The sequence below is a fragment of the Haliotis rubra genome, unplaced genomic scaffold (assembly GCF_003918875.1).
Source record: "Haliotis rubra isolate DU_JTF1 unplaced genomic scaffold, ASM391887v1 Scf26, whole genome shotgun sequence".
Lineage (NCBI taxonomy): Eukaryota > Metazoa > Mollusca > Gastropoda > Lepetellida > Haliotidae > Haliotis > Haliotis rubra.
Window position 1 is genome coordinate 1,268,444 of NW_025766669.1, and position 144,179 is coordinate 1,412,622.

The following is a 144,179-nucleotide window of genomic DNA, read 5'->3' on the forward strand; positions in this document are numbered from 1 at the left end:
AGAGTTTCTTAAAGATGGACAAATTTGGAAATTCTAGGTATTTAGTGTTCAGAGACTGACGTCGGAATTGGAGAAAAGCTTCACATCTAAACAAGTAGTGAAACTCGTCTCCAACAGCGTTTGATTCACAAAGTGGACATTGTCTGTCTTCACGTGGAATGCCCAACCATCGGCCTGTCTCAATTGGTAATTTATGGTTAGATGTTCTAAACTTCAAAATTGGGTAGTATATATTTTTGGGAAGAAGAAGATATTTTTCTAAGATTGGTTGAGTTTTGAAATATTTATAATAATGGCCGCTCTGCAGATTATGCAATCGTTGATTGCGGAACACATTACCTGGGAATTAAAAGTTAACTAAATCAGGCCGGTGGCCACTCAGGACAGCCTGGTTAACAACCAATTAACAGGCGTGAAAAGGTATAATCTGGGGATCAACGGCCCTGTATGCAAGGGGATAAGCGTTTGAAGATATTAGACAAAGGAGACTTAATTGTGGTTCACTGTGAAAACATACTGAAGCAATTAAGTATTTCTAATAAATTAAAGTTTTAAAAGAACCCTGTTCAGTTTCCATTGTCTCAATACACCTCAGTGTTGTTGGGTTTATGTCCTCAAAAGCGTGGCGGTGATTACATTGTAAGTACATGTATGAAGGGTAGATAGAAATACCTATCCCATTAGCGGACCCCCATTAGCATGTTTCATTTCATACACACCTTGGGGGCGGTGGGGTAGCCTAGTAGTTAAAGCGTTGGCTCGTCACGCCGAAGACCCGGGTTCGAATCCCCACATGGGTACAATGTGTGAAGCCCATTTCTGGTGTTCCCCCGCCGTGATGTTGCTGGAATATTACTGAAAAGCGGCGTAAAACCAAACTCAGTCAGTCAGTCATACACACCTTGATCTTGTCCAAGTGACTGGGATGCTAATATGCGAGACATATAGGCGCAAACAAATAAAAGAATAACACAATTGTACATTGGTCAAACATAACAGTATAGAGTTGATGATGTGTAAATATTGGACATGAAGTAAACCCTAACGATATTCTAAAGTCTTAACTGGAATGTAATATGAAATCAATCGTGAAGATGTTCTAACGATTTGCCCGTGTATGCCAAACTCAGTTGGAGATTAATGAAACGATTAATATTCGTATCGCAAATAAAACAATAACAAACAGACTGTATTGACGCTTTACCCACACCTTGTAAACCTTTGTTTAAACAACATGTTCAGCCAGGCGTAGAACAATAGAAGGATTAAATAGAGTATTCCACTTCCAGGTGACAGTGATTGGTTTGTTGTTTAACGCCGCACTCAGCAATATTCCAGCTAAATAGCGGCGGTCTGTAAATAATCGAGTCTCAACCAGACAATCCAGTGATCAACATCATGAGCATCGTCTACGCAATTGGGATACGATGACATATGTCAACCAAGTCAGCGAGCCTGACCACCCGAACCCATTAGTCGCCTCTTACAACAAACATGGGTTACTAAAGTGTGTATATCGCTGCTCATGCTGTTGGTCAGTGGGTTGTCTGGTCCAGACTCGATTATGTACAGACCGCGCCATATAGCTGGAATATTGCTGAGTGCGACGTTAAATATAAAAACAAAAACACCAACAAAACTAACTAAAACACAAATAATTTTTGCTCACTTTAAGAATGTACTTGGTACAGGGCACAACACGTGTCAAGGTTTAGTCATTCAGATCTATGTCATCCATGCTTCTAGTTTTTGCCCTGTTGTAAGGAATCCAGGTATACTCAGCTCTTTGAAACACGAGTCTACCGGTCTATTTTAAAGTATGTGTTCTAAAACATAGGCAATAAATTTATTTCCCCCTTAGACTTCTCTGGGTTAGAAACGCTGGGCAATACCACTTCTGATCGCCGCGGTACCGGCAATATGTCGCTGTTTAAATATTTCCATGTAATTTACCAATTCTAGCTTCCATATCTTACAAAGGCCAATGCATTTCTGATATGTTTTATCTCTGTTACAAATTTCACCTGTGCTGCTTTAATAAAAGAGTTCCTTTTCCAACTTACAGTTCGGATCGATTAGATACAAACATAGGTGTCCTGTGAAAGCAAGCCCATTCTGGAGTTCCAATTCATCCTTGAAGAGATCTCTGTCAATACAAAAAATAATCTTATTGATTCTTTCATTCGTGTCGGTCATCATAGCCCTGTGCCTAGCAACACTTGTCCACAATCGTACCCTTCCCGTGTCTCCATCAATCGCTAGGTGTGGCGCATATTGACCTGGAACCACTTCATCAGAATAGACAAGAACACTGACAGAGTCTGCAACACAAGAGACCCCAATTCCTAGTTCGTGAGAGGTCGTTGATGTAGATATTGAATGACAATGGAGATGAAATACATCCCTGCTTGACGGCCTGTCTCACATTAAACCAGACTGTATGGGAACGGTACAAGAACACAGTACAAACAATGAGATTGTATGCTGGTACACTATGATAAAATGTATATACATTCTCTGTTATTCTCTCATTGCCAAAATACTGACCAATGTTCCAGCTATATGACAGCTGTCTGTACATAATAACCCCTGGTACAGACAAACCAATGGGCGATATTATGAGCAAGGTTTACCGAAAGAGTGCAATGATAGGCAATCATCGAGATCATTGAGGTTGATACTCGACCCACTTAGCCAACCAATTTAATCTTTAAAATGCGTTGAACAAAAATCCAGAGTGAGTGAGTTTAGTTTTACGCCGCTTTTAGCAATATTCCAGCAATATCACGGCGGGGGACACCAGAAATGGGCTTCACACATTGTACCCATATGGAGAATCGAACCCGGATCTTCTGCGTGACGAGCGAAGCTTTAACCACTAGACTACCCCACCGCCCCACAAAGCTCCAGAAGAAAATAACACTATAACATTGTTCCAAAAAAGGTTTTATATGTTCTCAGCTAGTCAGAGTCGATGGAAAATATATACCGAATATTTATTACATTTTATGTAGAAAGCAGGGCCTCCACCTAATCTAAATGTTGATGCCAGAGTATGCGCTGTTGTTGATCCGATGGGATTAATATCATTCATACTCTTTATAACCAGAGAGTTATCACGCGATTTTGCAATAAAACACCTTCGTTCGACCACATCGTCCATTGTAAAAAAATGTTCAGTAGAAGAAAAAAGAACAAAGAAAACTATCCTGTTGAAATGTCTGAGTTGGAACTCGCCAATTATTGATCATGGATATACTGTAGTCACGCTGTGAGCGGGGACATAGAACATTAAAGCTGTCACGAAGCAGGACTCAGTTAAACTCCACACAACGGGTACATAGGAGCAGGCTCTGTGTGGGCGTACGCACAACAACGCTGACGGCCGAGCTGTCCTATTAGGAGATAAGGTATGTCGGTTCAGAAGTATGAACAGTTACAAGCTGATTATATTTTAAAGGCAATATTTCTTTCGTATAATTCAAGACGCTATAGAACTTTCTTCGTTGGTTGTATGGTGAATGTTTATTTTTAGTATCGGTGTTCAGTGATGTAGCTTTGATATGTACGATTTAATGGCGACGGGGTAGTCCAGTGGATAAAGTTATTTTCATCAGGATATTGAGTCCAGTTCAAATCCTCCATACGGGTACAGTGTATCTCTTTATTGTGCCCCTGACGATACCGCTGAAAATTCAATGAATGGTAGATATCCTCACTATCGTTAGCAAATAAAAGCAACAACATCCTTTCCAAATTCATAAGACATGTCTTTTAAAAGCAGCATTGATTGCACGATTCCTCCAATGTCATGAAAATGTGTTTAGGAATAGAACAGATAAGACACCAGGTGTCTGCGAAAAGTTCCCGCCCTCTCACCCTGATGGTGTGTGGTCCTTTGCATAGAGCTCAGGTCACAAATCAGTTGAAGTTAAGTAACGTTGGGCGCGGAGAGTCCTTGGATGGGTGACCTTGGCAGAGTGAGTGAGTGAGCTAGTTAGTGTTCAGACAGGTGTTATTAGATAAATGGATGACTGATTTCGAAAATTGCATAAATGGATCTGAAGGTGAACTTGGTAACATTGATTATGTTACCTAAGACTAAGCAACTCAAGAAGAGTGAGTTTAGTTTTACGCCGCTTTTAGCAATATCCCAGCAATATCACGGCGGGAGACTCCAGAAATGGGCTTCACACATTGTTCCCATGGGGGGAATCAAACCCGGGTCTCCGGCGTGACGAGCGAACGCTTTAACCACTAGGCTACCCCACCGTCCCGTTTGGCAGCTTGACTCCTGAGAGTTTCTAGGACTTCAGTCCTGCCCCACAACGAAGCACATGTGACACATGTGGTCTCACCTTAGGCAAGTGAGTTTGTTGAAAAATTGCCTCTGTTCAAACAGCAGAAAATGGGTACCCAATGGGGAGAAGTCATTTGACTATTAACCTTCCAGCGCCTCACAGGCAGCTTGGGTTATCCGGGGTAATGATAATCAGATTGTGCGGTTTGAGCATCCTTTGTGCGCTTTGAGCAGGACACGAAGCCTGGAAAGAAGCGTTATAAATATTCTTAATATAAAAAATGCTAATTAAAATCAAACACAGTCAGAAGCAAGTCAATTGTTTACTAGTAACACAGGAACATATGTTGTCTGTTTTATCAGGGGACTTCTTCGATCATCATTCCACTGATTCCAAATTTGAAAATCTCCTCAACATGTTTACCGTGAAACGTATAAGCTGTACTGAGGCCGTGCGAGTTGCAACATTGACAACTTATATTATTAGCAAAGATCGTATGACGCTCCCTTGCAATATTGGCCTTGTAACCCAAAACCTGTGAAATGCAAGCACCCAGGGGCTGGAATATCTCTCGACTCGGTTAAGTTGACTACTTTGCTAGTATTTGAAACTTGTGGTAACAGTCTTGTGGAGAGTTTGTCACTCTGAATCGTTATGTATATATCTAATCATGGAACAGACAAAGTGGTCTCTTTGATCCCTTTAAATCCAGTTCAGGTGGGTAATCAGTTGGAGGGAATTGGTTCGCTGGAGGAAATCAGAAGCTTGAGTTCAAATGTTTGACAAAATTAAAAACCTTGTTTGGACTTTGCCTATCCGAACAGAAATTGAGATTAATGTGGATGGGTATTGGACATAATTAATAACCTTGTTTGGACTTTGCCTATCCGAACAGAAACTGAGATTAATGTGGATGGGTATTGGACATATTTAATAACCTTGCTTGGACTTTGCCTATCCGAACATAAATTGAGGTTAATGTGGATGGGTATTAGACATATTTAATAACCTTGTTTGGACTTTGCCTATCCGAACAGAAACTGAGATTAATGTGGATGGGTATTGGACATATTTAATAACCTTGTTTGGACTTTGCCTATCCGAACATAAATTGAGATTAATGTGGATGGGTATTGGACATATTTAATAACCTTGTTTGGACTTTGCCTATCCGAACATAAATTGAGATTTATGTGGATGGGTATTGGACATAATAAATAACCTTGTTTGGACTTTGCCTATCCGAACATAAACTGAGATTAATGTGGATGGGTATTGGACATATTTAATAACCTTGCTTGGACTTTGCCTATCCGAACATAAATTGAGATTAATGTGGATGGGTATTGGACATATTTAATAACCTTGTTTGGACTTTGACTATCCGAACATAAATTGAGGTTAATGTGGATGGGTATTGGACATATTTAATAACCTTGTTTGGACTTGGCTATCCGAACAGAAATTGAGATTAATGTGGATGGGTATTGGACATATTTAATAACCTTGTTTGGACTTGGCTATCCGAACAGAAATTGAGATTAATGTGGATGGGTATTGGATATATTTAATAACCTTGCTTGGACTTTGCCTATCCGAACATAAATTGAGATTCATGTGGATGGGTATTGGACATATTTAATAACCTTGTTTGGACTTGGCTATCCGAACATGAATTGAGATTAACGTGGATGGGTATTGGACATATTTAATAACCTTGCTTGGACTTGGCTATCCGAACAGAAATTGAGATTAATGTGGATGGGTATTGGACATATTTAATAACCTTGTTTGGACTTTGCCTATCCGAACATAAATTGAGATTAAAGTGGATGGGTATTGGACATATTTAATAACCTTGTTTGGACTTGGCTATCCGAACATAAATTGAGATTAATGTGGATGGGCCTTGGACATATTTAATAACCTTGTTTGGACTTTGCCTATCCGAACAGAAATTGAGATTAATGTGCATATAGAAACAAAGAAGAACGAGAACTGCTGTCAATGGAGATGCCTACTTCTTGTCTTAATGTCTTACGCCCAGATTCTACTTATCAATGAGAATGTGCAACATTGTATAATGTCATTTCCCCTAAAGTTGTTTTTATTGTTGTGTGCCTTGGGTTTAAGGACAGGGAAGGGTTCGTTCAGGAAGGAGGGTTGCACTAAGATAAAAGTAAATGAAGCAAATTACAAAGATATGTTTTCCAGACTTACGCCAAAACACCTATCAAATGGTCAACCAAGAAATTAGATTTGATTTAATTTTTATTCAGTTTCGAAAAACGCCGATGACATAATCGCGTGAGTGGCTGTAACAAATACCGCGGTTTATCACTTGAAATCTAGGGAACTTCACATTAATGACGAATTTCCGATGCACAATGTCAATCAATACCCATATCACCCCTGTGTTTACACACTCAGACACTGTGGTATGAAGAGAAAACCATTAACATTAGAAGCAGTTCCATTGAATGACAATATTTTTGCATTAACGCTACCCACGGGTTGCCTTGTTTATCCTGTCTGAACATTTATCAAACAGACAGATATTGTATTTTCGTCTCACCTATGCATAACAAAAACCTCCATAAAATAGTAATTTATACGTCAAATGTGTCACAGTGCCGCTCTTGTGTTGTGATACCATACAAGCCGAATGTATTTATACAGATAAAACCACTTGCTAACATAACAAATGTTTTCTGCGTTGTAATAATGAAAAAACAACAGCACAGGTTTGGTTGTGAAATACACCTCGTGTTAAAAACGGTAACACACACATCTCACTGTCTGACAGGTTAATACAGTTGGACATTTCAACTGTATCTCATTGTCTGAGAGGTTTATCAGTTGGACATTTCAACTGTATGTCGTTGTCTGAGAGGTTTATACAGTTGGACATTTCAACTGTATCTCATTGTCTGACGGGTTTATAAGGTTGGACATTTCAACTGTATCTCATTGTCTGACGGGTTTATAAGGTTGGACATTTCAACTATATCTCATTGTCTGAGAGGTTTATCATTGGACATTTCAACTGTATCTCATTGTCTGAGAGGTTTATCAATTGGACATTTCAACTGTATGTCGTTGTCTGAGAGGTTTATACAGTTGGACATTTCAACTGTATCTCATTGTCTGACGGGTTTATAAGGTTGGACATTTCAACTATATCTCATTGTCTGAGAGGTTTATCATTGGACATTTCAACTGTATCTCATTGTCTGAGAGGTTTATCAATTGGACATTTCAACTGTATGTCGTTGTCTGAGAGGTTTATACAGTTGGACATTTCAACTGTATCTCATTGTCTGACGGGTTTATAAGGTTGGACATTCCAACTGTAACTCATTGTCTGACGGGTTTATAAGGTTGGACATTTCAACTGTATCTCATTGTCTGACGGGTTTATAAGGTTGGACATTTCAACTGTATCTCATTGTCTGACGGGTTTATAAGGGTGGACATTTCAACTGTATCTCATTGTCTGACGGGTTTATAAGGTTGGACATTTCAACTGTATCTCATTGTCTGACGGGTTTATAAGGGTGGACATTTCAACTGTATCTCATTGTCTGAGAGGTTTATACAGTTGTACATTTCAACTGTATCCCATTGTCTGGACGTATCATCGATGTTATGTGAATGTGCAAGACTGTCTCCCAAAACATGTGCACGCCATAATCGCTTCATGCCCAAAACACCACACTTGAAAAGAGCAGAAAGGGAGAACAAATGGAGATGAACATTGTAAAGCCTTATTGCATTATTGCAACGGTATGTGATCCTTGATAATCCCTCAAACGAAGATGTGCTAAGGAATTATCTCTATTTTAGAGGGGACACATCACCATGGTCAAAATGATAAGTAACAGAAATAAATAAATTCTTTTTGTCCTTGAACTACTTCAACTAGAAGAGTCCATTTTTAGATCATAGGGGTGCCACTAGTTCACCATTGCGTAATCTACAGTCAACAGACCATGACATGTTGTTATAAGACTGTAGGCGAAATGGGATGTAGGCAAAATGAGAACATACCATCACTATGGCTGCACTATTGTTCCGGGTACTAATTGGTCAATTAGGTCGACAACAGCCTGCCGTCTGGCTCATCCCCACGTAATAAAACAATAATACTTATTTATTTTATGTTTTATTTTCTATGTAAGCAATATGACATAACACCCGATACATAAGTTAAAGTTCGATTTAACACAATAACACACATGCCATCATTTCACAACCTTGTGAAATAAAACAAAACTGTTTACAGTTCATTTTATGTTTTATTTTATATAATAACAAATTGGGTGTGTGGTTAGGGGTTGGGGTGTTTGTGGGGTGGGGGTTGATTTAGAGATGCCAACTTCTGTTATATAATAATGCCAATAATGGTTGTCACCCCTCCCCACCCCAACACCCCACACACCTCACACCCCACCCCTCTCCAATTAAACAAATTGAAGGGGGTGACAACCATTATTGGCATGAGTATAGGAGGAACATAATATTTGTGAGCTAAAAAATATTTTCGATAATGTAGATGATGTAAACAATATGTTATGCCAACATTTCTTGACATCAAAGTCAGTGAGTGAGTGAGTTTGGTTTGTAGCCTCCTTTAGCAATATTCCAGCAATATCACGTCTGGGGACACCGGGAATGGGCTTCACACATTGTACCCATGTGGGGAATCGAACTCGGGTTTTCGGCGTCCACTAGGTTACCTCACCGCCCCATGACATCAAAGCAGTGCAGACAGACACTCCAGGGACCTCTTGACACTAATCCCTGTCTTAATCCCTATTTTTATTTATCTGGGGTACAGTCACAGACAGGTTAAACCTTCTCCTCACCTTTGTCACAATGTGACACTTAATCCTCTTTGTTAAACTATTTCCAACTACATTCTGTTGACTAATACCTGTAAAGTGTGTTTGTCAATCAGATAATTGTTTCCGTCATAAGGATCCTCTTCGTTGTTAGAAGCTTTTAATCCCTAGCAAATGACTTCTAAAAACACAATTAGGTGAAGAACTCTGTTATTTATACCTATGCTTTATTTTTGTGAAACTGTACAACAAGACAAATTTCACATGAGATCTTCGAACAGGTGACTGAATGTACACGGATGACTGCGAGCGGGAATGGCTGGCGTGAGTGAGTGAGTATGGTTTTACGCCACTTTTATCAATATTCCAGCAATATCACGACGGGGGACACCAGAAAATGGGCTTCATATATTGAGCCAAACTGGTGAATCGAATCTTGGAGCAAATATTGCTCTTACTGTGAATTTGTTGTTTTACTGTCCATGTGTTGTTTTACTGTCCATATGTTGTTTTACTGTCCATGTTGTTTTACTGTCCATGTGTTGTTTTACTGTCCATGTGTTGTTTTACTGTCCATATGTTGTACTGTCCATATGTTGTTTTACTGTTCATATGCTGTTTTACTGTCCATGTTGTTTTACTGTCCATGTGTTGTTTTACTGTCCATATGTTGTTATACTGTCCATATGCTGTTTTACTGTCCATGTGTTGTTTTACTGTCCATATGTTGTTTTACTGTCCATGTTGTTTTACTGTCCATGTGTTGTTTTACTGTCCATGTGTTGTTTTACTGTCCATATGTTGTACTGTCCATATGTTGTTTTACTGTCCATATGCTGTTTTACTGTCCATGTTGTTTTACTGTCCATGTGTTGTTTTACTGTCCATATGTTGTTATACTGTCCATATGCTGTTTTACTGTCCATGTGTTGTTTTACTGTCCATATGTTGTTTTACTGTCCATGTTGTTTTACTGTCCATGTGTTGTTTTACTGTCCATGTGTTGTTTTACTGTCCATATGTTGTACTGTCCATATGTTGTTTTACTGTCCATATGCTGTTTTACTGTCCATGTTGTTTTACTGTCCATGTGTTGTTTTACTGTCCATATGTTGTTATACTGTCCATATGCTGTTTTACTGTCCATATGTTGTTTTACTGTCCATGTTGTTTTACTGTCCATATGCTGTTTTACTGTCCATGTTGTTTTACTGTCCATATGTTGTTTTACTGTCCATGTGTTGTTTTACTGTCCATATGTTGTTTTACTGTCCATGTGTTGTTTTACTGTCCATGTGTTGTTTTACTGTCCATATGTTGTTTTACTGTCCATATGTTGTTTTACTGTCCATGTGTTGTTTTACTGTCCATATGTTGTTTAACTGTCCATGTGTTGTTTTACTGTCCATATGTTGTTTAACTGTCCATGTTGTTTTACTGCCCATATGTTGTTTTACTGTCCATATGTTGTTTTACTGTCCATGTGTTGTTTTACTGTCCATATGCTGTTTAACTGTCCATGTGTTGTTTTACTGTCCATATGTTGTTTTTCTGTCCATGTGTTGTTTTACTGTCCATGTGTTGTTTTACTGTCCATGAGTTGTTTTACTGTCCATATGTTGTTTTTTACTGTCCATGTGTTGTTTTACTGTCCATGTGTTGTTTTACTGTCCATATGTTGTTTTACTGTCCATGTGTTGTTTTACTGTCCATGTGTTGTTTTACTGTCCATATGCTGTTTAACTGTCCATGTTGTTTTACTGTCCATGTGTTGTTTTACTGTCCATATGTTGTTTTACTGTCCATGTGTTTTTTATTGTCCATATGCTGTTTATTGTCCATATGTTGTTTTACTGTACATATGTTGTTTTTCTGTCCATATGCTGTGTACTAAATGTCCTTTACATGTCATCGTATCCCATGATCATGCTGTTGATCATTGGATTGTCTGGTTCAGACTCGATTACTTACAGACAGCCGCCATGTAGCTGGAATATTGCTGAGTGCGGCGTCAAACTAAAGTCGATCACTCCAGGCGAAAAGATAATTCCCCTTTGACAACCAAACATTTTTATAATACAGGACAATAGAAGGCTGGACAAAGATGACGCTGAAGATGCTGCTGAGGATGCTTCAACTGTGGATAGTTCTGTGTCCGTCAGTAAAGGCTGATGAATCCAACGTCAACGAAAACATAACCTCACTGATCCTTCGATACGAAGAAATGTATTGTGGTTCGCGCTGCTTCAACACATCATCACCTTCGACCTTTGAAGACATCTTGGAATCCACTGCAGCAACAAACATATCTCAATCTTTTCCCAATGAAACTTTTCCTCCTGGTCCACCTGGAATCTTTCCCTATGAATCTTCTTGCAGCACTTGTTTTGTGATTCCGAGTGCAGAAGGTTTGGTGACTGTTGTTCCGATCTGTATATTGGTAATGGAGACCACTCATTTCAGTGTGAGGCAATCTACTCGAGAACACACGAATCAAACGCATTATTTGTCGTTGCAAACTGTTCGCCAGGGATGAAAACTACTCGGAGGACGTTTCCCGCAAGTGCACCACGCCAAACAGGCTGAACCACGACGAAGAGGTGTTAGTATCTTTAAACAGGAAAATCAGACTTCCCTAACGTTTCGAAATAAATATTGTGCCCAGTGTCACGGATATGCTGACTTTCAAACATGGACTGTTGATATATCCTGTACGGATTTACCAGAAGAGATAAACGATGTTTCCGACCCGGGAGTTATCTTTGCGAGGCTACAGAATTCACTCATGTGCATGGTTGGTCAAAACAAACCCAGGAATATTTCTACTCGGCCATGCACAGTGCTGGATTTGATATCGGAATGCAATGTCACAGGAATCTGGCAAGAATATAATTCAGACATTGAAGCTGCTTGTCATGCTTACACACATGTCTTCAGGGATTATTACAGGAATGTATTCTGCTACATTTGTAACGAGAACGAAATACAGCTCGAGTCCATTCCTATGGGAGGTAATCGCGGCGGTCCTATTGGAGGTTATGTCGACGCTCCATTCGTTTCATTTGCTGCAATACTTCAGTTTGAGGAAGAAAGTGATGTGGAGTCATCGTCCGGGGAAGAATGTTCCAAAGGAGAATATGATGACATATTCACCGTAAGTACAATCATGCTTTGTTTGTTTTTTTAACGCCGCACTCAGCAATTTTCCAGCTATTTGGCGCCGGTCTGTGAATAATCGAGCCTGGACCAGATAATGCAGTGATCAACATCATGAGCATCGATCTTCGTTATTGGGATACAAAGACATGTGTCAACCGAGTCAGCGAGCCTGACCACCCGATCCCGTTAGTCGCATCTTAAATGGGTCACTGAAGACCAATAGTAACCCGGATCTTCACGGGTCTACAGTAGGGCTCTCACGTGTACTCGGGGCCGAGTCGGGTAAAGCAGGACTCGAGTCCAATTGAATGGACTCGAGGACTCGCAGGGGAGATACCTCTAAACATCTCATGCAATCAAGATGGATGATCGTGAGAAAAAATCCAATGTCTGGACGCATTTTTATCTTGATTTAGTGGCCAAAATACGAAATGCCGTCTTTGTGGCGTTTCCCTTAGTTACGCAAGCATTTGTCCTGTAAGCACCCACAATAAGCACTGTAGACAGAAAACCAGCCCAACAAGCAACGCTGTGGCAGTTTGGTAAGTTTGATAGCAAAAGTCGCAAGCCAAATGGTATGAAGGTATTACGCAAAAAGCAATGCTTATGCGCGTTAAGGATAAGCGACCATTAAGTCTTGTTAAAGGGGAGGGTTTCAGGGCTTTCTGTGAACCATTAAACCCAAATTACCAGGTCCCATGTACTGCGACAATTCACAACTACCTCATAAAGTCGTATGAAGTTTGCCAGGAGAACAAAATATCAGTACCCAAAACAGTACCTGCCGTTGCCCTAACTACGGACGCGTGGATAAGCGTAGCCACGCACGGCTGTATCACTGTCCCTGCCCACTATACCTATGTTTGAACAACTTGTTTTCTACATAGATATTCAATCGTTCTTATCCAGCGTATTTCAGTGTTACATATTCAACAATCAACACATACATACGCATTCAAAATAACATTCACACTTAGAGACCTATATCTTTAATAGTGAAACTTTTAATCACAATGAATACCATTGACGTGATCTCCGTTCAGCAGAGTTTCGGAAGAAGAAATACAGCGTAGTGTTACTCAATAAATGGTTAGTCTTTAGTTTGAAACCAAACCGTTTTCACTATAAGAAGTCTCAAATAAACATCAATCCTGTTTAACATATTCTTTAAGTTCCATAGTCGATCCATCTTTACAAGATACTAGTATCTTATGCAGCACCAATCAATGAATGCTTTAACTATGTATCTTCCAGCTTTGGAACGTGTTTTGCCGCATTTTAACCGTGATTAAGGTTAATTGATTATGTGACTTATCGTTCAGGTGAATGTTTAAAAGTTGCTAATATGTAATAACTGCAACGACATATTAATATTAGATAATCTTGAAAGCGCAGTCAAACTTAAAACCAAAAGAAAAGAGACGTAGATTGATTGGTTTCTTTTCCCAGACACATCCAATCATATTACAGCATTTACAGGCGTAATAAGGTATCACGTCTAACATCCATACTTACGAAATTATTCAATTTGTCCCTTAGCCTGTCAATGTTTCCCAGTCCATGGAAAGAAGCATCGGTAATACCTATTCACAAGAAAGATAGCGTACATGACTGTTCTAACTACCGCCCTGTCGCACTCACATCTTGTTTATCGAAAGTCTTTGAGAAATGTGTATTTAAATATGTATTCAATTTCCTAAGAGATAACGACTTAATGACAAATTTACAATCAGGATTCATGCCAGGAGACTCCACAACAAATCAATTAACCTTTTTGTACAACTTTATAGCCAAAGCTCTTGACGAAGGAAAAGAGGTTAGAGCAGTCTTCTGCGACATAAGTAAAGCCTTTGATAAGGTCTGGCATAGAGGAATTATTTATAAACTGAAAACCTATGGTATCCAAGGCGAACTATTACAATGGTTTGAAAGTTATTTAGAAAATAGAGTACAACGGGTCGCAATTAACGGCTCTAAATCTGACAAGAAAACTGTACTAGCTGGAGTACCTCAGGGCTCTGTCCTTGGACCACTTCTTTTCTTATATACATTAACGATATTGTATGTGATGTTGACAGTAACATTCGTCTCTTTGCGGATGACACTTCATTATATGTTATCATAGACGATCCATCAGTTGCTGCTACCTGTCTTAACAAAGATCTAGATAGAATTTCACAATGGGCCCGTAAGTGGCAGGTTACATTTCATCCAAATAAAACCGAAACTACTCAGTTCTCACGTAAAACGAAACCGTCTCTAAAACCGAACCTATTCATGGACGGAACAATCATAAAAGAATTCAAAAGTCATAAACATTTAGGATTATCACTCCAAAGCGATTGTACGTGGAATGATCACACTAATGATATTGTACGTAAAGTTCGCCCTATGATCAGTTGTTTGAGGAGTTTTAAATACCGATTATCACGTAAAACGTTGGATATTATGTATAAATCCTATATCTTGCCAATATTTGACTATTGTTCACATATTTGGGATAACTGTACTTCTGAGCAATCGCGTACATTAGAAAATTTACATCTTGATGCTCTGAGAACTATATGTGGTGCCGTTCGCGGCACAAGTCATAACAAACTCTATAATGAAACCAAATCTCAGTCCATGCAAGATAGAAGGAATTGCCAGAAGTTAACTTTTTTCTATAAGATGTACAACAACCAATTGCCAAAATATCTTTGTGACCTGATCCCAAACTCCGTCTCGGGAACTACAAAATACAGCTTGAGGAATAACTCTGAAATACAAAGAATTTACAGTCGCACTGCCTCTTATGCTAAATCCTTTTTACCTGCCACAATAAATTTATGGAATGCCCTACCAAATTCCAAAGCGTCATGTAATCTCACAGAATTTAAAAACCTAATTACAAAAACTGGAAATAAGATTTACTTTGACCTTAATTATGGCACTCGTTTTTGCCAAATCGTTCACTGCCGCCTCAGGCTCGGATGTAGCGACCTAAACGCCGATAAGTATAACAGACATTTAATAGACAGCCCTTGTTGTTCTTGTGGACATCAGAGTGAAAACGCCCTACACTATTTCCTCACTTGCCGTAACTATACTCGGATAAGACTTAATATGTATTTTTACACTACCGGTTATAACCTGGATACCATTCTTAAGGGAAACAAAGAACTTACTCCCTGTGTAAACCAGAAAATAGTTGAATCCGTCCACGATTATATAACCAAGACACAACGCTTTAAATTTTCTCAGGAAAATAATTAAATTTACTCAACAACCTTCTCATGATTGATTTATAGTTCTACAATGGTTTGTGAGACACACACAACTGTAACTCTCTAACTTATGACTACTTAGAGAATAGTTGTATTTCATGTAATCTGTATATATTTATACATTCTAAAGATATTATATTTATGCAATGGTCAGTATCGATGACGTCAAATCCTCCATTTTCATATTGTATTATATGTTGCATGGGAGCGGTGTTAATATAATCAGTAATGCTTGTTCACCAATCCCAATTCATCTTCATGAATAGAAATATGTTTAAATCAATAAGGTATCACCGGCCCAGCTCATGAATATTAATCACATAATTGATCGCGTAGAACTGGTCACAGTGACACTTACGTTGCCTTCACATTCTGTTTGCAAATAAAAAGGTAATAGATACTTCCATTGACATTGAATATCAATTGCTTTATTCAGGAACGTTTGGATTCACATATACATGTTGCATTATTCGTAGATTGGAAGTTGGAACAGCTACGTGTATGCTTGAATGTTGGTTTCAGATAAGCATCCAAATTGTCGGGTACTCGGGATCAGGGAAATTATTCAGATTATTGAAAAACATGTACAAATCTGTAAGATCATGTGTCTCTATAAATGAAGGATATACAGCATTTTTTGAGTGCCAAAATGGCGTCCGCCAGGGTTGCCAACTATCCCCTTTCCTGTTCTCATTTTTTGTAAATGATATTGTAGAGAGCCTAGCATTAGATAACCAGAGGGGTGTGAATCTGGAACTAATTGAATTGTTTATATTACTATTTGCTGACGACATTGTAATCTTTGACTTTTCTGTTGGTGGTCTCCAAAAGAGATTAGACAAATTAGTTGGTTATTGTGACCGTTGGAAACTAAAAATCAATGTAGCAAAGAGTAAAATTATTGTGTTTAGAAAGGGTGGCAGACTTAAGAAATGCGAACGATTTTATCTAAAAAATAATGTTATTGATACTGTCTCCATCCTATAAGTACTTAGGGTTCATTTATCCAGCTCAGGCTCGTGGGTATATATCTCAAAAACCCTCAGTAAGAACAAGCATGGAAAGTTCTTGGTATACTCAGATCATCAATACCTAATTTCTCAAATCTCCCCATTCATGTTTTGTTCAAAATATTTGATGTTAAAATTCTCCCAATCTTACTGTATGGCAGCGAAGTATGGGGATTTCACACAGCACCTAATGTTATTAATATCCATGACAAATTTTGCAAACAAGTTCTCAATCTTCCAAGAAGCACCCCGAATATATTCGCTCATGCCGAGCTTGGTAGACACTCCCCTTAAAGTTAATATTTACTGTAAAATTATTAAATATTGGATAAGACTGGTGTCTCAAGCTGATAATGTTATTTTAAAGAAAGTGTATGAATATCAATATCGAACTGTAGAGAAAGGACGCCCATGTTGGGCACTAAGTGTAAAAAGGACTTCTAAATCAATATGGTTTGGATATGCCTGGTTTTACCAGAATGTTGGGAATGTCACTACTTTCATATCTCTGTTCAAACAAAGATGTATTGACGTTCATAACCAATCATGGAAAGGTGATATGCTGTGTTTTTCTAAACTTGATTTTCTGAGTAATATCAAAACAAAGTTTGCTTAGAGTTCTACATTAATCACGTTCAATGCAAAGTATTTCGTATTGCCTTAAGTAGAATTAGAAGCTCCAGTCATATGTTAATGATTGAATATGGTAGACGCCTTGGTCTAAAGCGAAATGAACGCTTGTGTCCATTGTGTATTATTCCTACTGTAGAAAGCGAATTTCATTTTGCCTAGAATGTCCATTTTATAATAATCTTAGAGAAATGACAATTCCAAATTATTATTACAATTTCCCGTCACAACAGAAACTGTCTCAGTTGTTCATGACGAAGAATATACTTCTTATTAATAATCTTGGAAAATTTGTGTATCTAGCTTTAAAGAAGCGTAATGCATTCTTGAGTGTATAGTACCCCTACAGCCTCTTGTATCTGCTGATTAGCACTTGTGCTAATATTGAATATTTTATGGCGCTTGTTAGACCTTGCACTTTGTACATTTGTATAATGGGCCTGTGGCCCCTTTACTTGAATAAACCTCTCTCTCACTCGGGTCCGAGTCGGGTCTGACACCTCGAGTACTCGAGTCCCAAATTTTGGACTCGTGAGAGCCCTAGTCTACAGTCATGTAAATAAATCTCATTCAGCTCGACATAGCTAAGGCAAAAGGTACGTTGCTTGAAAAATGTAAACATCAGCACAATATCGTAAATCACTACCTTAATATATTGGATATACTCCATCAACAACATTAAGTAAGAATACAAGCTATTTGCGTTTGGACCACCTTCGGTCCGGGTTAGGATTACGGTTAAAGTGAGTGAGTATGGTTTAACGCCGTTTTTAGAACTATTCCAGCAATATCTGGAACACCAGAAATGGGCTTCACACATTGTGCCCATGTGGGGAATCGAACCCGGGTCTTCAGCGTGACGAGCGAAGGCTTTAACCATTAATCTACCCCACCGCCCCGATAAGGGTTAGAACGTACGTCTATGACTTTATTGTTGTAACATTATGACCAGGTTTATGTGGAAATGGAAAGCCTGCTTGCTCGAACTAGACTGGTCTCTTAATGTTTTTTTCCCTTTTCCCATTTCCAAGAATTACACTTGGACGTTTATATAATCTAACCTGAAGCGAACATCGGCATTAGCTGCAACTATAGCCATGCGGTTCTGAAGCTCACCTTAATGCATCTACGAGAAGCTACAACAACATAGGCTTCCACCAAAAATACACGCTTATTCAATTACCGAATACTGAAGGGTAAATGTACGTGTTCGACATGATTGCCACGACAACATCACGAATACGGAAAATAAAGATCATTCGTCAAATTTCAAGATAAACAAGAAAGTTTGATGGTTGACATATGATATATGAAATTCATTGCATACAAAAAGAAATGGGTGATAATTTCAATATGGCTGTCGTGGCGACCATATTTCAAATACAGATATTGTACACCGGTCTATTGCGGTCAAAGATCATAAGAGGTGAATATCAATGAACTATAAGAGCATACTCGAATCCATTGGTCAGTTAGAGGTTACAACCCCTCAATAGTATGCCTCTTATAAATCCAGCATACTGGGTCGAGATAAGAAAACAAAATATGAAATTAAATGCGTGAACATGAATGATCTCTCGCTCTCTCTCTCAGTTTTGTATGCTGCATTATATAATCGTTTACGGTGAGTGAGTGAGTGAGTGAGTTTGATTTTACGCCGCTTTTATCAATAATCCAGCAATATGCTGCTACTGACGAGCGAACACCTTAACCGCTAGGCTACCCCACCTCTCTCTCTCTATCCTTCTCTCTCCCCTCTCTCTGTGTATAAGAGTGAGTAATAATTGTACGCAGCTTTTAGAACAATATTACAGCAATATCACGGCAGGGGACACCAGAAATGGGCTTCACACATTGTACCCATGTGGGAAATCGAACCCGAGTCTTCGGCGTGACGAGCGAACGCGTTAACCACTAGGCTACCCCACCGCTACCGCTACCCTACGCCGAAGTCCCGGGTTTGATTACCCCAATGTGTGAAGCCCATTTCTGATGTCCCCCCTCGTGATATTGCTGGACTTTTGCTAAAAGCGGCGTAAAACCAAACTCACTTACTCATTCATTTTAAATGGGGATATTTGTTTCTATTGCGGTCAAAGATCATAAGAGGTGAATATCAATGAACTATAAGAGCATACTCGAATCCATTGGTCAGTTAGAGGTTACAACCCCTCAATAGTATGCCTCTTATAAATCCAGCATACTGGGTCGAGATAAGGAAAACAACATATGAAATTAAATGCGTGAACATGAATGATCTCTCGCTCTCTCTCTCAGTTTTGTATGCTGCATTATATAATCGTTTACGGTGAGTGAGTGAGTGAATTTGATTTTACGCCGCTTTTAGCAATAATCCAGCAATATGCTGCTACTGACGAGCGAACACCTTAACCGCTAGGCTACCCCACCTCTCTCTCTATCTCTTCTATTGCGGTCAAAGATCATAAGAGGTGAATATCAATGAACTATAAGAGCATACTCGAATCCATTGGTCAGTTAGAGGTTACAACCCCTCAATAGTATGCCTCTTATAAATCCAGCATACTGGGTCGAGATAAGAAAACAAAATATGAAATAAAATGCGTGAACATGAATGATCTCTCGCTCTCTCTCTCAGTTTTGTATGGTGCATTTACGGTGAGTGAGTGAGTGAGTTTGATTTTACGCCGCTTTTAGCAATAATCCAGCAATATGCTGCTACTGACGAGCGAACACCTTAACCACTAGGCTACCCCACCTCTCTCTCTCTCTCTCTCTCTCTCTCTCTCTCTCTCTCTCTCTCTCTCTCTCTCTCTCTCTCTCTCTCTCTCTCTCTCTCTCTGTATAAGAGTGAGTAATAATTGTACGCATCTTTTAGAACAATATTACAGCAATATCACGGCAGGGGACACCAGAAATGGGCTTCACACATTGTACCCATGTGGGAAATCGAACCCGAGTCTTCGGCGTGACGAGCGAACGCTTTAACCACTAGACTACCCCACCGCTACCGCTACCCTACGCCGAAGTCCCGGGTTCGATTCCCCAATGTGTGAAGCCCATTTCTGATGTCCCCCCTCGTGATATTGCTGGACTTTTGCTAAAAGCGGCGTAAAACCATACTCACTTACTCATTCATTTTAAATGGGGATATTTGTTTCTATCAAAATGATATATATACATAGACTAAACGTTAGTCTAATAGTACGCTGAATACAGTATATGTGGGACCCTTTGTAACCCGGAATCCTTGGATATCGCGGCGTAACGGTCCGTACCAGTTCACATTGTGTCCTTAAAGTTTATGATGCACACTCTTAATCGTATTTAATCTGGTTTCTGTCCGTACAAGCGGTTTAAGTGTCATTGAAGTTTATGATAACACTCTGAATGTTTGTTTTGGTTTCTGAATATAAAATTTCCTGCCAAACGCACTTTGAAAAATATTCGTCATTGAAAACCAAGACACGTGTTGAAACTGGAACGTGAAACTCTCGTGACAGACAAATAAGGGCTCACTTATAAATATTTCCTTGCATTGTAGTATTGCATTGTTTGTGTGAGAATGGGACACATCATATTTATATCTGGCCAGCAATCAATAAATGCAATCTATGCAAACGGAAAGTCAGATAGAACACCGGCCATCTCCCCATCGCACCCGTGAAGATCCGGGTTAGAATTGAACTTCAGTAACCCATGCTTGTCGTAAGAGGCTACTAACGGGATCGGGTGGTCAGGCTCGCTGACTAGGTTGACACATGTCATCGGTTCCCAATTGCGTAGATCGATGCTCATGCTGTTGATCACTGGATTGTCCCGATTGGACTCGATTATTTACAGACCGCCGCCGTGTGGCTGGGATATTGCGTAGTGCGGTGTAAAACTAAACTCACTCACTCACTCACTCTCCCTCTGTATAAAATCACCCCTAAACATTGCCACAGAAATGTGACCATATGTTCAATCTGAAGCTCTCTGTTGAACTTGTTATATTTGGGTGTGACTCAAATACTGTCACAGATTGATGGTTTTAAGAAAGTGTGTGAACAGAGGTATTCTATTGAGAAAATTAGTTTCTCAAGCAGAAATAAACTCAATAAACTTTACACAAAGTGGGCACTCTGTCATCCACTTTTCAGTTAGTCTAGCCAAGTATAAGTGAAAAGCAGACACATAGTAAAAGCTAGCAGTTTATTTTAAACTTACAACAGAAAAAATATGAATGAGAGAGTGAATGAGTTTCATTTGTCTTCTCTCTTTTTTATAGAAAATGTCAGAATTTCTGTCAATAAGCTTTTTTTTACTGTACTAATGAGAGCCACCCTTTCCCTGGAGGTGATCCTCAATCTTGTAACAGGGACTCTCTGACAATAAAAACATTTAATTTTTAAAAAATCAACCCTAAGCAACAACTATATTTGAACTTATAAGAGGACGTTATGTAATATCACGACGTGGATATAATTTGGGTTTCATCGCTGTCGTCACACAAATTGGTTTCAAAATCCATGCTTGTCGTTAGAGGCGACTAACGGGATCGGGTGGTCAGGCTCGCTGACTTGGTTGACACATGTCATCGTATCCCAATTGCGTACATCGATGATCATGTTGTTGGTCGCTGGATTATCTTGTCCAGACTCTATTATTTACAGACCGCCGCCATATAGCTGGAATATTGCTGAGTGCTGCGTTAAAGAGTGAGTGAGTGAGTGAGTATGGTTTTACGCCGTTTTTAGCAATATTCCAGCAATATCACGGCGGGGGACACCAGAAATGGGCTTCACACAATGTGCCCATGTGGGGATTCGAGCCCGGGTCTTCTGCGTGACGAGCCAACGCTTTAAACACTGAGCTACCCCACCGCCCCCTGCGTTAAAGAACAAACACAAAGTTTCGAAACGATACAACGGTACCCGTCGTTACAGATTGACAGTACCGCATTTCCTCGATTCAACGCCCTGGTGCATATTTATTTCTTTACTCCTCGCAGAGGTTAACTATAGAGAACTCCACGCACGAAAGGTACCAGGCGTTTAATTACGTTCAATCAAAACCCTGGTGTCTATTCGAAACTATTCGAGAGAATTGTATTACGGTATTTGATGAAATAGGTGAAGTACATTAAATATTGCCTCACATTCACATTTGTTGTTTTTTCAGAACCAATGTCTCGCGATTCTGTGTCCGTCGTTTTACCAGCTGTATCAGAAAGAATGCACATTACCAACGGGCCTGTTCGACCGTAATATGTCTCTGTACTATGTGGTAGAGTTGCACCTACTTCCTACGTACATCGACCATCTACACCTGAGAAAGGGCAGCTTGGACCTGTTGTCTGGAGTGCTTCGGGATTCTTACAAACAACAAGGAACGCTAAACAGCTGGCACCTTGAGAAGCTGATTGTCAGTATGTACAGGGAGAACTCATCTCTCGCCAATGAAATAATGAACGAAGAACACACTCATGTCCGACATGAGGAAAATGATGCAGTTGCCAGTGAAGACGGTCGTCATGAAAACATATCACAGTCACCAGATCAGTACGTCATCTCCAGGATAGACATTGAGCTATACGCATCTTATTCAAGTGGAGATTCTGCTGATTTCTTTGAAAGCTTATCAAATCTGCTTTTTAAAGAATTTTCTGTTTCTGTTGAGGGTCGTAATATCACCTTTCGAGCTGTTTATAAGTCAATGCTGCCACAGGTACACTATGTTAAAAGTCATCCGGACTTTGTGTTTCAGGATGAAGATGTTAGTTATCTTATATATTTTAGACCCTTCTCCCTAAAATACGTGAAGCGAAACTGTGCACAGGTTTTGTATTCTCAATCAGATTACACTCTCATTTCGAACAACAGTGTCCTGCTTAAAGAAAATAACATTTTGATATCAGAGGAAAATTTTACTCTTACTGAAGATTTAGGTATTTTGGTATGTCTCTCAACAGTGGAAGATCTCGGGAGCAGATACGAAGAACTAATGGAGGAAAAGCTATCGAGTATTGAGCAAGGGTATGACGTTCTAACCATTCTAACAGCTGTCTGCTTGGTGTTTAGCATGTTCTTCTTGCTCCTATCGTTTTCTGTTTACGCTTTGATACCAGAGTTACGAACATTGCCAGGTTGCAACTTGATGTTTTTGATTAGTTCCCTTTTCCTCGCGCAGGGACTTTTTCTTTTCGGCGCAGGCGCAGTTAGCAATCGCGTGATATGCAAAATACTCGGCGTAGTGATACACTATTTTTGGATGGTCACCTTTGCGTGGATGAATGTCTGCACATTTCACGTTTTTCGTGTGTTTCGAAACATTTTGTCATCCGTTAAACTATCAAATGACAAAAGAATAATCTTACTGAAATATGGAACATTTTCGTACGTGATGCCAGCTGGTATTGTTGCCGTAACCATTTTAGCGAACTATTTCTTGTCTGGTATTTCCACCATTGGGTACAGTGACAGCCGAGCAACCTGTTTCCTCAACCCTGGCGTTATCACTCTTGTAGCGTTCGGTGTTCCCGCAGTCGTCACGGTCGTATGTACGGGGGCCTTCTTCGTATGCACGGTCGTAGCTCTTAGACGGGCTTCAGCTGAACGTGCCAGTGTGGGGAAGAAAGAAACAAAAGTAATCCTTAATTTGGTAAAGCTATCGTCTGTCACGGGTCTCTCGTGGGTGTTTGGTCTTCTGGGGTCATTATTCTCAATTGAAGCATTCAAGTACGTATTTGTGGTCCTCGCAGCTGGGCAAGGCGTGCTCATCTTCCTGAGCTTTGTGTTAAACAAGCGTGTCTTTAAACTGCTTCTTGGTCGTTGTTGTCCAAACCAGCGAGAGAAACGAGACAGGTCAACTTCGTATACTACATGCGGGACTTCGAACATCTCATCCGATTGAAAAGCAGACCCGTAGTAAAAGCTAGCGGTTATTTTAAACTTTACAACAGAAAAATATGAATGAGAGAGAGTGAATGAGTTTCATTTGTCTTCTCTCTTTTTTTATAGAAAATGTCAGAATTTCTGTCAATAAGCTTTTTTTACTGTACACTAATAGAGAGCCACCCTTTCCTGGAGGTGATCCTCAATCTTGTAACAGGGACTCTCTGACAATAAAACATTTAATTTTAAAATCAACCCTAAGCAACAACTATATTTGAACTTATAAGAGGACGTTATGTAATATCACGACGTGGATATAATTTGGGTTTTCATCGCTGTCGTCACACAAATTGGTTTCAAAATCCATGCTTGTCGTTAGAGGCGACTAACGGGATCGGGTGGTCAGAGCTCGCTGACTTGGATTGACACATGTCATCGTATCCCAATTGCGTACATCGATGATCATGTTGTTGGTCGCTGGATTATCTTGTCCAGACTCTATTATTTACAGACCGCCGCCATATAGCTGGAATATTGCTGAGTGCTGCGTTAAAGAGTGAGTGAGTGAGTGAGTATGGTTTTACGCCGTTTTTAGCAATATTCCAGCAATATCACGGCAGGGGACAATTCCAGAAATGGGCTTCACACAATGTGCCCATGTGGGGGATTCGAACCTCGGGTCTTCTGCGTGACGAGCCAACGCTTTAAACACTAGGCTACCCACCGCCCCCTGCGTTAAAGAACAAACACAAAGTTTCGAAACGATACAACGGGTACCCGTCGTTACAGATTGACAGTACCGCATTTCCTCGATTCAACGCCCTGGTGCATATTTATTTCTTTACTCCTCGCAGAGGTTAACTATAGAGAACTCCACGCACGAAAGGTACCAGGCGTTTAATTACGTTGAATCAAAACCCTGGTGTCTATTCAGAAACTATTCGAGAGAATTGTATTACGGTATTTGATGAAATAGGTGAAGTACATTAAATATTGCCTCACATTCACATTTGTTGTTTTTTCAGAACCGATGTCTCGCGATTCTGTGTCCGTCGTTTTACCAGCTGTATCAGAAAGAATGCACATTACCAACGGGCCTGTTCGACCGTAATATGTCTCTGTACTATGTGGTAGAGTTGCACCTACTTCCTACGTACATCGACCATCTACACCTGAGAAAGGGCAGCTTGGACCTGTTGTCTGGAGTGCTTCGGGATTCTTACAAACAACAAGGAACGCTAAACAGCTGGCACCTTGAGAAGCTGATTGTCAGTATGTACAGGGAGAACTCATCTCTCGCCAATGAAATAATGAACGAAGAACACACTCATGTCCGACATGAGGAAAATGATGCTGTTGCCAGTGACGACGGTCGTCATGAAAACATATCACAGTCACCAGATCAGTACGTCATCTCCAGGATAGACATTGAGCTATACGCATCTTATTCAAGTGGGGATTCAGCTGATTTCTTTGAAAGCTTATCAAATCTGCTTTTTAAAGAATTTTCTATTTCTATTGAGGGTCGTAATATCACCTTCCGAGCTGTTTATAAGTCAATGCTGCCACAGGTACACTATGTAAAAAGTCATCCGGACTTTGTGTTTCAGGATGAAGATGTTAGTTATCTTATCTATTTTAGACCCTTCTCCCTAAAATACGTGAAGCGAAACTGTGCACAGGTTTTGTATTCTCAATCAGATTACACTCTCATTTCGAACAACAGTGTCCTGCTTAAAGAAAATAACATTTTGATATCAGAGGAAAATTTTACTCTTACTGAAGATTTGGGTATTTTGGTATGTCTCTCAACAGTGGAAGATCTCGGGAGCAGATACGGAACTAATGGAGGAAAAGCTATCGAGTATTGAGCAAGGGTATGACGTTCTAACCATTCTAACAGCTGTCTGCTTGGTGTTTAGCATGTTCTTCTTGCTCCTATCGTTTTCTGTTTACGCTTTGATACCAGAGTTACGAACATTGCCAGGTTGCAACTTGATGTTTTTGATTAGTTCCCTTTTCCTCGCGCAGGGACTTTTTCTTTTCGGCGCAGGCGCAGTTAGCAATCACGTGATATGCAAAATACTCGGCGTAGTGATACACTATTTTTGGATGGTCACCTTTGCGTGGATGAATGTCTGCACATTTCACGTTTTTCGTGTGTTTCGAAACATTTTGTCATCCGTTAAACTATCAAATGACAAAAGAACAATCTTACTGAAATATGGAACATTTTCGTACGTGATGCCAGCTGGTATTGTTGCCGTAACCATTTTAGCGAACTATTTCTTGTCTGGTATGTCCACCATTGGGTACAGTGACAGCCGAGCAACCTGTTTCCTCAACCCTGGCGTTATCACCCTTGTAGCGTTCGGTGTCCCCGCAGTCGTCACGGTCGTATGTACGGGCGCCTTCTTCGCATGCACGATCGTAGCTCTTAGACGGGCTTCAGCTGAACGTGCCAGTGTGGGTAAGAAAGAAACAAAAGTAATCCTTAATTTGGTAAAGCTATCGTCTGTCACGGGTCTCTCGTGGGTGTTTGGTCTTCTGGGGTCATTATTCTCAATTGAAGCATTCAAGTACGTATTTGTGGTCCGCAGCTGGGCAAGGCGTGCTTATCTTCCTGAGCTTTGTGTTAAACAAGCGTGTCTTTAAACTGCTTCTTGGTCGTTGTTGTCCAAACCAGCGAGAGAAACGAGACAGGTCAACTTCGTATACTACATGTGGGACTTCGAACATCTCATCCGATTCAACCGTAACATCAATGTAGGGCGTGGTAAGTAATGTTAATCAATATGAGTCCGCTCATTGCAATAGCCTCGTTTGAACCGCAGACCCGCAGCTGAAAACAGCCGTCCAGTGAGATTACATTCACGAGGGAAAGCGAAAGCTTGTGGAGAGCTGGTGAACCAGACAGACGTCACATCCGAAAGCTTTCCAATGGAGTCCGGGGTATTCACCATAGATAGAGTAGAAGCAGAATAGAGAAATGTTACTCTGGATCATCGAGGATGTATTGTTCAGTGTTAAGACGAGTGTGTTGGTGGTCACCCGTGGAGATATTGGTTAGAATTCATCTTCAGCAACCCATGCGTCGTAAGAGGCGACTGACGAGATTGGATGGTCATGTTCGCTAACTTTGTTGACATATGTCATCGGTTCCAATTTGCGTAGATTGATGCTCGTGATGCCAATCACTGGATTGTCTTGCCCGGACGAAATAATTTACAGGCCGCAGTCATATAGCGGTAATATTGCTGAGTGCTATGTTAAACAACAACCAGTGATGGGAACACCACCTTGAACACCTTTATCGGTATATGATATAGTACTTTCTTTCTCCGGGTGTGAGACAATTAGTGCAAGCGGAATGCAAGATCAAACCCCTTGTGATATCAAATCTGAGCTGTTTTGGCTTCCGTCACATGCATGCGGCTTAGCTTCGGGGGGCTTTAGGGTGGGAAAACGTGACGACACCCGCACGTGTTGCACATGACGTGAAAACCAAGACACAGGGCTTTCGATCCATAGTAACAACAAAACCCTGTGGTCGATGTACGAAACATAACAAACACCTGCAGCGTGAAATACTGCCGTAAATCGGGTCAAATCGGGCTTAAAAGCGGTCCGGCTTCGAACCCGTTAAAGACAGGTCACTTCTGATGATACCACCAGTTGGCCCTGGGAACCAGCTTCACGTCGATGTTCAACATGTCAATGGGTTGTGTATAGTCGTCGTCCACGCGACGTTTGAACAACAGCACCCACCGTTTCTGGCCCCTGATATAGGGCCTCAGTGTGCTATTCAGGTCTCAGACGACTACCACTTTTGGGGCGTGAGGTAAAGTGCTGACAAATCTAAACACGCAATCGGTTTCTGTAGTGTCAAAGGGACACAACTCTAGACTGCAAACTGCGATGCCTCAGACGACTGGTCCATCCGTGGCCCCTTTGTTGGGATGAATTTCTTCATTCAGTCATTTAGTACGCCACTTATGTTTTTATCCTGTAGTGTTTATTAACACATTTCTTGTTTAGCCTGGTTCTCGGGTTCTGCTGCGCTACGCATCGTCTGTACCGAAGCGTAGCGCAGCACACCCCGGGAACCAGGCTGATTCAATGTTCAGCATGTAGATGTCATCAGTTTCATGTAAGTAAGCTCATATGTGTCCTACACCTTTTGTTTTTTGTATGTAACTGAAAACAACATTGTAAGCATTTTGCATATATACGTTTTGATTTATTTCTGAATGGAAAATGAATTTTGATCAGACGAAATAAAATAAAATTGAAATAGAAGTCAAAATTTATTTCATTATTAAGTCAATGGGTTACCTCCTATTCCATTTTGACCGAGAAAGGGTAGGTCCACATGAAAAGCTTTGATTCATATATTTAAAAGATGCATGTATATTTACCTATATCCTGTGAAATATTCAGTACGTGCTTTGAATAAAGATGTTTTTAGTCACTGAATGGTTCTTTTAGCCTGTATTCTATAATATACATATACAATTAGTACTGACACTCACAAGTCCACGATTCCACAAATGGGTACAATGTGTGAAACCCGTTGCTGGTGTCCCCAGCCAAACTCAACCCATTCCCTCGCTCGTTTATAAGTCAGTGCAGCTAGACATGCCATGCTCTTCCTGAAGGTCCTGGTTAGAATGAACCTTCAGTAACCCATGCTTGTCGTAAGATGCGAATAACGGGATTGGGTGGTCAAGCTAGCTGACTTGGTTGACATATATATGTCATCGTATCACAATAGCGTAGATCGATGCTCATGCTGTTGATCACTTGATTGTCTGGTCCAGACTCTATTATTTACAGACCTACACCATATAGCTGGAACATTGCTGAGTGCGGCGTAAAACTAAAGTCAGTCACTCACTCTTCCTAACGAAATTACAAATCATCCAGCGCAAAGGAAGGACGTAATGAGAAGACAGTGGCCATAACGTACTTTTGACGTGAATGTTATTTTACACAGCATTCAGCAATAGTCCAGCTACATCGAGTCTTGACCATGCAAACTAGAAAAGGAGTGGAACAGGACCAACCTCTAATCCAACTGATACCCATTTAAGTCAGCTCCAGCTACAAGAGGACGGTAGGGTGGCCTAGTGGTTAAAGCGTTCACTGGTCGCACCGAAGACATGGGTTCGATTCCCCGCATGGGTACAATGTGTGAAGCCCATTTGTGATGTTTTCCGCCGTGATATTGCTTGAATATTGCTGAAAGCGGCGTAAAACTGAGCTCACTCACTCTCCCACCAGGTACAAGCATGAGGTACTGCCCATCTTTTCTGACCAAGAATACCAAATGTAATAAACCAAAGCTTGAATGCTTCATCACCGGTATCGGATCGCATTTTGGTTCATCAGGAGGGGGCGGTGGGGTAGCCTAGTGGTTAAAGCGTTCGCTAGTCACGCCGAAGGCTCGGGTTCGATTCCCCACATGGGTACAATTTGTCACTCATCAGAAAGCTCACCTGACACGGCTTTCCAAGGAGAATATAGGAGAAAGTATATGTTGCTTTTGTTTTCATTCAGGAAAAGAATAAAATCATGAAAAGTGCATGAAAACCCCTCCTAAAACAATAGGTCAGCTTGATCTTTCTATACCTACATTTATCAACAAATTGTTTCCGACTATATCTACATCATAAATTCATTCAAAGACTGTTAAAAAGTAAACAACCGTTTTTCATTTTCAAATATTTTGTTATCGTTATTTATTATCTTTTTGTATATATTATTTATTGTTTATTGCCTCTTGTTTCTTGAGGTTGGAGACACATAAAAATATAGATGGCCGAATCGTATGTACCCGTATTTTACAACATCGGTATGGATACATCCATAACAGCCCCATCGATATTGATGTTAGGGCAACATTGGTTTATACTTTGTTTCTCGCGGACTGGGTGCGGTGGGGTAGCCTAGTGGTTAAAGGGTTCGCTCGTCACACCGAAGGCTCGGGTTCGATTCTCCACATGGGTACAATTTGTCACTCATCAGAAAGCTCACCTGACACGGCTTTCCAAGGAGAATATAGGAGAAAGTATATGTTGCTTTTGTTTTCATTCAGGAAAAGAATAAAATCATGAAAAGTGCATGAAAACCCCTCCTAAAACAATAGGTCAGCTTGATCTTTCTATACCTACATTTATCAACAAATTGTTTCCGACTATATCTACATCATAAATTCATTCAAAGACTGTTAAAAAGTAAACAACCGTTTTTCATTTTCAAATATTTTGTTATCGTTATTTATTATCTTTTTGTATATATTATTTATTGTTTATTGCCTCTTGTTTCTTGAGGTTGGAGACACATAAAAATATAGATGGCCGAATCGTATGTACCCGTATTTTACAACATCGGTATGGATACATCCATAACAGCCCCATCGATATTGATGTTAGGGCAACATTGGTTTATACTTTGTTTCTCGCGGACTGGGTGCGGTGGGGTAGCCTAGTGGTTAAAGGGTTCGCTCGTCACACCGAAGGCCCGTGTTCGATTCTCCACATGGGTACAATGTGTGAAGCCCATTTCTGGTGTCTACCGCCGTGATTTTGCTGGAATATTGCGCACAAAACACCCTGTGACTTCACATAATAGGATGTGGTAGTAACTGTTACACTTTCCGACCTAAAGCACCTCCCGTCTGTTACCACATTCGTAGCTACTCGTCCCTTTCAGTAACCTGAAAGAAGACTCGTACCCCTCTCGTAGCCATTTTACTGAACTTGACTCTGCGCGCAAAAGTGCAGCGAGAAAAAAATAGTCTAGTCGCCGAACTATTACAAGGGCATGGAACTCTAGTTTACTTGGAAAACAAACATGGCATCCACATCAAGGAAATTACCTCAAAGGGTATGTTTAACCAGAGACCATATAATAGAGGGACGGCCCTCCCCAACAGTTTATCACTAACCATCAGCGCTACGGCCTGGCATGCAACTGATACACATCGACACCCCGCTGCTAACTTCCCTCTACCGGTACACATGCGCAACAGATGCGCAGACATTCGCAAATGAGCTCTCTGGTAACCACGTAAACAATATTGCGTAATATCCGGGCCGAGAGTTAATTCCCTTATATGGTCTCTGGTTTAACACGCTTAAATACTTTCCTACGCCATAATGTTAATATATCCTGCTTATAAGATTCAGGAAACCCAGGAGGACTATGCAATAATTAAACTATACTTGAAGTGTCTGGGAAAAAAATATGCAAAATTATGAAAATTATTTCAGCTAACTATTTTGTCCCATTTTCTTCTCCTACATACGCGCATTCTGATTGGCTAGGGGAAGATGTCTCCCGGACATGGCTACGAGAGGGGGACGAGTAGTTACGGATGCTGTTACCATTGTATTGCTTCCTTGTCTTGACAATAGCACTTATATATTTATACATCTCACTTCCTACTACGTGTCACTAGGGCATCTCTAGAACACTGACCACACACACCGAGACAACAAGTGTACCACTGGCAAACAAAAAGTTGTTTAAAAAACCATCATGCAATATTGTGCTATTTTCACGCCTCACACCGAGGGGTGACAAACGGCTGGTGGAACAGAGTTATTGAACCCAAACGGACTCTAATATCTTCAAGAGGGGGGCGGTTGGGTAGCCTAGTGGTTAAAGCGTTCGCTCGTCACGCCGAAGAAATAATAAAAATAACCCATGGTTGTCGTAAAAGGCAACTAGCGGGATCGGTTGGTCAAGCTCGCTGACTGGGTTGACACATGTCATTGTATCCCAATTGCGTAGATCGATGCTCATGCTGTTGGTCACTGGACTGTCTGGTCCAGACTCGATTATTTACAGACCGCCGCCAGATAATATTGCTAAATGCGGCATAAAACTCAACTCACTCACTCAAGATAGGAAGGAAAAAAAACAGGAGAGAAAGGAAAGAGGTGAGGGGAGGCGAAATTGGGTTTAACGTCGTGCTTGAGAATATTTCGCTCATATGACGACGTGCATGCGTGTGTATGTGTATGTGCGGCTGCTTGTACTAGCCCAGACTGATGCTGGTTTTATAGTGCTAGCCCACTGAGATACCATGCCGCAGTGAAGCAGGAATACCCCACTCAGACACATTATACTGACTCCGAGCCGACCAGTCCTTGTTGTACCCATTAATGCCGAGCGCCAGGCAGGGACCATCAAGTACCATAATATTATTTTAACGTCTTTTGGTATGACGCGGTCGGGGATCGAACCCGCGACCTTTCGCTGTCCGGACGGACGCTCTAACCACTACACCACGGATGCGGTCTAGAAAGGAAAGAAGAAATGGCAAGGGAGGAAGGGGTGGGTGTGAGGGGTGCGTATCATTTCCCTATTTTAACTAGTACCACATGTTCACGTTTCCCTTGTGGCAGGATCAACCACTGAGTCAGACTCGTCACTAATTGCCAGTGATACATAAACACATGATCACGATATACACTTAGTTTGACTCGTAAATCGACTCTGCCTATAGTTGAGATATATTTCATATACATCTGAAGAGGGTTGCGACTTTTATTAGAAAATGTATGGTAATTTTATTTCACATAGACGAGACATACATATACATGTTCCTATTTATGTTTTTCTTTGCTTAAAACTGTTGTTGTTGTCAGACGTATCCCAATCTAACAGGATATAGTTCAAGGAAATAGAATAATGCGTTTTTCACGCATACAGTTTAAGTGCATTTGTTTGTTTGGCCTGACAGAAGAATGGTACATTTCACCGGCTGTTAACATCACAGTAAGTACTCAATATTACATTATTCTGCTCTAGTGTGTTGGATTTCGTTTAAGGTTGCAATGAGTCATATTCCAGCTATGTAACAATGTTCTCTAACTAGTCGAGTAAATGGTCGTCTCGATCTTCGCACGTGAGATACGAAGGCATGCATCAGCTGTGTTAGACTAACGCTTAGTCTCTGAATATATATAATTTTGATAGTAACAAAGAAGCCCATTTAAATTGAAAAGGAGCCCTAGGGAGACCAGAGATTCAGAACCTGAGGAAATCTAGACTTGCTTTATTTAGGGCTTTAGCACTGCAGAGAGAGCTTGGCAGTAGGAAAAATAATGTGGTTCAGGAACTGTGAGACAGACTACAACTGTGTCAGCGAGCCTTGCCACGCTATTCCTTAAGGCGAGTCGTGGGACAGATATTGGTTGCTGAAGATCTACCCTGATCTTCACTGTGATGTTCGTTAGAGTTTACATATTTGTTACTTTACGCCTTCTTTCAATATTCTGTATATGCTATAACTGCGAGTGATGACTGATATATGCTAAGCTTCAGATGGGGGAGGTCGGGTAGCCTGATGGTTAAAGCCATTTTCTGGTGTCCCCCGCCGCAATATTGCTGGAATATTACGCGATTTCATGGAATCTTTAATTGAAAATAATCTCTTGTTTTGCACCTAAGTGAAATCATTTTAGGCCCCACACATCACACAGAAATGCTAAAAGCATTAATCCTTCGGTCATACATAGCTCACATATTAAGATAAAAACGATTTTCCGATTTCAAAGCAGAAGTCTACTACACCACAAAGTTTTTACGTATGCGTAAGCCATTTGAGTGGATTGCCTCACCCCAAAAATATGTATGACCAGGAATTGACACAAAAATCTTTACATATGATAGGCCGTTTTTCTTTAACTTATCTTTAATTGATATTTCAGAATATTAAGGGAAAATGCTGGCGAAAAACAAAATGCTGTTAAACGTTCTGCTGCTATTGCTGGCGATCCAGAATCTACACGTTATGACACTCGTAAGTAAATTTTATTGCATAGAAAATGTTACGACACTAATTTTGTATGGCCAGAAGTTTGTTTAAGGTCGAGAGATATAGACAACACTAATTAATTTTATCCCTTTCCTTTCGTTTGTGTAAACATGTGATCTGATAAGCAATTCTTCGGTGAAATCCAAATTTTGTGTAATAGACTATAATACTTCCAAATACCCTGTAGTGTAACTGTAAACCGGACGATTTAAAGCACATGACTTGTAAAACCCCCGTCTACATTATAGATGTCACCCCTCCACGACGCCGATATTTTGAAATTCACTCCATGGCAAAGTGTCGCATATACTGATGAATTTATTAAATACTAGTTTGTAATTGTTTTCTCCTTTCTCGCCCTGCATTGCATGATCAGGGACGTTAGCAGTAGTGGCCATGCTATGGCCGGCATGTTTCTACCACTGGGTGCACATCGCTCTATGCGAAAATATTACTGTCAAATGTACCCAACTTCCGGTTGATGTAGCCAATCAAAACAAAATGGCAAATGGCCTGATAGCCGGTTCTCGGGCTCTGCTGCGCTAACGCTTTGACACTGTCGATACCCCGGGAACTAGGATGGTGGCTTGGACCAAGTGATTAAGAAATGAATTCGAATTCGAGATACCTATACCGTTATTGTCAGAATTTATTCTGAACACCACCCCCCCCCCAAACACACACACACACACACACACACACACACAACAACAACAACAAAAAAGCAACACGTAGCAGATGAATGTAAGGGAGGTAACTCCGCAAGTATACCATACCATGGTGGACTTGTGATTCAACAGGTATATTTAGAGTTAACTCCCCTGTTCCTTCACTCCATTAAACCGGAAGCTGGCAGGGGGAATGGAGGCGAAGAATGATTTGATATGCCACGAGTTGCGCTTAAAATGTTGAATGAAATATGTTTTACGTGAGTAATTATTAATATGATGTTGGAAAAAATCTGAGAGCACAACCCTGTGAGAAAATGTGTGAGTACCTTTTATCGTGGCACTATTCTATTTTGACTTTACAAATAATTTTCGAACGGAAGCGAGGAAAGTACAATACCAAGCTTTGGTCACGTTGCTCGCATATATTAAGACTGGTACTTTTCTCTGTGTTGCGCAACCCTATTTGCGCTGCAGTTTGTCTGTGCTTAAATATAACAGTTCAGTTTAATTAAATTGGTCCAATCATCTGATGCTTATTTTTCATTTTCAGAAAACCCAGGGATCTTCTGATGATGACATTGGTGAACTAATTTTTAGTTACGAAATAAAGTATTGCGAATCCAGATGTTCAGCGACAACTCGAAATGATGCCATGTCCCCGTTTCCGGCAAATGACAGCGTGTGCCCACGTTGTTTCTGTGACAAGAAGTGTGGAGACTTTGGTGACTGTTGTCCTGATCTCAAATTTGGCAAAGAAGAGTACAAGCTAGAGTGTGTTGAATTATCTCAAGGATTTTCTGAGGCCATGCGCATCTATGTGGTGACACGGTGTTCCCTTGGAGATGAGCAATATTCGGAAGAACTCGCTTGGAAATGCAACACTTCCAAAGAAAACGTGCCAGTTTCCATTCGAAGAGAAAACTCGACTTCCTTAACTTTTAGAAATAAATATTGTGCGCAATGTCATGGTTTTGAACATTTTCAAACATGGGACATAGGTATTGCGTGTGACCAATTTCCAGAAGAAATCAGCAATATCTCCGAGCCAGCGAATATATATGAGTGGTTACAAACATCGGATGTGTGTAAAATTGAATATCTCGTACCTACGAACATTTCCACTCGAATGTGTTCTGAAATCTCTGAGTGTAATGTCACAGGGCATTGGGGGTTAAAAAATGATTCAATTGAGGCTGCATGTCTTGCCTACAGTCATGTCACTAGCTGGGGTTATCAGAATATATTCTGCCACATTTGCAATGAAGGTTACATTACGGAACCGTGCTGTTTGCAACCCGGTATTCGCACGATGAGGGTCAAGTCGTTGACTGGATTGTTGCAGTTTGAGGAGGAACACCTGGATTTGCCACCTGTTGAGAATAAATGCCTTGGAGGAGAATACCACGACAGGCTCACGGTGAGTGAAGACTGATTGTTTTCGTCGTTGGGCATGGCTGTTGTGCGTGCGTGCGTGTGTGTGTGTACAGATGACGATGTGCGTTTGGATTTTTTTAGGGTATGTAGATGTGATGTACATTTGTATGATGTTGATGTGGATCGTGTGATGTGGATCGTGTGATGTGGATCGTATTATTGTTGATGTAGTATGGTGTTGTTGGCGTGGTGTGGGTGTGGGTGGGTGTTGTTGGTGTGGGTGGGTGTTGTTTGGTGTGGGTGGGTGTGGATGGGTGTTGGTGTGTGTTCGGGTGGGTGGGTGTGGATGTGGGTGGGTGTTGGTGTGGATGGGTGTGGGTGTGGATGTGGATTAAGAAGAATTTGAAGATATGGATGAAGAAGATGTTTATGTTGATGTTGGTGTTGTGGGTGTAAGTGTGTTGTGATTGGCTATGGCTGTGGGTGGGTATGGATGTGGATGTAGATGTTGGTGTACGTGCAGGTGTAGCTGAAACTAAGGGTGTTTTGGATGTATATGTTATCGTGAATTTGGTAGGTGAGGGTGTTGATGTGAATTTAGATATAAGTGTAGTTGTATGTAGAGGTGGGCGAGGATGTAGATGTGGATGTGGATGTAATTATCGCCGATGCTGCCGGTGCTGTAGATGTGGATGTGGAATATAAGTTCCGAAATGTATGTAGATATGATTGTTTTGTTCGGGGATGTAGATGTGCGTGATGTTGTGGGTACAGATGGGGATCTTGTGGATGTGGTTGTTGTTGTTGTAACTTGTTGTTGTTGACGTCGGATGTTAATGAGACTGAGCGCAGTTGTAAATCGTCGACGGTTGCCGTATTCTTCCCCACACATCTCGAATACGACCTAAATTGACAATTTCCGAACGCAGGAAAAAGCGCCGTCATTATATTGTTGTTCTTTGATGTTAATATTTTACCTACCCCTTTTGTCTGCTTTTTCGGAATGTTTTCGAAATTGAATTATCCTTTCGGAAATCAGACATCTAACTGGTTCATTAAACCAAGTGTCCTTCATTTAGTTTAGGCAGTTCATAGCAACAAATCTAGTAAAAGAGTTTAATTAGATTGAAGCTTATGACTATGGTATAATGAAAGACGTCTCTTTTAATCAATATGATACAGATTGCTACTAACATTATTAACTCCACTGCGTGTTACTAGGTTTCATATTTATATATTCAAGAAACAACAGCCTTCAACAAGAAAAATGAAATATTCAATAAATAATGAACCAACATCACTGAACTGATTTTATTTCCTTGCAGGACCGATGCCATAAAATACTTTGCCCTCCGTTTCAACACCTGAAGAATAGAGAATGCAAAGACATTTTCGCGCCCTTTGTAAGAATGTCGGAGTATTTTATTGATATTTTTCTAGTCCCTATTGTAACAAAGACCTTTAAAACAGCCAATTTGACTCAGATTACCCGTGTATTGGCAGATTACTACATCTCAAAAATTCTCGGAAATGATACAGCAACGGAGAAGGTGGTTGTCACCGTTAATATCAAGAACTCTTCAGATGCTGATCCAGTATTGAACAAGGGCGATAATTACAACGAAATTAATGCTTCCGATATTTCCAGCATAGATGTCAGGTTATATTTTGCTGTTAATTTTACCACTGCAGATTCCTTTGCAGTTTTTGCCGAACGCTTATCAAACCTTCTTTTTGGAGATGCATCTCATTCCGACGAGGCAATGAACATTTCTTTGCGTGCTCTCTACAAAGACATGCTGCCAGATTTGCAGCGCAGTACTAATTATACTTCGGTATATGAGCCTGATGAGATCGATGAAGATACTTTTAGAGCCTTTCCAAGAAGGTACATCACACGTAAATGCCCCCACGTGTTGTACCCTCAATCTGACTACACACTGGACAGTACAAATGCATTGCTGAGGAATAGCAGTTCGCCTATTCCAGAAGTCAATTTTACTCTTACTGAAGATTTAGGTATTTTGGTATGCCTATCAACGCTTGAAGATTTACAGTTCGAGGTACGCAATGACAGTGAAGGTATTGCGAATGCTGACTTAGAACAAAGCTACGATATTCTTACCATTCTTACAACAGTTTGTTTGTCTGTGAGTATGTTCTTCCTGGCAGTGTCATTTTTGGTGTATATAACGCTGGCTCCGTTACGTACTCTGCCAGGGTGCCTCTTGATGAGTTTGATGGTTTCTCTTTTCTTTGCACAAGGTTTATTTCTATTTGGGGCAGGTGCTCACGATAATACCGTAGTATGTCAAATAATGGGTGTATTGATACATTATTTCTGGATGGCCAGCTTTGCATGGATGGGGGTCAACACCTTTCACGTTTTCCGAGTATTTCGAAACATTTTGTCTTCGGTTAACCTATCCGGCAATAAAAGGAAGATCTTTTTCAAGTACGTTGCCTTTGCTCACTTGACACCAGCTGTTATTGTTGCCGTAACCATTCTGACGAATTATTTCATGTCTGGTAAATCAACAATAGGATACAGTGATAGCGGAGAAATCTGTTTCCTCAATCCTGGCATTGTTTCCTTGGTAGCGTTCGGCGCCCCAATTTTTACCACTGTCGTCTTTACCATCGTGTTCTTTGTGTCCTCTATGACAGCTTTTAGACGATTGTCAAAAGATCGGGTACAGGCAGGGAAAAAAGAGCAAGGAACCCTTCTTCATATGTTAAAATTAGCCTCCATAAGTGGTATGTCGTGGTTATTTAGCCTTTTTGAATACCTATTTAAAATCAAAGCATTCAGTTATGTTTTCGTGATCCTTGCTGGTGGGCAAGGTCTGTTAATATTCTTGAGTTTTGTATTCAAACTGCGTGTGTTAAAGCTGTGTATGAAAGGTGGAACGAGATCTGTTTCCAGCAGCAGTAAACGTGTAACCTCAAGGGTAACATCAAGTTCAAATGTTTCCTCCGGCACGAGTCCCCGTGCTTAATCCAGGTAAACCCTTGTTCAATTTCTCAACCGTGAAGATACGGGTTCGTATTAATCTTCAGTAACCCATGCTTGTCGTTTGAGGCGACTAATGGGATCGGGTTAGGGTCGCTGACTGGGTTGTCACCGTATCCCAGTTGCGTAGATCGATGCTCATGCTGTTGATCCCTGGATTGTATGGTCCAGATCCGATTATTTACAGACCTCCGCCATATAGCTGGAATATTGTTGAGTGCGGTGTAAAATTAAACTCACTCACTCACTTGTTCAATTTCTTCACCGCCATATAGCTGGAATATTGCCGAGTTCGGCGTTAAACAACAAACAGCGGTAAAACACCAAAGACTTTGGGCTATTTGGATCCGTTTCTCTCCGTCACGACAAACTAAAATTAATAATTCCCCATTTATCCGAGAATTGGTCCCCTGTAACTTAGGCCTGTCGTGCGAGACTTGCTCGTGTGGACAAGGTTCAGTAAACTAGCCAGTTGTGTGTCATGTCACCCAGCAGCTTAGGGGGATCAACAGTCATGCTTGATTGATTGTGCAAATACCGTTACCCGTGTCATCACACCATGGCAGCAAATGATTACAATCACAGGTTCGTCTGGTCATGCCAAGTGTTTCAATGGCTGTAGTGTAGCTGAATGTTACGGAGTGCCGCACGTTGTCAACCAAAAAAGCATGCAATACAGTTGGCAACAGAATATCATCTAAGATTTTACAAAAACTAATCACAACACGTACTTTCAGTTTACCTTAACTCGGTGCATTGCCTGTTAATGTTGTTCATTGGGATACTTGCAAACAGTAAAGTATTCAGAAACCTGATTTTTGTTTTTATTGTTGAAAATCCGGACTGGTAATTTTTAAAAGTTACCAGTCCGGCTGTCTGGCTTGGAATTTTGGGAGCTTTAAACACTGGCTAGAAGCGGCGTAAAACTAAACTCACTCACTCATGATCACGCACTCATTTCTACAGTTGCCAGCCGAATATCATCTGAAATACCTATCAATACGCTAAGTGTTCATTCCATGTTCTACTTGTTGATGTTTATTGTAGCTGTACATTATTTACATATATCAAAACACTAATGAAATCAAGTTAATAAAATCATTACAACTGTATGTTCCAAATAAATGAACTCGCGTGTCTTGTCACAAGATGTGTGACAATCTCCCAAAGTTTTAAAAAATAAATTTCAGCTACAAACTACACGAAATTGCAAGTAATCAGACAAGCTATTACCATCACTCTTTCAGAGTAACATATTATATAATAATTATTTACTCTAGGGACATGAAATTTATGAATGTTAGTGTGTATATATATTATCGACCGCAGCCCATAATATCTGTAAATGCAATGAAATATCAGCGTTCGAAATACCTGCCTGCCCGACCGCCCGGGACGGGTTATTTTCAACACGGACAGACAGATTCTCAAATTCACCTGCCCGACGGTCGGGTTAAAATTTAGACATGTATATGAAGATATTTTGTGAACAGGTAAGTTTTGGTCTGGGCTGGCAAGTTCTACATCTAACCAGCACTGTGGTCTGGCTGAAAGGTTTGAGAGTTTCATACCCAGGAAATATATAGAATATTGTTTTTATGAATTCTTGGTTTGTTTTCATTCATCCGTTTTGTAGAACTGTATATAGCTAGTGAGATATTTTTAAATTATTATATAATTGTGTATGATATTCATTTACGATGTTACCTATGTAAAGTCTGTGACGTAGACTCCATGTCTGTTATAAAGTGCTGTAATTAAAACTATTCTATCTATTACGTTTCCTTTTGTGTTCATTATTATGCCTGTTATATACATTGTGAATATGTTTGTACATAGTGCTTTAAACAAATTATATTCATTATTCTATAAATTAGATGATAAACATTTCGTTTTTCGTTTGTATCCTCACTGTAGATTCGACTCCCTGTAATTGAAATACATGTTGCTGAGCAATCCCAGCCTCCCATTCTATCAGTGTCGTTTAAATTTCAGCCTTCAATTCAATACTATTTTTTTCCTGCTCCAACAATGTCACCCATTTTTCGGTTAAAGTTCAGATTAAACTGTTACCAAATCTTCCTGGTTCTTGGGGTCTGTGCGGAAGTGGTGTGTATTTAAAGATTTACATGTGATGTACAATGGAAACCCTCGACAATGTATACGTGCATTGTCTGTGGTACATTTCCTACAGTGACTGTACCTTCTCACCCTCACATTTATGTTAGCACGTTTGTGAGTGAGTGAGTTTAGTTTTACGCCGCACTCAGCAATATTCCAGCTACAGCGCCGGTCTTTAAATAATCGAGGCTGGACCAGACAATATCACGTTTGTGCTTCGTGCGACTCAGTTACTAATCCAGAACAATGGTAAAACATGCCGTGTGTACCATGTCGTATTGAAAACACCTTCTCCCAGTCTGAGTTCGAATCACAGGCTCGTTTAGGTTTGTTTGCGCCATACCCTTGGTCGTGAATTTTTACCAGCGTGTTAAGGCCTTCACCACCCACGCCTTTCTCCTACAGTAAGATTACCCCGTGATATAACTCAAATAGGGGCGTTTTACCAAATTCACTCACTCACTCTGAACATGTTCCTTATTTCTGTACAATTTCTTAACTCCTTTGTTCCCTTTGTTAACCTCAATGAATTGAGTAATGTACTACCAATGTCTAGAGTATGAGTGGGTGTGAGTGTGAGTGAGTGTGTGTGTGTTTTGTTTGTTCTCTTTACCCAATGATCAACCCTGTCTTCTTTTCTTTCGAGTGAGTGAGTGAATTTGGTGTTCGCAGCTTTTAGCAATATTCAAGCAACATCACGGCCGGGGCTTCACACATTGTACCCATGTGGGGAATCGAACCCAGGCCTTCGGCGTGACGAGCGAACGCTTGAACCACGAGGCTATCCCACCGCCCCCTTTTCTTAGTACAGTTCAATACTTGCGTTATGAGTGAGGGGATTAAGCCGTATGTTGTGTCGGCCTCCCGCAGCCATCTAAACTGACGTCGAAAAGTAAGTAAGTACACTAAACGCCAAAAGAAACGTTACTCTCCTACCTTTATGAATTACTGAAAAACTATCAAAGATATGTTAGAAGGTATTAGTTTTCAAGAAAGCTTAACAACACAGCTTTATGCAAATCACGAAAAGAAATTCTCAAATGCATTCATATTTAGGTGAAATGCATCTCTTTCAGAAGAGTTAAAATGTCCTATATTTGTCCATGCCGAAATATACCAATAACAGTGATTTAGATGTCCAAAAGAAAGGATGAAACACAATTCTGCTTTGGGACAATGATAAACCATTTAAAGTCACCATTTTTCAACTGTGTAAAATTGTAAAATAATCATTCCTATGATTTCAGTCTTTTAAAGCATTTTCTGCTGATTTGCATTAGTGAAAACAAGTATTGTGAAAAAATGTATAGGAACATGTCAAATTATCTTTGTTAACATTTTTGCTAGCAAAGTAGCATTTTTCAATTTTTCTGTATACACATAGCAATATCAATCGCCAAAACGCAGCAATATTCAAGCAGTATTTGCATCCATTTCACATGTAGAATGCTTCTATAGGGTATAAAGAGAGCCTAGAATATATGATATGATACACAAGTACGAGAAATATGCCACGATTAACATCTGAAGAGAGAGAAAGAGCCATTGGGATGGTGCAGATTGGGTCGACATACAATGCTGTTGCCAACGCCCTCGGATGCTACCGTATCACGGTTGTAACACTTATTCAGGGCTTCAGGCAGACTGGGGTTACCGTAGACAGACCAAGAAGTGGACCTACATACATCACAACACCAGCTGAAGACAGGTACCTCCGTCATTAAGGAAGGAGGTATTAGACGTTTCTTTTGGCGTTTAGTGTACATACCTGGTATTCTGGGGTTAACTTCCTAGCCACAAAATAAATATTTTAAAAAGTGTTTTGATTACATTTAATTTCATAATTATTGAGGATGCATTCATTTCATTTGTCGGAGGGTGTGGGGTTATAGTGGCAGTATTTAATAGATCATATTTCCACAACCAATAAACCATTTACTAGTATATACCTAGCGCCATGAAACAAGCACATTCAATGTACCATCCTCGCTCTTTCAGGGTGATGTGTATTCACTTCCCATACTTAATTTAGCATAGCAAAATGACTGAGTCTTGAATATGAGTGAGTGAGTATGATTTTATGCCGCATTTTGCAATATTCCAGCAATATCACGGCGGGGGACACCAGAAAATGGGGTTCATACATTGTACCCATGTGTTGAATCGAACCCAGGTCTTTGGCGTGACAGGGGAACGCTTTAACCCCAAGGCTACCCCACCGGCCCGTCTTAAACATGAACTGTAACAGGGACAGAATATGTTTTAGTACTATTACTTTATTCGTACTTAAAGACACCTGACTTGGTCGTTTGGTAATTATCTGATATCTTCTTTCCTAATTTGACATATTTCATGGGGTAACACCGCACACAATATATCATGCTTGCGGCATATAATCAGCTTATTTTAACAATACGATAAGGATATGGATAGGTTTGGGCATATATACTCTTTACAAAAAGTAGGGGAACATGAACTTTCAATTTGGATAGGACGTATAATATAAGCGTTAGCAAACTTTTCAAAGACAGACATATTGTAAACGCGCCACCATTTCTCTTTATCGCCACCCCTAAACACAACGCGTGAGATGCCCGCACACAAAGCAGTAGCCTCATACACGTGCATGGGATGTCATTCTTGATTTTGACGGTTTCCAAGGAGGTTGGAAAATCACCGACCATTATTTTGACAATCATCTTGCATCACACAGACGTTAGTGTTTGTTTCTAGCCGTTTGTCATACACCAATCATCTTTCAGAGCGATTACGGTACAAAGTACAAGTAGTGATGCACTCTCAAAACATTCATTATTATCATATCAACATTGTCTGACTCCGATATACCTCCCATATTTATCAATCGTAAATTTAAATGGACTTCCCCCTTTTTAAGAGTATATATGAATCACTTATTCGTAGACTCAAAACTTAATTCAGCATGTATTTTCGACCCGGAAATAAATTCTCGCTGATTGCTCATGCTTCCAACCTCCTTTCGTCTATCAACTAATATTTCCTTTAAGTACATGGCGTGATGCACGTAGCTTTAGACAGATATAGCTTCCAGGTTTTGAACAGGAAGATAGATCACGTACTCATAGGAGTATACCGTAAATAACAATTCAGTCCTGACATTACCCCTGTGAATCACATAACCTGCCACAATTAAAAACAGACTTAAAAAAGGTAGATCGGTGTCTTATGAAATCAACATTTCTCAAATTATTACAATGGAAAATGAATAAAGTGAGTCGTTTTTAGTCATATCACCATTCTCGGAGAATCATTGTTAAGGATTCCTAGAAAGGACATTGTCGCATTGTCGCGCTTTGAACAATATTCTTTTATTCATCCAAACGGTGACAAATGTGTGATGGTGTGTGGTCCTGTGCACAGAGCTCGGTCACAAGTCAGTTGAAGATAAGCAACGTTAGGCGCGGAGAGTACTTGGATGGGTGACCGTGTGTGACAGCTTGACTCTTCAGAGTTTCTAGGACTTCAGTCCTGCCACACAACGAAACGAAGCACATGTGATACATGTGGTCTCACCTTAGGCAAGTGAGTTTGATAAAAAATGCCTCTGTTTACCCAGCAGAAAATGGGTACCCGGTGAAGTAAGTCGTGAGACTATTAACCTTCTAGCACCTAACCCGTACCTTGGGTTATCCGGGGTAATAATGATCAGATTGTGCGCTTTGAGCAGGATATCTAGCCTTAAAAATATTCTTATTATATATGGCCAAAATGTCGCGTTGTCGCACTTTGGTTAATTTTGCCACTTTTTTGCACAGGCCCCCACTGCGGGTCAGAAAATCGATAAACTAGGCCCCGGTTTTGTATCAACACCCCCTACTATATAATATAGAAAGGTTCATCACAGAAATACGGTGACATGATCGAAAACCGGACAATTACGCACATGTCAATGAATATATCGTATTTTAAAGGTCTCACAAGTATCAAAAGCTTTTGTCCATATCTCCGATGTATGTATGAGGCATATACATGGGCTTTCCGTGGGGATGCATTTGATGGTTTTTATTAAATCGCCAAAGACCGAGTTGCTGTGCCGGAAGTGTACAAAACTAGCTCGACTTCACTACCTCCGGCGATATGATTGGCTAACACATTACACTGAATGAATGTGTTTCTTTAAAAAAATATTTGTACTCGTTTTTAAAATTATGCTTACCAAGAGAAAACATCAGATAGTGACATCTTGGATGATAGACGTTTGAGTTTCCCTCTCACTTTCGCACGTGCATTTGTTGTCATTTTATTTACCAATTTGATTGCGCTGACGACCTAGTTTTGTACACTTCCGGCACAGCAACTCGGTCTTTGGCGATTTAATAAAAAACATCAAATGCATCCCCACGGAAAGCCCATGTATATGCCCCATACATACATCGGAGATTCCATACAGTATTTCCTCGTCAAAGCGTATCATCATAAATCTCTTTATTTCTTGCATTGGTTCTGTCAATAAAGTGGAAATCAATGGTCCCATCGACACCGGGGAAGCATTACCGAAATAATGTTGAACATAAGTCGTGTACTGTGTGGCACGTGTTGGTTCGTGATGTGAGGAGTTTGCTGAATGAGTGAGTGAGTATAGTTTTACGCCGCTTTTAGCAATATTAAAGCAATATCACGGTGGGGGAAACCAGAAATAGGCTTCACACATTGTACCCATGTGGGGAATCGAACCCGGGTCTAAAGCGTGACACACGGAAGCTTTAACCACGAGGCTACCTAGCTGAATAATATCCGCAAACGGGAATACGTATAAAGGTATCATGGAAGCACAATGACTTGGTTTCGGTTGCACCCGAGGGGTAAGAATATAGCACCCCAGAAACCCTTGATGTAAGGGGGAACGGGTTGTCAGGTCAGCCCGGCACGTCTTTGCATCTCACCCGTGTGAGGACCCGGGACAATCTGGCTTGGATTTGGTCTTCAGCAACCAATGCTTTTCGAAAGAACTGACGAGCGGGATCGGGCGGTTAGGCTCGTTGATTTGTTTGATGCATATCATCGATATCGTATCCAAAATGTGCAGATCAATGCTCATGATGTCAATCACTTGATTGTCTGGTTCAGACGGACTTGATATTTACACACTGCCGTCATATATCAGGAATATTCCTGAGTGCGGCGTTAAACTACAAAGCCAAATGTGTGGAAGATGCTCATATTGTTAATCACTGGTTTGTCGGGTTCACATTCGAGTGCCTTCATACCGCCGTCACATAGCCTGACTATTGAAATGTTAAACAACAAACTTACAAACCTTTATACGCCTGTGAGGAAATAATCCCAAGTATTACTTCCCTATGTGAATATTTTTAAAACTATGTCATGAGTTCACGTGTTTCTTCCACACGCGCAAAACAGTATCAGACTTGTGTTTACTGCCTGCCGGAATATCAGTAAGTATCCAGTATTATTTTGAACGTGAGACAAATTATAGATGTCAAGTTCTTAATGATGAGGAAACGTTTTCATTATCTATACGTCAGTATACGCAATATGTAATTCTTAAGAAGCTTTTCGGTGGTGTGTTGCCAATAATTTAGCATCATTTAAATAAGCTGTAAGTTATACCAAGGCATATTGGCTTGATGTGAGAGGAGAGTCATTCATGAAATAATGTAACCCAGGATCATGTGTATGGTGTTTTCAAACATAGACAGATAAGCATGGGTTTCAACCACGCCAAGGGGACGCAACTCTGCACAAGGCGCAAATACGGCGCCATTGACGACTTAATCCATAATTTATGGCTGGTGGATGTGTGTGTGTGTGTGTGTGTGTGCGCGCGCGTGTGTGCGGATGTTCGAGGATGATAATTTGTATGGAAAAGCATGTACAATGTGAATGACCTCGCCTAAAATTTATGTACAAAGAAAGTGACCCCACCCCCCTGCATGTGATGTACAAATTGATGACCTCCCTCTAGTACATGTGTACAAAATTGATGAACACCCCCCCACACCCACCCCCATAACAAAATGGTAGACCCCGCCCCTCCTTAAATTCATAATCATCTCCCCAGCCATAAATTATGAACGGTCCCTAAATTACCACGAAATTCAATGACTATGAATTGATCTATGTTTTTGGCTACTTCAAATATGATGGTTCTTCCAGTTGGCTGTATTTGTTTAATCATCTTGAATGTATGCATCTACACAATTACTTTCAGAACCCCCTGGGATCACCTCCGGAAGATGTTGGTGGTGTACATCCTGCAGGTGGTCGTGTTCCTGGTTCTAGCAGATAAGACTCATGAAAGAGAATCTAGTGTTAACGAAGATATAGCATCCCTTATTTTTAGCTACGAAACAAAGTATTGTGTATCAAGATGTATAGCGACATCTCGAACAGATACCATGTCCCCGTTTCCAGCAAATGATAGAGTCTGCACGCGTTGTTTCTGTGACCCGGAGTGTAGAGACTTTGGTGACTGTTGTCCTGATCTGTATATTGGGAAAGGAAAATACGACATAGAGTGTGTAAAATTATCTCAAGGATATTCTAAAGGGATCTATGTAGTGGCACAGTGTTCCCTTGGTGAAAAACAGTATTCGGAAGAACTCTCCAAAAAATGCAACGCAAACAACCATCTGCTAGTTTCCAGGCCAACAGAAAACGCGACTTCCTTAACATTCAAAAATAAATTTTGTGCACAGTGCCACGGTTACCAAGACTTTCATATATGGGATATAGGCGTTGCATGTGAAGGGTTTCCAGAGCAGATCAGCGCTATTTCGGATCCAGTAGCTATACTGAAATCATTGGAAACATCAATTATTTGTATCACTGAATACCGTGTGCCACGTAACGTTTTCACCCGAAAATGCCACGAAACGTCACCAATTTCTGAGTGCAACGTCACAGGGATTTGGGTGATGTACAATGCTGATACCGAGGCTGCTTGTCACGCATACAGCCACGTCACGAAGTCGGGTTATCAAAATATATTCTGTCAACTGTGTAATGAAGGCGAAATATCTGAGACGCCCAGCTTTCGGCTCCCAGAAATTGGCCTGCAGCCAGTTAAGCCTTTGACTGGATTGTTACGGTTTGAAGATGGCGTTATGGCTGCATCCCCAATTCAAACTATTGCCCAAAAGGAGAATATCATGATACCACAGTGAGTATTACTGTATTATACATAATGTTACGGTGGAGATTTCTGATCATGCTGTTGATGATGCGCTTGGAACCCATTGCATGAAACTTGACCTCATTGACATTTGTGTTGGGTATGAATCTTGCTGCTAGCAGTGATGTGGGTATGGATCTTGCTGCTAGCAGTGATGTGGATGCGGATCCAGCTGCTGTTGGATCTTGCTGCTAGCAGTGATGTGGATGCGGATCCAGCTGTTAACAGTGATGAGGGTGGATGGATCTTGCTGCTAGCAGTGATGTGGGTGTGGATCTTGCTGCTAGCAGTGATGTGGGTGGATCTTGCTGCTAGCAGTGATGTGGATGTGAATCCTGTTGGATCTTGCTTCTAGCAGTGATGTGGGTATGGATCTTGCTGCTAGCAGTGATGTGGATGTGGATCCTGCTGTTAACAGTGATGTGGGTATGGATCTTGCTGCTAGCAGTGATGTGGGTGTGGATCCTGTTTGATCTGGGTGTGGATCCTGTTGTTAACAGTGATGTGGTGGACCTGCTAGCAGTGATGAGGGTGCTGCTAGCAGTGATGAGGGTATGGATCTTGCAGCTAACAGTGATGTGGGTGTGGATCCTGCTGCTGCTAGCAGTGATGTGGGTGTGGATTCTGCTGCTAACAATGATGTGGATATGGATCCTGCTGCTAGCAGTGATGTGGGTGTGGATGGAGTGATGTGGGTGTGGATCCTGCTGCTAACAGTGATGTGGGTGTGGATCCTGCTGCTAGTGATGTGATGTGGATCTTGCTGCTAGCAGTGATGTGGGTGTGGACCTAACAGTGTTTGATCTTGCTGCTAGCAGTGATGTGGGTATGGATCTTGCTGCTAACAGTGATGTGGGTGTGGATCTTGTTGCTAGCAGTGATGAGGGTGGATCTTGCTGCTAACAGTGATGTGGGTATGGATCTTGCTGCTAGCAGTGATGTGGGTGTGGATCTTGCTGTTAACAGTGATGTGTATGGATGTTGCTGCAACAGTGATGTGGGTGGATCTTGCTGCTAACAGTGCTGCTCCTGCAGTGATGTGGCAGTGATGTGGGTGGATCTCGCTGTGGACCCTGTTTGATCTTGCTGCTAGCAGTGATGAGGGTATGGATCTTGCTGCTAACAGTGATGAAGGGTATGGATCTTGCTGCTAACAGTGATGTGGGTGTGGATCCTGCTGTTAACAGTGATGTGGGACCTTGTGGATGGAGTATGGATCTTGCTGCAGTGATGTGGGTATGGATCTTGCTGCTAGCAGTGATGTGGGTATGGATCTTGCTGCTAACAGTGATGTGGGTGTGGATCTTGCTGCTAACAGTGATGTGGGTGGATGGATCAGTGATGTGGGTGTGGATCTGCTGCTAGCAGTGATGTGGGTATGGATCTTGCTGCTAGCAGTGATGTGGGTATGGATCTTGCTGCTAGCAGTGATGTGGGTGTGGATCTTGCTGCTAACAGTGATGTGGGTGTGGATCCTGCTGCTAGCAGTGATGTGGGTGTGGATCTTGCTGCTAGCAGTGATGTGGGTATGGATCTTGCTGCTAGCAGTGATGTGGGTATGGATCTTGCGGCTAACAGTGATGTGGGTGTGGATCCTGTTGTTAACAGTGATTTGGGTGTGGATCCTGCTGCTAGCAGTGATGTGGGTGTGGACCCTGTTTGATCTTGCTGCTAGCAGTGATGAGGGTATGGATCTTGCGGCTAACAGTGATGAGGGTATGGATCTTGCGGCTAACAGTGATGTGGGTGTGGATCCTGTTGTTAACACTGATGTGGGTGTGGACCTTGCTGCTAGCAGTGATGTGGGTATGGATCTTGCGGCTAACAGTGATGTGGGTGTGGATCCTGTTGTTAACAGTGATTTGATGGATCCTGCGGCTAGCAGTGATGTGGGTGTGAATCCTGCTGCTAGCAGTGATGTGGGTGTGGATCTTGCTGTTAACAGTGATGTGCGTATGGATCTTGCTGCTAACAGTAATGTGGGTGTGGATCTTGGCTGCTAACAGTAATGTGGGTGTGGATCTTGCTGCTAACAGTGATGTGGGTGTGGACCTTGCTGCTAGCAGTGATGTGGGTGTGGATCCTGCTGCTAGCAGTGATGTGGGTGTGGACCCTGTTTGATCTTGCTGCTAGCAGTGATGTGGGTAATGGATCTTGCGGCTAACAGTGATGTGGGTGTGGATCTTGTTGCTAGCAGTGATGAGGGTGTGAATCTTGCTGCTAGCAGTGATGTGGGTATGGATCTTGCTTCTAGCAGTGATGTGGGTGTGGATCTTGCTGTTAACAGTGATGTGGGTATGGATCTTGCTGCTAGCAGTGATGTGGGTATGGATCTTGCTGCTAGCAGTGATGTGGGTGTGGATCTTGCTTCTAGCAGTGATGAGGGTGTGGATCTTGCTGTTAACAGTGATGTGGGTGTGGATCCTGCTGTTAACAGTGATGTGGATATGGATCTTGCTGGTAGCAGTGATGTGAGTATGGGTCTTGCTGCTTGCAGTGATGTGGGTGTGGATCCTGCTGGATGTTGCTGCTAACAGTAATGTGGGTGTGGATCCTGTTGCTAGCAGTGATGAGGGTGTGAATCTTGCTGCTAGCAGTGATGAGGGTATGGATCTTGCTGCTAGCAGTGATGTGGGTATGGATCTTGCTGCTAACAGTGATGTGGGTGTGGATCTTGCTGCTAGCAGTGATGTGGGTGTGGATCCTGCTGCTAGCAGTGATGTGGGTGTGGACCCTGTTTGATCTTGCTGCTAGCAGTGATGTGGGTATGGATCTTGCTGCTAACAGTGATGTGGGTGTGGATCTTGCTGCTAACAGTGATGTGGGTGTGGATCTTGCTGCTAGCAGTGATGTGGGTATGGATCTTGCTGCTAGCAGTGATGTGGGTGTGGATCTTGCTGCTAACAGTGATGTGGGTATGGATCTTGCTGCTAGCAGTGATGTGGGTATGGATCTTGCTGCTAGCAGTGATGTGGGTGTGGATCTTGCTGCTAGCAATGATGTGGATGCGGATCCTGCTGCTAACAGTAATGTGGATGTGGATCTTGCTGCTAACAGTGGTATGAGTGTGGATCATGCTGCTAACAGTAATGTGGGTGTGAATCCTGATGCTACCAGTAGTATGGGTGTGGATCATGCTGCTAACAGTAATGTGGGTGTTGATCATGCTGCTAACAGTAATGTGGGTGTGAATCTTGCTGCTAACAGTAATGTGAGTGTGGATCATGCTGCTAACAGTAATGTGGGTGTGGATCATGCTGCTAACAGTAATGTGGGTGTGGATCTTGCTGTTAACAGTAATGTGGGTGTGAATCTTGCTGCTAACAGTAATGTGAGTGTGGATCATGCTGCTTACAGTAATGTGGATGTGAATCCTGATGCTACCAGTGGTATGGGTGTTGATCATGCTGCTAACAGTGATGTGGGTGTGGATCTTGCTGTTAACAGTAATGTTGGTGTGAATCTTGCTGCTAACAGTAATTCGGTTGTGGATCTGGCTGCTAACAGTAATTTGAGTGTGGATCTTGCTGCTACCAGTGGTATGGGTGTGGATCTTGCTGCTAATAGAAATGTGGGTTTCGATCTTGCTGTTAACAGTAATGTGGATGTGGATCTTGTTTCTAACAGTAATTCAGGTGTGGATCTTTCTGCTTACAGTAATGTGGGTGTGGATCTTGCTGTTAACAGTAATGTGGGTGTGGATCTTGCTGCTAACAGTAATGTGGGTGTGGATCTTGCTGCTAACAGTAATGTGGGTGTGGATCATGCTGCTAACAGTAATGTGGGTGTGGATCTTGCTGCTAACAGTAATGTGGGTGTGGATCATGCTGCTAACAGTAATGTGGGTGTGGATCATGCTGCTAACAGTAATGTGGGTGTGGATCTTGCTGCTAACAGTAATGTGGTGTGTGGATCATGCTGCTAACAGTAATGTGGTGTGGATCATGCTGCTAACAGTAATGTGGGTGTGGATCATGCTGCTAACAGTAATGTGGGGGTGTGGATCATGCTGCTAACAGTAATGTGGGTGTGGATCATGCTGCTAACAGTAATGTGGGTGTGGATCTTGCTGCTAACAGTAATGTGGGTGTGGATCATGCTGCTAACAGTAATGTGAGTGTGGATCTTGCTGCTAACAGTAATGTGGGTGTGGATCATGCTGCTAACAGTAATGTGGGTGTGGATCATGCTGCTAACAGTAATGTGGGTGTGGATCTTGCTGCTAACAGTAATGTGGTGTGGATCTTGTTGCTAACAGTAATGTGGGTGTGGATCTTGCTGCTAACAGTAATGTGGGTGTGGATCTTGCTGCTAACAGTAATGTGGGTGTGGATCTTGCTGCTAACAGTAATGTGGGTGTGGATCTTGCTGCTAACAGTAATGTGGGTGTGGATCTCATGCTAACTAACAGTAATGTGGGTGTGGATCTTGCTGCTAACAGTAATGTGGGTGTGGATCATGCTGCTAACAGTAATGTGGGTGTGGATCATGCTGCTAACAGTAATGTGGGTGTGGATCATGCTGCTAACAGTAATGTGGGTGTTGATCATGCTGCTAACAGTAATGTGGGTGTGGATCATGCTGCTAACAGTAATGTGTGGTGTGGATCATGCTGCTAACAGTAATGTGAGTGTGGATCATGCTGCTAACAGTAATGTGGGTGTTGATCATGCTGCTAACAGTAATGTGAGTGTGGATCATGCTGCTAACAGTAATGTGGGTGTGGATCTTGCTGCTAACAGTAATGTGGATGTGGATCTTGTTTCTAACAGTAATGTGGGTGTGGATCTTGCTGCTAACAGTAATGTGGGTGTGGATCTTGCTGCTAACAGTAATGTGGGTGTGGATCTTGCTGCTAACAGTAATGTTGGTGTGGATCTTGCTGCTAACAGTAATGTGGGTGTGGATCATGCTGCTAACAGTAATGTGGGTGTGGATCTTGCTGCTAACAGTATCATGCTGCTGTGGGTGGATCTTGCTGCTAACAGTAATGTGGGTGTGGATCTTGCTGCTAACAGTAATGTGGGTGTGGATCATTGCTGCTAACAGTAATGTGGGTGTGGATCATGCTGCTAACAGTAATGTGGGTGTGGATCATGCTGCTAACAGTAATGTGGGTGTGGGATCATGCTGCTAACAGTAATGTGGTGTGGATCATGCTGCTAACAGTAATGTGGGCTAACAGTAATGTGATCTTGCTGCTAACAGTAATGTGGGTGTGGATCTTGCTGCTAACAGTAATGTGGGTGTGGATCATGCTGCTAACAGTAATGTGGGTGTGGATCATGCTGCTAACAGTAATGTGGGTGTGGATCATGCTGCTAACAGTAATGTGGGTGTGGATCATGCTGCTAACAGTAATGTGGGTGTGGATCTTGCTGCTAACAGTAATGTGGGTGTGGATCTTGCTGCTAACAGTAATGTGGGTGTGGATCATGCTGCTAACAGTAATGTGGGTGTGGATCATGCTGCTAACAGTAATGTGGGTGTGGATCATGCTGCTAACAGTAATGTGGGTGTGGATCTTGCTGCTAACAGTAATGTGGGTGTGATCTTGCTGCTAACAGTAATGTGGGTGTGGATCTTGCTGCTAACAGTAATGTGGGTGTGGATCTTGCTGCTAACAGTGATGTGGGTGTGGATCTTGCTGCTAGCAGTGATGTGGGTGTGGATCTTGCTGCTAACAGTGATGTGGGTGTGGATCCTGCTTTGATGTGGACCCTGTGGATCTTGCTGCTAGCAGTGATGTGGGTATGGATCTTGCTGCTAACAGTGATGTGGGTGTGGATCTTGTTGCTAGCAGTGATGAGGGTGTGAATCTTGCTGCTAGCAGTGATGTGGGTATGGATCTTGCTTCTAGCAGTGATGTGGGTGTGGATCTTGCTGTTAACAGTGATGTGGGTATGGATCTTGCTGCTAGCAGTGATGTGGGTATGGATCTTGCTGCTAGCAGTGATGTGGGTGTGGATCTTGCTTCTAGCAGTGATGAGGGTGTGGATCTTGCTGTTAACAGTGATGTGGGTGTGGATCCTGCTGTTAACAGTGATGTGGATATGGATCTTGCTGGTAGCAGTGATGTGAGTATGGATCTTGCTGCTTGCAGTGATGTGGGTGTGGGATCTGCTGGATGCTGCTGCTAACAGTGGGTAATGTGGGTGTGGTGGGTGTGGATCCTGCTGCTAGCAGTGATGTGGGTGTGGATCTTGCTGCTAGCAGTGATGTGGGTATGGATCTTGCTGCTAACAGTGATGTGGGTATGGATCTTGCTGCTAACAGTAATGTGGGTGTGGATCTTGCTGCTAACAGTAATGTGGGTGTGGATCTTGCTGCTAACAGTAATGTGGGTGTTGATCATGCTGCTAACAGTAATGTGGGTGTGGATCTTGCTGCTAACAGTAATGTGGGTGTGGATCATGCCGCTAACAGTAATGTGGATGTGGTGGGTGTGGATCATGCTGCTAACAGTAATGTGGGTGTGGATCATGCTGCTAACAGTAATGTGGGTGTGGATCTTGCTGCTAACAGTAATGTGGGTGTGGATCATGCTGCTAACAGTAATGTGGGTGTGGATCTTGCTGCTAACAGTAATGTGGGTGTGGATCTTGCTGCTAACAGTGGTATGGGTGTGGATCTTGCTGCTAACAGTAATGTGGGTGTGGATCTTGCTGCTAACAGTAATGTGGGTGTGGATCTTGCTGCTAACAGTAATGTGGGTGTGGATCTTGCTGCTAACAGTAATGTGGGTGTGGATCTTGCTGCTAACAGTGATGTGGGTGTGGATCTTGCTGCTAACAGTGATGTGGGTGTGGATCCTGCTGCTAGCAGTGATGTGGGTGTGGACCCTGTTTGATCTTGCTGCTAGCAGTGATGTGGGTATGGATCTTGCGGCTAACAGTGATGTGGGTGTGGATCTTGTTGCTAGCAGTGATGAGGGTGTGAATCTTGCTGCTAGCAGTGATGTGGGTATGGATCTTGCTTAAGCAGTGATGTGGGTGTGGATCTTGCTGTTAACAGTGATGTGGGTATGGATCTTGCTGCTAGCAGTGATGTGGGTATGGATCTTGCTGCTAGCAGTGATGTGGGTGTGGATCTTGCTTCTAGCAGTGATGAGGGTGTGGATCTTGCTGTTAACAGTGATGTGGGTGTGGATCCTGCTGTTAACAGTGATGTGGATATGGATCTTGCTGGTAGCAGTGATGTGAGTATGGGTCTTGCTGCTTGCAGTGATGTGGGTGTGGATCCTGCTGGATGTTGCTGCTAACAGTAATGTGGGTGTGGATCCTGTTGCTAGCAGTGATGAGGGTGTGAATCTTGCTGCTAGCAGTGATGTGGGTATGGATCTTGCTGCTAGCAGTGATGTGGGTATGGATCTTGCTGCTAACAGTGATGTGGGTGTGGACCTTGCTGCTAGCAGTGATGTGGGTGTGGATCCTGCTGCTAGCAGTGATGTGGGTGTGTGACCCTGTTTGATCTTGCTGCTAGCAGTGATGTGGGTATGGATCTTGCGGCTAACAGTGATGTGGGTGTGGATCTTGTTGCTAGCAGTGATGAGGGTGTGAATCTTGCTGCTAGCAGTGATGTGGGTATGGATCTTGCTTCTAGCAGTGATGTGGGTGTGGATCTTGCTGTTAACAGTGATGTGGGTATGGATCTTGCTGCTAGCAGTGATGTGGGTATGGATCTTGCTGCTAGCAGTGATGTGGGTGTGGATCTTGCTTCTAGCAGTGATGAGGGTGTGGATCTTGCTGTTAACAGTGATGTGGGTGTTGATCCTGCTGTTAACAGTGATGTGGATATGGATCTTGCTGGTAGCAGTGATGTGAGTATGGGTCTTGCTGCTTGCAGTGATGTGGGTGTGGATCCTGCTGGATGTTGCTGCTAATAGTAATGTGGGTATGGATCTTGCTGCTAACAGTAATGTGGGTGTGGATCTTGCTGCTAGCAATGATGTGGATGCGGATCCTGCTGCTAACAGTAATGTGGATGTGGATCTTGCTGCTAACAGTGGTATGAGTGTGGATCATGCTGCTAACAGTAATGTGGGTGTGAATCCTGATGCTACCAGTAGTATGGGTGTTGATCATGCTGCTAACAGTAATGTGGGTGTTGATCATGCTGCTAACAGTAATGTGGGTGTGGATCTTGCTGCTAACAGTAATGTTGCTTGCTGCTAACAGTAATGTGGGTGTGGATCTTGCTGCTAACAGTAATGTGGGTGTGGATCTTGCTGCTAACAGTAATGTGGGTGTGGATCATGCTGCTAACAGTAATGTGGGTGTGGATCTTGCTGCTAACAGTAATGTGGGTGTTGATCATGCTGCTAACAGTAATGTGGGTGTGGATCTTGCTGTTAACAGTAATGTGGGTGTGATCTTGCTGCTAACAGTAATGTGGGTGTGGATCATGCTGCTAACAACAGTGTGTGGTGTGTGATCATGCTGCTAACAGTAATGTGGGTGTTGATCATGCTGCTAACAGTAATGTGGGTGTGGATCTTTCTGCTGCTGCTGTGGATCTTGCTAACAGTAATGTGGGTGTGGATCTTGCTGCTAACAGTAATGTGAGTGTGGATCATGCTGCTAACAGTAATGTGGGTGTTGATCATGCTGCTAACAGTAATGTGGGTGTTGATCTTGCTGCTAACAGTAATGTGGGTGTGGATCTTGCTGCTTAACAGTAATGTGGGTGTGGATCTTGCTTCTAACAGTAATGTGGGTGTGGATCTTGCTGCTAACAGTAATGTGGGTGTGGATCTTGCTGCTAACAGTAATGTGGGTGTGGATCTTGCTGCTAACAGTAATGTGGGTGTGGATCTTGCTGCTAACAGTAATGTGGGTGTGGATCATGCTGCTAACAGTAATGTGGGTGTGGATCTTGCTGCTAACAGTAATGTGGGTGTGGATCTTGCTGCTAACAGTAATGTGGGTGTTGATCATGCTGCTAACAGTAATGTGGGTGTTGATCATGCTGCTAACAGTAATGTGGGTGTGGATCTTGCTGTTAACAGTAATGTGGATGTGGATCTTGCTTCTAACAGTAATTTGGGTGTTGATCTTTCTGCTTACAGTAATGTGGGTGTGGATCTTGCTGCTAACAGTAATGTGGGTGTGGATCTTGCTGCTAACAGTAATGTGGTGTGGATCTTGCTGCTAATAGTAATGTGGGTGTTGATCATGCTGCTAACAGTAATGTGGGTGTGGATCTTGCTGCTAACAGTAATGTGGATGTGGATGTTGCTGCTAACAGTAATGTGGGTGTTGATCTTGCTGCTAACAGTAATGTGGGTGTGGATCTTGCTGTTAACAGTAATGTGGGTGTGGATCTTGCTGCTAACAGTAATGTGGGTGTGGATCTTGCTGCTAATAGTAATGTAGGTGTTGATCATGCTGCTAACAGTAATTTGGGTGTGGATCTTGCTGCTAACAGTAATGTGGGTGTGGATCTTGCTGCTAATAGTAATGTGGGTGTGGATCTTGCTGCTAACAGTAATGTGGGTGTTGATCATGCTGCTAACAGTAATGTGGGTGTTGATCATGCTGCTTACAGTAATGTGGGTGTGGATCTTGCTGTTAACAGTAATGTGGGTGTGGATCTTGCTGCTAACAGTGATGTGGGTGTGGATCTTGCTGCTAGCAGTAATGTGGGTGTGGATCTTGCTGCTAACAGTGATGTGGGTGTGGACCCTGTTTGATCTTGCTGCTTGCAGTGATGTGGGTGTGGATCCTGCTGGATGTTGCTGCTTACAGTAATGTGGGTGTGGATCCTGTTGCTAACAGTGATGAGGGTGTGAATCTTGCTGCTAGCAGTGATGTGGGTATGGATCTTGCTGCTAACAGTGATGTGGGTGTGGATCTTGCTGCTAACAGTGATGTGGGTGTGGACCTTGCTGCTAGCAGTGATGTGGGTGTGGATCCTGCTGCTAGCAGTGATGTGGGTGTGGACCCTGTTTGATCTTGCTGCTAGCAGTGATGTGGGTATGGATCTTGCGGCTAACAGTGATGTGGGTGTGGATCTTGTTGCTAGCAGTGATGAGGGTGTGAATCTTGCTGCTAGCAGTGATGTGGGTATGGATCTTGCTTCTAGCAGTGATGTGGGTGTGGATCTTGCTGTTAACAGTGATGTGGGTATGGATCTTGCTGCTAGCAGTGATGTGGGTATGGATCTTGCTGCTAGCAGTGATGTGGGTGTGGATCTTGCTTCTAGCAGTGATGAGGGTGTGGATCTTGCTGTTAACAGTGATGTGGGTGTTGATCCTGCTGTTAACAGTGATGTGGATATGGATCTTGCTGGTAGCAGTGATGTGAGTATGGGTCTTGCTGCTTGCAGTGATGTGGGTGTGGATCCAGCTGGATGTTGCTGCTAATAGTAATGTGGGTATGGATCTTGCTGCTAACAGTAATGTGGGTGTGGATCTTGCTGCTAACAGTGGTATGAGTGTGGATCATGCTGCTAACAGTAATGTGGGTGTGAATCCTGATGCTACCAGTAGTATGGGTGTTGATCATGCTGCTAACAGTAATGTGGGTGTTGATCATGCTGCTAACAGTAATGTGGGTGTGAATCTTGCTGCTAACAGTAATGTGGGTGTGGATCATGCTGCTAACAGTAATGTGGGTGTGGATCATGCTGCTAACAGTAATGTGGGTGTGGATCTTGCTGTTAACAGTAGTGTGAGTGTGGATCATGCTGCTAACGGTAATGTGGGTGTTGATCATGCTGCTAACAGTAATGTGAGTGTTGATCATGCTGCTAACAGTAATTCGGGTGTGGATCTTGCTATTAACAGTAATGTGGATGTGGATGTTGTTTCTAACCGTAATTAGGGTGTTGATCTTTCTGCTAACAGTAATGTGGGTGTTGATCATGCTGCTAACAGTAATGTGGGTGTTGATCTTGCTGCTAATAGTAATGTGGGTGTTGATCTTGCTGCTAACAGTGGTATCGGTGTCGATCTTGCTGTTAACACTAATGTGGATGTGGATCTTGTTTCTAACAGTAATTATGGTGTGAATCTTGCTGCTAACAGTAATATGGGTGTCGATCTTGCTGTTAACACGAATGTGGATGTGGATCTTAGTGGTGACTGCGATGTTAGTGTGGATCTCGCTGTTGTCAGTACCTGGTTTGTGTCTTGTTGACAATGATGTGGGCAGGGATGTGGATCATTTTGTCAGTGTTGTGGATGTGAATCTGACTGAGGTTCTTGATGACAGGAGTGTAGATGTGAATCTTGTTAAAAGTGGAGTGTTTGGATCTTGTTGACAATATGTGAATGCGGGAGAGTATTGTTGACAATAATGAAGGTGGGGATCTTGTCAACAGTTGCGTAAGGTGTAAACCTTCTTGCGTAGTAGGATCTTTTTGTGAAGTATAATGGCCTTCTATTTCCACTGGTTGGTGAAGCTGTCTTTAACGTCTAACATCGATTTTTACACGAATGAAATAATCTCTTGATCTTTTATGGCAAAGCGTACACAGATAAGTAGACTAACGCTTAGTCCCTAAACATATATAATTTTGATAGTAGCAAATAAACCAATTTAAATTGAAAAGGAGCCCAAGTGAGTTGGGAGATTGAGGCCTGAACCTGGGGGAATCTAGACTTGCTTCATTTAGGGCTTCAGCATTGTAGGGAGGGCTAAGGCAGTTGTGAAAAATACAGATAAGTCGTTGCTGTAGATAAAACACAAATTTAACAGCAACAAGAAGTGTTAAAATGAAAGAAGATGTACATTCGATTTCAGGACCAGTGCCGTAAAATTCTTTGCCCACCGTTTCAACAGCTGAAGAGCGGAGAGTGCCTCAACATTTTCACCCAATTTCCAGTTCAAAGGTTGAGGTATTACATTGACGTTTACATGGTTCCTGTGACAGAACATAACACCGAAATAGTAAACTTGACCCAGCTGATGCGTGTATTGACAGAATATTACACCTCACAAACGGACATGAAGACAACAATAATAAAGAAAGTGGTCGCTAAACCTTACACCAAGAAGTCATCGCATGTTGGGAATGATTGCTGCGACAGCATTACAGGTATCAGCACTGCTGATATCTCTGGCATGGAGATACGGATATATGTTTCTACGAGACTGTCCACAGAACATTCTTTTGCAACATTTGCTGAACGCGTTTCATACTTGCTCTTTGGAGAAGTGCGTCTTCATTTCGATGGGTTGAATGTTTCGTTCCGGGCTGAGTATAAACACATGTTGCCAGTTTATCAAAGACATCATACACTATCGGCGTATATATACGAGCCTGTTACTATTGAAGAAGACGCATTTGAAGCCTTTTCAAGCAATAATGTCAAGCGTAACTGTCCCCAGATTTTGTACCATCAATATGATTATACACTGATGGCTAACGCTAGTGTACTTCTGAAGAACAGTAATACACTCATCGCCAGAGAAGACTTTACTCCAACCAAAAGTTCAGATATTTTGGTATGCCTATCCACTCTTGAAGATCTGAAGCTTCTGCTGGACGACGCGGGCACGTACAAAGAAAGATCACACACTTCAGATTGTGGAACAGAGCAAAGCTGTGGCGTGCTTACTGTTGTTTTAGCCGTTTGTCTGTGTGTTAATATTTTATTTCTTCCTCTGTAATTTCGTGTCCGCCCAGATCCTTCCTGATTTTCAGCGTTTATTAAAGGACTAATTTTTATAGGGGAAGTAGTAGGCGCACATCAAATGAAAAAAATACCAGTTTCCCTATATTTTAATGTCAAAATATAATATCGCCACCATCAAAGGTGGACACCCATTTCCTCACAGGTTTGTGCACTCAGATTTCCAAGCTCATATTTAATAATTACTCACGTAAAATATATTTCATTCAACATTTTAAGCGCAACTCTGGCACATCAAATCGTTCTCCGCCTACATTACCCCTGCCAGCTTCCGGTTCAACGGATTGAAGGAACAGGGGAGTTAACTCTAAATATAATTGTTGAATTACATGTCCGCCAAACGGAAAGTTCGCAGATGACAAATAACTACTTGTGGAGTTACCTCCCTTGCTTTCATTCACCAATACCGACGGTTGATAAGATAAATAATCTTTAATGTTAAAGTTAAGCAATATGATATTTCTTTTAATTTCTGCCTATTCTTGTTCCTTCATTCGGTTTAACCGGAAACTGGCAGGGGTAATGGAGGCTGTGAGGAAATGGGTGTCTATCGCGTTTATCTTTGATGGTGGCGCTATTTTATTTTGATATTAGAAAGTATTTTTCAAACCGAAGCGAGGGAAGAACGTTGCCAACATTTGTTCGCTTCGCTGGCATATAGGTAGACTGGTCATTTTTCTCTCTGTTGCGAACCCGTTTCTCTTCCGCTAGCACGCTCACACACCTGCCTCTTCCGCTAGCACGCTCACACACCTGCCTCTTCCGCTACCACGCTCACACACCTGCCTCTTCCGCTACCACGCCCACCTCTTCCGCTACCACGCCCACACACCTGCCTCTTACGCTACCACGCCCACACACCTACCTCTTCCGCTACCACGCACACACACCTACCTCTTCCGCTACCACGCACACACACACCTACCTCTTACGCTAGCACGCCCACACAACAGCCTCTTCCGCTAGCACGCCCACACAACTGCCTCTTCCGCTAGCACGCCCACACACCTACTTCTTCCGCTAGCACGCCCACACACCTACCTCTTACGCTAGCACGCCCACACAACTGCCTCTTCCTTTAACAAGCCAAGACACCTGCCTCTTCCGCTAGCACGCCCACACATCTACCTCTTCCCTTAACAAGCCAAGACACCTGCCTCTTCCGCTAGCACGCCCACACACCTACCTCTTCCTATAACAAGCCAAGACACCTACCTCCCGCTAGCACGTCCACACACCTTCCTCTTACGATAGCACGCCCACACACCTACCTCTTACGCCAGCACGCCCACTTCCCTTAACAAGCCAAGACACCTGCCTCATCCGCCAGCAGGCCTACACCAACCTCGTCCAGTAGCACACGAATAAACCAACCTTTCACCAGCACGCTCTTCCCTTAGCACGCACACACACACCTACCTCTCCCGTAAGCACGCACATACATCTACCTCTCCCGTTAGCACAAACACACAGCTACTTCTCCCGTTAGTACTGTTCCTCTTGAGCTGGAACGCCCACACCTACTTTATGACCTGCGTCGCACATTTGGACGTTTCCAATCCTTTATTATTCAATGCAATACGCAAAACAAGACAATAAATATAGTTATGGTCTTCTGTTTCTACGATAATGCATATACAAGACATAGCAACATTTGATACATTGTATTAACATTGTTCGAATGGCAACGTATGCTTTTAAATTTTAATTCAATTTTCGGAAAAGAAATCTTGAATACATAAGTGCAGTTTGATAACCAATGTTTTATCTAAAGAATCTCTCTGAGTGATGAACATCTCCACTCACAGAGTCACATGTCATCGTATCCCAATTGCGTAGATCGATGCTCATGCTGTTGATCACTGGATTGTCTGGTCCAGACCCGAGTATTTACAGACCGCCGCCTTATAGCTGGAATATTGCGGAGTGCGGCGTAAAACGAAAGTCACTCTACTCACAGACAAAGTGGGTCATGTGCTTGTCTTTTGCAGCGTGATGCACGTTTAATATAGTGAAGCCGGCCCTAATGAGATAATCACATGCCTTCTCCACCGTCCAAGAGGGTCCAATTTGATCCGAATTTTCGTGTAGGCTACTTGCTGCTAGGCATAACATCGTAGATCCAGTGAATAGGAAACACGCTCCCATGTTGCCGACATTCTCAGCCACCTTTCCATTCATGCATAAATCTAGCATACTAAAGATTCCGCCGGACTTGACTGCTCGACGGATTCCTGAAAGAGCTTTGTCTAAGTAAGCTAGATCATGCGCCACATCACTGATGAAGATCCAGTCAAATGAATTGTTTAGTTCGCTAGGTAAATTGAAGAGGTCATACGTTTTGAAACAGACGTTCTTTAAATTCCTATTGGACGCAGCTGCGTTGGCTGCTTCCACAACATTCTCAACCACGTCACTTCCGGTGAAAGAAGATTTAGGGAATCGTGCCGCCATATTAGTAAGGAGCGTACCATTTGCGCTACCAAACTCAGCAACTGTGATACCTGTCTCTGCAAAGTAATATGTAAATTATAAGGACAAATATGAAAAAACCCACCCCGAAAACAATGTGAATTTAGACATCCACGAGATTTTCATCACACATGCAGGCATCTTCGTCACTGTATTTATCATCGACTTTAGAAAAGTTATATAAAAGAGCGTATGAGTTTAAGAGTGATCTACTGGCAAACAAGGATAAGTTGGACCGGCGCAGAAAACGCTTTTACGAGAAGTAGGCGGTGCACGGCAATGAGCAAGGCGAAGCTGCACACGCCTTGCTCATAAGACTCTCACGTCGGTGTAGCAAGTCGCACTACACTTAATCGCGGACAACCTGGGCCCCTTCGCTAACAATGGCAAGCGCCAGTGGGCAGCACTCATACATGCTAATACGGGTCAATTGTTGGTGCTCAACTTATCTTTGTTTGCCAGTACATCTGATAAAGACGGATAATGGAAAGAAAACGTCCGCCAGAAATAGTCTTCAAACGGACAATGGAACTTCTGGGTAATCGCATACTGGACATACGTGTAACTGAATACAATTAGGAAAGACATGTATTTCTATTTTGGTAAAACCAGTTGTCCATAACATGTTAAATTTGGTCTACAGGTTCTCCCGGTATGTAGTTAGTGGTTCAGTTATATTGTTATTGAACCTCTAAAATGCATGACATTTATTGGAGGGTTTATTGCACTAACGAGAGGGAGACGGTTTTCTAGAAAAATAAGTGGGACGGAAACACATCAAAACGTTCATACTTTGGAATGGTCTCAAACACCCCAGTAAAAAGAGTAGAGTCTGTTTGCAGTGAAAACGTACCGATGAATTTCACTCTAAACAAAAAAGTAAATCGAATAAAGTGAAGGGGTATGCACTTTAAATGAAACACCGAGAACAAATACGGGGTTTAAGTTAACGCTCATCACGTACCGCACGTGCATTTGTTTCACTGTTCCATCTACTGCGCTCACCCCCTTGTAATACAAACCAATAATAGCGATTTGAATTTATGATCGTTTGTTAAACAACTTTTATCCTAAGTTGAATAAAATTCTGAGATTTAGATGTTCATTTGTCAAGGTAAAATTATGAGGATTCGCAATCTTAATGTCACTTAACTTGATTTACTTTTTTGTTTAAAGTAAAATTCATCGGTACGTTTTCAATGCAAACAGACTATGGTAGAAAACATAATGTACAGTAAATCAAATCAGAAAGAAAGACTTTGTCGCCATGTAAACGCTTCGCAATAAAGAATTCTTGTATTGCTTGATTTGAAGTTTTATCTCTTAAATAGGATTTTTGTTAGGTAACGAGAGCCGATAGGAGTAGTAGGTGTAAGCTTGTTTGTTTGTTTGTTTAATCCCTCCCAGCAATGTTCCAGGCGGTCACTAAATAAGCGAGTCAGGGCTAGACAATCCAGGGATTGACATCATGAACATCGATCTACGAAACTGGGATACGATGACATGTGTCAACTAAGTCTGTCAGCCCGACCACTTGACCCTGTTACTCGCCTCTTATGACAAGCATGGGTTACTGAAGATAAATTTTAACAGTGTTCATCACCGATAAAAGTAATCACATACCAAGTTTCTCTTTCAACCCAGGCACTGCTGACAAGATGTTGTTTTCGATGAACATATCCTGATTGGCGGAGCGGTAGTCTTCCATAATATCAAACACCTCTGGTAGAGCCCCGAAAGCAACTCCTGAAAATTAGCCCCACAACCTTATTGAGTGAGTGAGTGACTTTCGTTTTACACTGCTTTTAGCAATATTCCACCAATATCAGGGCGGGGACACCAGAAATGGGCTTCACACATTGTGCCCATGTGGGAATCGAACCAGGTCTTCGGCGTGACGAGCGAACGCTTTAACCACTAGGCTACCTCACGGCCTTATTGTAACAATAGGCAGTGAAGTGAATGTAGTTTTACGCCGCACTCAGCAATATTCTAGCTATATGGCGGTGGTCTGTAAATAATCGAGTCTGGACCAGCCAATCCCCAGTGATTTTCGCATTTGGGATACGATAACATGTGTCAACCAAGTCAGCGAGCCTGACCACCCGATTCCGATGACTAGACGGAAACATGACCTGACCGTCACGCCGAAGACCCGATTCGATTCTACACAATGCGTGAAGCCCATTTCTGCCGTCCCCTGCTGTGATGTTATTGCTCAGAGCAGCGGAATATTGCTAAAAGCGGCGTAAAACTGAACTCACTCACTCTCACTCACTCAATCACTTGCACACTCACTCAATCACTCACTCCTGAACCTCACATCTCCATTTCAACCAGGTGTTAGGACAAACACGAGGCAGTTGAGTAAGTGAATGCTTTTCGTTTTGCGGCAATTTTAGCATTATCCAAATTAAATCGGGTCGGGAAACACTAGAAATGGGATTCACACATTGTACCCATGTGGGGAATTGAATCGAGTCTATAACATCATGACAGAACGAATTAATTACTTGATTGCCCAATCTCTGCACACAAGAGCTGTAATGTTGGTCACTCTGGTGCCTGCTGATTCGTCTGATAATGGTATCACATATTACACCCAGAGCTGGCCGCCTCTCTCGAGGATCCTACCTGGAGGTCCATCAAGCTTGAAGCATTCCTTGACAGCCGGGTATCTCTGGCCAAAGAGTGGGATCATCCTACTATAGGCGGATGTCGACCTGAGGACTCCCTTGTGACAGCTCGGTACGTGGTAGTGAGAACTGTCCTCGTTCACCTGAATCACCCCAGACGTTGCAAGGGCACCCAGCACCTCACGGACGTATCTGACGGATGATAGGACGGATGAGGATAGGTAAGGTTGATGATGATGGTGATGGTGATGGTGATAATGAGTAGCCAGAAGGAGGAAGAAGAAGAGACTGACTGACTGACTGAGTTTGGTTTTACGCCGCTTTTAGCAATATTCCAGCAACATCACGGCGGGGGACACGAGAAATGGGCTTCACACATTGTGCCTATGTGGGGATTCGAACCCGGGTCTTCGGCATGACGAGCCAACGCTTTAACCATTAGGCTACCCCACCGCCCCGAAGAAAAAGAGAAGGAACCGGGGAGGAGGAGCAAAAATAGGAGAAGAGACAGAATGAGGGAGGAGGAGAAGCAGAGGCGACGAGGAAGAGGAGGATCCGACAGGAAGAGAAGCAGGAGGAGGGGGGAGGAGGTAACAGGGCGAAGAGGAAGAGGAGGATCCGACAGGAAGAGAAGCAGGAGGAGGAGCAGATGGGAGGAGGGGGGAGGAGGTAACAGGGCGACGAGGGAGGAGGATCCGACAGAAGGAAGCAGGAGGAGGAGCAGATGGGAGGAGGGGGGAGAGAAGCAGGAAGGGAGGATCCGCAGGAAGGAAGCAGGAGAGGAGGATGGGGAGGGGACAGGGCAGAGAAGAGGAAGAGGAGGATCCGACAGGAAGAGAAGCAGGAGGAGGAGCAGAGGGAGGAGGGGGAGGAGGCAGGGAGAAGAGGAGAGGAGGATCCGACAGGAGGAGGAGCAGATGGGAGGAGGGGGGAGGAGGTAACAGGGCGAAGAGGAAGAGGAGGATCCGACAGGAAGAGAAGCAGGAGGAGGAGCAGATGGGAGGAGGGGGGAGGAGGTAACAGGGCGAAGAGGAAGAGGAGAACCAGGGACGAGGAAGAGAAGCCGACAGCAAAAGGTGAGATGGAGGGGGAGGGGCAGGAGGAGGACAGAAAGAGGAGGAGACAAAAGGCAATGCCGATGTAGCCGAGTTCATAGATGAAACAAAGCAGTACCTTTGACACCAATGGAGAAATGATCAGTCACGTTTCACCTCATCACAAAATGAAACCACAATTTAGCAATAGGTGAATATTTCAGCCTGTTGAGATATACTCGGCAACTGCTGGCCAAAAGTTAACATGTGGAAACCCCTGATCTCAATCCGAATTTCAGATAGATCTACATGTACAAACTTCATGTGTATCCAAGACGAAACAATGTATATGTAGCCTGCGATATTTTAATAATCACCTTTCTTTTAAACCTTTCTTCTCGGCAATTTCCTGTGACGTCATTGGCACTTCTGCTTCCAAGAGCGCTTCAAGAATACCAGTATCCTTTGCCATTGCGATGCACAATGCTGCACTCCCAGCACCCATGAAACCAAACAGTCTGGCACCATATTCGTCTGGGTTCATCTTTGTCTCTAAAGGGTAGCATAAATCGGGTTTATTCCATGAGTATTCTCCAAGCCATGGGTAAGCAATGTTAAGATAATAACAGGTTTAATCTGTGCATACAGAATACATATGTTCATCTGGATATCATCTAATATCTATATACAGTAAGTTCCTTCTACGCAGACTACTGGTTTGGAAAGTTATGAATATCTGCATAGTTTAATTTGCTTGCATCCATTGAAGCTTAATTCGTTTAACATTCCATAACAACCCTCCCTTCTAACAGCCTCGACAACAATCCCATGGAAATTTCCAAATCAGTAATAAAAAATCAATTCGTTTTGACCATTACCTTATATTTCATGCGAACAATTGACTTGCCTCTGCATGTGTTTGTGACGAGTTTTACCATTGGGACAGGATGTATTTTTAGGTGCATGTACATGTGCTCAAAGGTGCACTACAGTAATACGCGGAATTTATGAGAGGTCTGTCTTGCCAGAATCTGTTTCCATAAGGATAAACTACATTAAAAAGAACATAATGAGAGGTAGTCCCCCGGGTAGAGTTAGTACCGACCATCATACCCTGGCCATGTACTAAGGGAAAACTCATCCTTTCGCGAACCCATGGTGTCTTCGCTAAGTCGAAATCGTACAGTCGACTCGGCTTTAAGCAGAGACTTAAACTATCGCAATTTTGACATCAATAATTCATTTTGTTATATCAATAATTGAATGACTGATGTAATAACATCAGAAATGAATACTAACTGGCGCCTTACAGATGAATCCTTTGCCTAATATCCATAAGGAAATATTTACAGTGAGTGTCATGTGAATATTTGCCCTTGAGCAGCTTCATTATCTGTTTTGACATAGCCGTGTGTTTACTGGCTTGAACCTGAGGCTGAGCCTTCGCGTCTGAAAGTAGGTCATCGTGAAGCTTCGATAAATGAATACAATTAATGTGTCGTACATCTGACTTTCCCCGTTCTGTTTCCCTACTGTCTAGTAAACTAAAGTCACATGTCATTTCAAATGTCACGCTTCAATACACGTTTTACCGCTTGTCATACCTGCTTTTGTTTCAGGACTTTGATTTACCTCTTCCTCTCTGTTATTGCTGGTCAACACAAGGGAGGCTACTCGCAAATCCAAAGATAAGCAGGTCAAAATCGTCAATAGGTTCATAGAGGCTGTGCCGTCGAATCGAATCAACGTTCACATATATTTCGGTCGCATTTTCAGGGAACTAAGACGTCAAGAATTCCAGTATATTCATGTCCACTGAACGTATTTCTTATTTGTAATTTTGTATTTTACAAACACATATATCCAAATGTTTTCGCGAACAATGTTTAAGAAAGAGTAGTTGTGAGTGAGTGAATTGGTTTTACGCCGTTTTTAGCAATATTCCATCACGAGCACTGAGGGGGACATGTGCTTCACGCATTGTACCCATGTGGGGAATCGAACCCGGGTCTTTGGAGTGACGAGCAAATGCTTTAACCACTAGGCTACCGCCCCGAAATAGTAGTAGTAGTGGTAGTAGTAGAAGAAGAAGAAGTAGTAGTAGTAGTAGTAGTAGTAGTAGTAGTAGTAGTAGTAGTAGTAGTAGTCGTTTTTTGTCGTTTAACGCCTCACTCAGCAATATTCCAGCTATATGGAGGAGGTCTAGACAAGATAATCCAGTGATGAACATCATGAGCATATACACATGACATGTGTCACGATGACATACGATGGATGGATACGATGACATGTGTCAGTTAAGCCTGACCACCCAATCCCGTCAGTCGCCTCTTACGACTAGCATGGTTTGCTGAAGGCTAATTCTAAGCCGGATCGTCTGTAGTAGTAGTAGTAGTAGTAGTAGTAGAACTAGTAGTAGTAGAACTAGTAGTAGTAGTAGTAGTGTAGTAGTAGTAGTAGTAGTAGTAGTAGCAGCAGTAGTAGTAGTAGTAGTGGCTGAGATGTGTCATGGAATAATTGTCGCACTTTAGAACTTACACCATGCAGCAGGTGATGTAGTTGTTGATGGAGCAGCATGTAACGATAACAGTGGTTGTAACAGCCATGGTCACCGTGACGTCAACAGCACATCAAGGGATGGAGGTTCATGTTTTTTATTCATTTGAGGATGATGAAGAACAACAACGGTGAAAGTTCCACATCCATAACAACGTACATTGTAGATGTATGTGGGAAAGCACCTCGCGTGCGTCACTTGTGCCTAATCCTGTTCATTATTCGCTATAAAATATAATTCTTAAAATTCTTCACAATTCCTAGGATGCTGGAACGAGTGAAAATTATTCCGACTGTGCTGAAATACTATTAGACGTTCAAGGAAGTATTTTGATTACTTAACATTCAATAAAGATGTCTCACACAACTACGTAACAGACGTATCAGCACTCATGAAGTGCAAGTTTAGTAGGCGCAAAACAAACCCATCTTGAATGATAACATATAGAAATATGTACCATTAAAAACAAGTAGGGGGTATTCCATTGTGCGAGCATACCACTAGCCAATGCCAATGCATATTAAAAAAGGTAATATATATCCATACAGATGAAACATTTCCAAAGGAATGAAATAAATTGTCACATTTTCCCTTAATTTCTCTTCATCATCTTTCCTCCTTGGCTTCATCATTTGCATTTTATCAATCTTGTAAATCCAATATCACCTACTTTTTTGGATGGTATAGGATTGTAACAAATAAAACATTAAAGAACCACTAAACTTTGTTTTTGTTACTCTTTTAACCATTACATATGAAAGATTTGTGGTTAGTCTTATGCGGAACACCAAATTTATTCTTTAAAAACTTGTGGTTAATTAATACCGAGCGATTAAAAGTGGCCAAAAAGTCGCCTGCTTCCCTCTCGCCCGCCAACGAAACCACAGACAGGTTACTTAACTCTGTCGCCAGAGCACTGCAGTGACGTCATATGAGGAACGATTTTCAGTTAGTTGTATAGAAAGTGTGTAGCACGCTCATCATTTTGATGATTTCTCGACATGAACGACGACATGCCGAATCGTTGCTTTGTCGTCAATTGCTCCTAGGGGTCGGGTGATGGTGTCACCATGCACAGATTTCCACAGGATCCCGCAGTTCGTGCTAAATGGGTTATGTTTGTGAGTGCGAAGCGAGCGTTGTGGAAGCCTGAAACGATATCTTACTTGTGTTCAGATCGCTTCACGGAAGTTAAAGAATCAAAACTACTTACTAGTTATAGTAAAATATGTATATGATTGATGACCATAAAGATTTTCCATAACACAACTTGTAACATAACAATATAGAACAAGTTTTATGGATAACAACTTCTTTATTTCGTGAGTGCGACGTTTCGATACAGATTCTTGTACCGTTGTCACTCTTGCTTGACAACGGTACAAGAATCTGTATCGAAACGTCGCACTCACGAAATAAAGAAGTTGTTATCCATAAAACTTGTTCTATATTGTACGTCTCAACTTCTAAAATGCCACTCAAACAAGTTGTAACATAACGATTTCTTCCTCGGAAGTGAGGTTGTGGTCGAAGTAACAATAATATTGTAAGTAGTATTATATTGACACCCACCTCGCTGCCAGGAGAGAAATTGTTATGTTATACGCTATGTCATGCAAAATCCTATTGGCCATCAATAAAATACATATTTTACTACCAGTAGAAAGTAGTTTTGATTTTGTAACTCGGTGAAAACAAACCTAAATAGCATTTATCCACAGACTGGCGGATGTTCCCGACAGGGCGCCGCCATTTTTGAAAATCGTAAAGTCTGTTAGAATTAATGAGATTATAGTTTGTTTTCATCAAGTTAGAAAATCAAAACTACTTTCTACTCGTAGTTAAATATGTATTGGAATCATAACCAAAAGGGTTTTGCATGACACAACTTATAACATAACGATTTCTTTCACGGAAGCGAGGTGGGGGTCGAAGTCACAATACTGCGCGATAAATTTCTTGCTACATTCACATGGTTAATGTCCACTCACCAGTATGTAGATACTAGTCAATGTGCGTCTTTATATTTGGTCTTATAATCCTAATTAGTTTATTATCATACTTTTATGCATTTTGAAACTAAATAAAAAGCTGACGATCTGCTGATACTTATAGTGAATTTATAACAGAACATGTAATATCTAGACATTTTATAGTTTGCCAATGTGAATCATAATTCGCACACACACCCTAGTGTATGTTGTCTGTCTCATTACACTTCACGGCGAAAACAATGATTCTGTTGAATGCTACGACAAATGATTAAAAAACAAAATGCAAATATTAAAATTAAAACAGATTAAAGTTATAGGAACAATATCAGGCCATTACCTTGTTTGAGGAATGTATCCATCAATATCCACAAAACTGTTCCAAATGATGTGTCTTTTAACAGTTTAATATACGAAAAAGTGATAAATCTTTTCAGGTATTGGTGTATAGTCTCATTGGTCACCCAAGATAGCACACCTGGCAACTAATTGCATAATGTCCGCCTTTCATTAAAACAGTAATTTAGTTAGCCAATAATGGGCAATCAATCAATGTATTGCCGGTTAATCCTTTGAAAGAAGGACGTTGTTTTTACGCAGACACCGACACGGCAGAGTGTATTCAGTATAGATTAGTAAATCTACATACATAAACACTACCTTTTGACAATTCCGCTGTGTAAGATAAAAGTAATTAATCAATCAGCGTGTTATCGGTTAATCCTTTGATCGATGTTCATAATGTTGAATATTTACTCCAGACACAAGAAATGCCAAATGGGAACCTTTGTCGGGTAATCTAAGTGTGTTACCACTAATTATACCTGTTATAAATTCATTAACTGACCATCAAGTGAATGATGACAAATAACATGTGTAGGTTTATACCACCTAACACGGGTTACAACAAGGGAGTATTAATTGCTGTATTGCATGTGAAAACTTATGGGCCGACACTGTTTTGAGAATACAAACAGATTTTTACATGACATGATTAAATATCGAGGTAAAAACACAGAAATGGGATCAATTTGGATCAGTCATTATACAAATAGGGCCTAACGACACCAATCAATTGTGACAGAAGCGTCTATGAAAACAAGTTGTAACTCGGAAACTAGGCAAAGCAGGAGACAAAATTAAATGACAGTAGATTGTGAGAACATATAGCTTTCATTTTCCACAACAATTGTCACGATTTCAGGTTTATACAAGCCTGTAAACAAGATAATTTACCCCCTAAAATGTAGATGAATTCTGCATCGGCCCTCAAAGCTATTCCTCATATGACGTCACAGAGTCGCGCCGCTCTGATTGGTTGAAATGTCGTTCGCAGGTGAGAATTGTGCACTGTTGTCAAAAAGGTCGATTTAAGTCAATTAAAGGTCGAAATGAGTAGTTTTAATGAGGGGGTTGCATTTATAACGATGCCAGTTAGTGATTTATGTATTTTTACCCCCTAGGGTTTATGTGACCTTTAAGGGAAATATCGCTGTAAATTCTACAGTGCACTTTCACAGTGGCGCACTTTTCAAACGGAAGCTCCACACCGTGACACATATAGGATTGCTTATAACGATTAGTCACCGATTTCACTTTTAATTACCTTTTTTTACATCACTGGGGCATTACGGCAATCAAAACAGAAAGAGCAAATATTCTGCACCTCAGGAGATTTGATAACGCTCCTTCGTTAGGATAATATGACTCGGGAAGAGTTAAAGGTTAAAGGAAATACATGAAAACCGAGACCAAAGTAAACGAAAGTGTTTATTTTAAAATACTGATTGGGCAAATAAGCACCAAAAACACATTAACAATGTCTGTGCATTTTTTTTAACAATTTATGTTGTTAAAATGAAACAAATATTATAAAAACATCATTTACATTAACAAAACGGCGTTTGGGTAACATAGTGGTTGAAGCGTTCGCTCGTCACGCCGAAGAACCGGGTTCGATTCCCTACATGGGTACAATGTGTGAAGCCCATATTTGGTGTCCCCCGTCGTGATATTGCTGGAATATTGCCAAAAGCGGCGTAAAACCATACTCACTCACTCACACTAACAAGTGTACAGGTTGGTTTTAACTATATCACGACAGCGGGACACGGCAAATAGGCTTCACACGTTCTACCAACGTTAGGAATCGAACTTAGTCTTCCGAGTGACAAGCCAACATTTTAGTCACTTGACCTCCCAACCTTCCTTACCAAATGAACTATATGTGCAAAAATCGATGATTGAAAGCTATAAAACACAAACCTCTTTTCACAAATATGTAAGCGTGTGATGATCAACATATGTACATGAAAAGATACAAGAAACTGTGGAACCATACATCTAGTAATCGTTATTATGAATACAATTATGAACATAAACAATATACATGTACACAGAAACAATATCATACTATCATATTTTGCCTGTCACACCCCCACCCCCACCCCCGGTTATTTTTATTGAACATCAATACAGAGCATTTTTATATACAATTTTAGCTGTCCCAACCGGTGACATTCGAGGTCAGTCGTGTCTGTCAGAGGGCGGTGGGGGTAGCCTAATGGTTAAGGCGTTCTCTCACGCTGAAGTATCAGGTTCGATTCCCCACATGGGTACAATGAGTGAAACCCATTTCTGGTGTCCCCCGCCGTAATATTGCTGGAGTATTGCTAAAAAAGCGGCGTAAAACTAAACTCACTCGCTCACTCCTGTCTTTCGGCAAGTGAGTGAGTGAGTGAGTTTAGTTTTACGCCGCGCTCAGCAATATTCCAGCTATATGGCGGCGGTCTGTAAATAATCGAATCTGGACCAGACAATCCAGTGATCAACAGCATGAGCATCGATCTGCGCAATTGGGAACCGATGACATGTGTCAACCAAGTCAGCGAGCCTGTCCACCCGATCCCGTTAGTCGCCTTTTACGACAAACATAGTCGCCTTTTGTGGCAAGCACGGGTTGCTGAAGACCTATTCTACCCCGGATCTTCACGGGTCTCTTTCGGCAAGCCGTTAAGATGCTAATTACGAATGTACACTTGCAATAATAAAGGGCAATAATGACGGTAATGGTAATGAACATTCATACTGGACTTAAACGTATTTATGCAACTTCTTTTCAACATTTACTTGTAATCTCACGTTCAAACTCTGCTCATAACATCTTTTAAACGTTCGGATACGAATTTTACGTTACAAACGATTTATTTGCTCTGCTCTACAAACTGCGAGAGATCAATATTTCGTTCCTCAAATCACTGGGGAAAATATAGGTTTAGTCAAATACAATATCTATTTGCCGGATATCCTCAATGTGTTGGGCTCTATTTTAAGCTGACATGTCGTTATAAACTGGAAAATGTTAAAAGCGGCGTTAAGCCTACAAGAATCACTCCTTTCAGAGTGAGTGAGTGAGTTTAGTTTTGCGCCGCACTCAGCAATATTCCAGCTATATGGTGGCGGTCTGTAAATAATCGAGTCTGGACCAGACTATCCAGTGATCAACAGCGTGAGCATCGATCGACGCATTTGGGATACGATGACATATGTCAACCGAGTCGGCGACAAACATGGGCTGCGGAAGAACAATTCTAACCCGGATCTTCACGGGTCACTCCTTTCAGACGAGACATCTTATGTCATGTGAGTGAGTGAGTGAGCATAATTTTATTCCACTTTAAGCAATATTGCATCAGTAAGACAGGGGACACCAGAAATGGGCTTCGCACATTCCACCAATGTGGGGAATCGAATCCATGTCTTCGGCTTGACGAGCGAACGCACTTACTACCAGGCTGCCCAACCGCCCCTTATGTAGCTAACAAATTTGTTCCTGCTTTAAACACTCATTAATTTTATCAGCTGTCAGCTTGAAAACTTAAAATAGGAAAGACAGGATAAGTCCGTGGTCGTATGTCAAGTTGGTGAGATTGTCCTAGCAGGTAAGGGACGTAACGCTTGGCTACTACGTACTTGTGTCATTCCGGCAAGCCGGATGGCGTCTCGTACCCCTCTCGTAGCAATGTTTACGACTGGGCCCTGTCTAAGCGCAAACGGGCATGGAGATGAAAATAGTCTAGAACTACTACAAAGGAAAATAACTCTGAATTTCCACAACATGGCTCATAGAATTATCAATATCCTATATCCCGTGGGCAAAACAGCAATACGGTCATTCCCTTTATAAATATGTTTCAGTGTTGAAAGTTTCTGATCCTTTAGCTCAACGTTTATGTTTAAATTGTGCTTTGCATAGTTTAGCGAAGTTTCAAAGTTCAACGATGCCGCCATTTTCATGCTTCGAAATGCGTTTTACTACGCGCGATTTGATTGGTTTGCCACGATTCTTGGCAATAATGGTGTACGATAGGGGTACGAGTTCTTCTTGTAAGTCACGGAAAGAGGCGAGTAGTTACGAATGAGCGCCGAGATCACATGTTCATGTAAACGTTGCTTCCATGTTCTTCCGAAGAGAAAGAGTCATAGTTTCCACATTCCACTAGGGCAGGGACATTGTGGCATCTTCCGGGTAGGGTAGCGTCACTGACGTACGGGGTCTGCTCCCCATTGTCTTCACCCCCATACGTCAGGGGTGGGTACGCAAAGCCCTCATACTCCACCTCCTCGTTAACCAAAGGGAGGGTTCTCCGCCCCTTCATATTCCACAGGGGGATACGGGAAACAGTCATCCTGGATGTCCTCGTTCGTCAGAGGAGGGTAGGGGAAGGTGGTCTGTTGGTCTGTAACAGGAAATCTAGAATAACCATGTCTGCTGTTGTAAGCGGTCAGAATCAAGCTTCCACGTGGGTTGACGTCGTTAAAGGCGGTGCACATGAAGCTCCTTCGTTGTCCTTCGTCAGTGAACGTGGTGCAGGACAGGCTCTCCCTCTGAGCTTCAGATTCAGATAGCCGAGTGTAGGTGAGCGTTTCAACGAACATATTGGAAGATCTGGGATCTTGTGGACGTTTCTCAGCGTCTTGAATGCTGACCAGCATGTTCTGTTCCGTAGCTACAGCTGCCCAAAGATCTGCTTGCTCTGAAACAGATGTGTGTGAAAATTTACAGAATAAACTTTAAGTCTGAAATTAGTTATTAGTCACACTTAAGTATACTGGTGTACAAAAGAAAGTACACACCTGGTGTTTTGAGACTATTAGAAAAACGTAAATATTTAGCTAGAAATGTTCCATTTGGGTACGATATCTGTGGTGTTATTGCAATACGTACACAATGTTTGTGGCTTGTGAGTCACAATCAAAACACGTTTCTAAATATAACGCTGTTTTTAAGGACGCATTTTACAAAGCATCAGGCGTGTACTTATTTTTTTTTGTTTATTTGATGCAGCCAAAATGTTCTGAAGCTCACCTGAACTTGGACTAATGAAAGTTCTATCGTTTGTGCTAAGTGAATTAGATAGAAATAGAGGATATTATATGGGTGCCTATGTCATACTGTGTTTACGACACGAGTGCCTAAATGTTGGTATTTCCCGAGCGAGAGCATGATATGATAGTATGATATGGGCACGAATATAATATTCTGTTTATTTCCAAAGTCGTTAAATTGACGAAAATAAACCAAAATCTACCTTAAAACATAGGCTTTCTACCCGCTGTCGCCGCATGTAGAACGCAACGTCATAGAAGAAACGTGACGTCATAGCATTGTTCATGACGTCAGGTCACCATGACAAAGTGATATTTTGCCCCAGGACATCGTATGAAAATATTGTACCCCGATATGTTCGCCATCGTAGGTAATAAATTGATTTTTCTTTAGGAACACACCACATAAAAGGGGAGGTAATGCATAGTCTACAGGGCGCTGTCAGATATGTCTATAAATGCGACGTCAGAGCGCGGCAAGTGCGACGACCAGAACTCAACATATTGATTTATTATATTTAAAACGAAGGGTCTTTTGAGGTGCTTTCTAAAATGTAAATTAAATTGAAATGTTAAACAGTGCTGCAGTGTTGTCATAGCTACCTGAGTAAGTGGAAAAGATGTTACAATAGCATCTGATATCTACAGTGAATCACTGATAATATGATTACTTTTTGTTTTAGGATGCAAACGTAGAAAGTGCATTGCAGGAGTGCTATGAAGGTCAATCTGATTGACGGTTTGTATGCGTGAAACAAGACGGCGAGGCACGAATCACCATTGATGTGATGTGATCATGGAACTTACAAAGATGTTTGTTCTTTTATCTGGTTTGTGGTGATGATGGTAGAAAGGGAAATGTGTTTGTAATTGCAGCACTTGGTCACAAGGGTCATATAAGTGAAAACAAATAACTCACATAAATATACATAAAAGTGGTCATTCAATGGATACAATAACATAATGGACAGCATTGGCATGGTAGTCAGTTCGGTGTATAAAAGTATGAGGTCCTTAAAGTTGTGTTAAATATAAAAAAACAAAACAACAGCAGTGCTCCGCATCGCTCACGCTGGATGCAAATCGTGAATATATCATTAAAAAACCTCTAGCTTCAGAGTCCAGAAGGTTTGTGATGCGATACCAATATGTAAATGTTCACTGTGGACGTACGTATGTTGAGCCGACAATTACGTTCGTAATGCACTTAACCTTTCGAGGCGGTGGGGTAACCTAGTGATTAAAGTGTTTGCTCGTCACTTCGAAGTCCCGGGTTCGATTACCGAAATGGTACAATGGGTGCAGCCCATTTTCGGTGTCCCTCACTGTGTTATTGCTGGAATATTGCTAACACCGGCGTAAAACTAAACTCACTTTTCAGGTGACCTAAAAAACTTTACCTTCTTCCGTATCATTCGTATCGTTCTTCGTCACATTAAACGTTGCTTTTGTTGCCCTCACAGGTCGCTTCTTTCTACATGGTCCTGCAATATAAATTTACATATGAATACTTTGCACATGAAATATTGTCATATTGATGCTAATAGTTTCATCTCTATGTTAGAATACTTTTTATAAGACTCATGAGAGTGTTAGAGTTTCCGCGATATTTAAACTTCCACTATATTGATAATAACTTAACCACAAACTACGATGGAAAATATTAACGTTATTAATATTATTTAAATAAATATTATTTAATGCAAAATGTTCTTTCATAGCAATGTGAATTCACGTTTGAGTGGTTTGTAAATCGTTAAGTTTGTCTAAAAACAGTTTACAAACAACAATAGTGATAAATGTGATGCGACATACCACATGTAAACAAGTACGTCAGCCCAATCAGAATAAACGCCACAACCACCATTCCAATTCCTATGAGGACTACTGTGAAAACTGAAAATGAAAACAACATAATTTACCCCCTGAAATGTACATTAATTCTGCATCGGCCCTCATATCTATTCCTCACATGACGTCACAGAGACGCGCCGCTCTGATTGGTTGAAATTTCGTTCGCGGGTGAGAATTGTGCACTGTTGTCATAAAGGTCGATTTAAGTTAATTAAAAATCGAAATGAGTAGTTTTAATGGCGGGGTTTCATTTATAGCGATGAAAATTAGTGATATATGTATTTGTACCCCCCTAGAGTATATGTGATCTTTAAATACGAGAATGAAAACGAAAATGATAACAAATTGTCATTGTATATATAGATCCAAATGAGGGTCATTCACATTGTACATGCTTCTCCAATAATATCATCATGGCCATCAATTATGAACGGTTCCCTTATGTAACTAGATGGGCGGATATGAATACAACATGTTGTGATAAATGTTTTACAGGGTCCGTAGCTGCCATTACAAATGAGAAATAGATACGCACACCCGTCATTCAAATGATGACATATTTGGGATTTTTTCTCAGCGAATGGATATGCCAAAAACAAGTTAACAGGTTATTTATTTGGTTCGCACAACACGAAAACAAGTGTTTTTAATACGGGAAATATTAACCGTTTTTTGGTTAATCGATTAACGGGACTCAGTTGACATTTCTTATGTTAAAACAAAACAACAAAACTTAGGTGATGGATTCTGTATTTAAATGGAGCGGTGGGGTAGCCTAGAGGTTAAGGCGTTCGCTCGTCACACCGAAAACCCGGGTTCGATTCCCCACATGGGCACAATGTGTGATGCCCATTTCTGGTGTCCACTGCCGTGATATTGCTGGAATATTGCTAAAAAGCGACCTGAAACCATACTCACCCACTCACTCACTCTAGACTGATTGGGTCTTGAATGACTCAGCTCCTTTTGGAGTGATATATTCGTCAGTCTGGAAATAACTTTATATCTATTACCAGGGCTCCAGATAAGGGCCGTATCGGCGTATGTACGGATAAAAAATATGCACGATACGGTAGGAAATAATTTAGAAAACGTAGCAAATACGCACCACAGCAATGGTGTACGGTCTTAGAATCATTTACAAACGTATTTATCTGAAAAAGTCTGGTTTTATTGTTCATTGACCTGACACAAGAATCAATGTTGTGGTGCATACATGAAACGAAACACAAGATTACTGATACTCCATTAATTTCCATTCAATACACTACATGTACACTGAAGGTTTTCCAGTACTCCTATATTGAACAAATAAGGAGTACGTACTCCTGATGTGGAAAAATTATCTGGAGCCCCGTATTTCATAATTTTATATTTATAATAGTTTAGCGCAATATAGTAATGGGAAGTACAGTCAGTTCTATTTGTTTCAGTGTGAAGCCCATTTCTGGTGTGCCCCGCTGTAATATTCCTGGAATATTGCTAAGAACTAAACTCGCTTACCAACCTTTTAATGTCTCTAAGTAATGCAACCAGATCTAGGTAGATATGAAAGAGTAAAGTCTCAAACTATCACAATACTACATGGTTTACCTAGACAACGAAAAAGCTTACACATGCGCAACTAAACACTTGCTCAACCAAACATACACAAAACCTAACACACACAACCCAGCATAAGAACAACCCAACACTAGCATACCCTAGCACATTCACAAACCGAGATACACAAAACCTAACACACACAACCCAGCATAAGAACAACCCAACACTAGCATACCCTAGCACATGCACAAACCGAGATACACAAAACCTAACACACACAACCCAGCATAAGAACAACCCAACACTAGCATACCCTAGCACATGCACAAACCGAGATACACAAAATCTAACACACACAACCCAGCATAAGAACAACCCAACACTAGCATAAACCTAGCAATGCACAAACCGAGATAACACAAAACAAACAGCAAAAACAACTTACACAACTTAACACATAAAATCTGAGTGACCTTAGTTTAGTTTTACGCCGCTTTACAGCAAAATCACAGCAATATCATGGCGGGGGACACTTACACACACAACCAATTGGGGAATCGAACTATGACTAGCGAACGCTTTAACAACTAGGCTACCCCATCGCCCAACCTAACACATGACATGACCTTAACACTTCAAAATCAACATACAACAACCCTGCAGTAAACATGACAAAGTACCTGATTATGTGCCCCAGTCCACCTACTGTGACTCTAACACATATTAACTCGGTGACCTTAGTGGTTGGACTTATGGTCCCACAACCTTGAGATTGATAATACCGATGTGCTCGTTTGCGTTAGACACCAATGGTCGAGGGGAAATCGAACATACAAATGTTAGTAGTATAGTACACAAAACAGATCCGAACAAACTGACACTGACTGACCTTTATGTTTTACGCCGCTTTTAGCAATATTCCAGCAACACGGCGGGGACACCAGAAATGGGCCTAACACATTGTGATTCATGGGGAATCGAACTCTGGCCATACGAGCCAACGCTTTAACCACACACCTACACACCCTGATACAACATACATACACTGACCTTAACACACACACAACCTAACACATACATGACCTTACACCTACACACACAACCTAACACATACACGACCTTACACCTACACACACCCTAACACATACATGACCTTACACCTACACACACCCAACACATACACGACCTTACACCTACACACACAGCCTAACACATACATGACCTTACACCCCCTAACACATACACACCTACACACACATACATGACCTTACACATACACACAACCTACACATACAGACACATACACTAACATACACACAACCTTAACACATACATGACCTTACACTCTAACACACACAACCTAACACACATGACACTTACACCTACACACACAACCTAACACATACATGACCTTACACCTACACACACAACCTAACACATACATGACCTTACACCTACACACACAACACACCTAAACCTAACACATACATGACCTTACACCTACACACACAACCTAACACATACATGACCTTACACACCTACACACACACAACCTAACACATACATGACCTTACACCTACACACACAACCTAACACATACATGACCTTACACCCACACACACACAACCTAACACATACATGACCTTACACACACAACCTAACACATACATGACCTTACACCTACACACACAACCTAACACATACATGACCTTACACCTACACACAGTACTCTACACATACATACATGACCTGGCACAACCTAACATGTAAATACATCTGTACATAGCTATGAAGAACACACACATGCAAACCTAACCTAACACATACATGACCTTATACCCACCAACACAACCTAACACATACATGACCTTACACCTACACACACAACCTAACACATACATGACCTTACACCTACACACACAACCTAACACATACATGACCTACACATTACACACACACACACACCTACACACACACCTAACACATACATGACCTTACACCCACCTTACACAACCTAACACATACATGACCTTACACACACACACAACTTAACATACACATGACCTTACACCACACACACAACCTAACACATACATGACTTAGACCTACACACATACCTAACACATATACACCTTACACACACACAACCTAACACATACATGACTTACACCTACACACAACCTAACACATACACGACCTTACACCAACACACACAACCTAACACATACATGACCTTACACACATAACCTAACACATATTACATAACTAGACATACACGACACATTACACACAAACCACAACTTAACACATACATGACCTTACACCTACACACACAACCTAACACATACATGACCTTACACACATAACCTAACACATACACGACCACACACCACACGACCACACAGGACAACCCCACACACACACACACACACACACACAGAGAGAGTGGTATTCCTCCAAAGTACGAATGGCGAAAATTGTAAATACATCTGTACATAGCTATGAAGAACACAGATGGGTTATGCAAACCCTCAATTAATCACAAACATGACGCTTTATGCACGGGTCCATTCCAAGTTAAACTATCATATCCTCTGTCAATTGGCATACTTGCATCCCAGTTATAAATCTGCCCTCCAAATATGTATTAAAATCTCATCACGAGGCAAAATATCTAAAGAATGTAACCTATGCAACAAATATACTTATGATTATGATTTTCATATACTCCTACACTGTGAACAACTTCACACTGAGAGAAACGATTTTTCTGTGTTTATGATTGACAATCTTGATGTGGAGACCTATGTTGCCTTTGAATCACAGGATGAACTCGACATGCTCTCTTTTCTATTTGGAGGTGAAACTGTTTTTAATGATACTGTTGATCAAGGGACATGGGAAACAATCATTTTACGATTTTCTTTATACATTTACCGAATAAGACGACATCTCCTACAATGTTACACTGATTGATCTCTGCAGATTTATAATGATATATGTCCACTGTTTTTTGTATAAATTAATTGTATACACATATACATGTATGTTCTTATGTAAATTGTAGCTTTAGGTATTCATCTTGATTAATATAATTGTATATACATCTATATCAATTTTGTTACTTTGCCTGTTTGTTGTATCTACATGTATATAATATGTTTGATCTTCGGATGATCGTCTGAAGGAAATAAAGACTCTCTCTCTCTCTCTCTCTCTCTCTCTCTCTCTCTCTCTCTCTCTCTCTCTCTCTCTCTCTCTCTCTCTCTCTCTCTCTGCACAACCTTACGTTAACAACTCTCTCGGAGCACTCTCTACACAAAGAGCACATCACACATACACCCAGCACATGTGCAACCACAAGACACATACGCACAGCCTAACATCTACATATACACGAAACCCATACACACACTACCTATACACTAACACTTACAGCCTAACACAGCCTAACACACACAACCAACACATGCACAAACCAAACGCACGTACAACCTAAGATAAGGAAATAAGGAAAAACTAACACATGCACACAACGACACACACACACTTATACACGAACAACCTAACACATACATACACAAAGCCTAACCCGAAAAATCTAACCCCCCAAAAAACGCACGCGCACGCACGCACGCACGCACGCACACACACACACACACACACACTTTGCAATCACACTAGTCATGGGTCACACTAGTCATAACCAGATTCCCAGATTCTCTCAGTAAAACGGGATGATCAAGTTTGAAATGACATGCATCACGGTTTCCCTGAACGAACGACGGTTGTGTGGCAGGACAGCTATATTTGCTTTAAGTCCGACATCAATACCCGGTCAACCTCAATGTAGGATGCAGATGTGCACAGAAACTGAAAACTATGACTCACTTGATTCCGTGAGGAAACATCCCGACTGTCCCTTCTAATCAGTACACATTTAACGAAACTGACAATTTGTTTGCTTGTTTGTTAGTTGTTTCATGCCATGTTGTAGGGCCTTCTTTACAGAATGCGAAAAAACAAATAATATAGCCACGGGAATATAACTCTTCATGAAATAAATCACAATTAAAATTTTATAAACTAATTATTTTCTGAAGTTAAAAAAAATCAAAATCGATTTCAAGCTATTTTAGCGTCAATCACGTGGATATTTAGATAATTTTTTAGTCTTTGTGAACAAACATTATTGGCAAGATATATTTACGATTTGACTAATGTACTTAACACTTATGACAAGTATTGAAGTTATAACAGTCCTAGTTTTAAGCACGGCTTGTACTGCCGGTTCACTGACCTTTCTTCAATTTCTTACATAGAAGCATCTACACACATTGGTAAAAGAAGTGAGTGAATTTGGGTTTACGTCGCTATTTCGGAAATATCACGGCGTGGGACACCACATTGTACTCATGTGGGGATTCGAACCAGGATATGCAGTATGAGTGGGTGAGTGAATATGGATTTGCGCCGCTTTTAGCAATAATCCAGCAATATCACTGCGGGGGATACCAGAAATGGGCTTCACACATTGTACCCATGTACGGAATCGAACCGGGTCTTCGGCGTGACGCTTTAACCACTAGGCTACCCCATTGCACGCAAAACAAGTAAAACAATGTGAGAATGCAGTTTGCAAAGCATCCTTTAAAAACGAACGAAAGATTTCTTACCTGTTCTTAAATTATGACCTGGTCCAGCTGAAACATTGAAATGATATATCAGATATAATTTTTATAAAGAATCTCAAAATGTCATATTGTTTTAATACACAAACATGTATTTTTGTTAAATGTCAATTAGAGTAAATTTAGTAAAAACGTTTACAACGAATTGTATTTGTATTGCGATATATTTTGGTCGAACGAACTACGTTTCCCGCGAATACACAGGTAGTTATTAAAGTTTTGAGTGAGTGAGTTTAGGTTTACGCCGCACTCAGCAATATTCCAGCTACAAGGCGGCGGTCGGTAAATAATCGAGTCTGGACCAGACAATCCAGTGATCAACAGCATGAGCATCGATCTGCGCAATTGGGAACCGATGACACGTGTGAACCAAGTCAGCAAGACTAACCACCAGATCCCGTTAGTCGCCTGTTACAACAAGCATGGGTTACTGAAGACTAATATTCTAACCCGGAAGGTGTACTTCCTTTGTACATAAATTTTAGGGGGGTCATTCACATTGAAAATGCATCTCCATAAAAATCCTCATCACCCCCTAGCCATTAATTTTGGACGGTGCCTTGGGGCACAAAATATACTATTCAAAAAGAAACGCATAACCCAGAAATCTGTTGCGATAATGTTGTATTTTTAAACATGTATAACTCGTCCACAAATAGAGTTTAGTACATGATTTGTTACATCAGTTTAGAAGAAGGTAATATCTATACAACCAAGTGGATAATTTTAGTTTACGGAGACGCTGAGTGCGATGGCGATGTTCCGTGTCGCAGCGTCAAGACGTGGCGTAGTGATTTGACCTTGAAACTCCTTCAAAACGAATGTCGATTTCCGAAAGTAATCTTGATTTTTATAGCCAGACAGTGCATGCTCTTTGCTGCACAACTTCAACTGGAAGGTGATTTCTGTTGCGTTGTGGCGATGCCTTTTTAATCCTTGTAAGAAATCTCATCAAAATCAACATTTTCAGATAAAGTCGATTTTTGACTTGTACAATCGTGTAAAATCATATCATCAACACTTTTTTTGTACATATTTTGACAATTGTTTAAACACAATAGGTAATAAATAGATTTTTTTAAAAACAAAACGCCTATGCGTTTCTTTTTTTGATAGTATATTTATCATATTTATAACCAGACAGGGACACCATAAAAACTGTATGTTAAACATTGATGGAAATACTATTAGTGACGGTGTTGGAAGAGAAACCGAACCTATCTGCTGCATTTAGAGCTAAAACATATTTCAAGATTAGAGCTGGGCGTTTTAACACGAACACGAATTAATATATGAATTACTATAAATGCTCTTCTGTTACCATTTCAGTCCCTTAGAACAGCCATGTCCTTCCGAAGACGAAACTAATTTAATTCCTCTTGCCATTTCCTTTCAAAACAGGACGCTTCCAAAGACTTTGTTTATAGAAACCTAGCTAGTTTCGGTTGACCAGGGACACAGTGACACTTGTCTGAAGGAAAGGTTACTCACGTAGCTTAATATAGATACCCAACTCAGGCAATGTGTTATGTTGTAACTGTTACATCAGATTAAAATCCATACCATCGCTAGTCATGATTCATCACACACTTATAAGCACTTACTTCCTTGTTCACATCGATACCAGGTCGTACATGAGGCGATACTAAGTTAGATAGGTTAACTAATACCGTCGAACCTAATGGACACAGTGAGGATTAGAAAAAAGATATGCAAAAATACAAGGTTTGTTGATGCAAAATATATTGAACAATCAGACGGTACAGCAAAACCACTACATTAGATCTCCCTGCCACAGAAGCTGGTTAGCCGGGTTACGGACAAGGGTGCTGGATCTTATATATCAGATTTGTAGATTACACTGGACAAGCTGACAATACTCTCTCTATCTCTCTCTCTATCTCTCTTTCACTTTATGCGAGGTCAAGGTTAATGAGCTCTCAAACAATAACGGTTCATTTATAACATACTATATAAGGCATGCACTGTCAGGCATGATGATGTACTTCCCCTCGACCACGACCAACATCCCCCGCCCCCTCTCCCCCAATATAGTGGAGAGACTTCACCTCACCTATGAATAAACGCGCAATAACTCGACCTGGCATCGTTTTAAGCTGTTCATTATAATACTCAAGGACGCTGGGAATACAATCAAATTTGCATACTATTCCACGAAATTTGAAGGTAAATATGTATTTCAAACCATGACAGTTCACACACTCTACACCTCAACACCCAATACCTTGAACGATCAGTCTGTAGTTTATGTCGTGTTTGCCGAGGGAGTTATTGATCATCACGGTATAGTTTCCCTCGTCCTTCTTGTGAACGTCCAGGTGAACCAGCTTCAGGTGGTAAGATGACCCGGATATAAATGACAGATCCTTTATACTTCTTGAGGGCAAGGGTTCCAGGCTTCCATTCAGGAGGACTCGGGACCATCTGAACAATGGCTTTGGATTGGCAGTTATGTTGAAAAGTATTTGATCAGATCTACCGGCGGGTCTGTAAAAAATCGCCTCGACTCCTTCAGTTTCGTCGACAAATGGAGCACCTGAAACAGATGTTGTTGGGCATACACGTAGGAGAATGTGTTGTTTTCTTCTGTCTTTTATTGTTTGTTGTTTTGTTTTCTTTCTCATTAGAACCCATGAGGTTAATTCCTGCCATCCGTTTAAGAGCATTCGAGAATTCGTCTCAACCGAGTTCGAGACAATGGGGTTCGAGTGTACCTCTTATGACAAATATCCATAAATCATCTGTGCTGTAGATAGTCCTTAAAATAGTATCCTGTATGAACGTATCTGTTAATACAGTTACCATTGATATCGTAACATATGAATTTCTCTCCCTGGTAATATAATTTATATTTGAACACAATTGAATGAATGAGCGGAAATGATGAAACTGACATGACAAATGTTTTATTTACATTTCCGTACTTTGAAGCTTCATATCAGAGGCATGTTTTTCAGAATGTCTTCCAATTGTGTGTATCCCAATAACAGATATTACGCCAATTTTCTGGTAAGATTCATTGAGAGAATATTTGAAACATATAAATGCTAACAAACGTGTTACATTTCTATAAAACCTAAGCAAGGGATGTGATTACCCCTTTTTCCAAGCATATCATTGCAGCCCATAGTATGTTCTATACTCACATCTAAAGTCAATGTCAATATTTTTCGACCTGTTGGTACCAACTCCATTGGAGACCTCACAGGTATAGGTGACTTTTCCAAGACATTTGGCATTTCCAATGTTATAGCGGAAACTGTAGTTATGCATCTGCGTGTTGGATGAAGCGTCGACTTGAAACTCGGCCTCACTGACAGATGGTCCCCGGTTAGTCAGGGTTGTATTGCCTCTTAACCAAGTGATTTGGGGCGGCGGTAAGCTGTCAACATTGCACGTCAGACTGATGTTCGAACCCGCTAGAGGTTTCGTATTGGATGCAGTCACTGATATTTCAGCCGGATCTGTAACGACATACAACCTGCCTTGTATCATGTCTACATGTATGAACCTATAATTTTTTTCTAAATGTGTCCTTGAATAAAGTATTTTGCGTGCAGTAATATCATGTAAATATGTGAAAATATTTCCTGAAGAGAGGAATACTTGTGAACACGTTTGCTTAAATGTCACCACTATATATGTCATTTAAGCTTAGTTTGATAATATACTTTAAAGCGATATGGTAAAATCATACTGAAATGAATTTTACACTCGACTTATATTTTAAGACTTATTAATTTACTATATTTACATATGACGATCAGCTGGAATGTTGCCCTTGCTTCTCCACGTTTGTTCCAGGCCCTGCAGGTGTAGTTGCCAGTCTCGTTCCGCTGAACGTTAGGTATGTGCAAGATATTCCGTGAGGCTTTGTGGGTAGCTTTCACTGACCAGGCAAACTGGCAGGGAGGCCTACAGTCAGCCTTGCAGTCTAGGGTGACTGGTGAGCCAAGACTAGTTTCTGGCGTGTTCTCCTCATGTTGAATATCTGCAGCTTTCGGTCCGTCTTGAAAGACAAATTAACAAATGTACTTAAGGACCGTTTATAATTTATGGCTTGGGGCGTGGGTGTGAACGCGGGGCTGTTGGTGATTTTAGGGTTCACACCCATAACCCCTACATGCCACTACCCCTACACTCCAGTACCCCTACAGCTAGTTAAAACAACACCTAGCATTTACCTGTCTGATATAATAGACTAATCCTAAAGAGGGATTAGTGCATGGAGCATAGATGAGATCAAGGGATGCATAAATGTGATTAGTCTTTTGTGGCAAGGAAATTAGTGGTCTCATGATGAAAACAAACCTCAACCCTGAGTAGAAGAAACATACAATGTTGAGAAGTTGAGAGAAATAAAACGTGGAGATGATACAGGAAATTGAGATTGTTCCATACAGTATATAAGTGCTGACATGAAACAAACATGGCATCAACATGGCTGGTCTTCGCAATGTTGAGTTTGTTATGTCACGGAGAGGTAACCGTCAAGTTCTGTTGGATGGATATCTTCACACTAAGAATGTTGAGCGACAGACCTGTGTACACTGGAAGTGTGTGCAGATTGACTTTGGTGCTGCGCCAACAAACAGAAAACGAGTGTACAGAGAGATCGACAACCGTCTGTGCAGACTCAAGGAACAGCTTCAGCGTGGACAGAAATCCCCTCTTCAGTTTCTTGACGCCGTCGGCTACCTGCTCAAGCTTGGATAGACTGTAACACTGACACTTGAACACTTGTGATAATGTAATAATGTGGTCTTTCTCTCATCCTGATATGTTGATATGAAACACTTGTGATAATGTGATCTTTTGTTCATCCTTATATGATGATATGAAAACACTGAATGTAAATAGACTGAAAAACTTGACAATTGATCTCAATGATGTGGTACTTTGTGATAACACATGTATTAAAGTCACTTTTAAAATCTGTCTTGTGTCATGTTGTGCATCTTAAGTGGACCAGTCCACTGTATGGAATAGGTAACAGGCAGGAGATTAGTTATGCAACAGACCATAAACTATGTTGTTATAAGCTGTAGGGGTAGTGGCATGTAGGGGTAATGGGAGGGTACCGATTTTAGTGGTGTGGGTGTGGGCGCGGGGATGTTGATGTTTTCATGGGTGGGGGTGCCAATTTTTGTTCTGGTGAGGTTGATGTGTGTGTGTGTGTGTGTGTGTGTGGGGGGCATCAATTTTGTACTCATGTACTAGGGGTGAGGTCAACAATTTTGTGCATTACTTTGTATATAAATACATGGGGAGGGGTGCCATTCACATTGCACATGCTTCTCCCCATCACCCCTCATAGCCATAAATTATGGAACTGGATGGTCAGATGTGAATACAATATGTTTTCATAAATGTTTGACAGGGTTCGTTGCTGTCATTACAAGTAAGATGCACACAACTGGCATTCAAACGGTGATAGATTTGGGGTGGGGTGGTGGTGGGGGTGTCTCAGCTCTTGAATATGCCAAAAAGAAGTTAACAGGTTGTTTGTTTTGGTTTGCACAGAAATAGAAAACACGTGTATTTAATACAGGAAATCAAACTAGTCTGGGTTAATCGATTAACGGGACTCGTTTGATATTTCTCATATTAAAAGAAATTAATGAAACATTGGTGATGAATTCTGTATTCAAATGGAGCGGTGGGGCGCTCGCTCGTCACTCCGAAGACCCGGGTTCGATTCCCACATGGATACAATGTGCGAAGCCCATTTCTGGTGTCCCCGGCCGTGATATTGCTGGAATATTGCTAAAAGCGGCGTAAAACTAAACTCACTCACTGTATTCAAGTACTTACATTCCACAGCAATGTGTACATGGCTGTCCGCGTATCCGTGTTTGTTCTCCATATGACACGTATAGTTTCCTTGATCACTGCTTGTAAGATTTAAAATTGTCAGCCTTCTTGAGGGAAAAACAGCTCCCTTATTCCTCCAGGTTGTTTTACAGCGAGGATAGCAGCTGATCCTGCTCTTGCACGTTATATTGACAGACTCTCCTGTGACTTTCACGAAGCGTGTCTCATCTGGGATCAACCTGATTTCATTTGGCCCCCCTAGTCAAAAATACAATATATCAATACCATGGGAATAGACATCCACGGATTCAGCAAGGAAAGAATGAAAACAATTAACTATCGGATCAAGGATTGGTTGGTCCTCAAAAGCCTCAATCGCAAAGACAGTTAACATGTAAGACGTCAGCGTCCGCGCGAACCTCCTCTTGGCACGGCAGTGAATTTTCTATGCAAAGTATCTTCTCTCTGCCCTGCCAGCATCCTGGATTCTAACTCCAGATTCAGTCCTGGGCCCTGTTTCACAAAGCTATCGTAGCGCTACGGCTGTTGTAAGTCTTTGTTACAGTATAGGAGGAACGACCGTCGTGGCGCTACTGTAGCTTTGTGAAACGAGGCCCTGCAGTAATTTCCAGGATAATAGGAACCAAACTGGTAAGCTTTAACATCTTTACCACTTTTACCATTCCTCACATATTAAACTTGTCTTATTTAATGTTGAAGCCAACTCACTGTCTCTTACGGTTATAAAGTACGAATGGCTATGAGTAACACAAGAAGCACATGTATACTCAATTTTAAACACAGACACAAAAATTAAACATGGCCATACATACATACATACATACATACATACATACATACATACATACATACATACATACATACATACATACATACATACATACATACATACATACATACATACATACATACATACATACATACATACATACATACATACATACATACATACATACATACATACATACATACATACATACATACATACATACATACATACATACATACATACATACATACATACATACATACATACATACATACATACATACATACATACATACATACATACATACATACATACAAACGTACGTACATACATACATACATACGTACGTACATACAAACGTACATACATACATACATACATACAAACGTACGTACGTACGTACGTACATACATACATACATACATACATACATACATACATACATACATACATACATACATACATACATACATACATACACACATTGATCCATTTAAAAAATACTGTGAGATCAAAGATTTACTCACGTTCAGCTGTGATTGATAATATGTCACTCTCATCCGACTCGGCTCCATGTTCTATTGAGCTGCAACTGAACTTCTGTTCTTTCACCCACTCAAAACTCTGAATGTTGAATGTTGAGGTGCTGCTGCTGTTTTGGGTAATACCATTCCGCTTCCAGAAGAAGTTCATTGTGAGATTGTGATTGTCAGGCACAGTCGACGAATTCGACAAACACGTCAGGGTTAGAGGCTTGTTGAGAACAGCAATGCCCCCAGCTACCACTCTAGGAGTTGTTGGGGCATCTGAAAGGTCGTATGGTAACAAGTTGGTTTGGTTGGTTTGTTGTTTAACGCATTATGCAGTAATATCACATCCAGATGGTGGTGGTCTGTAAATAATCTAGTCTGTACCAGACAATCCGAAACTATTCTTATTCCCCCCGTTTACTCAGTTATCCGCACAATGTAAAATGGCGTAATAAGCAGCATGTTGTTTTCGGTGTTAGTGGTAGCCTGTCTACACTGTGCCTTCGCAGGTGTGTATTCATTTTGAGAAATTTTGGTTTTGAACATGTTTTTTAACATCTTGTGTCTGCAGTTATTGCAAATCTTGGATGTTTTGCTTGGTTGGTTTATTGTTTAACGCCGCACTCAACAGTATTCCTGCTATATGGCGGCGGTCAGTAAATAATCGAGTCTGGACCAGACAATCCAGTGATCAACAGCATGAGCATCAATCTACGCAAGTGGGATATGATGACATATGCCAACCAAGTCAGCGAGCCTGACCGCCGTTAGTCGCTTCTTACGACAAGCATGGGTTGCTGAAGATCAATTCCAACCTGGATCTTGACGGGCATGGTAACAAGCCATTGCAAGAGAACACTTCCTGGTCAAAAAACTTGTTGAGAACTAAGATATGCACATGTGACTGAACACAGTGAAAGGCACTCGTACTTTGCTGAATGTATATCATTGCTGTCATTCACAGAGTATGTGGATAGGGGTAATATAGACAATGTGAATGGACTAACCTGTCACAAACAATGTAAAGATTGGAGCCAAGGGCTTATTTGCTGAGGCTTTTGTCCATCGGTAGGTCCCTGCATCTTCCTGTTTCACACTTCTAATAGAAAAAATGCACTCGACCCTCCATACTGGAGTTTCTGCAGCTGAACCCGTGCCTGTTATCATTGGTATTCTTCCCGCTGTTGGTTATAGTGCACAGGAAGTCATTAGACGGGCTCAGAGCGTAGATCACGGTTGAAGAAGGAATGACGATATCTTCACTGAGCTCTTTGCCAACTCTTACGAAAACGTTATCTGAAACAATTGCAGTGCAGTCAATGTCAGATTCCGCTAAATGATGCTTTGCAATAATCATTTTACATGCCAGCATTTACAATGTTCTATATTCTTGGGAGGAGTGTTAATCCTAGTTAAGTTCAACGGTACTATGTTTGTAACTGTTGGCGTTTAGAAGAAAAATGCACAAACTTATAGTCGAAATAGTCAAAAATCCTTCTCAAAATATTCATTTGTTAATGTTATGACTGATTAGGGACATCGCTTTCTCGCCTTAAAATTCGGAGGCGAGAAAGCGACATAAAGAACATGCTTTTCAACAGCTTCTGAAGTTAATAAATAAATACACCGCCTCCCTGACACGGTGGTTAGCGCGGAGAGCGGAAGGTCGCGGGTTCGATTCCCCCGCGCCATACCAAAAGACTTCAAAATATGGTACTTGTTAGTCCCTGCCTGGCGCTCGGCAGTAATAGGTACAACAAGGACTGGTAGGCTCAATGTGTCTGAGTTGGGTATTCATGCTTCACTGCGGCATGGTATCTCAGTGAGGTAGCACTATAAAACCAGCTTAAGTCTGGGCTAGTACAAGCAGCCACACATACACACGCATGCACGTCGTCATATGAGCGAAATATTCTCAAACTCCATGTCACCTCACCTATAAATATATACATGTACTTACAAGCATCGGTGAAGTGACAAGACAAGAGGATGAAGATGCGAAGCAACATGATGATAGGCTGCAGCAGCCTGTTAGATGGCGTGTCCTTCACTGCAGCTATAGCACAGCGTTATTTTAGTTTCGATATGGAAATACACAGGCGTGATATTTTATGATGACATTCGATTGACGGTTGCTGGTAATACAGTTACAGGGAAGTATATACGAGAGCCAGATATTCTGTCGGAAACAGTCTACACGGAAGCAGATCGTACCCATTAATATCAAGGACGGCGTTGATGAATTGAATGGGCACTCTCTCTCTCTCTCTCTCTCTCTCTCTCTCTCTCTCTCTCTCTCTCTCTCTCTCTCTCTCTCTCTCTCTCTCTCTCTCTCTCTCTCTCTCTCTCTCTCTCCAGTTCAACGTTTCACTTTCCGTGAGGTCAAGGTTAATGTACCCTCAAACAATAACGGTTCATTTAAAACATACTATAGAGCATCGCATGCTCGACAAAACACACACACACACACACACACACACACACACACACACACACACACACACACACACACACACACACACACACACACACACACACACACACACACACACACACACACACACACACACACACACACAAAAATAAAATAATGTGGAGTAGTCACTATAAAAACACTCGCACAAATACGCCATGACTAACTTGCTTTACACGTGCATTAAAGAATTCTTGACGCCGATGTCATCACTGATGTTTCTTTGATCTATGCATAAACCTGTACGCGCTGTTCTGTACGCGATGGATTCTGTCTCACTTAGGAAGTCGAGAATGGTTATTCTTCAGCTATACCGTATTATATGGTGTAAATTAGCAGTCTTTAACTACTCACAACTTGTTTACGTTGTATTTAGAAATAAGCCGGTCATTGAGAGCATTAGTACATATTTGGGTTTTACTTTCACAAATAACCTCCTTTTATTGTCTTATCAATTATATATATATATATATATATATATATGTATATAAACTATATATATACACTTGCCACATAAAGAAACTGTGCATTGTCAAAATATTATCCCAGTTGATAAGTACGATAACAATGTCAAAGGTACATATAAACTTTAATGGAGGGATCATGAGACCATAACAAGTCGGGAGAATGTCAATTGAAAAGTCAGTCACAATGACGTCCACAAGCGGGACAGGGGTCAAACGACCATGTCACAAGCTCAATAACGGGTATGTCCACCATCGGCATTGAGAACAGCAGTGCATCGACGACGCATAGAGCCTATCAAACGTGCAAGGAAGGCTTGTGGGATGTCACGCCAAGATTCTCTCAAGTTCTGTTGCAAGGTCAAGGACGTTATCTGGCGGATGAGGAAGACGGCGTAGACGTCGATCCATCTCGTTCCAAACATGCTCTATCGGGGGTAGATCCGGTGAATTTGCAGGCCAAGGCAGTAAGTCAACGTTGAGGTGTTGCAAGAATTCCATAGCAACCCTTGCCGTATGAGGGCGGGCATTGTCCTGTTGGAATGTTAACCCAGGGCCATGACTTTGCAGAAATGGAATTGCCACAGGTCGAAGAATCTGATCCCTGTAGCCAACACCAGTTAAGTTGCCCTGAACAGCCACCAAAGGAGTTCTTTGGCGTGCTGTTATTTTCACCCCAAATCATCAGGGAACCACCACCAAAGCGATTCCTCTCCAAGACACAGGCCTGTGCATAATGTCTCCTACGCGTCTATAGGCACGTTGACGTCCATCACTATGGGAAATGTTAAACCTAGACTCATCTGTAAAAACAACATTTCTCCACCAAAACAAGGGTCTGCGGACATGATTTCGGCACCACATTCGGTTAGCTTGTCGATGACGTTGTGTCAGGGTAGGCCATCCCAATGGCCTCATGACATTGTGCAGACGTTTAGCCTTGGCATCAAGTCAAAACATTGATTGCAGAACAGTCTCGTTTCCTGTTGACTGGGTTCCGTCCTATTGTGCAACTTAGTACAATAACCAGTCCCGAATTTTTAGACTAATTCATTTAACTGGATACATAGATATTAATCAGTATTATTTGATACATCTAAGCACTTGTATATTGCAACACTACGCTCCTTATAATGCTTGCAAACATGTCGTGCAGCGTGCTCTGTCGTACAGCGAGCACTGACAAACAGACACCTGGAAATCGTGGAAATCTCAAAACTTGGCTCTGCCGCTAGAAAAGTTTGGCGTTTGGCGGTCTGGTACGGACTTAATATTATATCAGTCACATTGTGCGTTAAAGAACTACACTGAATAGGCGCAAAAAACAGATAATAGGTGTAACCAGTGAGTCTGATGCATTGTGAATCCTTTTACGACCTCATCGATTTGGGGCAGTCTGTGACGTCTTAGTTAAGGTCATGCTGCCCACACCTCGCCATAAAATATAGAAATACGATGTTATTAAAGTGTAGCATTAATATTCATTTTTAAAAACTATTTTCCTATGAAACAAGGCATTGGAATTCAATGTAACTATAGTTGTTTGTGATGTCTATTTTCACTTTCACACGAGAAAATTTGGATCGGCTGAAAAGTAGGTCATTGTCTAAATAGGTTAATGAGACTCATGTTTCGGTTTGCTATGCGTTTCAATAGCCGTTTATTGTTTTGAACGATCGCAAGGGCAGGGGTTGGGCTTTCCAAAGAGGCAGTATTGTGTGGCATTCATTTGCTCTGTTTCTCTTTCCCGGAATGCACGTGCAACAACGTATTGCACGTCTCAAGGACGAACCCACTGACGTTACGGAACGTGGCACGTGCATGTATGTTGGATACATGTCACTAATCTCTGAGTTTGAATCCTTATGTGTCTACACAGGTTTGATGAATTTATATTTTAAATTTTTGTATGCAGTTTCTTAATGTGCCTAGTATATATATATATATATATATATATATATATATATATATATATATATATATATATATATATATATATATATAAGAAGAAGTTTCTGAAATAATTACACAACACGGATCTTCTTGTTGTGTAATTATTTCAGAAACTTCTTCTTATATATGTACTACTGTACGCTCGGTATTCTCATCACTTTCTTTATATATATATATATTATATATATATATATATCCTTCCCGTGAAGATCCGGGTTAGGACTGATCTTCAGCGATCCATGCTTGTAGTAAGAGGCGACTAGCGGGATCGGGTGGTCAGGGTCGCTGACTTGGTAGACACATGTCATCGTAACCCAGTTGCGTAGATCGATTATCATGCTGCTGATCACTGGATTGTCTGGTCCAGGCTCGATTTTTTACAAACTGTCGCCATATAGCTGGAGTGCGGCGTAAAACTAAACTTACACATACACATATTGCCAATCCCCAAGAATCTTCTCCTTTTGTCATTTTCATTCATTTATGTTTAAACATTATTTTCATTTTTTATGCGGGTTTATAAAAAAGGTTTGTTCTTGATATTATTTCTTGTGCGTGTTTTTGTGTGTGTTTTGATACAGTAACCTGCTTTTATGACTGTGTGTCAAACGTATTGTCATGTTTATGAATATCATATTTTTTTCCAGATATGTAATAGGATCACAAAAATAAATAATACTATCACTTACAGCAAACAAGTGTCTTGGACAATCAGTATTTACTTCAGTCATGTATTTATAACAATAAGGTTTGAAAAAAATATATAGTCCTCAGTTTTGGGTCCATATTGATTCGTTACTTTCTCGTATTAACAGGAAACATATATCTCGCTCACTGACATGTATTGTTAACACTTGGTCAGAATTTTACGTAAATTTATAATTTCCCTGTTTGATAGCTGCCAACGAAAATGGGTTGACGAACTAATGAAACATGCATTCAAAACAGGAGTCTATCGAGTACTTGGGTAATGATATGCAATAGAGCCCGTAAATATGTCACGGCACTTCGCGAGACCTTACTATTTCCGGTGATAAACAACGCTTCATACCTTTTTTCGAATGATCTCATGGTTGTCAGTTGACAGTAAGGAACCGATCATCCTTTCAGTAATAACAAATTTCCGATCCAACCATCCCCAAATTAGCCATGTATTACGACTGTACTCAACAGCTGCGAATGCCAAGCATGGTTGTACTCTTAGTCCGGTCTAGTAAAGTCACGCAATTTGGAACCAGAACTGGTTCTTGAACATACGCCTGTCACCGGAAATCTGGTACCCGTCTCGCATATCGCAAGTTGGCGTGCGCAAAGGGAGCCGGGAACCAGCTCAGTACCAGAAGTACCGTAGGCCCCAGGTGGTGCTGATGACGGTGTTAAGTGAATGTCAGAGAGTGTGGTTGTTTAAGCGGTTGAGGGTATGGTTGAATGTGTTAGATTTGCTGTTAGGCTGCATGTCAAATTTTATTTAGTTGAGAACAATGTCCTCAGCTGCCACTCTAGGAGTTGTTGGGGCATGTGTAAAGTCGTTTGGTAACAAGTTGGTTTGGTTGGTTGGTTGTTTAACGCCCCACTCAACAATATTGAATCTGGACCAGACAAGCCATTGATTAACAGCTGTAGCATCGATCTACGCAATTTGGATACGGTGACATGTGTCATCCAAGTCAGTGAGCTTGACCACCCGATTCCGTTAGTCGCCTCTTACGACAATTTTGCAAGCATTAGTTGCTGAAGACCAATTCTATACGATGACATGTGGCAATTGCATGTCAAGTTTTCTTAAGTCTAGATCACAACTACCTGGTTGAGGTAAATACCATTTCACTCTATTTGTTAAAAACAAACGTTGACCCAAACCTTGTTAAGTTGTAAGTAGCCAGTTGTGAATAAAGCATCTCACGAAACAATAGTAGTTCCGGATTTTATAATACCGACACAGCGTATCATGCAATCTATTAAAAGTTATAAAACGTTTGAGTACAACAAAGGAAAATCGTTTGGATCGTTCATGACCGACCACGCCTTTGAATATAGGGGCGGTGGGGTAGCCTTAAGCTTGTAGTTAAAGCGATCGCTCGTCACGCCGAAGAGTACAATGTGTGAAACCCATTTCTGGCGTGATATTGCTGGAATATTGATAAAAAAGTAAAACCGAAACTCACTGACTCAGTCGCTTTGAAAATACACTCGCCAGGACCCTGTGAAACACAAGATGTGTCATCCTACATCTGACTTAAATTCGTAGAAAACGATACATTATACGAATAGCTGATGGGTTTTAATAATTTTATTTAAGTACATACATTCCACGCTATAAAGATGTGAGTTTAACAATATACATCAATTTCGATATCGACTTACTATAACTGTGAAGAGTGAAGAGTTGTGAAAAGAAAAATGTTTTCATCCCGTTGAAAAGAGGCAGTTGGGTAGTCTGGTAGTTCGTCGCGCCGAAGACCCTGGTTCGATTCCCTGTGTGGAGTCCCCATCCCCAGTCGTAGAACGCTGCCCCCAAAACTTTGATAGACTGGTTTCCAAATTGGCACTGGTCATTTTGGGGTTTGTCAGCCACACCACACATGTACCGGCGGGTTTAACCGGAGCGGTAAACGCCTGAGATCTGCTCTACTTCCAGCCTTCCGCCCACATTACGCTTACGCTCAGTGACAAACAGACCTTTTGGAATTGTCTCATGGTTGTCATTTGACAGTAAGGAATCGGTAATCCCTGCAGGTATAACAAATTTCCGATATAACCACCCCCAAATTAGCCAACTATTACGACTGTCAACATCTGTGACAGCCAAGCATGGCTGTGTTCTTGGTCCGGTCTAGTAACGTCATATTTGGCAGTCGCGAAATTTGGAACCAGAACTGGTTCTTGAATATACATTTATCACCGAAAATCTGGTACTGGAAGTAAGCTGTGCCCCGTCTCAGTACTGGAAGTAGTCCATAGGCCCTAAAGACTGATTCAGAAATTACATTGAATAAAATTCACGCATTGAAGTGTTTAATGCTTGTTGATAGTTGCATTGTGTGGCAGTTCATAGTCTCTCGACTCGTATATGCAGTCGTCTGTGACTCCCCCCGACACAGCGAACCCCAGATCTTTGATGCTTTCAGACTCCCACTCGGATCCTGGTTCATCTGAAACCAAACGATTTGTCATTGTCTCTTTGTGATGATATTTGAAGACATTTGTAAAGGTTTTTAAATATACTGATTTATGTCGTCCCTTAAGCTATGTAAATGTGAGTGCTTCACGATGGTCTTTTTGTCCGAGCATTTGTAGAAAATAATTTTAGTAAGTACTGAATACGCCTTTTTATCATTTAACTAAACAGTTTATTCGTGACATAAGCTTATGATATAAAAACATGTATTTCATGCACCAATAACAAAAGTATGCAAAATAGATAGGCGGATCCAGAAGGGGGTAGGGATTGGGGGTTGTGCAGTTGTGGGTCAAAGTGAAATGTGCACACGCACACGCACGCACGCACACAGCACACAGACACACACACACACACACACACACACATACACACACACACACACTTCTCAAAAGCTGTATCTGCTCCTGAAATTAGTTAACCTGAAGTGGGTCGCCAGGAAACAACTCGGCGTTTCAAATTACAAATGATTCTGGTGGTCTCAACGTTGTGTTTGCTGGCAAAGTTACAGGTGCAACATAAGGATTAACGCTGGTACGCTCACAGAGGTGACGGTCTGTGATAATACGTGGTACGCTCACAGAGGTAACGGTCAATGATAATACGTGGTACGCTCACAGAGGTAACGGTCAATGATAATACGTGGTACGCTCACAGATGAAACAGTCAATGATAGTATGGTACACTCACAGAGGTGACGGTCAATGATAATACGTGGTACGCTCACAGAGGTGACGGTCAATGATAATACGGTCAATGATATGATAATACGTGGTACGCTCACAGAGGTAACGGTCAATGATAATACGTGGTACGCTCACAGAGGTGACGGTCAATGATAATACGTGGTACACTCACAGAGGTGACGGTCAATGATAATACGTGGTACACTCACAGAGGTGACGGTCAATGATAATACGTGGTACGCTCACAGAGGTGTCGGTCAATGATAATACTTGGTGTGCTGTCAGAAGCATGTCAGATGTTATCAAGTAATAGCCACACATAAAACAAACACAAAATATGTATATTGAGAGAGTACTGTTATTACCTTCAATAGTTTCAGGCTGCCCGGTTCTTGGCGTAATGTATGTCACTCGATACTTACCAGCTGCACGCTTTCCCAGCCCTGCTGACATGGCTGAAATGAATGTAATATATTCATCATATGAATATATCGGGGCGGTGGGGTAGCCTAGTGGTTAAAGCGTTCGCTCGTCACGCCAAATATCCGGGTTCGATTCGCCACAGCGGTATAATGTGTGAAGCCCATTTCTGGTGTCCGCCGCCGTGATATTGATGGAACATTGCTACAATCGGCGTAAAACTCACTCACTCACTACAAATATATCAAGTTCATGCAGTCACCATGTAAAATTCAGGATTACATTTTTATTATTTTTTTACAGATTAAGAGATTATCGATGACATTATATTGACTGTGGTATCAGAAACAAGTGTTACTACCTTTACACGTCAAACAGCATCCCACAACCAGAGCCAGGATACCCAAGGCCAATGCTACTGACGCGCCGATGAAAAGCGGACCTTGAAAATATATCCAAAATCAGACGATTGACGCGCATCCTTGAGAATCCAGGAAATTATATATCCTAGATAGCAAGATTTATACCGTGGACCCGTAGCTACATTACATTTGAGGCTGACTCGAACGGCTAAGTCTTAAAAAATAGACATCCAATCAAATTATTCTCATGAGCGAATAAATTATGTGCTAAGTTACCCATGGGAGAGATGAAGATGGTGATATTAAAATCGATACATGTTATCGAGGAGACTCACAGATTAGTTCTCAGAAGCATAGCCCTTAAACTATGTGTTTCCTAGAAGACTTTCAAGTGTTCTGTTGTTTGAATGTGGAGAGGGGCCTAACAGACATTTTATTTCTTTACATTTTTCGACATTTTCATTTTCAACTTCTGCTACAGCTTAAGCATTTTCTTCCCACAGAGATTACTTGTCATATCTTCCTACGAACCTCTGTTCTAATACGGCCACATTTCCCGGTTCTCATAAAATCCCCTAGCGGCACAAAATCGCAACACAAATTGTCTCCCTTCTTTCTATCCAATCAGAACATGTGTTACATCGACTTAGATCGAACTTGAATAATACAAGCAAATGTGGGGCCACAAATATCCCTCCTCAGCCGTGGACTTGTGTTGATGTGACACACAAGGCATTTAATGGCTAGCTAAACGATCGAGGGCGGTTGAAACGCCATTGATCCGTTATTTACACGACTGAGTTCTGTCTTTAAGACACGTTTGCGTATCGCGCAGGTGAAGAAGTTCTAGTTTTCCCGAAGCATACGGAAATTACCGAGGCCTTGCAAAATGATCACTTTTGAAACAACGTCGCTGATTGCACAACTAAATCTGATTGCAACCAATCATGAATCCTGAACACTCGCACCATGAAAGGGCCGTATTAGAACAGAGGTTCGTAGGAAGATATGACAAGTAATCTCTGTGGGAAGAGAATGCAGTTTATAAGGTGAAATCTGCAGTAATTTTCCTTCCTCAAAAGCGATGTAGATACGAAGGTAAGTGTACACAGTGTGAGGCGGGACTTCCCTTTAGATCCCGATAGGCGATCAAAAAAACATCAAACTACTCTAACAAGAACGATTGATTTGCACAAAAATAAAAAGCCATACATAAGATCATCTAAACCTTCATTCCGTGGCCAGTGAGCAATATATTTATGTATACTTCGACCTTTGTACATGATTATGGTATTTCACCGTTACATGGTACAAATATCTTTAGACCCGTGAAGATCCGGGTTAGAATTGATCTTCAGTAACCCATGCTTGTCCTAAAAGGCCACTAACAGAATCGGGTGGTTAGGATCGATGACTTGGTTGGCACATGTCACCGTATCCCAATTGTGTAAATTGATGCTCATGCTGTTGCTCACTGGATTGTCAGGTCCAGATTCGAATATTTACAGACCGCCACCATATATAGTTGGACTATTGCTGAGTGCGGCGTAAAACTAAACTCACCCACTCTCTCACTCACTCAAATATCTTTATTTATTGTAAAACCCGACGTTGAACTTACTCGAGGAAGGTAGGTCAGTATTCATTTCATCTGGAAATAAATACGGAAACATGTATGATGAACTGACACATGGTAAAGCTGTCAATATTTGTTCTGTGGTTCACAACTTTCGTCTTCCCTGAATTTTCATCCCGAAGTTAAATACTACAAAGTTTTCTCATCTCAGTTTTCTGCACTGCACAGACTTATGCCTTTACGTGGTGATAACAATCATAGCCTCGGATAAATCTAGTCAGCTTGACCTTTCATCATCTCTATTTTTTAACATCATTGTGCCCGAAGCAAAACGACTCTCTCCCCGACAATCTCAATTTAAAGAAAATATCAAGTGATCAATTTTCGCCATACATGAATTTTTGTTTTAGTTTCGCCCGTCAATTCTCTTGCTGAGTGGGTTTGGTGTAACAGACTATGTTATTTGTAAGTCATTTAACTGAGTAAGTAAGTACAAGCAATGCACCAGCAATATCACGGCGGGGGACAGCAGAAGTGGGTTTCACACATTGTACCCATTTGGGAATCGAACCCGGGTCTTCGGCGTGACGAGCGAACGCTTTAACCACTGGGCTACCCGACTGTCCCTAGTTTAAGAGTGAGAAGATTTGCTTAACATCACTTTAAACTAATTTACTGTGTTTCTGTTTTGATACGCCTTAAGTGATGCAGGTTTTGTGTGTGTCTATTGAGAAACCCATGTCCATAACCTTCTCGCACCTCAGAGGGATGCAGTTCTACACATCACATCACAATACTTGATTACTGTTAGGTACAGTAGACCTAGAGTAAGAAAGTTTTACCAAAAATTCAGTAAATTAGTTAACAGCTTTCACACCGAAGACCCGGGTTCGATTCCCCACATGAGCACAATATGCGAAGCGCATATCTGGTGTCCCCTGCCGTGATATTGCTGGAATATTGCAAAAAGCGGCGTAAAACCAAACTCACTAACTCGCTCACTCACTCACTCACTCACTCACGCACATCATGTACAAAGCGGCGTTAAACCAAACGTTAAACCAGACGTAAATACTTGCCACGAACAACAATGCTGTAGTTGAAAACGTAGCTGCCCCTGGCGTTGGAGACGTTGACGATGTAAACCCCAGCATCCTTGTCCGTGACATCCACGTGGTCGAGCTGCAAGCGGTAAGATATACCGGAAATGTGCTTCAGTTCTGTGCGACTTCTCGTAGGATCCACTCGGGACAAAATTCCATTGGACAGGATTCCATACCAGTCGGTAATGACAGGTTCGGGCTTTGCAGTGAGGTTGAAATGAATCCGCTCCCATCTGCCGGACCCTTGCGCCATGTTAACGTTGACATGCGGAGCACCTAAAAAATACAGATTCCGTTTAAACGAAAAGAGAATTTTGTGGTGCCATACATGAAGGTAAATAATGGTAATACGAACCTTTTTCCATCAGCACTGAATCTCTTCGGTAACCTTTAAGTTCCGATGGACCATGGGTGGTGTCGTTGGTCATTGGTCATTGGCTCCCTCCCTCTGCAAGCAGTCTGCGGGCTGCTGTTTATTTTGTTGACAGTTACATAGACAGATTCTTTAATACAAATGCATAAACTCGGTGATTACAATGTGATTAGGTTGTCTGACAAAACATCCACTTGCACAGTTTGAGATCGATTGGGTCATTGGATGAAGAGATATTTACAAAAAAACGGGTCAACATGCATTTCATGCCCAACTATAGGCTGAAATTCCGTGACTAATACGAACGTTTATGTCTCTTCCATGTCCTTCCTATTAGCCAATCATATTCCACCTATCATATTACTTGCAAATGGCGACAGCGCCCGGTCAAGACAGTCTAATTGATAAGATCTATATTGTAATGACTCGTTCACTTGAGCAGTTTGATTAAGGACATGAAAAGATTTGAAAAATACCTGCCGACGCCAAGCTCACGATACATATATTTCGCAAATCCTGAAATCGACCGACATCCGCAAGGCAGTTTCGATTTTGTTCCGCGAATTTAGTTGAACAATGCATAGACAGTGCAGCCAATACATTACTTGGCTTTATGCCTCCAATAAGAAGTGAAATCAGCCATAACGAGATATAGACACACAGCAATATTAACGATATAACAACATCGCCTCCGGCTCGGTGGATAAAACCAAACACAAGGTGCATAAACCCCGTATACTCCTCATTACAATGCTACAACTCATAGTGCCTGAGATGAAACAGTACGTGTGGCAAATTGAATACCTTCTTTAGCAAGAATAAACTTATCGTTAGTAAGGGAAGAATGGCAGTGTTCAATTAATTAAAGATTAAATAATCGGGGTAAAATATTCGATTAGAAGAGATGCGTAAATGAAACGACATGAAAACCTCCATGTCTTTTACTAGCAATAAAAATAATTTTGATAATGTTTAAACAGAAACTATCTTACGTTCAGCTGTAATAGTGAAGGATTGACTTCGACTTGGAATGCAGGAACACTGAAATTGCTGTTTCCTTCTCCAGATGAAACGTCTGATCTTCAGTTTAAATCCTTCCATATTGAAGTTTGTGTTAGATTTCCGTATCGGTTTGTTGTTTCTGGTCCAACTACAGTTCCTGGCCTGCTCCTCACGGTGCGTTAACGAATTATTCCGACATTGTAGTGTGAACGGCGTGTCAAGTACGGCAGCGGCCGCAGTGGCCACGGGCTTGGCTGATGAAGTATCTGCAAAAGAAAACGTAACTTGACAGTCAGAAGAAACTGGTAAACTGACGCTTGTCATCTATGCCAGTAGGAAGAGGCGACTTAATGGGTGCTCATGATATCTGTCACTGGATTGTCCTTCGATTTTCGATTATTTTAGAACGCTCAAATATCGCGCAAATATTGTTAACAACAAAAGTGGCAAAACAACTTAGGCGATCGTAGGTAAACAAATTCCTATCTTCAAATCCATAAAACGGTTTTGTTGATCTGGTCAATCTTATGCACATATGCAATATATTTACATCTTATGAAGAAGTTGAAAAACATAAATCATTATCCAAAAATATAAGGCTCTGAAAGGTGCACCTTGTAGTATCCACGAACAAGGATTTTTCATACCGACAAAAGATAGCTTGACTGGAATGAAATCCATGACAGTTGAGTCGTCTTAGGTCCATAAAGGACCAGGCCTTTCAGCGCCAAGTGAGTGAGTCAGCTTTGTTTTACGCAACATTCCAGCAATATCACGTTTGGTGAAAGGATGAATGAGAACTGAAGTGTTGGACAGGATGTAGCCGAGATCTGACGATTATTTGGGGACGTGTTAAACTACGGATATACCGAACTCAAAGTATTCACCAATTTTGTGTCCGTTATATCCGTAGCAACTGACCGAAACCAAAAGATTCTATATATCCGATAGAAGTGCGTTCGTTATAAACATTGCCGACTATGTTCGCCGCATGGTTTTCTATACCAGACTATTTTGTAGCTAACACATCCCACGAGGAATCAATTGTATGTTTTGTTTTATGGCGACGTTTTATGGCGACGTTTAAAAAAAGCACAGAAATAGTGCTACACCGTGCAACTTAAAATTAATTACAGAATCAACAGATGTAATTTCTGGGTATCGAATACTCAATAGGATCCGCAGATATGAAAGCTACATGGGCGGATCCAGGAATTTTGAAAGGAGGCGGGGTCAGGGGGTTGAACCCTGAACCCCCCTATTGGCTCCGCCATCGTAAAAAAAAAATCTTCGATAAGTCTTAAGTCATTTTCAAAAGGGAGCGATCCGCCAATGAAGCATAATATTAACTGCGGTTATAACAAACTCGAATGGACCATCGGCTTTATTTCGCTATACCCGTAGTTCGTTATACGGATTTCGACTGAAATATACAGCAAATGACTGGGATCTAAAGCATGTTTCGCTATATCCGTTGGTTCGCTATCAGCATGTTCGTTATAAACGTACATTACTGTATTGTAAATTCAAACGTTATCAATCGTTTTCGGTAGCATTCATTCAATTGTGTGCAATGCCGTCATTCTCGAATGATATAGTATTCTATGACGTCATTAAAATGAGTATTACTACTACTAACGCTATATGCACCTACTAGAATGGATCATAATCAAACAATATCTGTACAAACACCATAACTTAAGGCAATATAGTAAACTTTGCTTATAACGAACACGGCACGGTAATGACGAATTCACTGATATAACAAACCGAACTGTGGGTCCCAGTCATAGTGCATTTGAGTCGAAATGCATTTTTTTGAAAACTATGGTAAGATTTAACCAAATTTGGGTGCCCCTTTGAGTTCGTAATAACCGTAGATAATGTACATCCAAATACAATGACACGGAAGAACCATACGATTCCATGTACCCATGGTGCGATTCGTACAGAGATGATCGGTGTCTCAAGCGAGCGTTTTATGAGCTTTTTGTTGCAGGCTCTCAACTGTGGGAGATAAATATGACGACATTGCACTTATTGATCAGCTGGTTATGACTTCCGTATGGAAACTAATATGCCTTCCTCGATATGATATTTACTGCACATCTTATATTATATTACGAGAACGTCCTCTTACAGTTAACAGAAGATCTGAAGCTGCGAAGTGAGTGAGTTGCGTTTACGATGTTTGTAGCAAATTCCAGCAACATCACGACGGGAGACATCAGAAATAACGCTTCACACATTGTGCCCATGTGGGGATTCGAACCCGGGTCTTCGGCGTGACGAGCGAACGCTTTAACCACTAGGCTACCCCACCATCTCTCAACGCTGCAGAGTACCTGTATACGGTGCATTATGCCTCACGAGTTGATATACGGGGACATGCAACGGTAGCGAAACAAACCCAACATGGCTGCATACGATTAATAGAAGCGACAAAACCTTTTCCATAGCCACAAACAATTTGTCCCACGAGTCGACTTTAGCCTGATTCATGATAATTTGTTTATGAATAACCTAAAATACTGATGACACTGGTGTCCTCCCATTACGCAGACAGGCAGTTCGCAACAATACACAACAACATTTACGGTTCAATGAACATATTAGCTACTACCTTTTACCTATACATTATAATGGAATAGTCCAAATAAAAACACAGGAACAAACTGAAGCTATATTATTTACTTTGAAAGATAGCCGAAAAGACAGTAATTTGAATTTTTATTGCTGCAATATAAAAACAGTTGATTTCCATAAACATTTCGGTTTAACCTTCTAGTCTAACGGGAGTTGGCATCCTCATATTGAAAACATTGACAAAAAGATATCTGAAATGATTGGAGTAGTTCCTACGAAACAGCATTCTCTTCCCACAGAGGTTACTTGTCATATCTTCCTACGAACCTCTCTTCTAATACGGCCATATTTCCCGGTTCTCATAAAATCCCCTAGCGGCACAAAATCGCAACATGAATTATCTCCCTTCTTTCTATCCAATCAGAACACGTGTTACATCGACTTAGATCCAACTTGACAAAACAAGCAAATATGAGGCCACAAATATCCCTCCTCTGCCGTGGACTTGTGTTGATGTGACACACAAGACATTTAATGGCTAGCTTGTCCGTTGTCAACGAGGGCGTTGGAGACGCCATTGATCAGCCATAACATGACTGAGTTCTGTCTAGAAGAAACGTTTGCGCATCGCACAGGGGAAGAGGTTCTAGTTTTCCCGAAGCATACGGAAATTACCGAGGTCTTGCGAATGATCCCTTTTGAAACAACGTCGCTGATTGCACAACTAAATCTGATTGCAACCAATCACGAATCCTGAACAATCGCACCATGAAAGGGCCGTATTAGAACAGAGGTTCGTAAGAAGATATGACGAGTAACCTCTGTGGGAAGAGAATGACTAAACAGAACAACACCAGTTTTTCTTCAGGATTTACTTCCACCTGCAGTAAGCAACTCAACATCATCTTTCATTCCATCAGCAGTTAAACGTGGAATAGTATTCCCTTAGCTATCAGCAGTTAAATGTGGAATAGTATTCCCTTAGCTATTAGAAATTGCGACTCATGACTCGTCGTATCATTTAAATCTTATATGCACGTGAAAGATAAATGTGAACCTAAATATCATTCTTATGGAATAAAGAAGTTAAATGTTTTGCACACAAGATTAAGATATATCACGAGTACACTTTATAATGTGGCGAATCAAGTCAATGTGGCCATGGATGTGAGAATGTTTTTCATTACTTCCATGAATGTCCATTGTATACTTTTCAAAGACATAAACTGTTACAATCTTTAGTTAACTTCTGTTGTACATATCCTATTATTGGGGGAGGGCTTTTCTATCAATAAACACAGTGACAAACCTGTTTTTATATTCAATGGTAACTGATAGTAAAAACAATCTTGAGAAGAGAAATCATTTAATCACAACAAAGTTCTATTTACACACAATCAAACTTCTCTGTAACCTGTTTCAGACTTAATCTACTCTACTCACTAGACAGTGGACTGTTCCATTATAGGTAGGTGTTACCCTAATTAACCTTCTAGTTTAGTGTCTGTCAAATGGGTGTCTGTAAAATGTGTGTCTGTCAGTTGGGAGATAACCATGACACCACGTATTCACGAAAGGGTTAGCGTATCCCGCCTTACCTCTGTCACGCGTCACAAACACACGCAAAGGCAACACAGTTGTCCAAAATTAGAATACCGCTTGACAATACTGTACTAGTCAAAATAGGATATTACATCAAGTAGTATTTTCGGTACTGATGCGACAAATGTAAAAATGTCCTCCAAATATCTATAACGGACTATAGGCGCTCTTTCGTCATGTTGAGACCCGTGAAGGTCCGGGTTAGAATGAGCCTTCAGTAACCCATGCTTGTCGTAAGAGGCGACAAACGGAATCGGGTGGTCAGGCTCGCTGGCTTGGTTGACACATGTCATCGGTTCCCAATTGCGCAGATCGATGCTCATGCTGTTGATCACTAGACTGTCTGGTCCAGACTCGATTATTTACAGACCGCCGCCATATAGCTGGCATATTGCTGAGTGTGGCGTTAAACTAAACTCACTCACTCGTCATGTTGAAGGTCCGGGTTCGAATCCACTATGAATGAATTGCCGGAATAGTGCTGAACCTGTGTCTTCCATAAAACAATAATAATGCCTTGAAGGCTGTAACCTTGATCAAACAAGCTTTGAGCATTCAAATGTGTCGTAAGTCTTTGGAAACGGTACGTGTTATCGGAAGATGTCATTCCACTATGGCATATCTTAGTGTGTGGTTAAGAGTTCTATAATTCAGAAATATTTGCGGAGTAACCCAAGTATGGGCTTTACCCTGTGTACCTTTTCCGGAATTCAAAACCGAATCTGTTTTCCTTGACAATATCTGAACAGAGTAAGCAGAAAAGTCAATCGTAGAAAAAAAACATTATTTTTGTACGCTTCAATACTCACAAATACTGGTGTTTTGTAGGACCACCAGCAGAAGAACAGTCAGGTGCATGGTTGCGTGGATATGCAGTAAATGGATGAAGCGGTAGTCACACAGTGCAAGTCGCTCAAAGCCTTGTAAAAAAGCACGAGGAAATATGACTCACACTAATTGTGAAATTAGTTCACGCCTGTCACTGCAGTTTAGGATAATACATTTTTAATTTAACCCCAATATGTGGAAGTAGGCACCAAATTTATATTCCGTTAATAATGATAATTTTATTTCATTAATTATCTGCAACCAACATCGTGTTTCTAGATGCCAGACAGGACAAATCATGCAACTAAATACAATAAATAATAACGAACACCATATAACAAATTGTATTTCTGTTGTTTTCTTTGTTTTCTTAGGGTTTTGTTTTTGTGTTTGCATTTAACGAATTATGTATCTTTCGTTGTTTTGTTGGGGTTTTGTGTCGGGTTTTTTAATGGTTTCGCTTATAACGAATTGTATTTACTGTTGTTTTGTTGCGTTTTTTGTATGTTTATTTTTTTGTACAGGTCTAGACTAGGGTCTTAACCCATGGTATCATTGTATTCGAGACTGATCACGCTTTCATGTTACATATCTAATAATAAAATAATATAGCGCCAAACTCCACACTAGGTATGCTCATAGCGCTAACAATCAAGGCACAGCACATTATTACCCTGATAACCCAAGCTGCCTGTTAGGCGCTAGAAGGTTATAGTCATATGACATTTTCCACCGGGTACCCATTTTCTGCTGAGTGAACAGAGGCAATTTTGAACAAACTCACTTGCCTAAGGTGAGACTACATGTATCACACTTTCTTCGTTGTGGGGCAGGACTCAAGTCCTAGAAACTCTCAGGAGTCAAGGTGCCAAACATGGTGACCCATCCAAGGACTCTCCGAGCTCGACGCTGCTTAACTTCACCGATTTGTGACCTGAGCTTTGAGCACAGGACCACGCGCCACCACAATATTTCCTTAGTTTCTGGTGAGATTGACGTATATTTGTGTATTTGCCCAAACTCTCGTTTTCCTTGGTAATTACATGGAAGTTTCAGTCTGAGTCCGTTTACGCAGTGATAGCAGTAATGGTCGTAATGTTTCTCGAAGTGTGCTAATGAATTTTGTTTTTTGAAGTGAAATAATGAAATATATTTCTCGAAGAGTAGTGATGAATGGTTTTTAAAGGGTAGTAATGAAATAATGTCTTGAAACGTTACGGTAGTAATGAAATGTTTTTCACAATGGGTAGTGGTGAAATATAATTCTCAAAGTGTAGTAATGAAGTTTATTTAGCGAAGTAACTGACTGACTGACTGACTGAGCAATATTCCAGCAACATCACGGCGGGGGACACCAGAAATGGGCCAACGCTTTAATCATTAGGCTACCCCACCGCCCATTAGCAAAGTAAAGTCATGAAATATACACAAAGAACTTATTAAGCACCCCCTGTATTTTTGCAATGATAGGTTTTTAACACGTACATAATACTTCTCGTGGTGGCCACAATGGCAAAACATGAGTTTTTCTAACCCGTATTCTTCTTTGACTCATAATAAAACGACAAAATGATTGGAATCTGTGATGATTTTATGATGATAACTGCTCATTTGAAGAAAACACACTGATTTTCATACAAAACCATGTCTGTACAAGTATGGTTCTGGAATGTTTAATGTGGAATTTATTGGTGAATGTGAACATTCAAAACGTCATTTTGCGTGTCTTACACAATTCAAGGTCAATACCGAGTGTGACTGTATGACAGTGAGTGAGTGAGTGAGTTTAGGTTTACGCCGCACTCAGCAATATTCCAGCTATATTGCTGAGTGCGGTGTAAAACTAAACTCACTCACATACAGCACACTCCTCCTCATACCAACTGTCACCCTCCTGATCCTATGAAGGGCCAGTCTAAGCCATTTCCTCGTGTAAAGCAGCTTCCAATTGGGCCAGGTTCTGTACAGGATGATCCCTTTGCTGCACATGAAGACCAGTCATGTCACAGATATGCTCCAAAGGGTTGAACCAGGGCTCATTCAATCGTGAAAAATGTCAGGGGTGCTTAACTAAGTTCTTTGTATATATTTTACTCTAAGATTAGTCATGAACTATTTTAGTCAAAGTGTTGTAATGGAGTGTAATACTGGAGAGAAGATGTTGGCAGCACTGAGTAAGTAGTGAGTGAGTGAGTGAGCGAGTTTAGTTTTACGCCGCTTTTGCAATATTCCAGCAAAACCACGGCGGAGAACACCCAAAATGGGCTTCACTCGTTGTAGCCACGTGATTAAATCAAACCCGGGTCTTCGACGTTACGAGCGAACGCTTTCACCACTAAGCTATCCTACCGCTCTCAGTAACACTTTAAGGGCAGTCATCGAGTGATACTCAAACGCTCGACTACCTATGGTCACAATTTTCTATTTTCCAAGAAAATAACATGACAATTTTAGAAAACCAAATATTTTAATTATTATTATTAGACATAAATATCGTTTAAGTAAACATGAGTCTAAGTAAATGATAGCAAATCTTACAGGAAGCTATCAGTTTCTGTTATTAGCACATTTTATTTCGAACCTTTATGTACACGGAAACATTTCGTGGATGAGGTCAGTAGACATACATGTATTCGAAACTCAATTTGAAATGATGATATTGTTATCAAATGTATATAATACTTTGAAATGAGTAATACTTTACACTTTCAGTACAACGTGGGATGAAGTGAGTGAGTGAGTGAGTTTGTTTTACGACACTTTTAGGAATATTCCAACAATATCACGGCGTTGGACACCAGAGATTGGCTTCACACATCGTAGCCATGTGGGGAATCGAACCGGGTCATCGACGTGATATTCGAACGCTTTAACCAGTATGTGTAATATGTAGAGATTATCACCCTCTCCTTTACATATCTTGTCCCGTACCATCCCGATACGCCCTTATCTGACTGATCCTGTCAGATATGGACCCGACGGTTTTGCCAATATCGGGGAAGCAATAAAAAAATTAATATACAGAGTAATTATTACTGTATTAAGTGGTAAGTGAAATTATATACATGAGTGTGGTTTAACGACAGTTTGAACTGATTCTACAGTGCTTCAGTAATACCACGGCCAGTCAATGTGGCTTAAACTAGGAATGTCTCAAATTACGGGACGTTAAAACTAAAATTCACAAGTCGTCCTCTGACGGGGCTGTTCCAGTTTACTGCATCTTCCTGATGTTGTCGTCAAGTACACAGGAGGCACGGCATGGTCTGCCCCCTCCATCACGCCAGGTACATCATAGATGTGTTCACTCTGCCGTGAAGAGCATCCAGCGATTTCGCCATCATCTGCAAGTCAGGCATACTTAATCATTGAACAGTTTTAAACATCAGCACCAGATGGAGGCGATATTAGACCTCGAAACGAGAGGTCATATTGTGGGTTTTATCTAGCTCAGCACAAATGCGGTACATGTATGTATAGACATTAATATGGCAGATGATAAAGTGGGTAGTTTTTACCTCAACACGGGCTGATATGATGGATAGAAATGGACATCAGGACTAGATCAGATATACTCTCCCAAAAAAGAAACGCATAGTGGAATTTCAACTGTATTTTTATGTTTACTTTGAAACATCTTGTAGGCTTTATGAGTCAATGAAATATAGCGAAATTGCACACTGGGACTGCAGACTTATCCGTCTTTGGCACCAACTCGAGGAAAGTCAGCTTGAGTGTCACATGGAGACGTGTGGTGGCGCTGAAGTCAATACCTCGTGTGACCACCGTGGGCATCCAGAACTGCACGGCATCGCCTCGGCATCGAACGAATAAGTCTCAGAATCTCGTGTTGCCCAATCGCAACTCACTCTGCCTGTAGTGCCTGTGCGAGTTGCTGAAGTGCCTGGGGCTGAGGGTTAGGGCGTCGCACCCGTCTGTCCAGGGCATCCCACAAATGGTTGATCGGGTTTAATTCCGGTGATCTTGAGGGCCAGGGGAGCACATTGATGTTGCGGTTCTGGAGGAAGTCTCTAGTGTGACGTGCTGTGTGGGGCCTGGCATTGTCCTGTTGAAACAACTCCCTCTGGCGATCAATGATTGGAATGAGGTGTGGGCGTCGGGTTTCGTCACAGTACCGTTGAGCTGTCAGGTTGCCCTGGATCATCACCGAATGACTTCTCCTACGACAGGTGATCTCCCCCCACATCATAACACTGTCCCGGCCGAATCTGTCCACCTGGGGAACTCAAGCGTCGGCGTAACGTTCACGTCGACATCTGTACACCCGCATTCTTCCATCGTCGTTCCAATAGAAATCGTGATTCATCACTGAACCAGATAGATTCTACGCCAATTCGGTAGGTTCCAGGCCTGAACGTTGGTGCACCATTGAACTCGATGTCGACGATGTTGTTGTCGAAGCACAGGGCCAAAAAAAGGTCTTCTGGCACGTAAACCAGCCTCTTTCAACCTGTTCCTGACGGTCTGTGCAGAAAGCCTCCTTAATCCGGGTATTTGTCGAGCGGTACTGGTCGCCGTAGCTGTTTGTAGACGCAGGTGATGTACCCGGATGTAGCGATCCTGCGCCGCAGTGGTCGCTCGAGGTCGCCCACTACGAGGGGCATCTGCTACCGAATTCTGCCGGCGATATCTCTCCCAGAGCCGTGAAATGGTGCTTTGGTGAACATTCATGCGTCGGGCAACTGCACGTTGAAACTGGCCAGCTTCAAGCAAACCAATGGCGACATGACGGTTGGCTTCACTTAGACGTGGCATTTTGCGTTTGTCAACAATATTCCAAATACAGTGAATAATCGACAGACAGCGATTACACTTTTATGCCCACCATTGAGACTATCTGATCCCCAACTTTCACATGCATTGCATGTGAATTGTGTATTCTGTGACACTACACGCCGAAATTGAAAATCATGCTGTTAAATACGGGTATTTTACGGACGGTGCGTTTTGTTGTGATGTTTCAAAACATAAACACCATAGGACTCATAAACAGAGCAAAACCTTTTGTAAAATGAATCACGTTTTAATTCATTGCTACATGAAATTGCTATTTTCATGATGCGTTTCCTTTTTGGGAGAGTATATTATGAAAAGTTATGGGTGACTCGTGAGTTGATATGAGGGATAGTTTCTGACATGGAGGCGTGATATGGTAAACAGGTACACTGGTTGTGGGATGGATAGTTCTAGAAACCATGGCACGAATGGATAGTTACTGACAACACCAGAGGGCATGCGATCAATAGTTACAGTAGTCAACACTAGATTTGTAGGCTAGAAAGTTACAGATCTCAACACTAGAGCTGTAGGCTAGAAAGTTACAGATCTCAACACTAGAGGATGTAGGCTAGAAAGTTACAGATCTCAACACTAGAGGATGTAGGCTAGAAAGTCACAGATCTCAACACTAGAGGATGTAGGCTAGAAAGTCACAGATCTCAACACTAGAGGATGTAGGCTAGAAAGTCACAGATCTCAACACTAGAGGATGTAGGCTAGAAAGTCACAGATCTCAACACTAGAGGATGTAGGCTAGAAAGTTACAGATCTCAACACTAGAGGATGTAGGCTAGAAAGTTACAGATCTCAACACTAGAGGATGTAGGCTAGAAAGTCACAGATCTCAACACTAGAGGATGTAGGCTAGAAAGTTACAGATCTCAACACTAGAGGATGTAGGCTAGAAAGTTACAGATCTCAACACTAGAGGATGTAGGCTCCTCAACACTAGAGGATGTAGGCTAGAAAGTCACAGATCTCAACACTAGAGGATGTAGGGCTAGAAAGTCAGATCTCAACACTAGAGGATGTAGGCTCAGATCACACTAGAGGATGTAGGCTAGAAAGTTACAGATGTGTAGGCTAGAAAGTTACACAACACTAGATCTCAACTCACACTAGAGGATGTAGGCTAGAAAGTTACAGATCTCAACACTAGAGGATGTAGGCAGGATGTAGGCTGAAAGTTACAGATCTCAACACTAGAGGATGTAGGCTAGAAAGTTACAGATCTCAACACTAGAGGATGTAGGCTAGAAAGTTACAGATCTCAACACTAGAGGATGTAGGCTAGAAAGTTACAGATCTCAACACTAGAGGATGTAGGCTAGAAAGTTACAGATCTCAACACTAGAGGATGTAGGCTAGAAAGTTACAGATCTCAACACTAGAGGATGTAGGCTAGAAAGTTACAGATCTCAACACTAGAGGATGTAGGCTAGAAAGTTACAGATCTCAACACTAGAGGATGTAGGCTAGAAAGTTACAGATCTCAACACTAGAGGATGTAGGCTAAAGCAACATACAAACACCAAAGAATGTAGGAAGGATAGTTACAGACATTTACACCAAAGCATGTAGGAAGAATAGTTACATACCTTAACGCAATATGATGTAGGAAGAATGTTTACAGACCTCAACACCAGATGATGTAGGAAGAATGTTTACAGACCTCAACACCAGATGATGTAGGAAGGATAGTTACAGATCTCAACACTAGAGGATGTAGGCTAGAAAGCAACAGATCTCAACACTAGAGGATGTAGGCTAGAAAGTTACAGATCTCAACACTAGAGGATGTAGGCTAGAAAGTTACAGATCTCAACACTAGAGGATGTAGGCTAGAAAGTTACAGATCTCAACACCAGAGGATGTAGGCTAGAAAGTTACAGATCCTCAACACCACTAGAGGATGTAGGCTAGAAAGTTACAGATCCTCAACACTAGAGGATGTAGGAAGAATGGTTACAGATCTCAACACTAGAGGATGTAGGCTAGAAAGTCCACAGATCTCAACACTAGAGGATGTAGGCTAGGAAAGTCACAGATCCTCAACACTTGCCTTCTAGAGGATGTAGGCTAGGATAGTTACACAGATCCCAACACTAGAGGGATGTAGAGAAAGTTACAGATCTCAACACTAGAGGATGTAGCTAGAAAGTTACAGATCTCAACACGCACTGAGGATGTAGGCTAGAAAGTTACAGATCTCAACACTGGAGAGGATGTAGGGCTAGAGAGTTACAGATCTCAGCACTTTAGAGGGATGTAGGCTAGAGAGTCACATATCTCAGCACTGGGATGTAGGCAGAAGTCACAGATCTCTCTCAACACTAGAGGATGGGGCTAGAAAGTCGCAGGTCTCTGCTAGAGGATGCTAGGCTAGAAAGTTACAGATCTCAACACTAGATTTGTGGGCTAGAAAGTTACAGATCTCAGACTAGGGATGTAGGCTAGAAAGTAACAGATCTCAGCACTAGAGGATGTAGGCTAGAAAGTTACAGATCTCAACACTAGAGGATGTAGGCTAGAAAGTTACAGATCTCAGCACTAGAGGGATGTAGGCTAGAAAGTTACAGATCTCAACACTAGAGGATGTAGGCTAGAAAGTTACAGATCTCAACACTAGAGGATGTAGGCTAGAAGTTACAGATCTCAACACTAGAGGAGCTGTAGGCTAGAAAGTTACAGATCTCAGCACTAGAGGATGTAGGCTAGAAAGTTACAGATCTCAACACTAGAGGCCTGTGAATGTTACAGGCTCAACACTAGAAGGCTAGTTACAGATCTCAACACTAGAGCTGTAGGCTAGAAAGTTACAGATCTCAACACTAGAGGATGTAGGCTAGAAAGTTACAGATCTCAACACTAGAGGATGTAGGCTAGAAAGTCACAGATCTCAACACTAGAGGGATGTAGGCTAGAAAGTCACAGATCTCAACACTGAGGATGTAGGCTAGAAAGTCACAGATCTCAACACCTTCAGAGGATGTAGGCTAGAAAGTCACAGATCTCAACACTAGAGGATGTAGGCTAGAAAGTTACAGATCTCAACACTAGAGGATGTAGGCTAGCACTAGAGGATGTAGGCTAGAAAGTTACAGATCTCAACACTAGAGGATGTAGGCTAGAAAGTTACAGATCTCAACACTAGAGGATGTAGGCTAGAAAGTTACAGATCTCAACACTAGAGGATGTAGGCTAGAAAGTAACAGATCTCAACACTAGAGGATGTAGGCTAGAAAGTAACAGATCTCAACACTAGAGGATGTAGGCTAGAAAGTAACAGATCTCAACACTAGAGGATGTAGGCTAGAAAGTTACAGATCTCAACACTAGAGGATGTAGGCTAGAAAGTTACAGATCTCAACACTAGAGGATGTAGGCTAGAAAGTTACAGATCTCAACACTAGAGGATGTAGGCTAGAAAGTTACAGATCTCAACACTAGAGGATGTAGGCTAGAAAGTTACAGATCTCAACACTAGAGGATGTAGGCTAGAAAGTTACAGATCTCAACACTAGAGGATGTAGGCTAGAAAGTTACAGATCTCAACACTAGAGGATGTAGGCTAGAAAGTTACAGATCTCAACACTAGAGGATGTAGGCTAGAAAGTTACAGATCTCAACACTAGAGGATGTAGGCTAGAAAGTAACATACCTTCACACCAAAGAATGTAGGAAGGATAGTTACAGACATTTACACCAAAGCATGTAGGAAGAATAGTTACATACCTTAACGCAATATGATGTAGGAAGAATGTTTACAGACCTCAACACCAGATGATGTAGGAAGAATGTTTACAGACCTCAACACCAGATGATGTAGGAAGGATAGTTACAGATCTCAACACTAGAGGATGTAGGCTAGAAAGTAACAGATCTCAACACTAGAGGATGTAGGCTAGAAAGTTACAGATCTCAACACTAGAGGATGTAGGCTAGAAAGGTACAGATCTCAACACTAGAGGATGTAGGCTAGAAAGTAACATACCTTCACACCAAAGAATGTAGGAAGGATAGTTACAGATATTTACACCAAAGCATGTAGGAAGAATAGTTACATACCTTAACGCAATATGATGTAGGAAGAATGTTTACAGACCTCAACACCAGATGATGTAGGAAGAATGTTTACAGACCTCAACACCAGATGATGTAGGAAGGATAGTTACAGATCTCAACACTAGAGGATGTAGGCTAGAAAGTAACATACCTTCACACCAAAGAATGTAGGAAGAATCGTTACATACCTTAACGCAATATGATGTAGGAAGAATGTTTACAGACCTCGACACCAGAGGATGTAGGAAGAATAGTTACATACCTCAACCCCAGATGGTATAGGAAAAATGGTTACAGGCCTCAACACCAGATGATGTAGGAAGAATAGTTACAGATCTCAACACCAGAGGATGTAGGAAGGGTAGTTACATACCTCAACACCAGAGGATGTAGGAAGAATGGTTACAGACCTCAACACCAGAGGATGTAGGAAGGATAGTTACAGACCTCAACACCAGAGGATGTAGGGAGAATAGTTACAGACCTCAACACAATATGATGTAGGAAGGATAGATACAGACCTCAACACCAGATCATGTAGAAATAATGGTTACAGACCTCAACACCAGAGGATGTAGGAAGTTACAGATCTCAACACCAGAGGATGTAGGAAGAATAGTTACATACCTCAACACCAGATGGTATAGGAAAAATGGTTACAGACCTCAACACCAGATGATGTAGGAAGGATAGTTACAGATCTCAACACCAGAGGATGTAGGAAAGATAGTTACAGACCTCAACAACAGAGGATGTAGGAAGTTACAGATCTCAACACCAGAGGATGTAGGAAGGATAGTTACAGACCTCAACACCAGAGCATGTAGGAAGGATAGTTACAGACCTTGACACCAGAGGATGTAGGAAGAATAGTTACAGATCTCAACAACAGAGGATGTAGGAAGGATAGTTACAGAACTCAACACCAGAAGATGTAGGAAGGATAGTTACAGACCTTGACACCAGAGGATGTAGGAAGGATAGTTACAGAACTCAACACCAGAGGATGTAGGAAGAATAGTTACAGACCCCAACACCAGAGGATGTAGGAAGGATAGTTACAGACCTCAACACCAGAGGATGTAGGAAGGATAGTTACAGACCTTGACACCAGAGGATGTAGGAAGGATAGCTACAGACCTCAACACCAGAGGATGTAGGAAGAATAGTTATAGACATTGTACAATAAGTTGCAAGAATGATAGTTCTAGAAGCATATCTCTACCAACCGAACCTGGGCCCCGTTTCACAAAGCGATCGTAGCGCTAAGGTGATCGCAACTCCTTTGCTATAATATAGACTTACGACAGTCGTAAGGCTACGATCGGTTTTAGGGACGGGACCCAGGTATTTAAATTTACAAAATTGCAATTTATCTGAATGACGGCAACAGGTGTTTTACCATCCCCTCCATGAGAGCCACATTCGCGTGGTGTCCGCAACTCATACGTGTTTTCCTCTACACTCATCCGTGTGTGCTGGTCCATGGTACCACCGAGGCGCATCAGCATACGCTTTAACGGCCCTGATCATAAAAAGACAATACCGGTAGGATACTTTCGCAGGGTTATACACAAAACCAAGTCAATTAGTAACGAACCGAGAGTAGTTCATAATCATGAGTCTCCAACTAACTCATGAGTAGCTGAATTGAATACAATGTATACAGGATATATATGCTGTATTGGGGTAGCCTAGTGATAAAAGCGTTTGCTCGTCATTCCGAAGACCCGGGTTCGATTCCCTACGTGGATGGATTGTGTCAATTTCTGGCCAATTTCTCGCGTCCCCCATCGTCATATTGCTGGAATATTACTAAAAGCGGTGTAAAACAATACTCACTTACTTACTCACTCACAGGATACTTAGAGATATAGCTTATGCGTGGACAGTTTGAAATCTTAAAGTTATATGAAATTATATAAACTAACTCTTTCTTCAAGGTCTTACCTTTAAATAAGAAAAACCAAACCATTAGGAACACCGTAGATGTTCCTATGAGAGCGAACACGATGCCAGTGATACGAGAACCTTAAAAAAAGCAACTCATTAGTATGTTATACACTTCAGGGGTGGGCTACATAAAAATATACCAAGGTTTTTTTAACGTAATTGAAAATTGACAGTACTGTTAAATTTGATTGTGTCTCTTTAACCATCACATGTTTGCATGAATATCTTATTCTGAACTCAGTTACATACATACCATGTGATTCAGGATGGAACCCAGGGAATGATGTCTCATTGTCTTTCATTACTGCAAATGTTGAAACAGATATACCCCTGATTATAATTGGATGGGTGACCATGTTAAGTAGCTTGACTTCTGAGATTTTATAGGACTTCAGTCCTGCCCCACAACGAAGCACGTGTGATACATGTAGTCTCACCTTAGGCAGGTGAGTTTGTTCAAAATTGCCTCTGTTCACTCAGCAGAAAATGGGTACCTGGTGGGATAAGTCATGTGACTACAACCTCCTGGCGCCTAACAGGCAGATTGGATTTCCCAGGTTAATAATATTCTGTGCTTTGATTGTTAGCGCTATGAGCGTACCTGGTGTGGACACATAATTATCATTTATTAATTAATTTCAATGGCAACTGGTATAATCTACATGCACTGTGTCTCGAAAGGTGTATTCACGAGATAATAATTCTAAAATGTATCAATTAATATAATTAATTACGACTGCCCTCTTCCAGAGAAAAGGAACAGGGGAGTATACCCTTACTAGTATTTTCATCAGATGTGAGATCCGACAGTGCTCGTCCTGTTGTTTGTCCTGAAACCCGAAAGCTTAAATGGAGAGGTGTTTTAGCAGGAACATAAAACATCAGAAATATAGCAGGAATATAACAGTAAAACAGCAGGAATATAGCAGAATAACAGCAGGAATATAGCAGAAAAACAGCAGGAATAAAACAGGAAAACAGCAGGAATATAGCAGCAAAACATTAAAAATATAGCAGAAAAACAGCAGGAATATAACAGGAAAAGAGTAGGAATATAACAGAAAAACAGTAGGAATATAACAGGAAAACAGTAGGACTGACTGACTGACTGAGTTTGAATATAGCAGAAAACAGTAGCAATATTCCAGCAACATCACGGCAGGGACACCAGAAAAACAGCTTCACATTGTAACCCAGTGGGATGTCGAATGAAACAGGACCTGCAGGAATAAAGCGTGACAAAAAGCAGGAATATAACAGAAAAACAGTAGGAATATAACAGGAAATAGCAGGAATATAACAGAAAACAGTAGAAACATAACAGTAAAACAGTAGGAATAAAACAGGAAAACAGCAGGAATATAGCAAATAAAAAGCAGGAATATAACAGAAAAACAGTAGAAACATAACAGTAAAACAGTAGGAATAAAACAGGAAAACAGCAGGAATATAGCAAACAAAAAGCAGAAATATAACAGAAAACAGTAGAAACATAACAGTAAAACAGTAGGAATAAAACAGGAAAACAGCAGGAATATAGCAAACAAAAAGCAGGAATGTAACAGAAAAACAGTAGGAATATAACAGGAAAATAGCAGGAATATAGCAGAAAAACAGTAGGAATAAAACAGGAAAACAGCAGGAATATAGCAAACAAAAAGCAGGAATATAACAGAAAAACAGTAGGAATAAAACAGGAAAACAGCAGGAATGAAACAGGAAAACAGCAGGAATATAACAGGGAATAGCAGGAATATAGCGGAAAACAGTAGAAACATAACAGGAAAACAGCAGGAATAAAACAGAAAAACAGTAGGAATATAACAGAAAAACAGTAGGAATATAGCAGAAAAACAGTAGGAATATAGCAGAAAAACAGTAGGAATATAACAGGAAAACAGCAGGAATATAACAGAAAAACAGTAGGAATATAGCAGAAAAACAGTAGGAATATAGCAGAAAAACAGTAGGAATATAACAGGAAAACAGCAGGAATATAACAGAAAAACAGTAGGAATATAACAGAAAAACAGCAGGAATATAACAGGAAAACAGCAGGAATATAACAGGAAAACAGCAGGAATGAAACAGGAAAACAGCAGGAATAAAGCAGACAAAAAGCAGGAATATAACAGGAAAACAGCAGGAATATAGCAGGGAAAAGCAGGAATATAACAGAAAAACAGTAGAAACATAACAGTAAAACAGTAGGAATATAGCAGAAAAACAGTAGGAATATAACAGAAAAACAGTAGGAATATAACAGGAAAACAGTAGGAATATAACAGGAAAACAGCAGGAATAAAACAGGAAAACAGCAGGAATATAGCAGACAAAAAGCAGGAATATAACAGAAAAACAGTAGGAATATAACAGGAAAACAGCAGGAATATAACAGGAAAAACAGTAGGAATAAAGGAAAACAGGAAAAACAACAGGAATATAGCAAAAAAACAGGAAAAGGAATATAACAGAAAAACAGTAGGAATATAACAGGAAAATAGCAGGAATATAACAGGAAAACAGCAGGAATATAACAGGAAAACAGCAGGAATAAAACAGGAAAACAGCAGGAATATAGCAGACAAAAAGCAGGAATATAACAGAAAAACAGTAGGAATATAACAGGAAAATAGCAGGAATATAACAGGAAAACAGCAGGAATATAACAGGAAAACAGCAGGAATAAAACAGGAAAACAGCAGGAATATTGCAGACAAAAAGCAGGAATATAACAGAAAAACAGTAGGAATATAATAGGAAAATAGCAGGAATATAACAGAAAACAGTAGAAACATTACAGGAAAACAGTAGGAATATAGCAGAAAAACAGTAGGAATATAACAGAAAACAGTAGGAATATAACAGGAAAACAACAGAAATATAGCAGGAAATAATAAGATTAAATTCGAAACAATTCATTCAGTAGTATAGGGAATGATGGTACAGGACCGCAAAGAAAACATAATGATAAAATAAGAAGGAAAAGACCAAAAGGTGCACCTCCACTCAACATTTGAGTATATAGGGACACTTTTTGTTGTCATTGTTTTTTTAGGTGCACTCGAATTAGAGATACACTAGGTACATTGGTATAGAACACAACAAAATGCCTGAAACCAAGCTATCGCGCAAAGCCTACGTCGAGATCCGATCGGGTCGTTTGTCCCTTTGGGAAGTGAAGAGGAAGTACCACATATCGCAAGCCCGATACACGCGAATCCGTGGCAGCTCCGAGAGAACTCTCGACATGGCCGAAGTCTTCGAGAGCCTGCTGGAGAAGTGTCCCCACGTATTGCTTTCGGACCGAGAGAAACAAATCCTGAAGAAATCTGGACACACCTTCTACGAGCGCTACCAGATACCTCGCCAGTTTCTGGAACTGTATTTGCTGTACTCTCGCCAATTCATCGAAGACGGCAAAATAGTGGATTTCATCTACCTCTACCCGCCCAACCAATTTCGCCCGGCATCGGGCAAACTCCGCATCATTCTGGCGGACGACTACTGCCGCCCAGCAGAACCCAAGGACAGAAGACACCACAGATGCACCGACTGCCTGGCCGCCATATGGGAACTCCCCACTATGTTTTTCATACTTCCAATATGTCTATATGGAAATCCCAATCCTATCCCAATCCTCTCCCATTTGTTCCTGGGAAGGCCAGTTTTTCCTCCATCCCACTGCAAACCCAGGAAATCTAGTGGGGAAAACAATTACCACACAATCCCTGGAATTTGCTTGTTTTTGCTAGATTTGCTACGATTTGCTGTTACAAATTGAAAAATTTCAACATGCCTCCGAAAAAAGAACTGTCGCAAGACCTAGTCCAAGAAATACGTGCACTTCAAGGTGTGCTGTCGGCAGCCGAGATTAAAAAGCGTTTCGGTATTGGATCGAAAAGACTCTACGACATATGGCGAGATCCGATCGAGGAAACCACAACCACAACCACTTCAGCCAGTCGAAGAAGAAGTACCACCACCACCACCAGAAGTATCATTCCCGGTCGTCGAACCATTGCCACAAAAGGTGACTCGAGATAGATCAAAAGTAGCAATACCCGGTAATATATAGCCAACCATCCAGGACTTCTACAACCGCCTGGGGAAGATCGAGACTCGTGCGAGGCAAACCCCAAATATGTTGGTCAACGTTTTGTCTAGGCTGGACTACGACGAGGACGATTCCAAACTCCTCCACGAGGAAATGGAGGAGGAACAAGAAGAAGAGACCATTTTCGATATCCAGAAGGTGGGGCAGATGGTGGAATCGACCCAAAGATGGGTCTACATTCGCTAGTTGCCGTTTTTCTCTGGAAGGTCGTCCACAGGACCTGGAAGCACAGCACACCGGTCCACAAAGAGAAGAAGATGCCCAAACCAGTTTCCACGGTCCACTCCTTCGTGCACCCCTTCCACATGCAGTAGGGAGCAAAATAATATCTATTCTCGATAGAAAACGCTATTCCCGCTCTGGTAGCAGCAACTCGACTTCTCGATCGTCTTTCCTCTTCGATATGGGCGAGTGGCAGATTTTGACGAGCCTGCACCGAAACGGTCCACCCACCAACCGTAGGCATTCGATTCCACCTGCATCTCGAACCTTTTCTCGTAGCCTGTAGCCATACACCGGAATTGTTTTTTCTCCAGTCGATGGCGAATCCAGTAGCAGCAACAGTAGGTTCTTGCCTTAGTATTTCAATACGGCGAACTTTTGGCACGTGTAGATTCCTACCAGAATGTCTGTGGCTTTTCGGTGTTCGCTGCATGGAGGGGCTGCCACTTCCATTTCCTTGGGTCGGCCGTAGTTGGGCAAAGGGGTGGTATGCCGTCCCCATCCCCGTGGCGGATCTGCTTGTCCCAATAGCTGCCGGAAGATACAAGACTCTTTCTCGCTGCATGGACAATAGGCCGACAACTCGTCGACGAGGCGTTGGTAGCCCAGGCACCAGAAGAGGCAGTCGTCATCGCACAGGTTCTCTACGTTCGAGATACAGCAGGGGATTGGGATTTCTTCTGGAACCTCGAGTGGAAGTCGATCTTCCTGAGGTGGTATGTAGTCTTCTATCGCTTTGTTTTTCCACAGAACGCATTTCTTGCTGTCGACGCAGTGGTTGATGGCACCACACTTGCACGTAGAGTTGTCTTGCTCGAAGAGAGTGGGAAGTTCCGATATGGCGGCCAGGCAGTCGGTGCATCAGTGGTGTCTTCTGTCCTTGGGTTCTGCTGGGCGGCAGTAGTCGTCCGCGAGAATGATGCGGAGTTTGCCCGATGCCGGGCGAAATTGGTTGGGTGGGTAGAGGTAGATGAAATCCACTATTTTGCCGTCTTCGATGAATTGGTTAAAGTACAGCAAATACAGTTCCAGAAACTGGCGAGGTATCTGGTAGCGCTCGTAGAAGGTGTGTCCAGATTTCTTCAGGATTTGTTTCTCTCGGTCCGAAAGCAATACGTGGGGACACTTCTCCAGCAGGCTCTCGAAGACTTCGGCCATGTCGGGAGTTCTCTCGGAGCTGCCACGGATTCGCGTGTATCGGGCTTGCGATATGTGGCACTTCCTCTTTGCTTCCCGAAGGGACAAACGACCCGATCGGATCTTGACGTAGGCTTTGCGCGATAGCTTGGTTTCGGGCATTTTGTTGTGTTCTATACCTATGTACCTAGTGTATCTCTAATTCGAGTGCACCTAAAAAAACAATGACAACAAAAAGTGTCCCTATATACTCAAATGTTGAGTGGAGGTGCACCTTTTGGTCTTTTCCTTCTTATTTTATCATTATTTTTGTACCATCATTCCCTATACTACTCATTCAATGAATTAGCAGAGGTGCCGCAGTTCGTTGCACGGAGTTTCGTCATTCATGCTTGCAAGAAATCTATTAACGTTGATTCGAATCCCACTTAAACCTGATTTTGTTTTAAGGTTTGTTAGGACCATCACCGTGTTACCACTAAGGTAACTGCTAGGTTGGTTGTTTAACGCCGCACTCAGCAATATTCCAGCTATATGGCGGCGGTCTGTAAACAATCGAGTCTGGACCAGACAATCCAGTGATCAACAGCATGAACATCCATCTAGGAATTGGGATACAATGACATGTGTCAATCAAGTCAGCAAGCCTGACTACCCGATCCCGTTAGTCGCCTCTTACGACAAGCATGGGTTGCTGAAGATCAATTCTAACACGGATCTTCACGGGTCACAAAGGTAAATGACTGGCATTGCATTACAAGAGGCTTTCCTCCATGATGACACACCTCACACTAAACCCTACTCACTCACTCATTCATGAAACTATCACATGAGGTCACAGTGACACTGACCCTGTTTGATGTGTTCGGTTTCGTTCATATGAACATGTTATTTTTAAACTGTAACACAATTCTTTCTCTGTGCTGTCTGTCGTCTTTTCTTATGTAGAATCGCCGTACATCCCGCGGACCACTTCAAAATTAGCACATCGCTACAATAAAGTTTCAATAAAATCGGGCTTATGTATTTAAAATATCATATATTTAGGATTATATTTTCTCTGTAAACTGCAGATTCTAGTACATTGGGGACTGAGTCATACCGGGATTCGAACCCGCATCTCGGAGTCAATCACCTAATCGCCCCACCGAAGGGTTTGCTAGGTGCCTTTGGGGAAACGGTGGAAAAAAGCTTAAAATATACACATCAGACAATTTGTCATACCGTGATTCGAACCCACAGTCATTTAATCGCCAGCTCACAAGGTCGGCCATCTAACCCACTCAGCCACTGTGGCTTCCACAAAATGGCATCTTGACAACTGGAAGTCTTGATCAAGTAATTTGTGTATTCCTCTGACAAGTGTAAATTGTCGCTCCTTTGCCGAAAATGGACTCCATTGCACATCAGACAATTTGTCATACCGGGATTCAAACCCACATCTCAAACTCAGTCACCTAATCGCCTGCTCACAAAGTCAGCGTTCTAACAGCCCTACCACCGAATTGTCTGGTGAAGACTAGATTGTTTACAAGTCATAGTCTTGTGCCACGAGTACTGTTGTGTGGTGCTAGGAAACACTCTTTCACATATATTATCCCAGGGGCGTGTGCCATCAGTAGAACAGGAAACCCTTACCTTTTTGCGAACACCAGGTATCAGCCCAAGTTTTCAGTATGATAATTCACATGGTTTGTGCCACTGTTTTGCTTTCACTCATTTTGTATCCTTCGTTAGGTGATTGCCATTATTTGTATGCCAAATGGAATCTTTTCCTGCAGATTTACGTTTTGCCTTTGACTTGAATATTTGATAACGTTGGCACCAGCATATAATACCACGTTTCAATCTGCCCGTTGTCCATACTGGTGTCACGCTATATATACATACAACAAGAAAAATACAAGTAACGTACCTCCTCCCAGTGTCTTAAAATTCAGAATGTTGGCGTAACCGCTTGTTCCAATGTTGTTCCGAGCACGTATGCGGATCCGGTACGTAGTACCTTCGTCTAGACCACTGAGGTTTACGTGAGTGGTGTCTTCGCTGATGATGGTCGGGTCTACTGTCCAGGGTTGCTCCTCAGGTGCTCGTGCATATTTGAATGAAATTTCAAAGTGTTGTATGGCATGGCCATTAAATCCTGCCTTCCACAAGATACCAACATAGGTCCCTCCCACCATGGTGACTGTCAATTCCTTGGGCACCTTGGGAGGAACTGTGGAAGCAAGTGTATAATACACATCAGACAATTTGTCTGAGGAATTGCGGTTGGCAAGTATTTCAGAACAGTTCGGCTCCCGAAGAAATGAAGCTGCAACTGAAAATGCATCTGCATCTGACAAAGTCACAGCCTATTGGATAGCCATGCTTTATGTACTGATATTAACCAGCCGAACAACTGCTATAGGGGCACCTGCTTCTGCTGCTCCTCCTCAACCTCCTCCTCCTAATCCCCAGTAGTCTTCATTAAGCTGTGCAGAGCTGATCCCTTATTGGTGACAGAAAGGTATTTTCTTTCGCCTTTATAATGTTTCTGTTTCTTTAACCGTTATGAGTTCAGTTTCACGTCGCATTCAGCAATATTCCAGCTATATGGCCGCAGTCTGAAAATAATCGAGTCCGAACCAGACAATCCAGTGTGAATCAACAGCATGAGCATCGATCTACGCCGATGGGAACAGATGACACATATCAACCAAGTCAGCGAGCCTGACCACCCAGACACGTTAGTCGCCTCTTCTGACAAGCATGGGTTACTGAAGATCAATTCTAACCTGGATCTTGAAGGGTCGGTTTAATCAAAGATATAAATGTCTAAGGTATGCATGGTTGTGGCATCTCCTCCAACAACATGCTGACAAAACGTGATGCAGTCGTAATACTGTTAAAAGGCGACGTATATTAAACTGACTACCTGAACATGTATGATAACATAACACACGGTTGCCATGGTAAGGCTTATATAATAATATACCACATACCTTGAATAGTAATATTGTATCTGTACTCAAGGCTACTCCCAACACGATTGGTTATTTCTGTCCTGTATTCCCCTTGGTTATTGTCCGTCATGTCAATATGTGTTAAAATCAAACTGTGTTCAAATTTCTTTGGCTTGGCAACATACGTCATGATGTACCCATGTGAGTTGACCTCGACCGCATTGTCACCCACAATATGCTCCCACCCAATAAGTTTCGGCTTTGGATAAGCGATGACATGTAGAGTGACATTCAGACTTGTTCCTGTCGGAGTAATGAATGATCGATCATGGTCACCGTCCGTGCGCACAGAACCTGCAAGCAAACCCAGTATACCTTAAAACAGTAATTTAAACAAAGATATTCCACAATTATTGGAATAAATAATATTGTATCACAAAAGAAACATTGATACAGATGCACAACACATCCTAAAAATGAAAAGAGTAAATAATTGTTCTGCGACTCAATTTAAAACCAGATCTTGTATGTCTTGATGCTGTAACCAAGGTGAGCACATATTGCAATGATGTTCCAGATCCGGTGAAAGGAGTGTCACAAGTTGCAAATATTAAACTACATCTTAAACATATTATTAAACAGCTTACATTTCACACACAGAGTAACAGTTTCTTCCGTTTCATTTCCAACACCATTCTTGGCGTGACATCTGTACAGACCGCCATCGTCACACACTGCTCTCTCCTTTGTGAAGATGTTTCTGAAGATGTTCTTGACTCCATTAATGCTTGGTACATCACCGTCGAGGACGTTCCGCTTCACTACGATATCATCTTTCAGCCATGTGATGGTTGGCGCTGGGTTGCTGTCCACATCACATCTAATGTCAACCTGTTGACCCTCGTTGATTGTTTGTGTCCGAGTAAAGGTTGTTCCTTTCATAATATTTGGTTGATCTAAAACCAATACTATATCATCACTAATCGCCAATCTGAGTACAGTAAGGGATAGACAAATAATTAAACATTGGAGTACACAAGTCTTATGGGACACGTTATCTAATATGTCCACTGAACAACATTATAATTTTTCAAAAAAAGTTTGCATCTAAAACCAAAGGACAAATTATTTTTCTATCATTTCGGAAACATATATTCTTATTTCTATAATCCCCGGGCTTCTACCCCGACTCCCAAAACGGGTGGCACTTTAGCAAGCCTTCGACTCACACTGAACATCCACCTGGACTTGTTTTTCCAGCTCGCCATGGCGATTGGAAGCTTTGCAACTATAGTACCCACTCTGGCTCCTTCTAACCGGTGTCAGTACCATCACCCCTGAGTCTGTGCCATGCAGTTCGTTGTCCTTCCGCAGCCACATATATTGGCAACTTGGTTTGCAGTCAGCAACACACGACACACACAGGCTGGAACCCTCCACAGGTCTCGCTTTCCCAGAAACATTGACATCAAGGTGGTATGGTCCATCTGCAGAGAGCAGATTTCAATGCACCATTGCTATTAATTGATGTTATACAATATGCAGTTGGTAACACAATGCCAACATTACGTTAAGTCGTTAGTTTGTTTGTGGCAATCTGCATTGGGGATAAAGAGAAAATGACAGCAAAGTGCAAAGTTTTAACATTCTTTACTCCTCAAGAGCAGTGCATGTAACCAGGCACATTGCCATTATTATTCATATGAGGAAATAGAATTACACACACACACACACACACACACACACACACACACACACACACACACACACACACACACACACACACATCATACATACATACATACATACACACACACACACACACACACACACACATACATACATACATACATACATACATACATACATACATACATACATACATACATACATACATACATACATACATACATACATACATACATACATACATACATACATACATACATACATGCATACTCATACACGCTCGTATATATACACTGTCACTATCTAATCATTAATCGATATAATCCTTTAGAATGTCCAGTATCATAGAAATTAAAACTGAACGAACACCAGTTTAGTTTCAATTCTAAAAAAATACATATCGTCAATGCCGTGGAATAGTAAGGTTCGATTACCTATCGAAACAGATCATTACGATAACTGTTACGTGTATGTAATTGAAAATAACTGATGACACCAGGTGTTCAGGTTTTCAGATAAAAAAATGCAAATTATGATAAAGAGATGACAACTAAACTAGTATACTCTCCCAAAAAGAAACGCATCATGAAAATAGCAATTTCATGTCGCTATGAATTAAAACGTGATTCGTTTTAAAAAAGGTTTTGCTCTGTTTATGAGTCCTATGGTGTTTTGAAACATCACAACAAAACGCACCATCCGTAAAATACCCGTATTTAACAGCATGATTTTCAATTTCGGCGTGTAGTGTCACAGAATACACAATTCACATGCAATGCACGTGAAAGTTGGGGATCAGATAGTCTCAATGATGGGTATAAAAGGTTGATCGCTGACCGTTCATTATTCACTGTATTTGGAATATTGTTGACGAACGCAAAATGCCACGTCTAAGTGAAGCCAACCGTCATATATATGTATCGCCATTGGTTTGGTTGAAGCTGGCCAGTCTCAAGGGCAGTTGCCCGACGCATGAATGTTCACCAAAGCACCATTTCACGGCTCTGGGAGAGATATCGCCGGCAGAATGCGGTAGCAGATAGTGGGCGACCTCGAGCGACCAGTGCGGCGCAGGATCGCTACATCCGGGTACTTCACCTGCGTCATCGAACAGCTACGGCGACCAGTACCGCTTGACAAATACCGGGATTGAGGAGGCTTTCTGCACAGACCGTCAGGAACAGGTTGAGAGAGGCTGGTTTACGTGCCAGAAGACCTTATTTTGGCCCTGTGCTTCGACAACAACATCGTCGACATCGAGTTCAGTGGTGCACCAATGTTCAGGCCTGGAACCTACCGAATTGGCGTAGAATCTGGTTCAGTCATGAATCACGATTTCTATTGGAACGACGCAATGGAAGAATGCGACGTGAACGTTTCGCCGACGCTTGCGTTCCCCAGGTGGACAGATTCGGCCGGGGCAGTGTTATGATGTGGGGAGCGATCACCTGCCGTAGGAGAAGTGATTTGGTGATGATCCAGGGCAACCTGACAGCTCAACGGTACTGTGACGAAATCCTACGCCCACACCTCCTTCCAACCATTGATCACCAGAGTGAGTTGTTTCAACAGGACAATGCCAGGCCCCACACAGCACGTCACACTACAGACTTCCCCCAGAACCACAACATCAATGTGCTCCCCTGGCCCTCAAGATCACCGGACATGAACCCGATCGAACATCTGTGGGATGCCCTGGACAGACGGGTGCGACGCCCTAACCCTCAGCCCCAGACACCTCAGCAACTCGCACAAGCACTACGGGCAGAGTGGGCTGCGATTGGGCAACACGAGATTCTGAGACTTATTCGTTCGATGCCGAGGCGATGCCGTGCAGTTCTGGATGCCCACGGTGGTCACACGAGGTATTGACTTCAGCGTCACCACACGTCTCCATGTGACACTCAAACTGACTTTCCTCGAGTTGGTGCAGAAGACGGATAAGTCTGCATTCCCAGTGTGTAATTTCACTATATTTCATTGACTCATAAAGCCTACAAGATGTTTCATGTTTTCAAGTAAACATTAAAATACAGTGGAAATTCCTATATGCGTTTCTTTTTTGGGAGAGTATATATTTCAAACGGAAAGCAGTTAAGTAGAAACTGAAACAATTGCTCATTAAGTTTCCTCACGCTGGTTGTACTTGTGATGTCCTGTTCTAGGAGATACGTTATAATCTATTCAAAACTTGGTACAACTTGAAGAAAATACGCAAAACCAACAGCTACATGCATGGCATAGATGATGGCAATCTTCAAAAAGGACAATTGGATCGCAATATTCACAACAAGAGTATATGCATATTTTTCAAACGTTATTTGTGATGAAAACATGCACAGCACATGCACTTGCTGCAGTGATGATAGTTATAATCATGGGGCGTTGTACAAGTTGGGTTTTGTGTGAGATATCAGTCGCAGCATTGGACATTGGACATAAACATGATTTTCGTTGGTAGGTATGTTGTTTAACGCCGCACTCAGCAATGTTCCAGCTATATGGCGGCGGTCTGTAAATAATCGAGTCTAGACCAGACAATCCAGTGATCAACAGCATGAGCATCGTTTTACGCAACTGGGATACGATGACGTTAAAAGAAATAAATATAACTCAATTTGTAAGGAAAAACGCCTTAATTATTATAAAGAGAAGCAGAAAGTAATAGAAAACAGTATATCTGATTACAAAAAATGTTGGTATGAACTCAAACACCTGAATACTAGACATGAAGCTCAAAACAACATCGAAATGAAGGACTGGCTAGAACACTTTCGGACACTGTTTAACTCTTTACACAATGAAAATGACGATGTAACATGTGATAATTTCGAGAATGAAAACCCATCAGATCCGAATTCAGAGCGTACCAAGGTAATACTTGATTCCCCAATTACTAAAGATGAAATCTTAGATAGCATTAACCAATTGAAATGTAATAAATCACCAGGAATTGATAAAACAATATCTGAATTTTTTAAATACTCAGCAGATCTTATCGTCCCGTACTTAGAATTGCTCTTTAATTTGATATTAGAAACTGGTACGTTCCCCAGATGTTGGGCAAATGGCATAATAGTTCCTATCCAGAAACAAGGTAATACAAATAATCTAAATAATTACAGAGGCATAACACTACTGAGCATATTTAGTGAAACTTTCACCTCTGTAATAAATAAAAGACTTGTAAACTGGGGAGACTCAATGGATAAGATCAGCGAAGCGCAAGCTGGCTTCAGACAGGGATATACGACAGTAGATAATATGTTTATACTGCAAAGTATTATTCAAAGGTATTTAAACTCTAAAGGGGGAAAATTCTACGCATTTTTTGTAGATTTTTCAAAAGCTTTCGATTCAATACAGCGAAAAAAACTTTGACTTCTATTTAATACCCACGGTCTCAGTGGTAAAATGAGTAAACTTTTATGCAATATGTATGAAAATGTTAAGGCTTGTATTAAAAGTAATCATAATTATTCAGAAACATTCGACTTGCAACTTGGTGTGAGACATGGCTGTATACTAAGCCCATTTCTATTTTCCTTTTTTATAAATGAGTTAGCACGACAAATCGAAACTAATTGTGTACACGGAATTCAACTCCACCCTGATATAGTTCATATTTCCCTATTGCTATTTGCAGATGACATTGTTTTGTTCTCAAGCAGGATTAATGGCTTACAGAATCAAATTAATGAACTTGAAAGTTACTGCGATAAATGGAAATTAACTGTGAATAGAGAAAAAACGAAAATTGTTGTATTCAAATTGAGGCAAATTGTCAAAAAAGGAAAACTGGTTATATAAAGGTATGCAGCTGGAGTGTATTGGCTTTTATAAATATTGGGGACTATATTTCACCAGTGGCCTGTCATGGACGAGGCATGTAAAATATGCAGCGTTACAGGGACAAAAAGCATTAATTGGAATTATTAAACAGTTGAGTGTACTTTGTAATATTAACTACTCTTCATTCTTCAAGCTATTTGATGCCAAAGTCAGTCCAATTTTATCATATGGGGCCGAAATTTGGGGAATAACAAAATTTGACGAAATTGAAACAATCCATTTATACGCATGCAAAATGTTCCTCGGAGTTACAATTAACACTATTAACGCAGTGATTTATGGTGAATGCGGTAGGTACCCAATGCACATTCTTACAAGCATTAAAGTTATTAAGTACTGGCTAAAACTGTTGATTATGCCTTCAAATCGCTTACCCAAGAAGTGTTATAATATGATGTTGTTATATGATAAAGGTGGACAAAAATACTGGGCAACCAATGTACAAAACTTTGTATATTCTATTGGTTTTGGAATTACATGGAATACACAATATGTCGAATCACCTACGTTATTCATACAATCCTTAACGACAAGACTAAAAGATTTATATATTCAAACACGGTATGAAAGGATATGCATGTATTATTCATTGTTTTAAAATGCCATAGTTCTTGAGTCATATCTATGCTGTATTAATGTTAAAAAGCTTAGAATAGCACTGGCACGATTCAGATGCTCTTCTCATGATTTGTTGATTGAAAGAGGCAGATATATGAATGTAAAAAGAGAAAATAGAATATGTACACTTTGTAATTTTAACGAAATAGAAGATGAATTACATTTTCTCCTAATATATCCATTTTATGACCGGTTGCGAACAAAATATATTAAAAGATATTACTATGTCCATCCAAATGTGATAAAATTCTCCTCACTGTTAAGTAGTAACAATCCGGTTCCTCCACAAAATATTTCAATGTTCATTTACTATGCTATGATTACCCGATCTAAATTCCTCTCAAATGTAACATAACTTTATGTACTATAGGCCTGTGGCCTTCTCAGTGCAAATAAAGATTTTTTATTATTACTGATGACGTGTCAACCAAGTCAACGAACCTGACAATCCGATCCCGTTAGTCGCCTCTTACGACAACCATGGGTTATTGACCAATTCTAACCTGGATCTTATGGGTAGCCATAAACATTGCCCTCTTTTGCGGTAAAACTTCAAAAGCTAATAACAGATACTCAACCACGGTCTAGAGCTTTGCCTTGGTGATTTAAGGATTCCTGAGGAGGGTCTGTTCATAAAAATATTGAAATCACGAAACTGTTTCACAGGAACACCCTAGCTGGCACCAACTCTTTGGACCGAATGAGTGAAAATAGTTTTACGCCGCTTTTGGCAACATTCCAGCAATCAGCAATATCATGGCGGGGAACCCCAGAAGGGGGCTTCACACATTGTACCCGGTTTTGATTCTGGTTTGAATATGTGAAATTACTATATGATATATTTGTTCATTTGGGAGACTTGATAATCAGTTATATAACAACAGAAAGTGAACTTACATTCGGGACTGAACTTCAGTGTCGCCAGAATAGATTCAGACTGTGCTTCTTTTGCCAAGCATTGATACTGCTGTTGTCGACGGTTCTTGACACGTTTTATGATCAAGGAGTCACCAGCAATACCGACGATGCTGTTGTTACTAAGTGGCTGGTTGTCCTGAAGCCACTGGTATCTCATTACCAAAGGATGGGTCGCAGGTCTGGTTGTTGAATTTGACTTGCATATGAGAGTGGCTTGTTGACCGACAACAGGGGGTTTTGGAAGGCGTATAGTTGGGGTAGTTGGGGTGTCTGTGGGGTAAAAGAGTCCTGGTGAGAGATCATTTGTAATCATTCGGATTGGAGGGTAGTGATGATATGGTTGGACGGTTTGTTGTTTAACGCCGCGCTCAGCAATTTTCAAGCTAATTGGCGGCAGTCTGTAAATAATCGTATCTGGACCAGGCGAGCCAGTGATCAACATCATGAGCACCGATCTACGCAATCGGGGTAGTAATATATGTGGGGTGGTCTTATGGAATACATTTTTCCAGTTAATTCGAGAGAAAAACATAGTTTGGAAAAATATCAAATCTCCAAACATAATTCCTATTACTAAACGTCACCACAAGAGCATAATGAGCCATTTTGTCTGTTGAAACATGCCACCCAGTTGCAAATGACAATCGTTGAATGGATTAGTGATGACACCGGGTGTTTGCGAAAAGATTAAGCATGTCCTGCCTTACCAAACTCAAGAAAATCTGCTACACTGACCCGTCACAAACAGCATCAGCAGCGTGCCGCTGGTATTCAGCATTGAGCCCACGGACCAATCATATGGCCCCGCATCCTCACTGGTTATGTTGGTCAAAGACATCCCAACTTTTCCCATCTCGGTGGAATGTCTGCATCGAAGCTTCTGGTGACCAGGATATACTTTCACCGTGTCGTTAACTTTGATTATTGTACATAAAGGTGTATGATGAGGGCTGACCACGTACAGGAACTCAAAAGGAGGGAGCTGAATATCAAGGTCAAGGTCACCTCCAATTCTTCTGAATTCAGGATCTGCAAGAAAATGTTTGGATTGTACTTGAATTATTTAAATGTGTGAGCTAGTTTCGTATATTTAGCTGACACATTTAAGCTATAGTATATGTTAAAAAGAATGTTCAAAACCAAAATCTCTCAAAATGAATACACACCTGCGAAGGTACAGTGTAGAAAGGCTACCACTAACACCGAGAACAACATGCTGCTTAGTACACTTCTTGACATTGTGCGGATAATTGGCAAGGGCAAAGTGCTACTTTCGAAAGTGACTAAGCGTTCCTGTCCAAACTAAAATGCAGCCGGAAATGTTTGTGACACTTCTGTTGTTTTTATTTTGCAATGTGGGGCGAGAAAAGTATGAATATAAATTTGTGTATACTGTGAAATAAACCAGAAAATGGGTGTGTTACCGCTACAAATTCTGAGCAGGGATTTTGGCTCGGAATCGAGAAATCACGATTTTCAAGCTTCCGAAGACCCTAGCTTCGATTTCTAAGCTGTATGTCTTATTTTGTAGGTAAATCTATTGGCTTGAAATGTGTACATACTTCAAATGGGATAAATACAGTAAGCATTGTTGAATTCGCCTTGAAACGAATTTGGTGTGTTGACCTCGTTACATCCCTTTCCTTTCAGTGACAGTACATACCTTGATGGCAGTTTTTAGCCCCTGTGCTAATAATTGCTGGTAAAAGCAAAATTCGTTTCGGATTCCGTACGATCCCCAACCCCTCAAGTCGCACACATTACAAACTAATGAAAAGGCAAGTCATTTGTGACTTTGCACAACAATACGCTTGAAGAAATAGGGAATTGTATCAACAGCATTCCTTTCTTGTTGACCCGTGAAGATCCCGGTTAAAATTGACTGCCTTCATATAGCTGGACTATTGCTGAGTGCAGTATAAAACTAAACTCACTCACTCACTCCTTCTTGTTACTCTGGTCCTTGAAGTCTTCGTAAAAGGGGCATGCCACTTTTGCAGTGCCCTCTGCCAGCTCTAATTGTGCTTTTGCTGTGTCCCCCTTCCTGTCCTTGGCTTAAAGTTACTTAGTTATATATTAATATATTGTTTTGAAAGTCGCAACTATTTATAATTACATTTCTTAAAAAAGCTATAATTTTTAATGCAGAAAATTTAGGCATTGTTCAAAATTGAGAGAAGTGGTTGCCTTGAGAAAGTTTAAAATTGGTTACATCGACAAATGTAAATTCATCTTTCTTGGACGTGTATGCAAAATCTCCAGTAATAACTTTGCCAAAAACATATTTTGTGCAGCAATAACCACATCTACAAAATCCCCTTCAATCTGTGGTGATCTACTATCAGTACTCTATAAATATAACTTACAGACAGACAGATATTTTATTCAGTATAAAGGCCAAAGGCCCATGATACAAAATACATTAGTTGAAATAAGCGCACATAAAAGTGACAGGTTTATGTTCACAGTTGCAGCTCTAGTTTTATGTATACATTTCAAACATTTACAAACATTTATGATAATATTTTTATCTTTACTGTTAAGTAAGTGTATTAAGGTATGTTTGCTGACATTATCATACAAAACTGGAGTAATAAACGTGTTTCTAGCATCATTATATAATTAACAAAAAGGACGTGTTTCATCTTCAATACAGTTCATATTATCTAATTTACAGTAAAAACTGACTCTGTCAGCCATTGGTATGTCATTATATCTTCCTACTTCTATACCTAACCCAAAATTGCTACACCTGAACTTTGCCAGAAGAGATTTTAGATAGGGAGAGATAGATAATGATAGGTAGCTTTCTATATGCAATAATGATTTAAAGTGTTTGTAGGCAAATGAATCTGAAAGGTTATGAACAGTGGCAGACCATGATTGTTTGAGATTATCCGAAAGCCGAAGTTTAAACTGCTGCATAAATGCCTTGCTATCACTGACATCCTGTGAGAGCCATACAAACCCAAAACCGAATTTAAATAAGATATTTTTTATGTTTGTAGCCCATGTAGTCCTACCCGAATCATGCCACATTCCCCTAGAACCATACTTCTACTTAAATTCTTGCCAACTCTAAGATATTGTCTGCAAATCTTAATCTGAAGACCTTCAATATTTTTACAATATGATGTTACAATATGATGTTCCCCAAACCTCAGATCCATAACACAGAATAGGCAGAATGTCAGAATCAAACAACTTAAAGAGATCCTGAGCTGACAGATTACCAAAATTTCTTTGAAAGGAATAGACAGATACAAGTGCTTTATTACCCTGAGAGAGCAGACAATGGTGAGACTTAGTCCACGATAGCCTAGGAGTAAAAACTATGCCAAGATACCTATAGAATGACACAACCTCAATTTGTTTACCTTCGAAGAACCAATTGTCATAATGCCTTAAATATCCTGAGTTTCGAAACACAATAATCTTTGTTTTGTCCAAATTAACCTGTCCATTAAACATGTACACATAGAAAAATATATTAAAGATGATGGATTCCCTCCAAAGTACGAATGGCGAAAAATTGAAAATACATCTGTACATAGCTATGAAGAACACAGATGGGTTATGCAAACCTCAATTAATACAAACATGACGCTTATTGCACGGGTTCATTGCAAGTTAAACTATCATATTCTCTGGCAATTGGCATACTTACTCCCTAATTATAAGTCTGCTCTCCAAATATGTATTAAAATCTCATCACGTGGTAAAATATCTAAGAATGAAACCTATGTAACAAATATACTTCTGATTATGATTTTTATATACTCCTACACTGTGAAAAACTTAACATTGAGAGAAACGAATTTTGTGTGTGTTTATGATTGACATTCTTGATGTGGAAACCTATGTTGCCTTTGAATTACAGGATGAACTCGATATGCTGTCTTTTCTATTTGGAGGTGAAACTGCTTGTAATGATAATGTTGATCATGAGACATGGGAAACAATTATTGTACGATTTTCTTTATACATTTGCCAAATAAGACCTCCTACAATTTTACACTGATTGATTTTTGCTGATGTATTAACTTGTGTGTAATGACGTATGTCCATCTTCGGAAGTCTCTTGTATAATATCAATTGCATATACATGTACATGTATGTTCTTATGACAATTATAGCTTTAGGTAATCATCTTGATTAAAGTATTTATATATACATCTATATCAATTTTGTAACTTTGCCCCCTTTCCTATATTTATATACAGTTGTCTCGATGTTTACGGGACCAGGAAAAAATATCGACTTATCCGAATATCGACACATCCGAGTTGGGCATATCACATACCAACATGAAAGAAATGAAAGAAAACAAAAGAAAACAGTACATTGCATGTCTATTATTTATTTGTCCTCACAGAGATCGCAAATACACATGGTAATCTCGTCATAGTGTCCATTTTGAAATATACAAAAGTTGGATTTACTCCACAAACGAAGTGAAGAAATCAGAAAGTTTTAACTGAAGGGCATTTGGTGCTGGCATGAACGCAATACTGGTCAACCACTCTTGATACATAATAAGTCCTTGTGTCATTCGACCTCCATCTCTCGATTCCACAAATCGAGTCAGGACGTCCAGGGCGTCAGACTCGTCAGACTCGTCGGGAGCATCGGCAGCGGTAGCGGTAGTGGTACTGGTACTTGTGAACCCGGCCCTTCGGAAGCAGTTACTGATTGTTGTTGGTGTTACTGCATCCCATGACATTTTACAGCCCCACAACACAACAGCCTTCAATTGACTCCTAAGCCGCATTTCTCAGTCGGCAATTTAGTAACAACTCAACAATCAATTGCTTGTCATGTGATGACACAAGTCCCTGATTAGATTCTCACTATGGTTTGATTCGATACTATAATCCGTTACCAGGAGTGTTAAGTTGAAATTGGGAGTACATCCTAGTTAGATAAACAAACGAGTTACACCTACAACTCAATTAGCCTTAATTAGCTTACACTACCGCTACCTTTGATTCATGCCGCAGCGTGTGTGTAAACACGTGGAGACAGTCACAGTTCAGATGGATGCTTGTCCGAGAAAGGTAAGTGTATATCGACTTTACGTGCAAATATCGAGTTAAAAGGGTAATTTTGCTTGTCGAGACCATGAAATCATATCGAGATATCCGAAATATCGAGACATCCGTATCGAATTAAAAGGGTTCAAATAATGATAAATAATGAAGGATTTTGCCGGGACCGAGAAATTATATCGAGACAACCGAGATATCGAGTTATCAGAGTTCGACACAACGGTGTTCGACTGTAATATGTTTGATTTTCGGTGATCTTCTGGAGGAAATAAAGAATCTCTCTCTATGTCTATGTTAATGAGTAGACAAAATGGGAGTAGTCATATTGGGAGTAGTCATAATGGGAAGATATCTATCCTTTTTAAAAACTTCACATTAGGCAACACAAATCTGTTAGATATGTTCTATATGTGCAATATATATTTTTGTGATTTTTTAAGCAAACACATATCATACACCATTTAAGTACATACTCATCAATTATTTACTCATTATTTTCATCGAAGCACTGCAATAATTACGCGCGTTCTGATTGGTTTGTCGTGTTTTCGCACAGAACAAGTACCCAGAGTGAATGAGTGAGTTAAGATTTTAAGTCACATCGGCAATTTTTCAGCAATATCGCGACTAAATCAAATTATAGACTTATAGTAATTGAAAGTAAATTTTAAAAACCTGTTGACGAAGGACATTAAAAATTTAAACCTAGTAATTAAATCTAAAATATTTTAACTTTAAATGACAATACAATATAAAAACAGGCTACAGATTGTCAACAACTGGAGGTAGATCACCATACTAAATTTAGGGGCCATGGGGACTTACAGTACATTTTCTTCCTGCATGGACCCTAGCTGGGTTTACACCATCCCTTCAGATGTTAGCATTTTTTAACAAACTAGCCATAGATATAAATAACATATATGCTGCAGTGGTGACGAACGACCTGATGCGACATCATGCTTGACTATCGAAAGTTCATACAGGTATTCAATAAAACAATGAAAGCCACCATTGTTTAACCCTTTGTCAGAACGACTAAAAGAGTTACCTCCCTTCAATCTCGACACTGTCCCCAGCGAATAAAGGATATGCAGTTGTGTCAAACTGAATTCATGTAAGACAGTACTCAGAATACCGAAATGTTTAAAGTAAATTATCATGAGCATAAAATCGCAAAATAACTACAAAAGCATCACAAAAGTTTACATTGCCGCATGCATCACAAAAACATGTAGTTGACAAACCACGCAGCTGGAATATGTTATATATAATAATATTATTTTATTGCAGTATAATGTGAGCTACAGGACTGCAAAATACATATTCATACAATAATGAAAATTGCTAATAAAACAGTACAACAGTGTAGGGTGGTGGAGTAGTTAGTGGTTAAGGCGCTCGGTCGTAACGCCTAAGAATCGTGTTCGATTCAATACATGGGTACAATGTATGAAGCCCATTTCTGGGGTCCCCCGCTGTGACATGGTTGGAATATTGCTATGGCGTAAAACAAAAACCATTCTCTAATGCATTATTACAGTTTTGTTTGCAAATCAATTACAATAACATTCATTTGCCAATCCAAAATGTCCAGATCGGAAAAAAGGAGAGGATAAAATAATATTTTTTTTCCCGACTGAACATATTCTATGCCTTCTATGCCAGATATTCTGTCAGAAACAGTCTTCACGGAAGCAGATCGTACCCATGAATATCAAGGACGACGTTGATGAATTGAATGGGCATTATCCCCCTCCTCCCCTCTCCCACCAAACCATAGAACTGCCTCAAGAGATATAGTTTTATCATTCAACAGAGACATCATCCTAGACTTAGTTGAGATCAAACCCTAGAATATCTCCTCAGTGGAAATACACCTAATGGTGATCAAACCATCAGTTATAATGCCGTTACAAGCAAATGACGTCACCAAATCTCTCTCTCTCTCTCTCTCTCTCTCTCTCTCTCTCTCTCTCTGTGCAGTTTAACGTTTCACTTTA

The 144,179-nt window shown here is 41.2% G+C and overlaps 6 protein-coding genes and 2 long non-coding RNA genes across 11 annotated transcripts; 4 read left to right on the forward strand and 4 right to left on the reverse strand.

The window, feature by feature from the left end:
* The first annotated feature begins 11,775 nt into the window (after positions 1–11,775).
* Positions 11,776–24,083, forward strand: LOC124279989. Its single transcript, XM_046715869.1, has 3 exons — positions 11,776–12,299; positions 22,353–22,854; positions 23,143–24,083. Exons 1-3 carry the CDS (start codon positions 11,931–11,933, stop codon positions 24,081–24,083), a joined length of 1,812 nt encoding a protein of 603 aa, XP_046571825.1. The 5' UTR covers positions 11,776–11,930.
* An 8,141-nt stretch (positions 24,084–32,224) lies between these two features.
* Positions 32,225–41,030, forward strand: LOC124280043. The gene is made up of 2 exons (XR_006899559.1): positions 32,225–32,263; positions 39,631–41,030. It is a non-coding gene; the product is annotated as an uncharacterized LOC124280043 (long non-coding RNA).
* LOC124280042 lies at positions 32,588–39,034 on the forward strand. The gene is made up of 4 exons (XM_046715920.1): positions 32,588–32,851; positions 33,787–33,878; positions 35,115–35,981; positions 37,264–39,034. Exons 2-4 carry the CDS (start codon positions 33,801–33,803, stop codon positions 38,935–38,937), a joined length of 2,619 nt encoding a protein of 872 aa, XP_046571876.1. The 5' UTR covers positions 32,588–32,851; positions 33,787–33,800; the 3' UTR covers positions 38,938–39,034.
* Positions 41,031–47,228: 6,198 nt separating the features above from the next.
* LOC124280045 lies at positions 47,229–68,697 on the reverse strand. Of its 2 annotated transcripts, XM_046715923.1 has the most exons (6): positions 68,630–68,697; positions 67,403–67,577; positions 65,990–66,183; positions 64,979–65,101; positions 63,222–63,393; positions 47,229–47,557 (listed from the first exon to the last, which is right to left on the reverse strand). In XM_046715923.1, exons 2-6 carry the CDS (start codon positions 67,567–67,569, stop codon positions 47,416–47,418), a joined length of 798 nt encoding a protein of 265 aa, XP_046571879.1. In that variant the 5' UTR covers positions 67,570–67,577; positions 68,630–68,697; the 3' UTR covers positions 47,229–47,415. The 2 variants fall into 2 exon arrangements, with proteins under 2 accessions (XP_046571879.1, XP_046571878.1); XM_046715922.1 differs by lacking the exon at positions 47,229–47,557 and having other exon boundaries at positions 62,432–63,393.
* Positions 63,967–85,673, forward strand: LOC124280048. The gene is made up of 3 exons (XR_006899561.1): positions 63,967–63,980; positions 78,229–78,234; positions 85,509–85,673. It is a non-coding gene; the product is annotated as an uncharacterized LOC124280048 (long non-coding RNA).
* On the reverse strand, positions 75,889–94,359 carry LOC124280044 (hemicentin-2-like). Its single transcript, XM_046715921.1, has 11 exons — positions 94,167–94,359; positions 93,214–93,502; positions 92,204–92,482; positions 90,887–91,144; positions 88,827–89,081; positions 88,219–88,536; positions 87,297–87,608; positions 85,037–85,063; positions 78,777–78,857; positions 78,362–78,445; positions 75,889–76,609 (listed from the first exon to the last, which is right to left on the reverse strand). The coding sequence occupies exons 2-11, from the start codon at positions 93,371–93,373 to the stop codon at positions 76,200–76,202; spliced, it is 2,184 nt and encodes a 727-aa protein (XP_046571877.1). The 5' UTR covers positions 93,374–93,502; positions 94,167–94,359; the 3' UTR covers positions 75,889–76,199.
* A 5,012-nt stretch (positions 94,360–99,371) lies between these two features.
* On the reverse strand, positions 99,372–110,910 carry LOC124280046. Of its 3 annotated transcripts, none has more exons than XM_046715926.1 (7): positions 110,794–110,910; positions 105,787–106,062; positions 104,398–104,697; positions 103,364–103,393; positions 101,742–101,822; positions 101,383–101,415; positions 99,372–100,248 (listed from the first exon to the last, which is right to left on the reverse strand). In XM_046715926.1, exons 1-7 carry the CDS (start codon positions 110,840–110,842, stop codon positions 100,112–100,114), a joined length of 906 nt encoding a protein of 301 aa, XP_046571882.1. In that variant the 5' UTR covers positions 110,843–110,910; the 3' UTR covers positions 99,372–100,111. The 3 variants fall into 3 exon arrangements, with proteins under 3 accessions (XP_046571882.1, XP_046571881.1, XP_046571880.1); XM_046715925.1 differs by having other exon boundaries at positions 101,326–101,415; XM_046715924.1 differs by lacking the exon at positions 99,372–100,248 and having other exon boundaries at positions 101,022–101,415.
* Positions 110,911–113,257: 2,347 nt separating this feature from the next.
* Positions 113,258–138,366, reverse strand: LOC124280049 (hemicentin-2-like). The gene is made up of 12 exons (XM_046715927.1): positions 138,295–138,366; positions 137,864–138,157; positions 137,108–137,398; positions 131,281–131,538; positions 130,699–131,007; positions 130,091–130,405; positions 129,022–129,324; positions 122,410–122,460; positions 121,884–121,934; positions 121,628–121,708; positions 121,080–121,202; positions 113,258–114,156 (listed from the first exon to the last, which is right to left on the reverse strand). The coding sequence occupies exons 1-12, from the start codon at positions 138,341–138,343 to the stop codon at positions 113,987–113,989; spliced, it is 2,295 nt and encodes a 764-aa protein (XP_046571883.1). The 5' UTR covers positions 138,344–138,366; the 3' UTR covers positions 113,258–113,986.
* Positions 138,367–144,179: the final 5,813 nt, after the last annotated feature.

Coding starts and splice junctions, on each gene's coding strand:
- LOC124279989 (XM_046715869.1), top strand. CDS start 11,931: ATGTGCATGGTTGGTCAAAACAAACCCAGGAATATTTCTACTCGGCCA. Junction 12,300..22,352: donor AATATGATGACATATTCACC/GTAAGTACAATC, acceptor TTGTTTTTTCAG/AACCAATGTCTCGCGATTCT. Junction 22,855..23,142: donor TTCTGTTTCTGTTGAGGGTC/GTAATATCACCT, acceptor GTCTCTCAACAG/TGGAAGATCTCGGGAGCAGA.
- LOC124280042 (XM_046715920.1), top strand. CDS start 33,801: ATGCTGGCGAAAAACAAAATGCTGTTAAACGTTCTGCTGCTATTGCTG. Junction 33,879..35,114: donor ATCTACACGTTATGACACTC/GTAAGTAAATTT, acceptor TTTCATTTTCAG/AAAACCCAGGGATCTTCTGA. Junction 35,982..37,263: donor AATACCACGACAGGCTCACG/GTGAGTGAAGAC, acceptor ATTTCCTTGCAG/GACCGATGCCATAAAATACT.
- LOC124280045 (XM_046715922.1), bottom strand. CDS start 67,569: ATGAACCCAGACGAATATGGTGCCAGACTGTTTGGTTTCATGGGTGCT. Junction 66,184..67,402: donor AAGAAAGGTTTAAAAGAAAG/GTGATTATTAAA, acceptor ATCATCCGTCAG/ATACGTCCGTGAGGTGCTGG. Junction 63,394..64,978: donor TGGGTTGAAAGAGAAACTTG/GTATGTGATTAC, acceptor ATTACTTTGCAG/AGACAGGTATCACAGTTGCT.
- LOC124280044 (XM_046715921.1), bottom strand. CDS start 93,373: ATGATAACAGGCACGGGTTCAGCTGCAGAAACTCCAGTATGGAGGGTC. Junction 91,145..92,203: donor ATTATCAATCACAGCTGAAC/GTGAGTAAATCT, acceptor ATTTTTGACTAG/GGGGGCCAAATGAAATCAGG. Junction 85,064..87,296: donor CTACAGACTGATCGTTCAAG/GTATTGGGTGTT, acceptor TCAATGTTTCAG/CTGGACCAGGTCATAATTTA.
- LOC124280046 (XM_046715924.1), bottom strand. CDS start 110,842: ATGCACCTGACTGTTCTTCTGCTGGTGGTCCTACAAAACACCAGTATT. Junction 101,823..103,363: donor TACTGACCTACCTTCCTCGA/GTAAGTTCAACG, acceptor TATATTTTCAAG/GTCCGCTTTTCATCGGCGCG. Junction 101,416..101,741: donor ATGCTGTTTGACGTGTAAAG/GTAGTAACACTT, acceptor CATTCATTTCAG/CCATGTCAGCAGGGCTGGGA.
- LOC124280049 (XM_046715927.1), bottom strand. CDS start 138,343: ATGTTGTTCTCGGTGTTAGTGGTAGCCTTTCTACACTGTACCTTCGCA. Junction 130,406..130,698: donor TGTTACTCTGTGTGTGAAAT/GTAAGCTGTTTA, acceptor GTTTGCTTGCAG/GTTCTGTGCGCACGGACGGT. Junction 121,709..121,883: donor GTTCCATCCTGAATCACATG/GTATGTATGTAA, acceptor GCTTTTTTTAAG/GTTCTCGTATCACTGGCATC.